The sequence below is a fragment of the Falco rusticolus genome, chromosome Z (assembly GCF_015220075.1).
Source record: "Falco rusticolus isolate bFalRus1 chromosome Z, bFalRus1.pri, whole genome shotgun sequence".
NCBI lineage: Eukaryota > Metazoa > Chordata > Aves > Falconiformes > Falconidae > Falco > Falco rusticolus.
In genome coordinates, this window is record NC_051210.1 from 42180705 (window position 1) to 42324883 (window position 144179).

The 144179-nt window shown below is 37.5% G+C and overlaps 1 protein-coding gene across 1 annotated transcript; it reads left to right on the top strand.

Moving 5' to 3' along the window:
* Nucleotides 1-36236: 36236 nt before the first annotated feature.
* RASEF (RAS and EF-hand domain containing) lies at nt 36237-71961 on the top strand. The gene is made up of 17 exons (XM_037374427.1): nt 36237-36668; nt 48213-48359; nt 49147-49237; nt 51954-52049; nt 53121-53198; nt 53667-53782; nt 54630-54698; nt 55584-55668; nt 57453-57544; nt 60262-60496; nt 61540-61677; nt 61772-61919; nt 62875-62956; nt 64301-64415; nt 65272-65391; nt 66406-66482; nt 68264-71961. The coding sequence occupies exons 1-17, from the start codon at nt 36307-36309 to the stop codon at nt 68370-68372; spliced, it is 2160 nt and encodes a 719-aa protein (XP_037230324.1). The 5' UTR covers nt 36237-36306; the 3' UTR covers nt 68373-71961.
* Nucleotides 71962-144179: the final 72218 nt, after the last annotated feature.

A 144179-nucleotide genomic window follows, 5' to 3' on the forward strand; every position in this document is an offset into this window, starting at 1 on the left:
ATGGTGTTAGTCTATAATAAAAGCAAGACCTGAAGGGATTTTCCCTGCAGTTTCTCCTTTATGACAGAGAATTTTCATGTCAGGTTAAAAGAAGGGGAATAGGAGTAAATGGAAAAGGAGAGACAAATTTTGTCTTGGTACAGGCCTGTACAGAAATTGCAGCAAAGGGCACTGATTCAGTAGTTTGCATATTTTCCCTTGATAACTGTAGATTATTTCATTATTTCCTCTCATTTGTTTGATGCACTGGCAGTGAGGACTGCCCTTTTTTTCAGCCATTTTCTGTCAGGTGGAGAAAGTGTCCCTCATTTCCATGTACCCCTTAGCCTTACCTTCCCTTGCTGCCTCTCCCGTGTAGGTTCCTCAGCGTATTCTGTCTCCCAGTTTTGTATTTGTAAATCAGGAGTCATGTGGCAAAATCCAAGATGGAATCAAGTGTACTTCCTAGAAAACAATATTGATTTGATTTCAAGTTTTATAGCTTTTATTAACTTTATAACGTGGTTCTTTTTCCCTTATCTTAACGAGCACTAGTATCCAGCTACCTGTTGTAGCATTTGTTGTCCACCGTATGCTCTTTCTTACAATATTTTCTCAACAATTCAAGGTTTTTAATAATTGGTTGCCTTCTACCACATGATCTATGTAGTCAACTCTTTTTGGATGGAAGTCTCAGGTTTGATGATTTTAAAAGGGTTATTGTCTAGTGAATGTTTTAAAATATAAATCTTAGTTCTTAATGACCTGGAAATCTTCTGTTGTACAAGGAAATCATCTGGATTCTTTTAAAATGCAGAACAGAAGTATGCATTGAACAATTTTGCCTTTCATGCAATATTAATAGTATATCATCTCTGTCTGTAAGTGGGATTATATCACTGGCATTATTTCTTTTGTGGCTAATTTACGTCAAATGTTAGTCTTGCTGGCCTAACATCTGATAATACAGATTTATTTCAGCAGTCTTTAGCTTTCCTTATCCTTTTCCTGCACTTTTTATATTCAGTTTTATTACCATCTATTTCCTCTGTTTAACATTAATTATATTTGTTGTTTCTAATTGTTGCTTCTAAATGTAGTTCTCCATTGTTTAGACAAAGATGACTGGAATTAAAGAGTTTTGCCAAGTGCAACACTTGTTTTAACTTCTGATTTTTTGTTATATTGTTTTCTATGAACATTTTTCTTCCCAGTAATTTTTCCTATGACTTTTTGCATTGGGAAATTTATCCCTTTTGAATAAAAAAATGTGTATAATTATTTGTTGGGACTGTGTTCTGTATTCCCATATTGAATATGTGTGTCACAATAACTTGTCTTTAAGCAACCACTAGTTTCCAATCTAGTAATTAATTAACTTTTATTCATTGGAGTGAGATAAAAAGTAGAAGTATTTACTGTTTTGTGCAACACCTTTGCCTTAGTCAATTAACTTCTATAATATTAACAAATGTAATGATTTGGTGCTCATTGCACAAAAAGTCCTGTGTGTCATAGAAGTTGAAGTCTACTCAAAGTCCTCTATTTTAGTTTTTACCCATTACAGACAAAGTTTTTTAGAATGAGTTATTTTGTTGTCCAGTTTGGTCTGGAGCTAACTAGTTTGTGGTTGGGTTTTTTTCCACATAATGCATATTGTTGCATTCTGTAAAAGGAGAATGTGGATAATTTTGCATATTTAATACTGAATTTAAATAGGAGTTGCATTGCTTGCCACTATTAATATCCTGTGTTGCTAGTTTTGTCACAGCAGAAAATTGTTGCTTTTAAGTGGAGTGAAATAAAGTTTGAGAACTTAGATTAAATTAAAGCAATTTACATATGTAGCCAGACAAGAAAATGAGCAGTTCTGCTAGAGTAATCAGCAGGCATACATCTTGCAATCGCAGGCCAACTTTTAGAGCAGAACTGTTGATCTTCACTAATAATTGGGTATTCCTTGACAGAAGCCCCCACAGTTCCTATACCCTGTGAGATGAACTCCTGAATGCCAAAAACAGTTGACCTGAGTTGACTGGGATTCTGTTGACTCACATGTTCTGATTTTCATTCTTAACAGTAGGTAAAACCTATTGGTATCCTCAGAAATCACTCTTCTTTTTCTATTCCACAGTAAATGGGTTATGACACTTCTAAGGCAAAGCAATGTTTATACTTTGGCTTGAATGGGTGTCTGAAATGTTTGGGTATGACAATGCCAGTATTATGTCTGGTCTAAAAAAATCCTTTGAGGTTTCATAGGGAAAAGTGAACATGAGAATGTAACAAATAAGCAGAAGCAAAAAATGTTCTTTCATCAATAATAGTTTATAAAGGTTATTTCCAAATAGTACTGTGTAACTATAGAGTAGTTTTTTGTGAAGTGATAATACCATACCAAATAGCAATAAAACTTTTAAAGGACTTTTTGCCGGCAGAAGACATAGAGGAAATGCATGTGATTGAATTTTCTTGTTTGTTTAGGGAGCACTGGCCTTTTCAAAGTTAATCTTCAGTTCAGACTGTATTCTAATGATGGATTTATTAGTAGAAAAACATACTGTACACATATATTCTGGATCTAATTCTTTAAATAAGGTCTTTAAATAAACTACTTTCAACCTATTATGTTATACAAACAATGGAATAGAAATATGTGCTTGTATTTCTTTGTGTAAAATGGCAACATGAATTTCTTTTTGCAGGAAGGGAGATTCAGATTGCAGATTAACATTACTTGAATTATGGACGGTGGATCAGTTTAGGACTCCACCATCATCAGTGTTTCACTCTTTACCTTTGCCACAATGAAACCGTCAGCTTACTGGTAAGGGCTTAGTTCTTTGATCATTGCAGAGTCTCTTAAGGTAATGCAAGTTTTTGTGAGACAAAAGTCTTTTTTTCAGAGACGTGGTACGGCTTATGTGCTGATATGTTTTTGATTTTTAAAAATGTGCCATTTTACTACTACAAGTACATTCCAGGAAAGATTTGTTCCACATAAAGGTTTGATTCTTTTTATTCACATTTTTAATATGTTTTAAAAATACATGTTTAGCATGTGGTGAGAATTATCTCTTTGTTTCCTTGTGCTCCTTCATTTGTTGTATTTACTTGTTGCCTCACATCTCGGTACTTACATTTATGCTGTTTGTGGCAGGCATGTTTTGTATTTTATACATGATCTGAAAAAGTGATGGTTAGATCTACAAATTAGTGACAGACATTGTAGTGCAATAAAATGCTTAATGATAGTTATAAATACTACTCAGATACAAAAAAGATGTATTTTATTTTAAGTATGTTATACAGTCATAATGAACAACTGTATAGAGGTTTACCTTTTCAAAGTAGTGTCCTAATGTCATCAATTACTGCTCCTCTTATTTTACAGAAAATGAAAAAATTGAAGTAATGCTCCTCTTATGTTACAGAAAATGAAAAAACTGAAGTAAAGACGCTCTAGCTTTGTCAGGCATATGTGAGTAAAAGTAAGGACTTACATTGCACATTTGTTCTATTAAATTCTTGTACTTCACATCTAAATATTTTACCAATATATAATACATTTTAACTTACATGGTCAAAATGGCATATTAAGATATACAAAAGTTCTAATAGTGTTTCGCTTTTGTCAGTGACTGCACTCCCCAATTTATGTAGGACTAAGGAGTGAATTTACTATAGTCTTTCATATAAACATATGAAGATCCACATAGGTTTTAAAACAAATCATGTTTTTAAAACATTGAAGATTTATGGCAAGAAGAGTTTTTACTAGTCAAGTATCTCAAACCAGCTTTTCGTAGCAATAAAAAGATGGCAAAAAAGACCTGTTGGTTTATTAAGGGTCTGTTTCACTGAACTGAAATAGTGACATTTTCTTGTGTTTGTATCATAAATTAGGCTTTCAGAGAAAAATGTGGACATTGATTAACTAACCTTGCAGCACTCTTATTAAGTTACATTATTCTTATCTGGGTTTTACAGCTAAGGCAAAGAACAATTGACTTGAAGCATGAGACTAACCACTGGGACAGCTTTCCCACTTACTTACACCATTTATATAGCAAAGAAACTGAGAGTGTTCCTGGTTCATACTATTATAAATGTGGGGAGATTCAGTTCCAAATAATTAATGATAACACAGCAATTTTAATGGTAATAAACCCTATCTCCTCATTTGAAGAACATTCAAAAGCTGTGCAAAAGTGTGTCTATCTACGTATTGCATTGCACTGTGGAAGGAATCCTTAAGTGTAAACTAGGTGGTGATCTCTGGAATGAATAAAGCATGCTGTTACAGGCAGCAAGATGCAGCAACAGCCTTCAGCTGGTCAAACTGGGTGGTACATGGGTGTGTCTACATTACCAACCTATGCATTGCAGCAAGGGAAGGACTGGGCGTTGATTTGATGTGAGCTGTTATGCCTCTAAGATTGCATGTCTGTATCACACATTTACCATCAATAAAGTTCCTATCATTTGTCAGTCCTAGGCAAGCACTTTATGTCGGTACTTAACAGGATGTTGCTGTTATTAACAGAGTATTGGATGTGGAAAAAGAACTACAGGAGACCTTGCTTCCACATGGTGAGTTAGGTGCCTTAACTGATATCCTTGCTCATGATTTCAGCCTTGGTTGCACCACTCTGAACACACCTCCATAGTTACAAGTATAGAGACAAGGAAAATTTGCACCTAAAAGGAAACTTTCCAGTGCCCTAGACTGCTAAAGTATGTTCACTCAGTAAGTCACTCAGTGGTGTGACACTGCAATAGCAGGCTGTAAATGCTTACCCTCTCTGTACCTCCATTCTCATACATAAAAGGGGAGTATTATCAACTGTTACCTGTCCTATAAGTTAAGGACAATTTCTCTTTGTGAAATGTTCTGTTGCTGTAATGATGGTCTCATCTTAGACCTGACTTGGAATGGTGGGCAGTAGGTGGTACATGGAACCAGGAGTTAAACAATAGTTAAGATAAAACTGCTCAGTGGCTGCCTTTGAATTAAGCACTGCCATGACAAGGAAAACAATTTCTGTTGAAGAAGATAGTATGGGATAGTGTAAGTTGGATTTCCACAAACACATTTCTGACATCTTATTAGAAACTCCCTTACCGTAACAGAGGTTAGAACTATGCCTATTCCTTTCCAAACCTGTCTTCAACTTTTATCTAGTGTACACAAATTATATTGGTATAAAATTATTACAAGGTATACAATTTATAAATGGATATGCTTGATTCTGGGTTGTTGCCCTTGATCATCATTAATGATTCAAGAACTCTTTGATCTTTTACAGATGAATGAGAAAAAGTTTTAAGCAGAACACACTTAATTTAAAAACATTCCCTTACTTGGATTTCTTTCTTAGGTGTAGCAAATTTAAGGGTTTTGTGTGAAAAATTAGAATATTGCACAAAAAATAACCACGAGAGGGAGCCCAAGTCACCAAGTGCTTTTTTGATATACTCAGCAGGCAATCCTGTGTTGCTTAAAGAGTTAAACATGAGAATTTTTCTTTAGTAGTTAAAGGTGTTCAGACTTCTGTTCAACAGAAACTAGTGAAAAGTTATCTGATGCAGTATATTTCTGAATGTTACCTCTACCCTGGGAAAGATTAAACAGGTAAGATTCTTATTTTGAATAAAAACAGAACCAAAGAATGTACTGAAACCCGTTGTCCCAGTTGGTCTCTACTGAATTCACAAGTTTTCCAATAAATTTTATTGGAAAGATCAGAGTTACATCCCCAGCCTCTTAAGGATAGCATATGCACAAGCCTACACAATCCTTAGTTTCTGTTGATTTATTTTTATTAATTTAAGAAATTTCAAGGATTAACATAGATTAACATGGTGGTAATATTTATCATGTAGCTTCAATCAGCCACTGATTACAAAACCTCCTTGAAGCCCATTGTACAGTGATGAAGTTGATACAGTGTTCATCAGTATGCTGAGATTTTTCAACAGAAAAATACAGAAAAATAAAAGCAATCCATTGCCAAGGCTTTTTATTACTAAGAAAATATATTTCAGTGACTGCTTTATTGAAATCAATTAATTAAACATGAGCATAATGCAAAACTGGGGGCTTAGATCTATAATGGCTTTCCAGAGAACTGTCTCAGAACTAGAAGATGACAGAGAGAATTTTGAAACATATAAGGACCTGTTTTGTGCAATTTGAGTATATTTATTAACAAGATAGCCACATATTTCCACAGGATATGTAGCTAGAGAGCTTAATCAATAGTTACAGGATGTCATTCTGCATAAGCAGTGATAAAAGGAAGATTAAGGAAAAATTGTATTAGGGTATATTAGCCCTTAAGTAGTGCTTGTCTTTGAGGAAGAAAAAGAAGGAAGCCAGGAATTTTAGTGTGCTAAGAATAACTACCATTCCTGGAGGATTTTTCAGATAAATAATAAAACTTAATTTTCAATGGTGGTAAAAAAAAAAAAAAAAGAAAAAATAAAAGAAAAAGGGAAGAGATACCTTTTTCCAGTCAATGGCCCTCTCTGCCGTATGCTAACAGGCCTTACAGAGAGGCTAAGGACAGTAGAGACCAAATAGGTGTTTGGCACTGTCCTTCATGTTATTCTCACAAGCAATCCAGAGAAATGGGCTAGGTGTAAATATCTGCAAACAAATGAAAAAATGGAATCTGTTTCAAGAGTAGATGCAAGTAATTTGTTTTCATTATAGAGAGAATGTTTTGAACTCTTCACAGGTTTTGTTCTACTGTTTTCAGTAGAGATTTCAGTGATGTTCAGTGAGAGTTTTCAGTGATCTTTACAATGCTGTAGGCAGCTTGCTCCTTACATTTGCAGTTGGTACCAAACTGAGGGCCTGTGCCAGGGCTTTGCCAGTCAGGATTAGGTAACAAATCTGAGTATGTATCAGCACTGTCATGCTGCTGCACAGAAGGTGAACAGCAAGGAAACCATATAGCTTGTGACATCTTGACCGTTGAAATCTCCGAGATGCTGTTTATCTTTGTGGTGAAAGTTGTATCTAAAACAAGGACAAAAGGTAGAGTTATTGACTGATACTTCATATGCAACTGTGTAAATACACAGTTGCACATACACAGGTATAGGCAAATGAGTTAACATGTTTCATATATGCATTACACCTGAAATAGCTAGTCTGTCCTCAGTATTAGCCAGGTTAAGTGAACAGATCCTTTAGCAGCAAACCCAAAGTGTCTGGTAAAAGAAAGTGTCTTGTAAATAGATCATCAGTTATATCAGTTAATTAGCTTTCTTCAGAACATTAGCTGTGGCTGAGTATTCCCTAATAAGACCCTTGGGTTGAATAGCAAAATTATTTTCAGACATAGAGGGTAACTAGGAATAATTCAATTAATTTCTGCAGCAGCTCATCTTTTGTACAATAACTGTTTCATTATATGTCCTTTTCCATAAGATTCAGACCAATGAATTTAAAAAATCTGTTATTCTAAAGCCGTTATGGAATATATTTACTAGTATTCAGTAGTCTCTTATTTAATAGCAATACTAATTTTTCAATCTGGTGCTGGAAAACTGGTGTTTTATGAAATTTGGGCTGCATACTCTTTCAGGTTCTTCTACTCATTGCCTGTTTAATGTAACTACATTTCAGACCAAACCTAGTTTCCATTACTGGCAACAGAAGGGATCCTGGTGGCTTCTGTGGGAGACAGGTTCTTTCTTTCCCCTTAGTTTGTAGACTTTGAAGTTTACTTTAAGCTTATATGAGGTCTTCTTCCCAGTGTCTTACAGCAAACCTCAAAAAATCTGACTGCTCGCACATCTGTGTAGCAATTTGTTCCTGCATGGGCAGCAGAAACTGTGACCTGGCTGTAAGGGTGCTTTTGAAATTACACCAGGCCTGGGCTATTTGAATCTCTTTCTGTCAACATTTTGACCTTGTATATTCAATGGCTTCTCATTCCCTTAAATGGCAGTAAAAATAAGGGAGAGCAAGAATATATATGGAAGAATAAGGAAAGTGTTGATAAGCGGTATTCAGTCCTTCGTGCACATCTTCAGTCTATTTTCAGTGGCCAAAGCTGCCAGTGGAGGAGAAGGACCTGCAGCCAAAACTAACCAGATCACAGGAAATGCTGTAAGCCGGGAATTTTCAGTCAAGGTACTGAAACTGTTATATGGGAACTGCTGAGTCTGTCACAGACTTCTTGTTCTGTCTTCATGAAACTTTTCAAGGAGAAGTGAAGACTCGAGAATTCATGTATTTATATCTTCAGTTCGGATTTTACTTACTTGCTGATAATGACACTTTTTGTCTCAAAGGTCACTGCGAAGATATGTTCCTTACCTGTCAAGTGTTCTGATAACGTGGTCATAGAAAATACAAAATTATCTTGGTAAATGGGTACAGGAAGAATGTGTGTTAAAGATTATATAACATTCCAGATCTTGTAAATGTATCTATCATGTGAAATGTGAAAGCAAGAGAAAGAAAGATGCCTAAAATATTTAATTGGAGTCCAATGAGCCATTTCAGTAGAAACACTTCAATTGTGGTACCTAGCGATTTGAAGATTGCATACGTGAACCATTAACTGATGATTGATTTAAAAATTATACAAAATCAATATAAACATGTTTCAGTGCTTTATTCCATAGAAGAATAACAATAAATCTTTTATTGATTAACATAATAGGAGTTTCCTGACAAAATGGAAGTTTTCTTCTTCTCTTTGGAAATTCATGTCCGTATCCTGTCTTACAGAGAAATTATTTGTGGCACCATGGTAAAGTTCTTGGCATTTACAATTGTTTTCATGCTATACAAGTGAATAGGCTTCAGAGAGGGGGTAAAGATAAATCAGTTGCCAGGGGGACAGAATGTCAAGCAGAGAAAAACCACAGGGGATATCTGAGTTGGGCAGCCCATAATATGTGGCTGCAGTTTCAGATGCTGGCATTCAGTGGGCTGTAACCAGGAGAGAAAAAATGGACTTACAAAGGACTTCAGATTGCTTTGTGAGGAGCGATTAGGGGCAGCCTTGTGATGTGATTATCAGCTGTAAACCTGCCTTTGGTTCAGAGCACACAGTAGACATCAGGTCTGAAAGGCTTCACTGCACCAAAGGTGGTTGGGATGGGGGCCTTAACAGCCAGAACAGGAGGCAGAAAAGGACACAAACTCGGGTGCTGGCTGTCTTCACACACACAGTAAGTACACACTGGTTGTCCGTAAAAGTGCGTGTGCTGATGGATGTCACAGTGAGAACTGACTAAAGACAAACTGCCAGCAGACTGAGAGGGTAATTGCTAGGCCACTGCACACACCTGATAACTTCTGAGTGTCAGGAGATAACAGTGTGGGAGCTACATGGTTCAATTTACAGTCTAAACTGATGTCTGTAGCTACTGTAATACCTACACCTCACCCCTGAGAACAGCAATTCTGCAGGCACAGGAGAGGCAAATAAAAGGAATATAGAATTAATTTAAATTAATTTATTTTACGTTGAATTAAAACTGCTTTAAATTTGTCTCCAGATTTTTGAACTCTTAAAATTGATAGAACCAAATATGAATCTACAAACTTCTTCCAGTTTATAATTTTGTTTTAATGGTAGAGCAAGGAAACAAATATGATCTTTACTGTCTGTTATTTTTCTTGTCAACATTAGTGATTTTAATTAATGAACAAGTTATTTTGTCCTTGAATGTAGAAAACAAGGGCATTGCTACAATGCTACACTGCTGTATAACAACTTCAATGCATACTGAAGTGGAACTCAACTGCAGTTAACCACATCAATAAGCAGCTAAAGTTTTGTTTAGGTGAACCCTATTTACACCTACAAGAATAATTTAGTTTTGCACCATATAAAAACACTTAAGGTAGTGCAAACAGATATTTTTTCACATCTAAATGTGTATTTTGTATGTGGAAAATATATAGTACACTAAGTGCATAGGCTTATATGTATATGCCTATATATGTTGTAAATGTGCTGCTTGAATCCCATTAAAAAGAACAATAAACAGTGTCATAAAATAATTTTTTAATTATGTGGATATAAAAATGAGGATGAAGAGTTGTACTTAAAGAATAGCATCAGGATAAAAATTGCAGTCTGAGAATTCTTCCAAGTCCATGTTTAGTGAAATAAAGTTCACCCAGGTCTTCCTCTAGAAGAATTCAGCACTGCTCAGCAACAAAGCTGCTTGTACTTTTTATATCTAGATATTGAATATAACAAGCTGTGGTGGTCCTGTGCTGAGAGGGGACATAATCCTGCTGCATGCAAGCAGCTTTTGTAAACAGTTTACCTCTGTGGGTAGGTGGCTGGGCAGGGTCTATTGATTTAGAGATCATTTCTTTAGCAGAAGCTTCTTTAAGGTCAAATATTATAGGAAAAAAAATGAAAATCAAGTCTTATCATACACTGTTGAAGTCCATACATACAACTTGTTTTGTTCACTGACCTAGTTTTCAAAAGCCTGCTTTATTCACTTGATTCTTGCTTCTCAGCTGTACCAGAACTCTGCTCATCATGCATGGAATGAGAGTTTTGTGGCAGGGAACAAATCTCTACTCTTAATTTTCCAGCTTTAAAATCCAGGTACACCCTTGGGAGTAGGAGCTTTCTGTTAGTATATCTCACTTCAGGGGTGCAGCTCCCTTCTGTGCATCCTTTTTGCATTGTGTCACTACAGGCTTCCTGCTTAGAGGACTGGAAGCAAGCAGCAGAAATATTTACTCCAGCTGAAAGTTTTTAAAGCCTTTTCTGTTTGATGGCATCCAGTTCCCTTGCCCTATATGCCTCCTAAGTAATGGGAAGGAGTTAGAGTAAATTAGTCCTGACCTCTGAAGCCAGTGAAATTGTCAGCTTTGGATTTTGTGGGGGTTTTTTCCATTTGTTTGTTGATTTGGGTTTTTTTTGTTTGTTGGTTTGGTTTGTTGGTTGGTTTTGTTTTGGTTTTTTCCTTCCAAGACTGGTGAAATAGACATTACTTTTTGCATTTCAGTTCTCAGGGTGTTTCTGCTAATGGATGCCAGATTACTGATGATGCTTTAAATACCCTGGTTAAAAGCATGGTAAAAGGTAACCACCATTCAAATGACCTTGGGCAGTGATATTACAAGTTCTTTGTGACAATGCAGTTATTTTGGCTTAATTGCAGCTGAGTTTTATCATCTGTGTTGACCTGTCTCAGTAAAGGTGCATATGACTGTGTTTACATTGGAAAGTAGTTACTAATATAACTTCCAAGGAAAAGTTTTTATAACTGTCCCTGAAATGAGGGTGTAGCTGCTGCAATACTGTGCTTGCTTAGCAGAATGATAAAGCAGTGTCCTATGCAGAAAAACACCTGGTGATAACATAGTGGTTTTGACAGCAGGGTTGTGTGTCTACCTGAGGGCATTAATCCTTGCCAGCTGGGTTGGAGGTGTGTTTTTCACACTCCAGAGACACATGACTATGCCCGAACTTTTAAGTGTAGGTGAAGACTAGAGACTATGAGTTAATTACTTGGCCTAGGGTTTGAGATAAGTGAAGAGGTAAGTGTCTCTGGTAGCCCATTTACTTCCCTTGCCCTGTCCTTACATCCACTTCTGAGAGACCAGATTTCATTCCAGCTGTGTTTATGAATTAAACATTCAAACTACACAAACATCAAATATAGTCATAACATGAATCAGTTCTGCTTGGGTATGACACCATCAAGCTGTTCAGATTTAAGACTGCACGTATTCTTCTCTAAGAGGGTCCTGTGCTGTAACAGAGCTAATAAAACCTGGAAGAGTAGAACTGAGTGTATCAATGGCTTATTTCCCGGCTTATGCAATTTCAGTTGGTTGATACGCTGTGTAACAATCTCAATATCAACCTAACTGAATTTTGTGTTTGTGATTATATAAGAAGCATTAGATTTGAATGATTAGCTAGGAAAAAATCAAACCCTGTGAAACATAAAGAGTCTGTTAACAGTAAGAGCTATGTTAGCATGGTATTTGGGGAAATAAAGCAACAAGGTGCATGAGAATGAGAGAAGATGAGTTAATTTTTGCAGTAATTTGGTGTTTTTATATTTTTTATAATACACAAGTATAGGAATTGGAAGGAGTATACTGTGAATCTGTGTCTTATACATATGTTGCTAACTAAAAAACAAAATTACTTTTTTGCATAAGGTATTTTGGCAGTAATGTATGAGAACACATGTGTTACCCTGCGATAAATGGAAATTTTGGCTGTGTGGCAGCTAAACAATACACAAGAAAATCAAGGGCATGAACTGTGACATTTTTTAACTACCCAGACAAAGGAGTACTCTGAAGTGGTCTTGCTGGCTTGTCATTGAACTTCCTTTGAATACATGGAATCAGAAAACATGTAAATCTACTGTTGGGGGTGGTGGTGGTTGTGTGTTGCTGACATTCCATTTGTTATTGCTAAACGTGAAGCAGAGGATGAAGAAACTCAGGTGGATGGGACCTATGGGACCTATTTTCACTTATTTTTCTTTTGTTTATTGTCAGTGCCCAGTTCTTTTCCTCAGATATTTGCTTAGGCTGGGGGGCGGGGGGGTGGAATAAAAAAATAATTGTGAATGAAGTTAAACGTTATGTATGTTGATGTAGGTTTCTTCTCAAATGTAGTGGAGCTGAGTTTTAGGCAGAAACCTTGTTTGGCTGGAAAGGAGGCAGATGGTCTAATAGCTCAGACAGTCAATCGTTTTTGTCCAGCAGCAAATCTCTTACTGTGGTTTGTTGGGAGGAACATCAGAAATGCTTGCTCTTCAACCTTCTTTCTAAGACAGAGTTTGTCTAACTACCTCAGAATATCTTCAGTATACAATGAGGACAGATGAATTAAAATTTGGTCACGAAATCCAGTCTTGACTCCAGCACCTGCCTGATGTCGGGGGACGGGAAGGTTCTCTGATGGTATTTGGGCAATGGTTGAAAATACTAGTGAGGGTCAGTCTGACAAGTTGGCTGAATACGGCCTTTGAACTGAGTACTGTCTAAAGTGATCATTTCTGCTTCTTTTGCATGCTTGGGATCTGTACAGTAGCATAGGCTATTCAGTCCTCCTTTAGACTGATTCTTCTAGCTGAAGGGGTAAGCCAGTCCATTTCTCTTCAAACTGACCATAGACAAATTCACACATTAGCCAAACAATTGTCCTCTCTGGATTCATATTTTGCACCATATGACTCAGTCATGTAAGTCTTTTTTGCTTATAGCTTTATGGCAAGATTTGTAAAATTTTGTTTGCTTTCCAGGATTGTGGGAAGTGCTTTATGTTTTGTTGCTTTTTTCGGGTGTCTCTGTGTGTACAGAAAATATAAAGTGATTCCATGCTTAGTCACTGCTCAAAAGATGAGTACACAATTGATTCTATTAATATACATATTTTTAAGCAAAGTTGTCTAAGGAAATTTCTTTCTTACTTTTTTAAGCAGGTCAACAGTTCCACTTTTGTTCAGCTTAGGTGTAAAATGAGATCTTTTTAATTCAATATATAAAAATATATATGTATATACTTACACATATGAATGAATACACATTCAAAGACCTGCATTATCTTAAGTGCAAAAGGTAGCACATCATTATTATTTTAAACTAATGCTAATAACTAGTACATTTTATTCACTCAGGTATGTTCATTAATAGAGTGAGACTGTAAGTTACCTGTACTTCTGTTGAGAAATACTAGATATGTGTGCATTGACAGTCCATAGTGGTCAGAACGTGGGTAGTAAGTGCAAAAAAGTTTGGGCCATCTGTGTTAGCTGTACTGATCGCGTACGACACATGCATAGGGTCCAGTGCATGCAAGATGTGCTAGCTCACTGCGTGTGCCATCTCCGTATTTGCAGAATTCTGAGATGTCCAGGTATCTGGTAGCCATACAGATCGGTAGCTTTGATCAGGCTGCCAGGAATGTGGCAATCCTGTACCAGTGGCCAAATTCTTGTTCTGTTTTTGCAATGGGGGAAGATGGCACATGTGGATTACGTGTGGTAGTCCACTACTATGCAGTGCATCATGTCCATATTAAGACCTGATGCATTGAAAGACATAGTTTGATGGTTTCTCACATGTCTTAGAAATTTGAGAAGTTCCTGAAGGTTGCCTTTTGTAAAAAATTATGGAAATTTTCATGGTAATGCCAGTTGTCCTCAGTTAAAGAAGTTGCCAGAAGTTGAGCACTAAAAATCAATTTTCACCTGTTTGAAGCATGTTAATTGTTAATACTCGAGAATTCAGCATACACGTAATTTATTGGTAAAGATGACATACTTCAGATATTGTAGTAATATCATTCAATGAAAACTATTACTTGTGCTGCTTTTTCCAGAGAAGAATATGATTTTTTTTTCATAGTTCAAGAATTTGGTTGTATGGTGAATTTATTCAAATAAATTACATTAGCAAGAAGAAATGAAAGTGATAGCAGTAAGCTGCATTGTCTTCAAGCAGTTCTTTAATATTCTGTGCAAAGAATATGCATTATGAATTAAAATGATGGAAACAGAACCTTATCCATCTGATTTTCTTCAGCAAATATATCATGTATGTTTCAAAGCTTTGAAGATGCTTAAGTGTTTTCTTTTAGTTTAGCATCTGTCTGAATATTTTACTTAGAATGACATAAAAATACCTTTATGTGATGAATTGCTGACCCTTTATCTATCCTTCCTATTTCATATCATGTGGTACCATGTACTACCATAAATTAATGTATATTAAACTTAGGGCAGGACCCTGTTCCTCACACTGAATTGGAATTTTATGTGATGAGCTAAATCCTTGGCTAATGTAAAGGGAACTCAGTAGGATACTAACTGATGTTACAGGAGCACCTGACTCTCCAGACTGCCTCTCAGGAGTTGATCTGGTTTGTTTGTGAGTACGATATTACATTTCTTCTGTAGCAGGTGGGGAGGAGGGATCTTCTTATCTGTTATAAAAGAAAGAAATGCAATTCGTGAGCCAAAACCAAACTTTTCAGCTTCAAAAGTAGGAAACACAGTTACTGTTGAAAAAACACTATTTTAATAGTAATAGCTGTCTAACATAATGACAACATTATCTTCGGTAGTAATTTTGATGCAATCTTTAGTCTGTGTCTTCCCTTTCAAGGTTAGACATCTAAAATTGGTTATTTACAGAACCACTTTAAGATTGGCCTCATTTTCACACCTGGTGAACATAATTTGTATGGTCACTGTGCATTTCACAGGGCAAACTGGGTTTCACAGCTTAAAAACCACAAAAGCACGTAATTGATTTGGGGGCTGTCTGCACTGATATTGGCAGATGTGTGTGCAAGTCCTACAGCTGTCTCAAAATGTGAGAGCAGGGGCCCTGCGGGCAGTGTTGCAGACCAGTGCTCTGCCAGGGAAGCTCTTGTGCTTTCCTGCTCTGGATAACTCCATAACAGTTATCCCAGGAACCTCTTCACCAAGATTGGTCGTATGTCCTTTAGGGATATCAGTACTGGCTTTAAACTAGCTTGGCTAAGCACTAGGATCACCGTAGAGAGAAAGGCGGTGCAGAGTAACTGCACAGATACGTGTTTAGCTGCTTTGCATGTTTGTAGTGGCCACAATTATGCTCCACGGTGCTGCAGTGATGCAGCTAAGCGTTCATTCAGTGCCAGCTGAGGCATGGCACACAAGCTGTGATCGCAGCAGCAGCTGCAGATTTATACAGAGTACTTGACTACTGAATTCTGCTTCCATTCCCTGTATGTCTACGTATGGCTGCATGACAGAGTGAGAACAGGTGGTTGCCAAATGCAAGAAAATGTGTAGTTATAAACAAGCCAGCCAGGATCTGTATCCCGCAATTAAAGTTTCAATGCTGTCCCTGACAGTTCTTCTCCGACTTCTATTTTACCACTTTCAAAAGAACACCTGTTCCTGCAGTTATGTGTAAGTCTTGTATTAAATATTAATCCCCTCACATTTTGTAAGACAGGAATAACCATAATGATCTGCAAAATGTGATGACAAATGGAATGGGTTATGCAGTACATGGAAACAGGAATTCCTCTCATTCTTAGAAATAGTAGAAATGGCATCAGAAGCAGAGAATACAAAATAACTTGTTTTGTCTCTTTTATTTCTGCGATGAAATGAAAAGATTTGGAAGAGACAAAGAAGATTAATCATGATCATATGGGACAAATGCTTTCTAAAAATAGATGTTAAAGTGTCAGAGAGAAGGAAAGATGTCAAAGGAAAATGTGAATGGGAACAAAGAATAAAATACTACAAGTATAAATGAGATATATTTCTGCTGAGGAGGAAAGTGCTTCTTTTTTGTGTCCTACTAGATTCAGGAAATAAGCACATCATAAAGTTTCCAGCGCACAGCAGGTTCCAACTTATGATCAGAAATTTAAACAGGGACTTTCTTATCTGGGTATATATTTGCCATGTGAAAGTGGCTATAAAACCTACCACCTTGTCCTGCAGGGCTCCTTTGGAATGAATGAACCATTTCAAGCTGCAGTCTGGTTTGTTGCAGAATACAGAAGGTGTCTGGTGAATAATTCCAGTTAGTCACTAACTATAGTCTGTATTTTCAAGGCAGTTTGATCTGTCTGAGGCTTGAGTTGCTAGTTCAGCTGCAAGTGAGGCCTTTGGTGACTGCTGTTGCTCAGCAATAGTTTTACTAGTTAAACATTAAAGAAGCAAGTGGAGTTGAGATTGAAGCAATGTGTTTTGTCTTCTGTTTCATTATAGATGCTCCAACCTTTGGCAAGTCACCTTTTCTTAAGTAAAAGTAAACTAATACAAAATACTATTGTTTACTTATCTCTCAGAGGAATTGTAAGAGAATTTAAGTCGCATTTCAAAGGATTCACATATTTTATTGATGTGATCCTCCAAAGCACCTAAGAGGAAAAAATCCCAACCAATCCTCAGTGCAATGCTATGCTATAACAGTAAAGTGCAGAATCAGAGAAGTAAGGTTTCCGCATTCTCTGACTTGGAGCTGTGTTGAACCTTGATTAATGTCTATATTATCATACCACTAAATGCACCTTATAAGCCATTGAGGAAAGATGATGTATTAAAATTGTTCATCTGCTGAAATCCAACATCTTAAATCCTCTTCTAGTTTTAGAAAACAAATAGATTTTATTAAGTATATTTATATTTGCATGATATTAGCATGGTAATGGACTATGAAGTAGTCCTTAAATGACCATATATGTCAACATCTGTTACTGCTTTCAAGGCCAAACATGTAACTTTCTCATTCAGTATCTTTTTCATTTCTCTTACTACTTTCCTATTTTCTAATGGATTGTGTGTTGTTGTAATGTAAGTTCTGAGAGAGGGGTTGAGTCCTTTCAGGTTGTGAGTTATGTTGTACTGGAAACTGTGGCTAAAAGGTCTGTTCAAGAGGGAGAGGGGAGAGTTGATATGTAAGAAATTAGGTGCCATCCTAAGAGCTTTGTATTCACATTTTCATCCACCAACATCTTCAGTTTATATGCCTAGGATTATGGTCTATCAAGATGAAAATTTAAAATAATTAGGTATCTGAAGAGGTTTCCATCACTCTAATACCCAGACAAGGAGATTCAGACACAGGGACTAATATTTGACTACCCATTTCTTTTTCTGTGGTATTTAGAAGTTTCTGTTTTACATGTTTCTTCCCACATTATCCAGAATTGGATAGTAGGAAGTCATCAGTGCCTCTGTGTCAATGTTTGCAATCTTCTTGATGTCTGGTCTATTTAGGAAAAAGAAAACTGAAACAATTTAAAACAAATTTTGTATTTTTGGGGGCTTTTGTATTAATGATCTTGAATTTGATGTTTCTGTAATTTCATCCTGTTGTTCCCAGACATAGAAAACTAAAACTATTTGGCTGTCATTCTCTAACTGCCAAATGTCTAAGCTCCATGGCTAGTGGCTATTCAGAACACTGGCAGAGTCCTGAGCATTACCCATGCCTGTTCATCACATAGTTTGGAATATCTGAGAAAACTGCACTCAGTGTAACTGGGCTCAATGTGGTAATGAAGTTTTGATTTCTTGCTCTTGCCTCAATTAATTTTAAAATTACTAGGTGCAGTTTGATTTGTATCTATATTATTTGCATCATATTTGTTGATATTTGTAATGCTATGTGTTGATATTTCCTATCTACTTGCAGCATTTTGTGTAATCCATAAGACTCATGGTAGTGCCTCCATGTCTTGTTTCTTTAAAGAGTGCGGGCATGGTATTATACAAATGGCATAATATAGAGATTGTGAATGTCTCCTACATATTTTACAAAACAGAGAACCCTAAAAATATTGTGACGGTGTCTGACATTCATGTGCTAAACCCCACATTTGTTGCAGAGTGTTTTCTGCAGACTGAATTTAATGTATAGAAAAGACAGTAAGTTACCAGGTCTCATTGAGTATCAGTAGGAGTCATTACATACAGCTTTAAAAAACACAATTGGGGTATAAAGTGGAAAGATATCCTCAGTGAAAGGATGTGAATGCTTCCTGTGATAATGAACAAAACACAGACAGTAATAAAATTCTGTTATTAAGAAAACAACCCGTTGCTATGAGGTCTTTTCTTGCAAATAACTATCTGCTCCTTTTATTTATTTTGGTAGCTTAAATCAATGTATAGTTCTGTATTTTGCCTAACTAGTAAGGAAATAGTGATGACCCTTGACTTAGCAACAGACAATGTGTTGTTAGAGGTCTTTGGTCAATGAAGATGTCATGGTTTGGGAAGATCTGCTCTGAGTTAGCATGATGCTCATAGCAGAGTGAGCCTGTGAGGGGAGGATCCAGCTATGTTATGTATGCGTGATAATGGAATCAATATGTGTTGCAAACTTCAGTCTTAACTGTTACTACTACACATTTTACTTTGTTATCATGTCATCTTTTTTTGGAAAAAAAGGCTAATTTTTCAAGGAGCGAGGACCATGTAACCCTAAGAGGCTTCACCACCAGGCATGTTTTGATGATAAAGTTGGGTATAATGATAACTGTATACTGCTTATCTACAGACAAGTTGTGCAAGCATGAATGGCCATTGGATTTTATTGTTTTCAGCTGCCACTCAATGTTCTGGCAGGGAAATTTTAGGCAGGTATGTTTAGGCACATATTTAAAGAGTTCGTATTTCATTTCCCCTCTATGTGCTGCATTTTAGATGAGAGATATTGCTGTCCATTTTATTATGACTCAGTGTCCTAAGCTGAGGTATTTAGTTTTCAGCTCCTCTTCACAAATGACAGATCAAAACTGGTGGACTTTAGTACCTGTTTATGAATGATCAGTACAAAGTTGAATGCTGAAAGGAAAATGTTTGTCCATATGAGAGTCTTGTCAATTTGAATATTTCAGCCATTTGAAAAATCATGTGAGTCTTGCTGGTATTCCAAAAGCAGAGACTGTGGTTTCTTTACTGGAGATGTCACTGTGGAGGTATGTGAGTCCTGAATCAGCAGTTAGTCTTCCTGGTTCTAGTGATTGAAAGCATAGGTCTTTTGAATGATGTCCTATTTGGCAGAAGCTGGCTACATCTGTATAAATATCCAATTTTTCAGCAATTCTGATTTAGAGAAAGATGGAAACATCAATTTTTCCTCAGAGTGTATCCAACAGGAGAAGATAGTGATTCTCTGTAGAAATACTTATCTTGCTGTGAACAATCAAAACATTATGTTATTGCTCTGTAAAGACATTTCTGTGATGAAATAATGATACTTTATGCAAGACTGCAACATTCTGAATTATTAAATTGCTGGAGAAGTAATTATTTTCTATATAAATACTGACAAGAAGTTCACTGTTTTCTTTTTTTTTTCCCTCACCTTTTTAATATATGTAAATAAAAAAAACCAGTTACAGTATTTATTTAAGGAGTGAGATACTGTGACAACACTTACTTCAATTAAGCTTTCCTTTTCAGCTACATAATTCTGAGTTCACTGAAGCTATAACTTCTCATAATTCCTTTTATCTTTCTGTGTGGTTCTATGCAGCTGGAATGACAGAAGATGATGAGGTAGCAGAGATTGCTTCTGTCCATCTGTCTTGGGTATTTTGATGGTGCCTGGTGGTAATAATTGAAGCACTCCTTCCTCATGCTCATTAACTATGTTGCTGAATGTTTTAGCTGAGCCTGCTAGTTACTTATGAAAATTGGTATCAAAGCAAGAACATAGCATTACTTTCCTAACAGCCCTCTAGCATGCTCGCACTCATGAAATTCTTAGGTAAACAAATGTTGCTTAGATTTATAGCCTCCAAGTGGGAACATGATAGTAGAATCCACCAGGAAGAAAATGTTCTTGCAGTCTATTTAGAATAAACGGATTTCATGTTGTTATTTGATATGATGGTTTAGCATAAATTTTATTCTAGCACATATCTATATCTATCTCTATCTATCTATCTATCTATTTATGCACAAAACATGCCTTAGTAACTATTCTGCCATTTTAATTCTTAATTGGTCATTTAATGCTCTAAAACCCCATACTGTCATGACATAGTTGTAAGCTTTCCAAGTTTATTATCTATCTTCGGTGACACAATTCATGATTGAACACTCACCACTGGGTTTTTGTCTTATGCTATGAGATTGACATTCATGAGCTGCTTAGGCATAAGAGTTGCAAGAAAATCTAGTGGATCTCACATTTAGAATTCAAGTTAAACGTGTTTATAGAACATTAACTTTAAGTCTTGGTTGCATATAATTCATTTTTATTCTGGGAATCATTACATTTTCCTTGTCAAAAGTGAGCATGTATATAAAAAAGCCTGAGCACAAGGTGGAGGAGGTGTCTTAGTATAAGCAACTTTCTTTTCTACGGAGACTATCCTGTTGATCTAGTGAAAATCCTTCTCATTAACAGTTTTTTACAAAATTCTTTTAAAGTGAAGCCATAATATAAGCAGGAGAAGTGAGAATCAATGTATTTTAGTATAGAGTGTATACATTTTAGAGTAATAAAACAACTTCTGTGATGGTCTTACTACTATACTTATTTAAAATATACAGTAAATGTATATAGATCTAAATATAGATGAAGACTTTCTTAATTTCATGATGTGCTCATAGCAAACATACTTTGGAAGTAATCGATTGTTTTGATATCTACAGGTATCTTGATAACTGTGGCTGTAAAAAGTGACTTTTATACAGGAATTCAGGCTTTGGCAGGCAGCTGTTGCCAGCTTCATCATCTTGCTCTGAGCTCTACAGCAACAAGTAAAAGAAGGGTTTTTTTTTAACAAAAACAAAAACCCCAAAAAAACCACCAAAACTTGTCTGAGGTTTAACATGCTGAAAGTAATTAGTATTCTTTTTCATTGTCTATCTTTTTTTGCTGTAAGAGTTATTTAGCAATTTTGCTTCTTTTGTAGAAATTTCCTTGCTAATTATGGGCATTCAGACATGGCTTATGTGGCATAACCTTCAGTGTTAGGTGTATTTTAATGACACAGCATGGTTGGCATCCTTCTTTAAGTAAGAATTATACCAGCAATCCTTGGCTAAGGCATATCACAGTGTTGCCAACTATTGTGATATTATATGTTGATATGTTGATATTATATCACAGTGTTGCAAACTAAAATCAGAATGGTGCTTGCTGTGCAGAAATTCACAGATAATCAAATGGTTCATTCTCCTCCTTTCTTTGGAACAAACCATTGGCATAGCAAAACTCTGCACATTAATGGGGTGCTGCCTTAGGAATTCGATTTCTTGTTCCTGAAATGTGCAGACTCGTTCTTTGAATGAAAAATTGTCAGCAAGTCAGATTTTCTCTGTGGCCTTCTTTCTTCTACCCTCCCCTTCCCACGCAATCCCAGCTGACGCACCGTTACACCGTCCTTGGATGTAACGTACAGGTCCCCATTGTGCTATACTGTGGATAACCATTAACTTCTTCCCTAGCCATGACATAGATGCTTCTCAATTTGAAAGCCCTGCATGCACATCCTGACAAAAATATTGCTTCTAGTAAATATTTACAGCTGAAGAAGAAACATTTTAAATGTTTTATGGTTTGAGGTTTATTGGAATTGCTATCCTTACAGTTTTTACTGCATTAATTTATATACTGTTTAATAATCAAAATTACAAGCTCCACCTGCCATATATTGTCTTAGTAAATTTTCATATATTCAAAATACTTCTTTGTTTATAATGTATGAATTGAATTGAATTATGTTATTATTCATCTGTATGTTTTATGTTTTTTCATAGGCAGATGAACTATTGTATGTAGAAATGTAACACAAATGTAATTTTAGAACATTTCTCTAGATTTGTAATCCCTCCTAGAAAAAAATATTTATGTGTGTGTTTTATAGAATAGAGAATAGGAAAAATATTAATAATAATTTCTAGTTATATTTTTACACATATATTGAGATATATAAAAGTTTTCGTATTTGTAAAGACTGTTAGCTAATGTGTGTTACTTTAATTTGTAACGGCCTGTGATAAGGTGCAGATATCTCAGAAATGAAAGCAGAGGCTAACAAACTTTTCCTGTAAAGGTGAGAAATACTTCTCAAAATTTAAACAAACTGCTTAACTCTTGGCTAGATCACTGACAGTAATTTCTTATTAATAATACAGATTATTACAGAGGAAAAGTTTTGTCCTTACCAATCATTTTCTTGCAGGAAACGATGAACCCTGGCTGGTCACTGGATTACCTGGAAGACTCAGACAGAGCACACAGCAGTCTCTGATCATTGATTCATTGGGTTTTTCTTTACATGTGAGCTAGTAACAAATGTTTTACAAATGCGTTGACCACCACATTTCTTTTCCAATGGTTGTAGGCAGTGATTCCAATATTCTTTTTGTTACTGCTCTCATCTATATGACTACTAGCAGGAAAATATATGTTTTGTCTATTTGAAGTATTTTCTTGGAATTCTTAAAAACATTTTGTCCTTTTTTATTTTCATAGTAAAACTATTATGTATTTAATTTTTAAAAAATGTTGACATTTTAAGTCAAATTTTTATTTCAGAGAAATATTCAAAGGTGTTGAAAAAGCAAACACCTTAAAGGTTTCTTCTTGAACAAAATGACAAATCTTAATTGACTAGTGAACATGAAACCAGAAGGCAATAGCCAGTGTATGATTCACATTACACGTGATCATTTTCCTTCCAAAATTGTCTTTCAGAACAGCAGTCTATGTGCGTGTTGGTTTGTGTTACTTAAGTGTAGATGACATTTCAAATAGCCAGATATGTAAGCATAATCTGCACTGTCATTCAGGCACAATGTTCACAGATTTCATTCAGAATTTATTATCTGCACATGCTTGTGATGACTGGAATACCATTAGTTCACATTTCAAAGAATATGAAGATAGTATTGTATGGAAAGTATATAGGCATGTGTTTTTTCATTCTGAGCCGCAATTTCTCTGATCTCGTCTGAGTCCGTTCTGTTTGTTTATGTATGTGCATATGCTGGTATACATATGTAAGTTTGTATGTATACATGAATGCCACAAACACACAAAATTTGTCATACAAATGAATGAAAATAGGTGGTTCCAATACAGATGGATTTCAGGGATTTTTTAGTGTGTTTAGTATGTGTTTAGTATGGTCTATTTGATGATTAGCTGCTTCAGTTTCTCTTTTAGATGGCAACTGCCTCAAAACTCTGAGAATTCTGGTAGAAAGAGGTAAATTCTATTTACTTGATTCCTGGACCAGAAATGTTTCTGGAGTTTTTTGTTAGAGATGATGTGTCAGAAAAAAATTGTTAATTGTTGGTGGTGTAGGTGGTGTACTTGATGTTTGACCAGAAGCACTTGTAATTAGAAATACCATCTTCAGTACGTGTTTGTGTCTCTGTACTTATATGAAGATTCAGGTGACTGCAAACTGTGTGAGGTACTCAATGACATTTTTGCCTTGGTCTTCATTCACAGGTGCTCCAGCCACGCCATCCATGTAGCAGAAGGCAAAGGCAGGGACTGGGAAAATGAAGAACCTCCCACTGTAGGAGAAGATCAGGTCTGAGACTGTCTAAGGAACCTGAAGGTGCACAAGTCCATGGGTCGTGATGAGATCCATCTGCAGGTACCGAGGGAACTGGTGGAATAAGCGGCTAAGCTACTATCCCTCATATCTGAGAATTTGTCGCAGTCCAGTGAAATTCCCAAGGACTGGGAAAGGGGAAACATAACTCCCATATTTAAAAAGGGAAATAAAGAAGACCCGAGGAACTACAGGCCAGTCAGTCTCACCTTAGTGCCTGGCAAGATCATGGAACAAATCCTCCTGGAAGCTATGCTAAGGCACATGGAAAATAAGGAGGTGACTGGTGACAGTGAACATGGCTTCAGTAAGGGCAAGTCAGGCCTGACAAATCTGTGGCCTTACAGTGTTGATGGATCAGGGAAGAGCGACCGATATCATCTACCTGGACTTGTGCAAAGCATTTGACACTGTCCCACATAACATCCTTGTCTCTAAACTGGAGAGGCATGGATTTGACAGGTGAACCACCCAGTGGATAACAAATTGGCTGGATGATCAATGATGAGTGGCATTCCTTGGGGCTCTGTACTGGATCCAGTGGTGTTCAATGTCTTTGTGGACAGTGGGATCAAACGCATCCTCAGCAAGTTTGCCAACCATATCAAGCTGTGTGATGTGGTCAACATGCTAGAGGGAAGGGATGCCATCCAGAGGGATCTGGACAGGCTGGACTGATGGGTCGAGGCCAACTGTATGAGGCTCAACAAGGCTCAGTGCCGGGTCCTGCCCTTGGTCACAGCAGCCCCACACAGCGCTACAGGCTGGGGCAGAGCGGCTGGAAAGGGCCTGGTGGGAAAGGGCCTGGGGGTGCTGGTCCACAGCCGGCTGGGCAGGAGCCAGCAGTGTGCCCAGGTGGCCAAGGCGGCCAGCAGCACCCTGGCTGGTACCAGACACAGTGTGGCCAGCAGGACCAGGGCAGCGATGGTCCCCCTGTCCTGGGCACTGGTGAGGCCGCACCTCGAACGCTGTGTTCAGGTTTGGGCCCCTCGCTGCAAGAGGGACGCTGAGGTGCTGCAGCGTGGCCAGAGCGGGCAGCGAGGCTGGTGCAGGGTCTGGAGCACAAGTCTGATGGGGAGCGGCTGAGGGAACTGGGGCGGTTTAGCCTGGAGAGGAGGAGACTCAGCGGGGAACTTGTTCTCCTCTACAGCTGCCTGGAAGGAGGCTGTGGGCAGGTGGGGGCAGGTCTCTTCTCCCATAGAAGTGACAGGACCAAAAGGAAACAGCCTCAAGTTGCACCAGGGGAGGTTTATATCGGATATTTCACTGAAAGGCCAGTGAAGCATTGAACAGGCTGCCCAGGGAGGCGGTAGAATCACCATTCCTGGAGGTGTTTAAAAAATGTGTGGATGTGGTACTTAGTGACAGGGTTAGGGTTTAGTGTTGGACTCAGCAGTCCTGGGTTAATGGTTGGACTCAATGATCTGAAAGGTTTTTTCCAACCTAAATGATTCTATGATTCTGTCCATTGAAAGAATTCATATGAATGTAGTCATTAGAATTGGTTTTAATTTATCAGTTATTATTTACAATTTTACATTTATGTTTTCTGTGGAATTCTTTAAATTATTACTTTCCAACTCTATTTCTATTGAAAAACAGATAAATTTTCTTTTGTCTTATTAACTGACATATTGTCACTTTCTAATGTTATTCCTTGAGTTGTGATAAGTGAACAAAATTGAGTACTTAGACATAATAATGTATTTTGATGATAAGTACCTATTATAAAAATCTGAATTGAAAACAAGCTCTTAGAACTTTCTGCATGACCCGTGGGCTTTGCTGTATAGTATACATTCATGTTAAAATAGCAATTAAAATTATACCACCATCCTACCCCGCCCCTGCATATGAGAATGGTATCCGTATCCCAAGCTGTGGGTTATGCTGGAGACGGACTGATAAATTCCTCATTGCCAGTTATGTTTCCTAAGTTCCTAGATGCTGTGTTTTGAATTACAGTCATTGCTTTCACTTTTTAAATTATTGTATAAAACCCAAATCTTTTGCAAAACCCAAAATCTTGTTAGAGTTCTGTTCCTGTTCTTGTATAAATATAACAGAATAAATTTAATTTTAAGATTTACAATATACAGTTGCTTCGTTTTCTGTTTAATTAGTTTGAAATAAAATCTGAAAGAATAGCTGGTCTGATGCATTGTCATATATGCTTCTTTATAGTAACTGGTTTTGGACTGTTTTGGTGGGGTTTTGTTTTGGTTTTTTTCTTGCTGCTTAAGCTGTCTGCATAGAATCCTGACCCTGCTGAAGTAGTGGCAAGGTTCTTAACAGACCTATGAATCATCTTGCATTTAAATGGAATGGTTCAAGTTCAGTTACTGAATGCATACAATTACCACAGATGAGTTGTTAGAAGTAGTTACCACTGCTTGCCATTATAGGAAATGGGAATTGCAAAGGAAGAGGGACTTCCTTTTCTTTATCTTAGTCATTGCTCTGTTTATATATTTTTAGATCACTTTCAAGAAATGTGCTACTTGACAATTTTTCTTCAAAATTTATTGGCACCCCACTGCCCTGAGAGAAAAGTAATAGCTCTTACATCTCTACTAGTAAATAAATGAGTGTGCCTGGGAGTGTTCCTGGGTACTGAAATCAATCCACCTGGCACAACACATCTGTTGTGCACATCAAATGCACATCCCATTTTGGGAACAGTCTCTGAATCATTCTAGCTGCCTGGGAATTGTTCAGAAAGTGCTAGTTAGAACAGGCCAAATCTGCGCCAAGAAATGGTCTAATAACAGTAGCAGAGCCAGCTGAATTACGGTATCTAGGAAGTAGCAGTGATACAACGAAGATGAGGAAAACTGTCCACAAGTCCAGCTTAGATAGCTGAAGTGTCTCTTCCTAACCTTGAAAGTTACACATTAAAATTCCCCTTTAGTTAATATTTTTTACAAAGCTTGCTACTATTCCCAGAGTTTTTCCCTTTCCCAGCTTATATATAATTTCCCTTTCTTTCCTTTGATTTTTCTAAAGCATGGAAAATTAAATACAAACTTCATCAACTTTACTAGGATTCTGCATTTAATAGTTGTTTCTGGTTTTCCAAAAGTAAAGCTGCCCTAGCCCTTACAATGATGTGATGTGCAGGTCTCTGCCTCTACAACCCATAAGCATATTTTTAAAGATACATGAAAGAATATAAGGTTAATTTTTATTTTATTTGTGGGTATCAGGGTGCACCTGCTGGTCAGCTTTTGCTAGGTCTGTCTGAAATGTGTGAAGCTCAGTTTCTGCACAAATGTCACTTTGGATGCAATTAAAAACCTCTGCAGTAGCTGCAAAAGTTAAGTGCTGTCTTTCCAGAAAAATATATCCTTCAGTCTTTGGCAGCTGCAGCATTTCCTGTCAGTTCATCATAACTTATTGCAAATATGAAAGCATTATTATTCTCATTAAATACAAAATATAGTTTAAAAGCCATTCACAACTAACTTCTAAAATGCAACCAGTCTGTCTTACCCTTACAGGTATTTATCTGCACTACAGATGTTGGAATCGTGCTATAGTAATTCATAACGTCTATTGTTAAATTATTTAGTTTTACAGGTTGTACACCACTTTTTCAAAATGGCAGCTCTCAAGGTCAGAATATTTTACAGCGTTATGATGTAGATACTTTAAGCAGTATCTCTAATACTATATAGTACAGAAGTCCATGAGCGAATTTGTTTTAAAAGACTATATTTTATTTAAATGCCATGATTTTAAAAAAGTTTATCATGAAAGTAAGAATTATTCTAAACATCTTTGATACTGTTGCAGTGAATCATATAACAAATAGTTGGTTAATTAAGAGCAAAACTTTTTCTGTTGTTCTGGATTGCTTGTGAACAGTTACTCTTCCCCCCTCTCTCCAAATCCATTTATTCAAAATTATCCACCAGATCATCTTAGTTTTACTTTGACAGTTATCATTTAATGATGACTATTTGAAACTAGATCTGTCTTAATTTCTGCTGAAGACAGTCATATGATATACTTTTCCTCCCTGATCAGATAAGCAAATGTGATGGCACATTTGTGTTAAAAAAACCCTCGCAGCAGTCAGCAGAGCACATTATGTTAATTGTCAAATAGCTATAAAGTGGTATGAAATATAATATGAATATATCTAAAAGGTTTTAGCCCCATGGTATAGTCAGCTAAAGCACTTAGACCTTATCACAGCTAAAGCCTAACAATGCAGCTGAGTGAGTAGCAGTTCTTTGGGTTTCAGAAGTCATGTGCCTTAGGAGGATCAACCTTTTTGTATTTACTTGAAGTTTACTAATACATGAACATCAGTACACTCACTTTGTTAAAGATTTGTGAGCGAAACTGATACATGACAATTTGTGGAAGAAGTTTCACTGTAGAACAATAACAACACACTGTAAAGAGTTATATTTGTAGTCTTCTCTAGTTATGTAAATGTTGAAGATCTGCAAGATAATGCACATATCTAGAGGGTATAGTAAGACCGTTAATGGATTTGGGCTTATAAGAACATAATTTTTTTCTTTATGTTTTGGAGACAGGTGGGAGGGAACCTAGTTTTAATGACCTTTTAGAGAAGAGAACATCCAATAGAATTAATCTTTTTTTTGTTTCCTTCTGATCTTATACTGTGTTGCTGAGATTAACTGTCTTTTCTGTAATTGTATGATGAGAAAAGAGGATCTCTTAAATTGGTAGAAACTCTGGCAGATGTTTTTTCAAGTCTTTTTTCTAAGACTCTGAGAAAATCTGTCTGCCTTTCAATATTAACAAGAACAGTATTTTATTTCACATTCTAGAAGAATTAGTGTGGCTTTTTAACTTCATGGGTTTTTTATTGTTTGTTTTACTTTTCAGCTCTGAGTCATGTAACCTTTAATCTCCTTTGGTTTAAAAAACCCAGGAATTTCCTTTAACACTTTCCTATTTAGAAGATTCTTGAGGGATGCTTCACTATACACTTCTTCTTGTCCAGCTCTCCATTTTTTTATTGCAATATTGTTTGGTCGTACATTTTAATAAATAATTATTTAATGTTTTTGAATGCACTTATTTTACTTCTCACATGACAGAGGCTTAAGTGGAGAAAGGTCAAATTAGTGGTGTTCCCATTTATTCAGCATTTAAATTTGAACTATTTTGAAAGTACTATAGACTCAGGAAGTAAATTCTAATAAGATTATAATCTTGAATGTTATTCTGACCTTTTATAAATAAAAAGGCCTACATGAGCCAGTTTTCTACCCTAGTAAAAACACCATAACTGTTCTCTGGCACTGAGGTCAGTGGGCATGGCAGTGTCCACTTCATTGTTATTAAATTGGATTTACCTTCCAAAACGGGGTGACCACATTAAAACTGACTTACCCTATCTCCTAAACAGTGTTCTTTAGGCCACAGAAATAATTTGGGAGATACTAGTATTCCTGCATCCAATGCTGGGGGATTGTTCTAAATAATGTAACAGTGTAGGTGGTTGAGTTTCAATGCCTTTGCCTGAGATCTGGCACTTTTGAAATTATTAGTTGTAGTCAAAGGGACTAAGAGACACCTTTCAAACCTGCTTCCAATGGGGCATTGACAAGTTCTGTTTTCCCCAGGAAAATTGCTCAAAAGCCTGAAGTTGTGAGCATGTCCAATAGCCCTGTGGGCACTGAGCAGCTCAACAGCCAACATCTTGGAATCCAGAAACGAGACATTCTTCCCTCATTCTTTAAAGACCTGCTCTGATGTCAGTATGCAGAGTTTGCCTAACATAAACAGGAGAAGGTTTCACATGATGAAACAGTCACAGCCACTTTTGCCCAAGATAAAACAGAAGGAAGTACTGATTACATTTGTCTTCGTTATAGAGCAACCTGAAAGTAAGAGCATTACACAAAATCTTGGGAGATGGATTCAGTCTTCCTCTCTGTCTGAACAGTTTCAGATATTTCTTGTTCAATACAAGAAACCCTGTCCTTTAAACTGTCATTACAGTTGTTCAAGTGACTGATTACATACCATTTAGCCAGAATCTGTGAACATAATATAAGATTTTTCAGACCAGACAGAGAGAAATGGAGGATGGATCAGTGATCAACTAGCGTAGGGAAATCTGGTGTCCAGCATCTGCTCCAAAGACCGTTTTGACTAGTTATAAGGCACTGTAAAACACAGGTACTTGGAGCAGTGGCTTTAAGTAGCTGGATGCTCATCAACTCCATCAACTGTCCCCACTAATTTTGTGGTTAGGATACTTGAATGAGGAAAAAGATAGGTAACATTAATTTACTTTAGGCAGGGCAGTGAATTAAACTTGATTCTCCTGCTTCTGGGGAAATGTTCCAACACACTGAGCGAGAAAGGGAGGTAGGAAGAGGGTGAAACAGTGATCTTCCTGTCTGCAGGGAAAACCTGGACCTCGCTGTATCATTGAAAAAGCTTTGACACCAGTCAAAGCTAATCCTAACTGGAAGGCGCTATGTCTGTTTGACCAAACATTGTTCGCCTCTATCTTGAAAAGAACACATCAATCCTCTGTCTTATGCATTGCTTATTGTTAACTAGATTTGCACATAGGAATTGCATTTTGAGATGGCCATTTCTTTAAGAACAGAGAAGGTTCATCAGTAGTTGTAATTTGCTTTTGACTATTAGAATTGGAAAAGGTATCAAACATAACGAAGGCTTATGTACCTACTAGCTTGTATATCTTTCAGTTAATAAAGATGCTACCTTAAACTAGAAAGCATATTTTCCTTATCTCTTTAGAATATTTTTTCCATTACGGCACTACCAGTGGCTCTTTTCATGGCTTCTGTGGGAAACTTAGGAGCCTGATCAATATGGATTTCACCATGTGTGACCATGCATGAAAGAGTATTTAGCTCATGATGAAATTAAAACTCTTAATAATGAGCAATGTGTAACAATTTAATGCAATAAATGACTTGTCCATCAACATACTACTTCTCTGTGCATAGAAGATAACTTTTTCTTTTCAGTTCTTTTCATGAATGGACTCAAGAGAATTTTGCTTTAGATAACTTTTTTACAGCTATGGAGAAAGAAATAATAAGAAATTAAGCAGTGATCTGGTGTTCCTTCCACAGAACAACACAGTTACTTCTTGTTGTAGCAATCCAGCCTTACCACAAGAAAATAATGCAAAATGGATCTAGCAGCTTGGATTTCTTTGAGCCTAATGGGACTGAAAAGACAAGGGAAGGAAAGCCTCTGTTTTCTAGGGTGGTTGTGGAACTTTGCATGTCAGCCTCATTTGCCCTTCTGGTTTTGAGTAAGTGTTACTTCGATACCTGAAGGTGGAATTTAGGCTTTGGTGACTTCTTTTGCATATCACTCAGCCAATTCTGCATTTGTATTCTTGTCATTAAAAATCACAGTATTTGTTAGGATTCCTAACAAACACCTTAAAAATAGGACTGAATAAAAAAATGATGAAAATATGATGAAAAACATTTCCTGTAAAAAATTAAATTTACAAGTATTTATTGGTAGCTGCTTACGTTATTCAAAACCATTACAGATTTTTAGAATTAGCAACATGACAGCATGTCTTTACAACAGTCTTTTCCTTATTTCTGGGGTTGGAATATGGTTGCTAGAGCAGCATGAGGATGACTGCTAATGCCTTCAAACTAGTTCCAGCAGGCATTATTGGTCATTTCAGCATCACGCTGGCTATTTTGTTGATCACACAGACAAGTTTTTAAAAAGGATGTCAAATGTCCATAACTCCTTTGCTGCCAATACTTAACAATTTCTGTAAAAGCACCTTGGTTACTTCACTATTCTTTTATTAATGTTCCATTTTCTCTGTTGCAGGCTGAAGATGCTTCATCTGAATGGTTTCCACTTCAGCCATGGTCTGGAGTCCATTAAAGAAATCAATGAAACCGTAAAAGTCTTTCATAACCTCACTGCTAACATTTCAGTTGAATGAAAAATTTGGTGTATCCTGAGAGACGTTTTTGGCTTTTAAATGTATCTCTGCTTTGACAAAGAGCTTTTATGTCACTTTGTGTCTCATTTTTTGGTAAAGTGAAAGCATAAAATTATGGGGTTTTTTGCAATATTATGCAAGTTTCTTTATTTCTTTGCTTTGGACTCAGTTTTAAAGATATAGGTTATGCCTTTTCCCCTTCAGAGGTTATAAAGATGTAATATATTGGAGAAGTACAGTCTACATAGATGCCTGTTAAAACACATTACCCTTAGTTTTTAACTGAAGAGAATAGTGAGTCACATTCAGAAGCACTACAAATTATACAGCAGGGAATGAAAGTATGTAGCAATGATCTAAATGCCAGACTTGGCATTTAAGTATGTGCACCTATCCTATATGCTTCACACAAGGTGCATGCCTGGACATAACTGAGTGAACAGCTGAAAATGCCATCAAAGTCATAAAAAGTGCAAATGAAGGCACAGTAGAGAAAGGCAGGGAAGGGAAATGGAGGGGGGAAGGACCACTACCATGGCCCATCTGCTGGAGACCTCCCAGAGCCACTCCACTCTGCATGCCACCCTCTCACCATGTCCTTCACCTGCCTGCTTCCCTTCCTGATGGTAGGGGGAGGGCGAGGTTCATGAACAGGTACAGGTACAAAAGGAAGAGATGGAGCTCCAGGCTGGGATTGTGATGTTTTGAGATATACGGTGGCTTGCAGAGGTGGTAAAGTTTGTGTCAGTGAATGGAGAAATTGAGGTAGGTTTAATTAATTAGTTTTCATGTTGCTGTGGCCAGTACTATACATGTGTGTAATATTGACTGTTTTCAATAAGATGTTTCTATATTACTGGTCAATTCTATCTTACTTTCCAAGTAAACTGCACAATTTGTGCTAAATTTGTTAAACTGTCCAAATGTAAAACAGACAAAGGTGAATAAGAGAGTTATTGCAACCATAGGGGAATCCATTCACATTCTTAATCATATGTAATATTGGGAAGATTAGTTAATATATGCAATATATTAACTATATTAACTATAGGAAATAGATACTCTGTCTTCAGAGTAAGGTCTGAATAGTGTGCATTAAATTGTAAATAATGCCTAAGGCCACATAAAATAATGAGAAACAAACTACTGAACAATTCTTCCAGTTTATGTTCTATTTCTTAACTTCAAAATACTTGGTATTCCAAGCAAAAGTCTTCCTTTAGCATGTATGTAAGAGTCCTAAAACAGTATATAGAGAGGTATAGGAAGAAGGCTGCTATTTCAGGCATGGGATCTGCCTGGAGCACACCATTCCAACTTCTCTGCGCTTTTGCACAGGTCTGCAAAACTACTCTCAGAGACCACGTGTATTCAAATAGTATTTAAAAGTTCTGTAGCTTATCCCACTAGCCAGCTCAGCTTCTCTGCTCCTGTGCGTCCTGGGGCAATGCACAGTCTTGATGTCATGTGGTGCCACACATAACCTGTCTCTTCTCATCGATCAGCTCCATTTAACCTCCGCCGCTGTAACAACATCAAAACCCACCTTTTCCCACTTAGTATAATAGGACACTTTAGTAGTGATACAATTTATCTCTTCTTGTTCCTGTGTTCTCCTAGGCCTCCTTGAAGTTCAGGAGCATGATTTTGCGCTCAGTTCTGCTTCTGCAGCCGAGCAGGTACTCTGGCCAGCTTGTCTGTTTCATGCCACAGGGAAGTAAAACAGAAAAACTGAAAATTGCACGTGGAGTCTATCAGTATCTGTAGTTTTGGTATCTTACTTAGGAATTTAGAACTTCTCCACGCTACTAGACCACAGAAACAGTGCTTTGGTTTTGCATATTAATTTAGAGCTGCATTTGAAGGGACAGGTCCTTCTAAGAATGGGCATAATTTCAGATAGAAATTTCAGAACAAACCACCGTTTTGCCATTGCCTGCTGGCAATCCTGCCCTGATGACTCACTCTTAGGCTTCATAAAATAAATGCCCTTTTATTTATCTCTCTGCTGTTTTGTTGGGACCATTTGACTGAACCATGTCCTGCCAAGCAAACACTGGTTGCATGGCATTGTGTAACACTGCAGGCATCATCTGTTTTGCAGGATGTACCTATGGCACGGCAGTGCTAAATGACACACTATACCTCAAGCCAGTGCCTGAGATGTGCATGACAAAACTCCTGTAACAGTGGAAATAAGGGAGATACCAAAGAGGATACACAAGGGACTACATGCATATAAAAGCAGAAATATGGCCTGTCTAGGCACTGCATTGGAAAATAATTGCAAGACTTTTACATGGCTGGATTCAAAACTGAATATTAATGTGAAGATTTCCATTTGTTTTCAATCTTCCTTATTATTTACTTGTATCACATATAAACTTTTCAAAGAAAATAAAGATTCAGACCTTTGCAGCAGGATGGTCAAACCCCAAGCCATATTAAAACAGGATTGAATAGAAAAGTTTGTGAAAAGTTGATGTTAGATCTCAGAGAAAAATAAAAGATGTGTGCTGTACGTTCAAAGCCTATGCCCTCTGCTTAGCAGTCAAAAGTAGCCACTGCCACAAGAGAGACACACAACAGAGTGAAAAAGAGAGTGGGCAGGATAAGGATTATTGACAAACATAAATTCATAAACCTGCAGCCACAAGAGGAAATAAGAAGGTGACCACATTGATTTGAGTGGGAACTCCCTGCTGGTCTTGTGAGACACATTCAGCCCTGGATGAGGGTCTTCCAAGTTCAGCTCAGGAGCTTGTCCATACTGAAAGCCAAATGTCCTCACTCATCTGAACAGAGAGCTGGTGTATGTAAGCAAGACAAGTTTGTTCCTTTTGATTGCTTCATCAGTGCCATAAGGGCTTCACGATACTCTTTGGGTACAAAAAATTGGTGGGCAAATGAGAAACCATGGAACAGAAAAAACACTTTTGTTAAATTAACTCTGCTTTACAAATACACTGGTTTCTGCTAGACTCAGAACATGATGATGATACCACTTTGCTACTCTTAGTAGTTCTACAATTGTGTAATAGAAATGTAGTGACAAGAATGTGTAAAATAATAAATGGAAGTCCTTCAGATATCTGATATTTTAAAGCTAGAATTTATATTCCAAATTTCTTAACAGCTATACGTCTCTAGAATATCATGGAATATTTCAGAAAAAAAAAAATTATTGACTAGATTGTTGGCAGGATTATAGACTGAGCCTGTCTAAGCCTGAAAAGACAGCAATCAAAAACTGTAAAATAATGATAATTTCCTTTGAGGGCATTCCACACCTTTTAGGCAGAGGAGTATTTTAGAGTTCCCACTTTCAGTATGTGATTTATTCTGAGGAGAGGTCAGCTGCACTACCTGTGCTTTGCTGGTCAGCTGCACTACCTGTGCTTTGCTGGATCACGTACTTAGCCCTGGGCTATGTTTCTGTCAATAAGAAAACACTGTTTTGATAGTTGGATTTGTATTCTGTTTAACTCTAGCACAGCTTTGGCATACATAATTTACATTTGCAGTTAGACATAAACAAGAATAAGTGCAGGGAAGTGGAAAAAAAAAAAAAAGTTAAACCTTAACTGCTTCCAGTGAAGTTTGGGTTAGGTGTCCAACTCCTGTCAATATATATATATATTATATAGAGAGCACTGAAAATCTGGCTCCTTTGGTTATTGATTTCAATGTAGCTTTCACATTTTCTGTTTAAACCGGTATTTTTACAATGTAATTTCTAAATTACTAGTGATGGGACAGCAGTGAGCGCGTACTCGTAGTCAGCAAGAATTAATCTAGTGAAACTTTGGGTCATCCTGGGATCTTTGTCGTCCGTGAACGTAACATGTATTTTTGTTGTGCCGGACAACAGAGATGAGGTTTAACGCCTTACGGTGGCCGCACAGCGCTGGGGCTCCCCCCGAGCGCTGCAGGGGGCGGTACGTGTCTGCAACCTGCGCTGGGCTGCGGGGCGCCGGGGGGACACCCTGCCCGGCGGCGGGGCGGCGGCGCAGCCCGGGGCAGGGGGCCGGCACCTGCCGGCGCCGGGTCGGGGCCCTCCTGCTGCCTCCCGGGGGCGCGGCGGGCCGGCCCCTGTGCCGCCCGGCACGGCCCGGCGCCTGCCACAGCCGAGAGCCGCCACCTGCGGCCCGCCCCTCGCCTCCCGGCCGCGCCCGGCCCCGCGGGGCGCCGGGGCGGAGTAGGGCCCATCCCACCCCGCCGAGCCGGCGGCGCAGCTGTGCCCGAGCCACGTTCCGTCCCGTCCCGGCAGCGGGCAGAGCACCCGCGCCCCGGCCCTGGCCGATGGATCGCGAGGCGGCGGGGGACGAGCTGTCCCGCTTGCGCGCCCTCTTCTTGGCCTGCGACGCCAGCGGCTCGGGCCGCATCGAGCGGGAGGACTTCGCGGCGCTCTGCGCCGAGCTGCGGGTGCGGCCGGCCGAGGCCGAGGCCATCTTCCAGCGCCTCGACAGCGACCGCGACGGGGCCATCACCTTCCCGGAGTTCGCCCGTGGCTTCCGCGGCGCCACCCGGCGGCGGCCCGGCGGCGGCGGCGAGTCGGGGGGCGAGGAGGAGGAGGCGGCGGCGGCATGGGCTGCCGCGGGGCTGGAGCAGCCGTGGAGGGACTTCGAGGTGCGGCTCGGGGACGAGGCGAGGTACATCCCCAGGTGAGGCTCGGGCCCGCCGGCGCCGCCGCTTGCACCCGCGCCGACCCCGGCGCGGCGGCGGTGGGAGCGGGGCCGCGGCCGCAGGGGACCGGGGCTGAGCCTGCCGGCGCCCAGCCGCCCCCGCTGCCCCGCGGAGGCGGAGCGGCGTCCTGGCTGCAGCTTGCTGCCGGCGCTCACGCAATGTCGGAGTTCAGCCGGACCCCTCGCTCGCTGAACTTAACTTGCGGGTGGATGGGGCCGTCCCCACAGCTCCTTCCCGGTTTTGGGGGTTTCCAGCTCTTCTTCCAGGGTGCAGCCGCTTGCTCGCTTCCTCAGCGCGGCCGTGCCGGGGACCCACCCACGTGGGAAAAGTCCGGCCGGTGGGACCCACGGGACGCCAAGTGTGGCCAGTTCCGTGAATGACACTTTTGCTGCCCGCCTGCAGCTCTCCTGCACCGTTGTCCTCCTTTTCCTGGCGGAGGCAGACCAAGCCACCCCTCTGCCCGCAGGTTAGCCGTGTGCCGAGGCTCGGCTCCCGGCGGAGGAGCTGGCCGAGCCCGTGGGGGTCTTTGCCCTCCCAGTCAGCTGGGTGAAGAGAACTGATGGCAGCTTGGTTTGGGATGGAACCGGATTACCACGGGTCTGTCAGTACCGAGCTGGTTCCAGTTCACAGAGGCACATTTTGGTCGTTTGGAATAATCTATTCAAAGATTACTGGTAGCACTAAAGGTACTCTAAATCGATATGAAAATGTTGGCCATAAAAAGTACAGAGTGATTCTGCTTCGTGTAGAAGTTGTAACTTAAGATGGAAAACAAACAATCCGAGTTTAAGGGCTTGGGAGCTAACTGAGAGGCTGTTGATAAAACCTCATACGTGAGTATATCCAGTGAGACTGTGTAAAGTTGCAGCCGATCCTGGCTATGAGGTATACAGAAGCTAATAAAGAGCACACTAGTTTTGGTGTGATTTTTCTAACAATTGAGTTGAACGTGCAATATGTTGTTTTACGAGAGCATGTATTAAATCTTTGGCAAATTGTTATCACACCAGTCTCCATATAGTGCACCTTCAATTCTTATTTACCCCAATAATCTGGTTCTAGCCACTTTGAAAAAATGAGTTCAGATTGTGAGATGAAAAGTTTCTTCAGAGAAATTTTCAGTTACTCAACCTGCTACTCATGCACAACTGGATTAAACTGTTCTTTTCTCTTTGGGCTGGAAGGATAAGAAACATTAGTTAGTCTTACTGGATTGCTCCATTTCAGGCATATCAAAAACTTCATGCAGGTCTCTCTTACCTAGTTCATGATGCCTTCCTTGCTACATACTTGCTTTCTAGAGGAAGAGAACAACAAAAGTGCTGTTTGAAAACTTGCAGAAGCAATTAGTAACTTAACCTAAATCTAACAGAAACTCAACAGGAGATGGAAAAAACCTGACTCATAAAGAGTAGTGGCTTGTGAAAGCATCCTTTTGGTAATAAGCCTATCTCAGTATCTTGGTTACTATGTTGTAGCAGCAGTTTGATATAGTCCAGTTGTTTGTCTAAGAGGGTGGTAGGAAGAAATGGAAATAGCTTTCATTGGCTTGACAGTGCAGACGTGTCCTTTAGTTTTGTTAAATTCATTATGACACAATGTCATTTGATTAATTTCTTATGTATAAAAATTGCAAACAGACCTAGATTTTGATAGCTAAATACATGTGTATCAGGTGGGCAGTAACTTGATGTAAATGCTTCCTATTCATGTTCAGCTTTATAAATAGCTTTGAACATCCTTGTAGTTGGCTGTATTTATTAGGTGTGTGCCAACGTCAGCTGAAGAACAGTGTGCCCTTTGTTTTCTTGTTCTTTTTCCTGTCCTGAAGTGCTAGTAGCAGATCTGTGTTAAAGCTCAACTTTTTTCCATTTGTGGCCCGCATGTCTTTTTGTTGAAATGTATGTGTAAGTTTTCTTTCATGTGAGTTGTCCCACTGAAATTATTAGGACCACTTGTGTAAGTAATGAATTTATTGTAATTGTTTGAGGAGTCTGGGCATAGGAGAGTTTTTAAGCAACAGAATGTAGCAAAGCCATGTAAAGTACAAGCTGGTACTTCAAAAAAGTTATGTGTCTTTTTATTTAAGTTGTTTTAATTTTTTTTAGTTGCTTATCAGTTAAGGTTTTTTTTTTTTTTTTCCCCAGGAAAGGCAGTACTTTTGAAAAACAGATTTAGTGTGGAACATACCTGCATCTTCAATACTCTAAAACAGTTGGTTTATTACTTTTTATATGTTTGCTGTAACATTGGCATCGAAAACCATGAGAAAAGTGATTACAAAGAAGAAACTCCTCAAACGTAGATAAATGGAGTTTGTTGTCCATATTTTTAATCTCGATCCTGTGTGCTTTTTATCTCAATCATTGTGGGGTCCAGTCCCTCAAAATGCTATACCTTCTGACCCCCGTCTAGCAAAACACTGGCACGTGTGCTTTGATGCTATTGTGATTTATATAGCGAGAAACAAGGCATTATCAGGTGGAAGTAGCGAGCTAAAACCAGGGCTGAAGTCAGGAGAAAACGACTCAGTAAACGCCTATGGTCTCTATCATTCCTGGGCATGATGGAGCACCCATGGAAGTCAAGGGGAAATTTTTCACTGATACCAATACACACGGTTCAGCCTCTGTGTTTCTGTGACTGAGTCTCAATAACGGGGTGTGAACACAGTAACAGATCAATGTCCTGACCCAGTCCTCAATGTAGTAGCAGACATGAGATGCCACATTGTTTACTGCCAGGTACTGCCTTGTTCCAGATACTAAAATAAGCATATGCTACAGTAAGCATATTTTGAATTTAATTAGTTTTAAAAAACATAGTGTTACTATGGGATGGATCCTGCCTCTCTGTAGTTTGGTGTATCAGCTGTACAGTTCTGTTAGCTTACACTTTAAATCATCCGAGTCTGTACTGGAGCTGTGGCTGTATTTGTTACAGGTAAACAGGAAGAGTAACATCAGAGAGTTTTTTTTCAGCCTTGCTCCTTCCCTCTCCATTTGAACAGATTTTTGGGACTGAATTCAGTTAGATCTCATGGTAAGGTGGTCACTGTGTCTTAGTCTTTACTTTGCTCAGTGGGCAATTGTGCCTGTAACACAAAACAAATGGGGACTCTTTCCAGGTTGATGACCTAATGTGTGAAGTCAGATTTTAGTGGAATTGTGTAGAAGGTTTGTTTTCTTTTGGGGGGCATGCATTTCATTTGAAAGGCAGATAACTTTCTGTGTTGTTATATTCAATCAGGTATAATGAGTAATTAAACACAAAAAGTTGAATACCTTTGGTTTATATCTATTGAATTGGCAACTGGAGTATACCAGTGTAAGCCATGGGAGATCTGCTTTACTGAGAACTCAGGCATGCTAGTTAGTTTGTTCTGCTAAGAAGTATTTGCAATGGTACAGGAGTAAACAAAAAAAGTTAAGAAACTCTAGGCATTGAGAGCTCCTGTACTGCCTGCATTGGAAGGGTTTAGCCCTTGGCTGTGTTACTGGGTGTTGCATTCTTTTTTAGTATGTGGCCAAACTCAGATCTCTTGGGATTTCAGTGGTAAGATTGGAAGGTTCCCGCCACATGCATGTGGGAAAGCCTCCTAATGGCAATGCTTTTCTGTTCCTTAGCTTGAACAGGCAATGATCCAACATCCACTGACAAGAGAAAACCTGTATTTATGAATGCTACAACAGTTATCTGTGTCTGTAAATTACAAGCAAAAAACTTCGCAGAAAACAGATTTTGAAATTTTAATGTCAAAGTCCTTCAAGCAGAAAAAACAAAGACTTGGGACTGTGTGTGCTGTATCCATTCTTGTGTAGTGTGGGATCACTCTGGGGTAAACTGAGTCTCTTTGAACCCTGCCAGGCAATTTTTTGTGTGATGTTTGGCAGATTGGATAATCTGATTGGAAAATGAAGTAAATTAGATTGAGAACAAATGGGAGGATGAAACTGGAGGAGAAAGTTTGTATCCCTATTTTGAGTTAAATTCTTCTGCTTCTGAGGGTCCTCCATACTTCATTGCTTTGCTTTTTAGTTTTGGAGTCTGACTTACTTGTGTGCCTTGTACTTGGGGCCAAGCTGACTGTTCATTGGACTCCTATTTCGGTGCTGCCAGACTATGAGATTTTATGCATCATGCAATTTCAAGGTCTTATAATGTGATTATGGTGACAGTTCAGGCTCAGTCATGTCATCTGGAGCTGTATAGAAAATGTGGCTCTGGGGGACATGATAGAATGAGAAGAGTGCTGTTTTTAACATGAGCTACTTAAAGTGTGAAGACAGGTGATGCTCCTGGGGTATACCGCTGTGCTACAGCAAAGGAGAAGGGTTTTGCTGCATAAAAAAAATGTCCAAACCTGTTGTATTCTTGCTGTCATAAGCTAGGATGGATTTTTACCAAAGTCAATACAGAGCACAGCATCACGCTGTGTTAGCGGTTTGCTTACTTCCAAGAGATGACAAACCATGATACCAGCACTGGAGAGATTTCCTTGGAAGCTGAAGCATGTTCCCTGGAGAGGGGATGAAGGCAAATGCTGAGGAAAAACAAATGCCAGGTCCCCCTTTGTCACAGTGTTGGAGAGGGGATCTCTGCTGTGAGAATTATGTCTTTTGATACATCACATGACAGGGGTTAGACAAATGTGCTCTGCTGGAGGTTATGATGGATGCCTTTCTGTGAGCTAGGAGACTTTCTGAGCTACCTTAGATTTTACTGCTCTTTCGGGTTTTTTTGCTTTAATGAGAACATCTGTGCTAGATAACTTAAGCACTGTAGCATTTATTTTCCTGGTATTTTCATGTCACATGATCATTTGTCATAAGGTATCATTTGGAGCATTCTCCTTTTCCACAGACTTCCTTTTTTCCTCCCTGTCCCACAGTCTTTTCCACCTCTGCTCCACTGGCTCCAAATCACACCTCTCTCTTTAGGAAGGGAACTGTACTTATTCGTTGGAAACATTAAAAATCCTTTCCCGGGGAATCAGCCCTTGCCTAGGCTCTCTCATCTGGGCATTGCAGATCTGTTCTTCTTTCAATGCAGCCTGTTTCTGAAGGGACAGATACAGAAAAAGAAAAGGTAGTATTAAAGAAACCCATTGTGCTTCAGGTTGAGGCACACCTTGAATTTTACACCGTATTAAGATTTAGTGTAATCTATTTTTCCTCAATGCATTTAATCTAGGAGAAAGTGTTAGACACTCAGCTGTGACCAAAGTACGTCCTTTCCACTTTGAAACAGATTTGGTCGATCTTCTCCGATGGCTGGTATGATAGAATATCCAATGTGCCTGCTTTTCAATAAAAGTTTTTTCTCTGTCTCTTGGTGGCATACATAGGCTATTGGTCTTACACTCTGTCCATGTAAGGACAGTGATCAGATGCATAATGCTTCTCTTGCTTTGACCACCCAGCTCAGACCTTCCCATCTTGGACCACCTTATACTTTGTCCCTTCATGCCTGTACCAGAACAGAGCAGCAAGAAGTCTTGAGAGTAAAGCTCACCTACACTGGGAAGATACTATTAGAACAGTGTTGTAAAACTCAGGAACTGGGAGTATATTATCAGCATGAAAACAAATTTTAAGCATAGTGATGGTTATCTTTGCTTTTACCTGCACCTACAAAATACGTATGGTATTTTTCCAGAGCTTGAAAGACTTCTGGGTCAAGAAAACAAAGAGAAAGTGTTTGGGGACCTTAAGTCTGTAGGTAAGAACATGGATAAGAAAGAAGTGAAGACAAAGGTCACTAATTGGTAAGGGATAGTGTTGAGAAAGATATGGATGTATGCAGAAGGACCTACAAAACCTTTCTGGCTGGTGAATGCTTTGGTCTGGTTTTCTTGCCTTTCAAGACAACCCTTGTCTAGCTAAGCCTGACATCCCATGTGCAGCTCCCGCCTAAGTGAGCTTTTACTTTGTTTTGCTGCTTTGTGCTCCCCAGAGTGCTCTGCACAGGAGGCCCTGAAATAGTGCTGGTCAACTGGTTAGTCTCCACCTTCCTAAAGCAGACCCAAGTAAACATACACAAAATAGCAATGGAAGAAACACTGAATCTTCACCATGTGAATGAGGACAAGCGGTATTATAACATCACTGACACCTTTGATTTCTTCCAGTTTTCCACTGGCTTATTGCACTTTGTACATCTTTGGTGGAAAACTCTACTGAAAATACTACCCTTGGGGTCAGACTAAGGGGCCCATGTAACATAGCATTCTCTCTCTGGCAGGTACGTAGGGAACATGTAAGATACTGAGCAACTGTAGAGTTATTCTTTGATAAATTCTATCAACTCCCTCTGAGCTGCATTCAGAGTGTGGATCATTAGGCAAATGGTCACTGTACATTCAGCAAACAAAAATAGTGCTGTGAATTGTTATGAAGCAGCATAGTTCTGTGGGTTAAATGAAATATGCCACTTGATATAATCTAAGTGTCTGTTATCTCTAATCCCAATGTTGGTTTTTTTCTTTTCTTTTTTAACACCCCCCCCCACCCCCCCTCCCCCCTCTTCTTGTATTCGACCATGGTACTTTAAATCTATCATACTACAAATTGTGTTATCATCAGGGCAGTTTTGTTTTTGTTCTGTAATTCTCTCAGGAACTCTCCAAAACTATGTGTATACAGTAACTTTGCTTAAGTTAACTTGTGAAGTGCAAATATTGACTAATTACACTTACTAATTGTACAGACAGCTTACATTATAAAACCTTGGAGATGAGGTAGGGTATAGCCAGAACAGTACTTGGCCAGGATACTATATTTGTTTGGATTCTAGTGTTTTGTCTGTACTTTGTAGAAGCAGCAGAAAGGCATGTATGGTAGATAGGGTAACCATAGTGCCAGATGGTCCCAAGGGACAGTTTCTTTCATATCCTATATAAAAAAATGCTCTTTCTATGCATTAGTTTTTGTCAATGCCTACAGTTGTGTTAGTGTGGAGCTTAAAGGGGTGCAGCTAAATCCATTTAAAAGCGATTTTAAGGAAGACCAGTTTTAAAAGGCAAACCTGAGCATTTCTGATTAATTTTGCTGAAACTGAAGCAGGAGCATTCTAGTTACCTTTTTGTCCAGAAAAAGGACAGACTATTCAGAGTTCAGGAGTAAGCTTGGTGAAATCCATTTGTGAAACCTTTCTTGATAAGTAATTTTGAGTAACTAATGAATTTGCAGAAAGAAATAGAATGGGAGACAAACAAACGAATTGGGCAATATTCACTGAAACTAATCTATCCTGCTGCAGTAGTGTCACTGATACTTACCAAAGCATGTGAAAACCGAGGAGTGATTAAAAATATGGAAAGAGACAATTCAGAACAATTCCCCTCATAATCATGAAATAGTTATGGCATGTTCATATAGAGTGTATATAGTTACATCCTTCTAAAATACTGTGTATCTATAAAATATTATCACTGTGCTTGCTGCTAATTCATCACGGATACTTGGAGTGATTAAATCAATGGCAGTCTTCCCAATTAATGAAAGTATATTGCAAAGGCATAAGTGATTAAGCCGAGTCCCATCAATTTTGTTGCATGCCTTTTATTTCTCCTCTGTTTTTTTTGTTGCTGCAGTAGTTGTTGAGTCATGTTTTTAATTAAGATTTCCCGTAAAGTTGCCATAGGAGCACTCAGGTGTCACTGAGAATTTCAGTGGCTGATTATAATCTAAAAAAACCTTCCAGGCCCTTTCCAGAATCCTGCACAACTGTGGTTGTGTGGGTATAGTTTTGCTTCTTAAGCCTAAGTACTGACTAATAAAACTGGGTCACTGAGATATTTTGAATCCATCTGGATGGTAGCTGGTCACTGGACTAAGGAGGAATAATAAGTATGAACAGGCTTTTTTGTATCACAGAGGGAGAATACACTCACAATAATTACATTGTGCTTCTGACTACTGCATCTTAAAGCAGACTTGGCTGTATGGCAGAGGTTCAGCAGAGATACTGATTTCTATTTTCAGTTCTGTTATGTATATTTGCATACGCTTAGAAAAGAAGCTGCAAGAGGGAGTGGCTGTAGCATTATTGTAAAGAGAATGAAAGTTGCAGAAATACATTACGATATTTCATTGCAAATGTCTTCTGCTCCTGGCAAAAAATACCGTAAGGAAAGGCCAGACTAATTGATTTTCTAATCCTATCAGCATAAGATACTGTATCTTCAGTTTTGCTACTTCTTTAATAATCCGTATGGTAGGAAGCCTCTGGTGTTAACATTACAAATGTGCTATTTTTGAACACAGGATTTGTAGTATAGTTTGAAGTTTGTAGTGTCATGGATATAGCTTGATTTGATTTAAAGGCGGCATCTGATTAATCCTGCACAAGATAGGGTGAGAAAGAGTGAGTACCAATATAACCCTATAACAGGGGTCCTCAAACTACAGCCCGCGGGCCAGATACGGCCCCCCAGGGTCCTCAATCCGGCCCCTGGTATTTACAGATCCCCCCCCCCCCCCCCCCCCCCCCCGGGGGTTGAGGGGGGAAACCAAGCAGCCGCAGATGGCTGCCTGCCACTGCATCCGCACGCGGGCCCTCTGGTTAAAAAGTTTGAGGACCCCTGCCCTATAATTTTATGAAAAAGTTATGTAGGTCCTTAAAGATCCAGTGTGACTTATGTTTTGGAAGAGAATCAGGAGAACATTTGCTCATATAACGAATATTTTATGTTAGTATCAAGTAACAAGTAATTTTCCTACTGTTTGCTTGCTTTCTAGGGAACAAGGTTATTACTAAGCATCTTGTTGGTGAAATTTAAAGGAAAAATAAAGAAAGTTTCAGAACACAGATTTCATGTTTGTATTTCATAGTTCTAAAAATCATATATGTTGAGCTAGTTTGTGCTGAATTTATCTGCCTTGGAAGATTGGTAAACTGTCCATCTCACTGTGTCTAGTGCCATTTCTATTTTACATGTGACTTATTTAAAGGACATTGTGTGCATTCACACTGTTTGAAGAGGTGACATTCTTCAGCAGCTAATTCTGGGTATGCACAGTATTTACGTCTATCTAAAATTTGAAATAATCTGGAATAGTTTATTGGCTGTTTTGGTGAGCAGTTTGCAGCTCTGAAGGACAACTGCTGAAGTGCTAGGAATTTATGAAATGCAGCATAGGTTACCAGCTATCGAAAATAAATAGAATTTCAAATGAAGAGACTACATTTTGTAATGTCTGAAGTACAGCCAGGCTCTAGCTTCAAGCCTACCCAACATTAATGGAAGTGTGGTAGGGATTCTGCAAATGGTAACACCTTGAGATACTGAATTTGTTGTTTGTCTGTCTGTGTGTCCTTGGAAGTCAGTGTTTAAGTTCTACAAATCTGCTGTATCCATCTGTTGAATCCAAACCTCAGACTTTGCGATACATGGTACTATCAAAACTGTTCCAAAAACCTGTTGTGCAGTAAACCCTTTCATGCAGAAATCTCACATTTGTGTGTTGTAATAGTACAGAGTGAAAGGAAGGCAGTTTTTAAGTGTACAATCTTATTTTTACTTTTTGTTTTTTCCTAGTTTTAAATTTCTGATGGTGCTGATAATGTCAGTGTTGTTCTAGTGCAAAATTACTGCTAAGGAAAATGTCCTTAACAGTTTTTAAAATGTGAATTATTAGTTGAGTAAACATACATTTGGGGAGTTCTTGAATGATATACTATTTATACACAGTTTGTAGCATCTGATGACCAGGTAAGGCTGTGCATTATTGTGACTATTCACAAACCTTGACATTACTCTTGACTTAAAACATGTTTTGAAAAAGAAATTGTGTGCATACACTGGAAAATATTCAGAGCACTACATTAACTTTAACTTAACTTCTGGAAACACTGAATATAGCTAAACCATTAGTCTTGTAAAGGAAGCCCTTTGCAAGACAGAAACACGTAGGTATCCAGAAATGCCCCTGGCATCGATAAATCTATATTTCTTTGTGCTGCTGTTACGTTTCTGTATATTGAAATGGATTTCAGCATTTCAGCTGGAAACAGACCTTACAGTGTCTTGAAATAGTTCAGTTGATTAAAATGGGAATCTGAGCTATAGTAACAATTATGATACTATTGTAAATAAAACAAGTTATACCTTCAGTCGGGAAATCACATAGAAGGAGCAGAGTGCTGAAGTATTGATAATCACAGTTGTGGAATTGCTTCAAGTGGGAAAAAATGCACAGAGTATATACTGATTGTTGATACCGTGCCCATGGTGAAGATAATAAGTAGCACTGCCTCCACAGAAGATAGGAAAACATCAGCTAACAAACAAGGAGGGTCATTAAATCAGAGTTTAAGCTTTCCTTTAACAACAAAAAGAGGTCATGTATTCGTGATATGTTAGATATGGTTTAGACTAGAACTTGCAAAACATTTTTTTTGTTTGTATTTCTGCCATTGATACGCTGTATTTCCCTCTTACTGGCCTGTTCCTCCACCTTTCTAGACCTTCTCTTCCCTTTTCCTTTTTTTTTCTGTTTAATTTTTAAGTTCTTGAATACCTCGTGTTCTGGTATATAGTCTATGTGGCAATCAGCTTCGGTTTTCCTTGGGACTGCTAAATTCTGTTGTGGAATTTTCTCTGGTATATTGTTATGGTAATCCAGGTATTGGAACCTAGCTGTCACATAATGCAAAGGGTTGCATGGCATTACTAGTGGTATGACCAGAAATCAGTGCTTTTTATGTAGTAACCTGTGTAATAATGCTTTTATGCATATGCTGTTCTTTGTTTTAGTGTCTTGTCAAGATTCTTTGCTTTGACAATTAAAACTGTATACAGCCTATGTAAATTTCCAGATCAAATGGAAACTGGAATATACTGTGCCTCTATTGGGGCGGCTTTTAAGAAGCAGTATACATTTCAGGATTTCAGGAGGGTTTTTAATAACTAAAGGATCTACAGAAACTTTTTTCTTTCTGCTGTACAAGATACAGCTGTTATCTTTCATGTGAGAATCATATACAGGATTTACTTCTTATAACAATGAACTTTTTGGGGTATAAAGCAGGGCTGGCATTATGAAGAGTACAGTTGTCTGGACCAGAATAATTTGTCTTAAACCGAAGAGCTGTACTCTCATTTCCCCTACAGCTGTGCCCCTGCCATGCACTGATACAAGAGAGGTAAATACTACTAGAAGTCCAACAGCTGAGGGAACATTAAACCTTTTTTTCATGAAGGAGGTATGATCACCTCCCTCTGCCCCCTTTAAACAACCTTTATAACATAGGATTTTGATATTCATATCCATTTTCATTTCTTATGAAGTTCTAAACTTTTTCACAGGTTACGATTAACATTAGAGCCACCAACAAACTTGATATGCATTATAAGTTGGTCCAGCGGCATGCTTTTCAATACACCATGAACAGAAGTACAAAAATTTACTTGAGTTAAAAAGTTTCTTCAGCAGCAGCTAAAGTAGAGAAGCAGGAGGGGTAAACATAATTTAGAATTGTTCCAAGTGAGTGCATTAAAATGGTATCTCTCTTTTCAGACAAGAGCAGGTCAGTGTTCTGTATCAGAACATACACATAGTGGAACCAAGATTGATCCAGCCATATGAACATGTCATTAAGAACTTCATTCGAGAGATCAAACTTCAAAGCACAGAGATGGAAACTTTGGCCAGTGCGGTAAAAAGGTATAGTGAGTCATGTTTCTGTTTCAATTATGCAGTTACTTTTTCTCTGTCACACTTTGTTGGGTTAAACTACTGGGAGTTAATGCCAAAATATGTCATGTGGAGTATTTCCATAAACTGAGTTCAGCATGCACATGTCAGCATGCACACACATGTGCATAAGCACATACAGCAGCTTTTAAATGATTCCCTGATCATATTTTGGGTAAGTCCTGGACCAAGTTTTTGCAGGCTGTATTGTTATGTTTAGTGTCTTAAAACATTTTGACTCCTCTTCCTTTGCTGTAGCTTTGAGTTTTAGCATTATACTTTCATTTTAGAAACCATATGTTTCCTTCTTCAGCTTCAAGGGATGTATTTACCTATTGTAACTACTTGTCATTTGCAATCTCACATCATCACTGTGAAAACCAAACAGATAAGCTCAGGACAGAGATCTTGTATGTGTGGGTAATTCTAGTTGCTGTAGTTATTCTTTTGAAGTCTCTTCATGGGATAACCAGAGGGGCCTTTTATCTCTGTAACTTAATTTTAAAAATGGAGACATGATGTATTTCATACTAATCATTGGCTGTCAGCTACTATTTAAAATGTAATTTCCCTGTATCTTCAAATTAGTTTGATTTTGGTTCCCAACCATACCAGTTGGGATCTGGTCTGGGCGATGTTAAACTGTGTCCTTGTCTGTCTGTCTAATTTGTTTCAGCTGAGGTAGGCAGATGTGTTTTAGATGTTTCTGTCAAGTCAGAGGGCAGCTCCTGAGAGAATATTTACTTTTAAATTGTAGAGCTCAGGATACAGCAGCAGTTCAGCTCAGTGAGCTGGAGGAAGAGATGGAACAACGGATACAGGCTGCAGAGCATAAAGTTAAAAAGGAAGTGAGTATTTTATATTTACAGAATTTCATAATTACCAAACTCTCAGCAGTCTTAAGCAGGATTGATGGCCAGGTGTGTTTTTGATCCTGATGGGCTGAATCAAAGCTGATGAAGGCAGGGCCTGGATGAAAACAACCTATCCATGAGACTTAAAATGTATTAATGCTTTCTCGAAGAGAAATGGCTGCTCAGATTTAATAAACTAAAAAAAAAAAAGAAAAAAGAAAAAAAAGGTTTGTTGTTTTTTTTTTTGGAGAGAATATGCTGGCCTAGATGGATTTATTTCTGAGACCAGTATTGGAAATGGATGTGGAGAAGATGACCTTTCACCATAAACAAATGGAATCTCGTTCGTTTAGTAGATGAATTTCTGTAGAAATTAATGCTTAGATAATTTCTTCCTAATTTGTATATCTGCCTGGATTGGTGATCTTTCTTTCTCCCATGCTGATCCTGCAACTATAATTTAAAGAGTTATAGACATAAGAGAGTGTAATTGTGATGACAGTGTGTGACGGCCTGGACCTCCCAAAGTTGATGGTAAATTCTGTTTCAATGTGCTCAAATTTTAGACATTCAGCTGGGTTGTAGTCTCGACAGGAAGGTATAAGAATTTCTTCCCTTTACCCAATCAAAGGTTTATTAGAACCACATGTGGCTATGTAATTCTCAGCAGAAAGCAGTACAGTAAAATCACCCTGTGTTTGCTTCGTGTTGAACTGTTACTAAATAAATGCACATAAGAAAAACCTAACTTTATAGTGTGCATAAGAATAACAGTTTGTGAAAGTGTTCTAATGTGGACATGAGGAATGCACCAATTAAAACATATACTATGGGAATAATTATTGCTTTGTAGGACACCCAGTATACTAAATGTCTGTATATTTGGTGTGGGTTCTTTCACCAAAGCATCTGCAGCTTCAGAAGCAACAAAGTGCAGTCTGTGAACTTGCTGATTTTAAGTAGTTCACAGTAATTGATCTGTGAAGGTAAACAGTTAGATTTTGTTCAAACAGCATCTTTTTCTAGACAAGAGAAACACTCCTACAAAACCAAAACCTCAATTTTTTTTCCTAGAAACAAAACATAATGACATAAAAATGTTAAAGATATCACCCCAGCAAAAAAAGCGTATTATAATATCTTTCAGTAATGATAATGGAACTCTCAGTAGAGATAAACTTCTGATTTCCAAAGAGGTTAAGTGTTTATGTTTAGAAAACAAATACATTTGTTCTGGAAAACTTCTGTTCTGAAAAAAGCCCTGAAGACTCTTTTTCACTACTCTAAAAAGATGACTCAGGTGTGTGTATTTGCCCAGTGGGAGAACATCCACAGGTAGGGGCTAGCATTATGTAAAACACATCTGCTATGTATGAGCCTCACCTAGTCTGTGTTTCTCATTCTATAAATTCCTCAATTGTCACCGAGGGTGGATTGCCATTTCACTGTTCACACCTAGCTTTAGATATGAAAAGTGGGCTGTAACTTGTTTCTTACAGTGCTCTTTTCATGTTCAGTCCTAAATGTTCCCTGTAGCTCATAGCTCCACATACTCCACCTCCTAAAACGCCCTGAGAGTAAATGTAAGATATTTACTTTGTGGGATTGTACTAAGCCATTAACCTTACTGCCTGTACTCAAAGGTATTGTTTGTCAGAGTGATCTCACTCATACCACCTTGACACCTGTCTCTGCATGATAGTATCTGCAGGTTGAGCCTATCCTGTATTTTGTTTCTTCAAGGGAAACAAATAGTTACCAAAGAATACTTAGGAGTCCTAGATAGGTGCCAACAGTAAGACTATCCAGCTTAAACTGATTACTTTATCTTTTTAACACACGGATGTCAGCATCACCTACAGGAAAGCACTGAATTCTGATCAAAGTCCACCTCTGTCTTTTGTGTGAAAACTCAACCTGTCTTATTGGCACCATGTATTATTGATGCATTCTGGTTTCTTGTGTTGTGAAACTGCACTGAAGTCTCTGGGGAGTGACTGGAGTGAGTTAAACACATACTTGTGAATTAAACACACCGTTCTCATTGTGCTTGATGTAACTTCCTTTCAAAATCTCTCTGTTTTGATTAAAATAAAACTCAGAACAGGGTACTTGGTTTGATATTCAGACAAGTAAGGTATGAAGCTAAAGATGCTGTCATCAGTTTTACTGAACATGGGCCTGTAACATTCCAACACTTGAAACTGGGGAAAAAAAAAAAAAAAAAAAAGCAAACCAGAAGTAAGTAACTGATGGGGGCACAGTAATGCTGTTATTAGAACAGTGTACGCTGAGTCATAGAAGGCTAGTTTGAAAAAAAGGGTATAATACTCTGATTTTTGTGTGGGTATGTATGTATACACACCTAAATTTAGACACAAATAAAACTTGGACACTTCTTTTTCAGTTCTTTTTTAGGACATTGAGAGTGTTGAGCACAGGAGACTATGATATGAGTAACAAACACTGAACTGAGCCATATCTTTGCTTCCACCTCACCATTTTTTTTCTATGAATATTTTATAAATGGACTACTATTACAGAATCAGAATCTATGGATCTTCAGAAAGGGGCAGTTTGATGTAATGGAAAGACAAAATTGCACATGTTAATCTAAGGGAAAAGTGTGTGGTTTCCAAACCAATGAATGCATTTTTCAATAAACATTTGAAATCTATCTTGACTTCTAATGAGATTAAAAATATTGCAGGAGAAGCGGAAAGCTGAAGAAGCACTAAATGAGCTGAAGCGCCAGTATGATATGGAAGTTGGGGATCTTCAGGTGACAATAAAAAAACTTAAAAAAGTGAGTTGAAGCCATGGCGAGAAGTTTTAAAGTGTTTTAAGAGATGCTGATGTTATGAAATGCTTTCCCCAAGATGGATAATCATAATTGTAGCTTTTAAAGTTAATGTAATTAGTAAATGACAATTGCAAATAATTTTTTGTTGTGTTATCATTCTGTGCTGTTGTATTCATTCTGTATAATTTACTGAAATATTTAGGAAGTGGACCAACTGCTAGCCAAATTCTGTTGCTGAATAATTTTGTAGGTCATCAAGCTGTTAACACTGCAGTTACCTAGTCTTGTATTTGATACATTAGAAATTTTCTAATATATTGTCTCTTAAGTATTTGTAATTTATAGATTTAGATGAAATTGGCAACCCAAACATAATAATTTACAGCAATATGGTGCCTTTTAGCAGCTAGTGCATTTCTCTCAAATGTTTATGGTAGATGTGGGATTAAGCTGTAATTTTAAACTGATATTACTAGTCTCAACCTAACTTCAGCCTCATCTTTTCATTTGATACCTAAGTATAAGGTAAACTGAAGTCTCAGATATGAATATTGGTTTGGGTTATTTTGTAATTCAGTTTTAATTTTGACATGATAAGTTTTACCAGAATTATAGTGAGCAATGAGGATATATTTTTCTTTGTTTATATTGAATTGCACTTAAAAGAGCATTGGTAGAAATGGAAATTTCTCACAAGAAATATGAGAGCTTGTACTACAAATACTACACAGATGAAGTAGTATATAATTATTTTTTTTTTTACATTTGTGGGGATGCACCTGTTTATGTCTTCTCAGTAGCTGGCTTCTGTGTCAGTAGTTATGCATGTTCAACACCTACAGGGTGCAAAATGCTCATTAAACATTTTTTAAGTATTGATTTAAAAAATAGTTTAGAAAGCCAGTGTTTTTTGGAGTAATGCTGCCTTCTCACATAGTTGGGAAAACTCTGGGGTTTAAAAACTTTAATAGCTGTAAATTAGGGGTTATTTAATGTGATTTCCATTACTTTTTATGTACTTCGAATCAGAAAAATCAATAACATATATTAATTTTGCATTTTTGATCTTTCTAGCTGGAGGAGCAATCCAAAAATGTAAATCACAGGGAAGATGTGGTTGAATTGAAAAAAAGAATACATGATATGTTGCTGGTAAGACATGTTTATCATTAACATACTAATTTAGCTTCAGTTTTAACTTCTGCAATACAGACTTTATATTTTTTTTTTAATTTTTTTTTTTACATTTAGTACTGGTTAACTACAGAATAAACTTTTAAAGTTGTTGATAAGTCTATGAGGATCTTAACTTGGAAAAAACCTTGTCCTATATAAATGCATACACATTTTAAGTGTAACATTGGGAAACAGCTTGAGATTACGTAGTCCCCTTTTTGTGTAACTGAAATGGAAAAATAAAAATAGAGTGGTTCTTGCATGCTGATTTACTGACTTCTCCATTGATTTAAGTTCTTAAATTTGCTTTCCCCCTATATGCTCAGATATTCTAGTGTTTCATTTTTATTTGATTTTTATGATTTTTATTTTACCGTTATAGTATGTCAACATTTTATGCAGGTGACTATGACAGCTAACATCTAATATCTTCCTTTTTTTTAGGAAAATCAGAAACTTAAGAAAGATCTTTTAGAAGCACAGACAAATATAGCTTTTCTACAGAGTGAATTAGATAGCTTGAAAAGCGAGTATGCAGATCAGACTTTGAACACTGAGAGGTAAGGTACTTCCACAGGATTACATTTTCACCAGGGGAAAAAGATCTTTTGTCTGATGTAGTTACTATGTAAGTTGGTAACTGTTATTTTCTAAATTTGCCATAAATGTACACATTTGACACCATGTGAAGTATGCTATGACTACTCTTTGCTTTTCTTACCAGGTTTCTGAAAGAGCAAGTTCAGGATGTGATGCAAACTCTCATAATCTTGCAAGGAAGCCCATTGATTTTACTGGGACTTTAGTTAGGAATAAAAGTTACAGCATCAGGCAATTTTTTGCTCAATGACTTGCACTCAGATGAATATCTGTATGAATATTAGGGAGAATGGCTTTGGAAGCCTCCCACAACAGTCTCAACCTTTTTTTCTAATATAAATGAAAACCGCTTCTAGATATTAAAGGAGTGTAAATGACATTTTGATTATGTGATTATCTTCCAGTAACACAAATGGTATTTCAAGGGGAAAGGAGGCAGTCCATATGGTTATTTTGAGGATCTTTTATTTTTCATTCACAATCTTTGTTGAGATACAGTGGCAGAGGTCAGTGAAGTTACCAAGTGATTTTACTTTGCATAAACTGCTTTTAACATCTTTTTTTTATGTTTTTAACATTCATTTTACATTTAACATTAACATTTTGACATTCAGCAGAAATGTAAACTTAGAAAAACTGAAATATTTCAGAAATATTCAGAAATATTTTGAAATGGTGTTTTCCCCACTGTATTTTTTCACCTCTTATAACTGTTGACTGTTGAGTTTTGTCCTCTGCCAAAAGCAAAATTATAAAAATTAAAAAAGGATATCCTGTAAAATATAACTACTTGGGATTGTTTTCCAGAGACCTAGAAATGATCCGAGAGTATACTGAAGACAGAGATAATTTGGAAAGACAAATTGAAATACTTCAGTAAGTTCTTAGTAATACGGGATTTTATTAACAAATTTTTCCCCAGCATATTTGGGGTAAATGTTTTTGTATGCAAAAGGCTGGGATGAGATTTGGGAAAAAATACCAAGTAAAAATACTGAAATGGCTTCAATTCTCACAGGAGGTACTGTGCTCAGCTCTCATAGAAGGTATTGTGCTGCTAACTCCACTGTGTTACTGAGCCACTAAATCTTCATTGTTTTTTCTTTCTTTTCTTAGCCTCACTGACTTTCATTTCTTTATGATAAGCTGGAAAAGATTTGAGTCTGTTCATTGTATTATAAACATTATTGCTTGGCTCCTTTTTCTATTGACTTCACTTCTCCAGTAGCGCCCTGTCTTACCATTACCTAGAAAGTATTGTGTGTAGTATTATACAAGGTGTACACAGATTTTTGCCTTCAAGCAGAGTCACAATGAAGAGGTTTTTTATATCTTTAGTTAATTTCTTTATCCTGAACATATTCTTTCTTTCAGGCTGCTCAATCACACCTGTCTTTAAGACTAACCTCAGCGATACTTAAAGGGTAGTCACTTTGTTTTTCGGAAATGGCTGTAGCTGTCTACTACCCTGTAGCTGTTTTACTGCAGCCATTCCTACCTCAGCTGACCACCAGCTGAGCTACAGACGTGAGACAGTGTTTCCTAGGCTGCCACTGGAGGCTAACCTTCACAGTGTTTTTTTCATGTACAGTCATTTGTTTGAGTGTACAAACAGCACATTTCTAGTTCCACATTACTCTTTAGTGTTTATTGGAAGAAACACAGAAGTTTTTATTTTATTTGTATTTTTCAGTTTTAATTTGTGGTAAGCTAAATAATGTTTTCTTTACTTCTGCAAACTAAACTGTGTTTCCTTGTTAGATCAGCTAACAGAAAGCTTCATGACAGCAATGATGGTTTAAGAACTGCACTTGAAAACAGTTTCAGCAAGTACAACAGATCATTGGTATGTATTTATATTTTTGTGATGTTGTACTAGAAGGTTTAAGAATTAACTCACCAAATACAAATTTGTTTTTACTTGTGTGGATACTCAGAAAATTGAGTTTTATTCAGTAGACTCACTTTGGGAATACACTTGTGTAGTTAAATTTTGCTAGATTTTACTTGTGTGATGTAAAATAATGGAGGTTTTTTAGAGCACAGCTACTTTCTGAGGTGCTTTTGAAAGTAGTGATTTTATTAATATGCTGTAGCCAAACGTATCTGATGAGGTGAATAAATCAGCAGTTTCTCTTGCACTAAAGGGAATACGTTTCTATTGTGTATGTGGAAGTGCCCTACTGCTGAAAACACACTTTTTCAGAAAACTGCTTTCTTTTAGTAGCGAGGTCTTAGCCTAATGTCACTGGGAAAATGAATAGCAGGGACTGCTGATAATAGGGAGCTCAGTCAGAACCTTTTGTGCCGCGATTGAGAGACGGGACACAGCTTGATCCAAGCAAATGTCACTTCAATTAGCCTAATAGCGTGATTATATACACACAAGCAATTGTTACATCTTACTCTGATAGGTTCAAAACTTGCTTATTCTATAACTATGTAGCAACTCGCGTGAAGATCTCACACTAGCTATTTAGCAATTCAGCAGTAGTTAACGATAACAATGTCTGCAGTTCTTACACCACGTCCTTGGGCAATCTGGCAAACTGACCACCTTGTTCCTTGTATAGTCTTAACTTGCTACTTGGTCCCTGTTTCTATACTCTTCAGTAACTTTTCATGTCCCTTATCACCAGGGCTTGTGGCCCACAAGCTCGAGCACGTTCCTTTCAACTGATTGTTACTTGTGGTCCTGCTTCCCAGGCCCTCCTGCACTTTTGGGCTATTGCAACTGTACAGGGATCTGTTGTAACATGTAACGCTCCATCCTCCAAACCAGAGAAAGGAAGGCTTGAAAGTTACAAAAAAATCTGCTCTATGCTGCCATTTTGCGATATTGGGAAACCTGTTAAACTCCAGAACTAATGATTGGGCAAGTCTTTACATTATCAGGCAAGCAACTAATTGTTTTAGAAGGATGGGGCCAGAATAATGGGCCCACAGAGACAACACTGGACAGGAAGGAGGAAAAATGGGGTCATTGCCTGTTTCCAGCATACCCTACCAATGAACACAAGTGCCTTTTGCTGATACAGGTTACCAGAGACTCACTGTAGATGCAAAAAGAGATACAATTTCCTTCTGCCATGCTCTGAAACATAAAGGAGGAAGATTACAGGGAAAACAGAGGAAATTGTTCACAGTGAATAAACATGTAGAGGGACAGCAGAACATATAAAATACTCTCATGTGCTATCAGTTGAGATTTCTCATCCTCTCCACTATCTCATTCAAGAACTAGCAGGTATCTCTACTGAAACTAGCTCAGCCAGTGACATTTCCCTTTTCAATTTAGTAGTCAACGTGCCATTTTCCTACATATTACTCTTCAAAGTTTATAATATCAAAGTGTTAAAGGTATAGTAAATGAAGTCATCCTCTTGGAATTTCTGTTGTCTTTGGTGGTTGTGTGTAGCTAGCAGGTTCAGTATTAAGGCAACAGTGGAGCCTAAATGCAATGGGCCTTTTAATATCCAGTCCTAGATAAAGCATGAGGTTAATTAAAAAGTAGTTGGATATATATGAAAATACACAGTAATAATTTTGATGCACACTTTTTTCATTACAAATCCAGATGCTTAAACTGTCTTCATCAAACTTTATGCATTTGTTATGCATCTGTTGCAGCGGTTAGCAAACACCTCACCTGGAAGTACCATTTCTAGAAGCAGTCCTAAATTTAATGGTGGACAGTCTCCTCTAAACCCACGGTATGACAGGTAAGACACATTTGCTTTTATTGAGTTTAAGAAGACTAGAGCATTCCACTTGTCTTAGAAGAGAAAATACTGTCAAATAACAGAGAATAGTTCTGTCTGATTCAGAAGGAATGTGTAACTATAGCATATGATACAAAGTATACTGAAGTCAATAGGAATCTTTTCAATGACTTCAGAAAGCCCAGGAAATTTCTTTTCAGTGCAAATCATGAACTTACAGAGAGTGTGGACAGCCTCTTTTTTGGTCTTGAACTCCTCTTTTTTTTTTTTTTTTTTTTTTTTCTTTCTCTTGACTGTAGCTTGATTCTCAGCCTCCCCTTCTTGTCTCCAAGAAACTATAAAAGTCTGCTGAGGACTTCTGTTAGCTAGCTTACTCAGTACTTATGAAATAAAACGTTTTTGGTCATAACATCAGCTTGTATGTCTGATTTTCCTGGGTAATGATTATTATAAAAGTATGTGGGCCTAATTCTTCCAACAAATAAAGTTCCTCATCTCACACTGACATGCAAGAGTAGTGAATGCACTTGAATATTAATGGGGTAAGAGCCACAGATTATTTATCTAAATGCAAATATCAAATAGTCAGAGCTACTTTGATTTTGTACTTACTGGATGTAGGTCTTTGATCAGAGGTTCCGCAGATCATTGCAGAGGCTCTCACTGAAGTCTGGCACTGGATCCATAAAAAAAAAAAAAACCCGAAAAAATGTGTGTCCTTACTCAGATGATAGCTTGTTTTGTCTTCTTTTTCTTTCAGTGGTATTTCAAACTATAGTGTGTTCTCTATTAGAGTTCTTAGTAGTCTGTATTTTACATTTTGTCAGAGATTAATATCTTTGGTAGGGATTAAGTTAGTTTCTGCTTCATACTAATAACATCCCCATTCATTCAATAGTGTTGCTTTTGTTCTGCTGTCTCCATGTGAGATGTGTTTGCTGGCTGTAAAGTTTTGCTTGTCACAAAGTGACTCCTTCTGCTTAATGCAGATAAAACCAGCTCCCCTCTGTTGGACGCTGCAAATTTTGAGAGGCATCTGCTACTAAGTTGCATATTATGTTGAATAATTTTCTGAAGGGATAACTAAAACCTCTCTGAAGGCTTAGTGATGTCCTTCTCTATGAATATTTTTTAGTACCTGCCACATGGTGCAATCTTCGTATTCCTACAAAAATGAGAAATGCAAGCTGCTTTAGAAGAAAGTTTATGTGGCAGGAATAAAACTGGCTCTTAAGAGGTGTGACTTTGTAGTATTGAAAGATGGAAGGAGATATGAATGTCCCCAGACCTGTTAATTTTCAGTACTTTGTCTGTCTGCTGGCATCAGATCAGCATTAAGAAACACTGTTTTGCATTCTAATATGTTTTAAGTGATTTACATTAGTAAGTATACTTTTTTCAGCTGTATCATACATCTTGGTCTAACTTGCTTTAAGCACATATGAAATTCCCAGCACTGAATACATGCTTCAGTGAGACTGAAAATTGAATACTAAAGACCTTTATTTCAGGGAGTGCCTGACAAGCTTAACTTTGTTATAGCATGCACCTTTCCTCTGTATTTCAGTGGTTTGGTATAGGCTAGTAGGTGCATGAGTACAAATAGCATGGATGCTGTGATATTCCACAGTAAAGATCACACTCATTCGTGTGATTATTCATTAGCCTGAAAGGATGTAAATTAGATGAATCTGAATGTTGTTGCATTGGACGGTGATGCCTCTGTCACCCCTGTTTGGCCACTTGCAGAGAGGAATCATATTGGACTCAGTAACAGCTTCATAATTTAGGGATTCTCCCCAGTGTACTCTTCTATGGTGTGCCATTGCACTGGGAACTCCCAACACCTCTGGCAGTAAACTATCTTTACAAGTATTGATGCTGACCTTGCCTGTTCTAGCAGTTTAGTGCTTCCCATTAGTTCCCAACAGGACAGAGCCAAACTGGTTCTCTCTGCTGCGTCTTGGAGATCTTTTCTACCTCACTTAAATTTGTGCCTGTCTGTCTTACTGCAGGAGTAAGTTAAGGATTGTAGCCACAGTAAACTTCTTTAATAGAGTGAATATTAAAATAATCTTTTTATCTTTCTTTTCTGTAGTTTCATTTACATAAATAAAAACTAAATTGTTTTTTTCTGTAAGCCATACTGTCATCGCTGCATCCATTTAAGTATTTTTATATCTTACAGCAACCAGAATGAAAAAAAAAATAATGAAAAGGCCTTTGAAGGAAGGGTGAGGGGAAAGAAAGGACTTTTGTGTAAAGGTTTAAGTTTGGTGTAGCCTACCAAACTGCAAGAAAACACATTTCAGTGACTTGTTCCACCATTACTGATCTCCTGAACTTGGTTACCTTATTTTCTATATTTACAACTGTTACTTACTGCCCTGTGTGCCTCTGTGAGCAAATGCATTCGTTTAAATTAGATACAGTAGGTCAAGGTCATTAAACAATGACTTTTCTGTGTATGAATAAATGCCTACCGAGGCTCGTGAAGTCATCATCAATAACATAGATTATATAATTTAATCTGAGCATTCTAAAAGAAATGATTGAAAAAGTAACTATTTAGAAAGGCAAAATAGACCCATATGTGTCTTAAACTTTGTAGTTGGCATTTCTAAGTATTGACTATTCCAGAATGGCTCAGATTTTGTTGAGAAAACCAATTGTGGAATAACTTTTCTTTTTTCCCTCCTGCAATATTTTCTTACTAGATCATCTCATTCTTCTTGTGTGGATGAAGATTATGATTCTTTAGCCCTGTGTGATCCTATGCAAAGGATAAACTGTGAAGTTGACAGCTTACCTGAGAGCTGTTTTGACAGTGGTTTGTCAACCCTGAGAGATTCAAATGAGTATGATTCAGAAGTGGAGTACAGGCATCAAAGGATTTTTCAAAGGTCACAGTGTATGCAAGAAAGCTTTGGTGGTGATGCTTCTGATGCAGATGTAAGTGCCAGAATTACTCCCTCTCTGAGAAAGACCTTTGGTTGGAGACAATGTTAGTTTCCTGTTTCTGAAATAAAATGAATCTTTGTCCATAAGTCAGTTAAAACTAAGTATTTGGGTTATATGCATTTAAATAAGATTAGTGACAACTTTTTTGAGAATAGATTGATAGTTACTCCTCTTTAAAATAAAATGGGTTTTCTTGATAGATTTTTGAGAGAATAATTTCATTTTTGAAGTACATGTGGTTTTCGAAGGTTAAACAGCATGCACACAGAAGCCCATATTCTAGTGATTAAAAAGCAGACACCGTCAAAATAAATAGTTTACTGTTTGCTTTCTGTTACTATGCTGTGGCAGGGAATGAAAAAATCACATATATGAGAAAAAGAATGCTGTTAGTGCATACATTGACATAGTAAGTCTCAGCGATTTTTACAAATTTAGGGAGGTATTATTGTGTTCATTTTATTGTTAATAAAATGGAGAGCTTTACTTATGACTACATAGCAAGACTAGTATCAAGCACAACAGAAATTTTTTTTTTGGAACAGGTCCTTTATTGTTCGTTTAGTAGAGACATTTAGTTTATTTGCAGTTGAAAATGCTATGAATAATGCTGATTACAGCTGTGCTGTATTTAGTTTAGCTTGAGTAGTAATAGCATAGACAGTAATGTCTTGTAATGAAATTCTTAATTTTGGTAAAATAAGCTCTAAAAGAAAGTATTTGTTCATTGTAATTATTTTATAAGCTGAAATTTTCCTTATGGAAATTAATTTTTTCATCTGGAAACTGTACTGAAAGCATGTATGCCAAACAGCAAACATGTTTAATGACCAAATATAGGGTATAGTAAACAGCAAATGTGAATAAGAAGAGAATAATCACAGTATTTTGATTAGAATTGCAGAGTTCTGTTTAGTCCTTTATCTCCATTTAATCCAAACTGTTAAAACAAATGTTTTAATTGGTCTTACCTGGGCCTTTCTGAAAAAGCATACTTTTCTCAGTGTAGGTAACACACTAACTTACACTTTCAGGTTCCAGAGATCAGGGATGAAGAAGCATACAGTCCTGACAACAGCAGTACAGTATTAGACTGGAAGCCCTCACGACCAGTAAGTCGAAGCAGCTCAATTGCTTCAACAAGGAAATACATATCTGCTCTCAGCCCTCAGGTAACCAGTTTCTTAAGGGGGGAAAAAAAAAAAGTGTTTGATATGGAGAATATTTTTATATGAATTGAAATAGAGGGGTTCTTTTTATTTTCAGTCAGATGCAACTGAATGTACTCCAAAATACCCCAGTTCAGAGAAGGCTTACAAGATTGTTCTTGCTGGAGATGCAGCAGTGGGAAAATCCAGTTTCCTTATGAGACTTTGCAAGAATGAATTTCGAGGCAATACCAGTGCAACCCTAGGTATAGTTTGTTGTTCCTAGTACTGAAGTGAGTTCTGTTGTTCTGCAGAAGTGGGTGAAAAGGTTACCCTCTGTGATTGCTTACCATGATTTCCTGAATATGCATATGCAATTTCTTAGGCTGTGAGATCTAACTGAATACTAAAGCTTGGAAGTACCTAACTGCTGTTTTGAGTGGATAACAGGGTATTGCTCTAATTTAGTTTCTCTTTGCAAATCATGAAGCCTGTTTCTGAACAACCCAAAGCACGAGAAAATGGAATTTCAGTCTAATGGACTTAGAATGTGTGTGTGATCCTTTGTCCATTTTTTCATTGCTTGCTTGTCTTCTCAGTGCTTTCCTGTTTCCTTTGTATTTCATACTATACTTTGATGTCTTTCATACTATTTTTTGTCTCCATTTCTTCAAAGTGTTATTGAAGCTTTGCTTTAAATGCACCTGGAGGGATTTCTGACTGACTTGTGTATGTTATTGTAGCTGTCAGCTAACAGACTTGTCTTACTGATTCCAAAGATTGAAATTTTGTCTTCCAATTAAACTGTATTAATATATTTGTTTTGTTACCTCTGAGTCAGGATTTTTGTTCTGATTTATCTTTTTCCTCATTAACATTAGAAATAAAGTCTGTTTTATAAAACATTTTCTCTTACTCCGTAAAACTATTTAGCAAAATAAAGCAGAGAGAGATCTTGTTTGCTGGTGATAATGCCAAATTTGTATCAATGCTTCTGGGAAGATGTGTGGGTAAAATGTTTCTTTAAATATTTTTCTGAAGACAAATTAATACATTAGGGAATTATTGCAGTTCAAGGCTATGTGAACGAATGAAATCTCATCATCTATTAAGAGATGAATTTTAAAGTAACTGTTGTATTTGGCATATAACTTCATTTTCCTTGGGTTTTTTAAGGTTATTGATGTTTTTTTGTTAGACTATACACATTATTCTTTTCAGGTGTGGATTTTCAAATGAAAAGACTAATTGTTGATGGAGAACCTACTGTGCTACAACTATGGGACACAGCTGGGCAGGAAAGGTTAGTGATTCTCTACACTTTCAATTTCAATATTTTGTTTGTTCAATATTCAATTCAAAATTGTTCAATAATTTGTGTAATTTCAATATTTTTGTTTCTAAAAAATATTTGCCTTTTTTCATCTAAGTGAAAAATATTCCACTGAATATTGTATGGCCTTATAGTAAGTCAGTATGGCTGTATATGAATGTCTATAAACAGATGTGATTTTGCTCTGCTGAGACCCCAAGACAGAGATGGAATGTTTATTTGTTAGCTTTGGTGGTGCCTAGGGTAATCCTTTCTGCAGAAAGAAATAATTGAGGTTCACCACAGCAATAATAACTTTAAATCCATATATCACTCTTGCAATACAAGAAGATGCTGTAGATCTACATTGTTTATTCCATTTTTAGTCTTCAGCTTTCTTTGTCCATACAGACCTTTTTTTTTTCTGAGCAGGCTTTATCTTAAATACCTCCTTCTCTTCACCCTTCTCTCCTCTTCTTTCCTTGAAAGTCCTGATCCTGATTTGCATTGTATTTAGTGTGTGAAAACTTCTTCCCAAAGCCTTTAAAAATGCTTATGGCAAAACTGTACAGATTGTTGAATGTATATGCAAGGGTTTTCAAATTTTAGTGTACAATTTCCTCAAAATCTTATGACATCCTTACTTGAGAGCCATTACTTTTTTTGCTGACAGCTTTTGGATCTTATTAAGAGGTTATTCTAACACCTTGGAAGTCAGTTTAATCTGTTCATTGACCAAGATTTGTATTGGGCTGTGTGTGTTTACTTTTGCCTGAATGAGTGATTATGTGAAGTAGGTAGTCAGAGGCCCAATCATTCTCCTCCTACACAATAAATTTGTGAATAATATTTCAGTGTATAATGTAAATACCTAGTTGCTGTACTTGGTTGTTAAGGAGGTTGTGTTATGTTAATGGAAAAGATGACTGAAACTGATTCATTCCTGGAATAAGTTTGTTGGCTTAATATTTTTTCAAATGTGACAGAGTAACCCACTCAATCTATAAAGTTATGTGTAAGTGAAGAAGCCTTTCCACCTAATCAGAAGTTCAGCGTGAAGCAGATTATTTTTTTGGTAAATGCACTTTAGATTGTTTTGATACCAAAAAACCTAGTTGCTGTTTAGGATAGAATCCTGTGGATCCTTACGGAGCATTTGTAGACCTGCATCAGCAGTTTTCAGGAACTACTTATGAAAAGCTACGAGAAAACTCATCTTGTAATGTGGAGATAATTGTACTCAGTAGTGCAATAAAGTAGTGCTGTGTTCTTAATGATGTTAAATGGAATTCTTTTTTAATAATATGGCCTTATGCAAATGTTATTTTCTGAAAGATTCCGAAGTATTGCTAAATCGTACTTCAGAAGAGCAGATGGTGTCTTATTGCTATATGACATAACGTGTGAGAAAAGCTTTCTTAATGTGCGAGAATGGGTGGATATGATTGAGGTAAGACCCTTAAGTTTATACAACATATACTTAGGTTTTGCTTGCATTTGTGACCTTATTATTTATAAAATTTGAAAATCTGTATGTTGGAATTAGCCAGACTGCAGACTTTCATAGCAGTGGAAGCTACATGGAAGTCCAAAATGTATCCTGACATACTCAGTGTTAAAATGGATACATCTTTTTGTATAAAAGGGTATCGTGTAATCACACTCTTCCCATTCACTTCATTTTGAAATGAACATGACAGCGCATTTCAGATACCCTTTTGTGGATGGCTTGACTGTTCCTTGGAGTCTTTGCATTTTAAACCAATATGTTAGATTCTGTAGATTAGCTGTAGTTCAAGTGAACTTTTCATTATTTCTTTCTACTATTACTTCTTGTTTGTTTATTTGAATACAAATTTTCATTTAATGAAAAGAGGGTTTATTTCATATCAGAGGTGTTTAATAGGAGGGAAATTGATAAGCACAATCTTTAATTCATCATCTGAAAGCCATTTCTTTTAATCATGGTATAGGACGTGGTCATTTTTTCCATATTAATTTTGTCATATAGCATTTGTATACCGTAACCATTTCCATTAGATTAAGCTAACACATGAAATTTCTTGCTGGGAAACAAGGAAGGTTATGGGAATGGAAGCACATCTTTGCAGGCAGATGTTCAAGCTGGCTGCTTAAATACGAACTAGCCCTTGAAAAGCTGTCAGCATGACTGATAGTTGCTCATTTTTTGTGATAGTGCACAAGATTTTTTTGTGGGAAGGAAATCAGTATGACATAATGATGCTATTTAATTTTTTTTATATCCTGAGTGTTCTAGCAATAAGGAAATAAAATTCTCTTTACAGGATGCAACTCATGAGAATATTCCAGTTATGATGGTGGGAAACAAAGCAGATCTCCGTCAAGCTGTTACAGAACATGGGCAAAAATGTGTGCCTATAAACTATGGAGAAAAGCTGGCTATGGTAAGGTCCAAGTCTACCACTTTAGTATACAATGGACTTAAGAACTTTAATCTGAAGACCATCTCAAAAATTAGTAAACAAAAGTAATTTTCTGGTCATTTGTTCAAATCTAGTAATTAGATTTCACAGATACTTTTCAAGAAGACTATCCTATCTTGATGGTGTTTGCTGGGCTAAAATCACATCTCAGTGGCCATTAAGCTGAAGTTCATTATTGGCTGGGATAGTCTTCACAGTCTTTAAATGGTGAAAAAGTGGATGAACTAGAAGACTACGATTTTTTTCTATTGCCAAAGAGAAATTGTCAGTGCAAATATGAAGCACACTACTGAGCATATGAGGCTTTTCACTTGGCTTGTGTCTGTCCAGATTTTGAGTGGAGTATTTTCATCTTCAAGAGACTATCTTGTATCTCCGCCATATCTGCAGAAAGGGAAAAGGAACTGTCTGCTAAATGTATGGACAAGTTGGTTTTTTTCAGGTATTTTTATGGGGGATAAAGGATGCACATTTCCCATATTTTGCAGAAAAAAATGTAGAAATTTTAGTCTTGTGTTGCTGAGTGCCTGCACAATGGATAGATTATACTGGGGCAGGTATCATGTTACTTATGGAACGGTATTTCTCGCTAACCTAGAATACCAGATGCTGAGGTTTATGAGTAACTACAAGCTGGATTCAGTAACTTGTCCTAGAAACTCTTCCTATTTTGCAGTCTTGTGGACAAGAAGATAGAGGTTGGACATTAAGACAATGATGTGTTTTTATTCAGTTTGTTAATTCAGAATATATGGAATATAAAAAAAAGGTGCAATTAAAAGGCAATTACTGCTTTTCTTTCACAGTACTAAAGTGAATATATTGAAGAATTAAGAGTACCAGAAGAAATCATGTTCATTTAAATGTGTGCCATCTTTCTTTGTATTATTGAGGAAACCATTTGTAATTGAATGTACATATTCACATGGGAACTGTTTTAGATTAGTGGGTGTAACATTTTATTTTTACTTACAGACTTATAATGCGCTATTCTGTGAAACAAGTGCTAAAGACGGATCTAATATTGTAGAAGCAGTTCTTCATCTTGCTCGGTAAGTAGCTATGTTTCTATTTTCGAATAAACACATCTGAGTATATTTAATAAAAAAAAAAATTATATGTGAGCATACATACGGACACACATGTACATTTAAAAGACACACATGTACCAATATAAAATTCAGCAAACAAAGCATAAAAAAGAATACCATGTTAAATCTTTGTAGATAAATGCAAGACAGGATTTATTCTCAGTTTAATCAAGTAACATTTTTGCTTGCAAATGTTACAAAGCTGTCTCAGTAAGTTATATTTAAATTAAAGCTCAGTTGGGGGCCTCACAATTTAAAAACCCGTTTGGTGAATGAATTATGTTTTTTAATGGTACATGGGTTTACTTTCTTAATTCTTTCTTAAATTAATTTAATATGTGTATAATTCTATGTATAATTAATTCTTAATTATTTAACATATGTTATTATATATTCAGTTTTACAACTGGCCATTCTAATCCCACATATTTTCTTTGGTATCCCTTTCTCTAAATTATTTAAAAGAGAAATTCTGATTATATTCATTTAGCAATCTGGTATTTCTGTGATAATATGTGAGCCAAACATTACTCTTCCACTACCTTTCCAAACTGTTGGTGGTTACCATATAATTTTGAAGTGCTACAGTATGTAATGAATCCTCAGCCTCTGATTTTTCAGTTTAATATTGGAGCTCAAGGCCAGAATTACAAACCGTATTCATGTGATTTTTGCAGAAGCCTAATGCAATAATCAAACTTTTTGACATTCGTTCAGTATTTGTTCATTCATTGTTAAAATGCTACTAATTGACATGGCTTGAATACAAAATACTGGCTTTCTAGAGAGGTTCATTGCTTCTTTGCGTGGGACTTTCAAGAGCACCTGTATTTTCAGGAAAATCACAGGCATTTATTTGTCTGTCAATGTCGATATTAAGTTAATTACTGATTTATTAAATGACTTATGTCCAAGAACCTGACCATTAATGCAGCAGTGGATTCTGAAATTAGAGAACATAGATATGACAATTATATAACAGTCACAGTTGGAAAATTATCTCTAATGTTTAAACATGATAACTTTGTTTAACTGTTTCAAGGATAGACTGTTTTGGCATTTGGAGCCTCTCATTTCAGAATCTGAAAAAAAAAAAAAAGGGAAATGTTTTTCTTCACAAGGTTTATTGGACCTCAGATGGTCTAGGCATTACCCAGAACCTTGGTATGGAATGGTTTTCTGCAATTCCTTTACTCAAGTCAGTAATCTGGGTACTTTGAAAGAACCTTTCAAAGCAAGAAATCTTAGAGCTGGTGTTTGACATTCTAGGGGGCCTATAATAAGAATACAGATCAATAATCACTGATACTTACACAACTTTTAAGTCTGCATTTATAATAAAACATCCAACAATGTGATTTTTTCTCTGATGGTAAATTTATACCTGAAATTGCAGTTACTTAGTTTTATACTTTCAGCTATGAATATATTCTATTTCTATGGTAATATACTGAAGCAAACAAATTAAATAAAAAGAAAAGGAAAGGGAAAACAGTACATTGTGGAGATATTACATACCAGAAATCATTACATTTCTATCACTATGATTTGTATAGAAATATTGATATGATTCTCAAATTGGAAACTTAAAAGACATACTGGTTCTGTGCACTAAAAAGCATAGCTTTAACCACGCAATAGATGATGGTGTTCTCTGTGAGATGTACTGGGAGAAACAGAACAGTGAACATGAATAGAGATGTATTAATTGGGTGCATTTTTTGTTTGTTTGGTTTTTACAGTGAAGTGCGAAAACGAAGTGATAATCAAGATGATGTGAGGTCAATAACTAGCCTGGCTGGGACACCTGTCAAAAAATTGACACTCAGGAAAAACTGTTGCAATGTTTAAGTGACAGATACTTTTTCCTGACCTAAATAACTTGTGTATTTTAAAAAGAAAATAATGAAGGATTTCAATATTGTTTCTTTTTATGTGGATTTATACATCTCTGTATTTAGAAATTGCACATCATGTTAAAAATCCAGACTCTACTTTCTGCTCATTGATATTTGTGCACTTGCCCATAGGCTCTGATTTCACCTTTCCTAAGTAAGTGAATGAAGTGAGCTCAGAATCAATGCTATAGTAGTCACTGCATAAAATATTATGATATATTTTACTGTCTTCACCTGCTTGTTTCTTTGTTTCTTATGTATAGAACATGGTAATATCATATATCACTCATAGGAAAAGAAAAAATAGCAGCTTCAATTAATTTAATATCTCTCTGCTTCTCTAGGTTTTTTTTTTTTTTTAAGGCCTTAAGTTATTTGTTGATGAAACTTTTCCCAAGAAAAACTCAAACTATTAAAAGGTTGCCTAGGTCCAGGTAAACCCTAAGTTCAAGGGCATGAAGCAGAATGGTCTCTTGACAGGAGAAGACAGTGTGGCTGGTACCTGGGGTTCTGGTATAATTTTGCAGAAGTTGGTGAGTTAGAATTTATTTAATTTTGGGAATTGGGGTTTGATTCATAACTGAGAAGTAGACTTTACATCTGATCCTACTGGCTCAAAAGTGAAACGAACATGTGCACGGACCATTACTGTTCAAAATTTGAGAGAGACTGTAATACCTGTAGGATTACTGAATCTGCCCATTTGTTTAGACTAGGTTGTTATTAGTGTTACAGAGAGATATGGGTTGTAATTTTTCCCTTTTTTTCTAAATGTCTTCCATTCAGACACTAACTGAGGGGTTGTAATGGTACAGGGGAGTCTGTTTCAATGGATATTCTTTATGCATTTTTTAGGTTTTAAATCTGCAGGTGAAAGAATTGCTGCACATGCACAAGCATCTGTACAAACTGTTCATTAAAAGAAGTCCCTGAAATGAACAGCAACCACAAATAAGAATTCCTTTGCCCGATTTTAGGAAAATTCTGAGAAACGTACCAGTGAGTGGTAGCTTTAGCTGTCAGCATCTCTAAAAACTGACTCAGTATTGCTTATAATAGTTCCCAACAGTCCTACAGTGTAGTAAAAATTGCAGGTATTTCTACAGTTAACAGTTGTGATCCAATTCTCAGCTTTCCCTGATTTTGATCAGAATGGGTTAAGGGACCCTTGAATGCCAGCAAACCTTTTCAGTCTTTTCTGTGTATATTAGCAAAACATCTCCAGGCTGAAACCTAGCTTAGTAAATCAACCTCGGATAAATTTTTATGTACTGATTGGCAACCCATATGACTAGCAGCTGTTACTGCATTTTATCAGCACTGTGTTTGAACCCTATAGCCTGTGCTGTGTTATCAGTATAAAGTGTGGAGTTCTCAGAAACAGGATGGTTCGTCATTTAAAAAAAACGTACAGTTTTAAAGTAGGAAGAGCAGTGTTTTTAGGCACCATTTCAAACCTCTAGATCAGAGCATTTAATCCTCAGGTAACTATCTGAAAGCTTGTTCTTAACAAGATAGAGAAATCTAATGCCAGAAGGAATAAGACATTTTATTTCACTGTATTGTACTTCAGTTCTAGAAGAGAAAACACATTTCGTGTCCTTTTTCAAGTACTAAGGGAATCTTCACACTCTATTCCATGCAGGATACTTTAGGGCTGTAGCATCTTCCCACCCAACAATACAAAATGCCTCACTGTAGTCCTGAGAATTAGCTGGAGCAGGTGGCAGAGAATGAAGGAGATGTAGGCGTATCAGGAATATGCCAGGTTACATATGTATTGTTTACTATTAACCCTGTATTTAAACAAGAAAATTACAGCTGTGATTAGCTTCTCTGAGGAGAAAACTGTGCTTAACTGAGTGCATTGATGAGGGCTGCTTCTGTGTCCTTTAGGTGTAAAAAGCTTCTCTCTCTCCAAAAGAGTGAAATGGAAGTAGAGATAACGTGGGTTGTACTTGAAGGTAGTTCTTCCTGCAGCAGTAGGGAGGAGAGGAGGAGATGATCCAGTGCTTGGTTTCTGAAGAGTAAGTTTACAACATGTAGGCATTTGCGTTTTCTCAGGATGAGAAGGTCATGGTTATAAGCTTTTCCTTACATTCCAAAATATTGCTCTTTCAGTGTTATTAACTTCTGTTAAATTGTAGGGCTTAGACTGAGGCTCAGTGTTCAATGTGTGTCTTCTGAACCACAAGTGTTTTACCAGCTCTGTGGTCTTGGCCTGCAGTAAATGAGGTGAAATATGTTTGCCTAAACCTTGTTGATACACCTGCATGAGGAAAACATTTTTGTCATATACAGAGAATCACAAAGTTGTTTGCAAGAAGGATTTCTGGAAGTGGTTTTGTCACACCTCCCAAACACCCAAGCAGAGATGGACTTTTTTCAGCCCTAGATCAGATTGGCTGTGGGTTTGGCTAGCCAGGCTGTGGAACTCCTCAAAGACAGAGATATGACCACCGTTCTAGGCAACTTGTTCTCATGCTTGCACTCCCCTTCTGGATAAAAATTTCTCTCAGTGTCCAACCTCAGTTTCCCAAATGACTACAAATTTGTAAGTGTTTCCCCTCATTATATCATCTCCTGATACCAAGAAGAGTTTGGCTGCTGTATTCGTAACTCCCCTTTCAGCATCTGTAGGCCAAGATTCCCCGTGGCTTGGTCTTCACTGGTATAATGACATTGTGAGATAAGACATGCAAATGTGGGTTCCACATCCCAGAGTTAGCAGTGTGTGTGCATGTGCAGTAATTACTTTCATAGATAAGATTATTAGCATACAGAGAGTGTCATGTGAATGTACATGCCTCTAAAGAGCTTGGTTGAAGGATGTGAGTTCAGGGACCTGCCTTTACACCTATTTTTCTCTGTCTTCAGGATTGGTGATTTATGCTTTGGGTGCTTTTTTTCATTTACTTAAATGACCAAAATCTCTCTTGATTTATTTGGCCCAATTATATAAACTGAATCCCTTTTTTTAAGCTCTGTAATTTTTGTGTCATGTAAGGCAACTTTAAATTGAAACAGTGTTGTTTTTTAAAAAAGTTTCAGGGTTGAAAACAATTATCAAAGTTTTACCTTGGACTAGTGTTATGGTCAATGTCTAAATGACTAAAAAAAGCACTACCAAATGGGGATGTAGCTATAGCTCAGTTGGAGCTAGTTTTAGAAATCCTGTGATGATCAGCTCCATCAAGTCTGAATATTCACATGATACCATGCAGAATTCATGTTAAAACAATAGAACTTTGAAAAAAAAAATTAAATTCAGGAATTAAAGCATGTATTTGTAAATGGAAATAATTAATATAGTGAAGTTTTCTGTTGTTTTGCTTTGAAAAGTTACCTTGCCTTCTACCTAAAATGTTAAACGGCAAACATCAGCTTTATGCTCTGACATAGTTGCACTATTTTACTTTGAATGTTTTTATGGTTTTGTTTAGTACATAAGAACTATTCATTTAATTGCACAGTTTTTTTTTTTTAGTTAGTGGATGTGTTCCCTTAATACATGTATTTATTTTAAAAGAAAAGGCCTTTTGTGTTTTTCCTCATGATCTGCAAATAAATTATTTTTATTCATTGACATGGAAATATTATTTAATACTGTATTTGTTTTTATCCTTTTTAAATTGTGGCATAGTACATGTTTCTGAGGCAATAAATTCTGTGAGACACTCTGAAAATGTTTTGATCACATAAGTTCTTGTAACCACTTTGTGCCTGTTTAGCATACATTAGTAGCTTCATAAGACAAGCTGCAGTACAGTTAGAAGTACTGTTATGGCCTAACATAGCTGAAGTATTTTTCTGCGTAATTATTTTTGTATTAACTACAAAATCCTCTATTATTTTAGGAAAAATAAATTACAGTTTTAAATGCTATAGCCTGTTAAAATATATTCCAAGGAAAATATCTAAGGGCCACTCCTGCAAGGAGCATCATGTAGATGTGCACCCATGCAAATCCCCAATTAAGCTAATAGGTTCTGTGCTAGTGCAGGCAATCGGCTCATATACGGATCCTCCTAAAGAGGTTTTCTTTTTTCCCCAATCCACTGCTGTACAACAGTGCTAGGTAACTTTTTAGGCAAAAAAGATTTCAGTGAAAGATCACTAATTCATAAACCAAAGAGATATCAATTCATATAGTCAAGGCACTTTCTTGTATTACAAAGAAACCTATTTCCAAGATGTTTCTGACTGTATTAGGCAATTAAAGAAATAGACCAATATCTCACGTGCAGTTCAAATGCCCTTTACCACTACCCCTGCTAGATTTGATATAGCATGTAATGCTATCACTCTGACCCTGTCCAGGCTACTTACGGATTGGGGAAGGTTTTTACAGCACCAGTTATTTTAGTATTTCTCTCCTGCTGTATTACTATCAGACATAATCCTTTCTTACTGGTATCTTTAGGACTGGTAACATCAATATTCATCGTAATGCATTTTTTTTTCACCTATCTTGTTTTGTGAGAAAATTTTTCTTACGGTAAAAAAAAATTGACTCAGATATGTGGAATGTAGATTCAAATGTATTACACAGTTTGTAAAAGAGTTCCTTTTTCTACCATCTCTGGTATTTGAGTTATGGCTATAGATACAGTTTCTAGGATATTAGTCATTAGGTGGGTGAGTAACAAATAAACCCAAGCTGTGAAGATTTCCCACTGAATATAAAGTGAAGTATTTGAAACAGAAGTGTATTTTCTTACTAGTATGAGGAAGAAATTCAGTGCCAATTGCATATGCCAGCTTTTATTAAAAGTCTGTATATTATATAAATAAGGCTTTAAATTGTGAAAACTTTTGAAACTTTAATTTATACTGTTTACAACTAAAACTGTGGTTTTCATGAAGCTTGTTCTTCCTCAAAACTACAGATCACAGCATTCGCTGTAATTTTGTACATACATATGTTTAAGAGGGACTGCGTTTTCTGTATTACACATTGCTGTGTAATAAAATATGCTTCAATAGCCATTTTTCTTCAGTGTATTTTCTTTTTGTCAGAGCTTATGAGCAGTAGTCCAGCATAGCATCTGTAAGCTTGAGGTAACCTGTCAGTTTACTGCTTTTAGGGCTCACCAGTTTCTGTGGCCAACAGCATACAGGAGTGAAGCAACCACTGTATCTCTGTCTGCCTTCAACTTCTTAGCCTCAAGGAACAGTTATCAACTATCTGAGCTGAGAGATGTGCCTCACTGTGTCCCAAATAAGTCTTAAAATTATGCTGCTGTATCTGTTTACAGAGATACTTTAACCACTCTGTCTCTCACCACTAATATGTGGTATTGGTAGGGTTAGAAAGAAAAGAAAAAAGCAGCCAAAGCTAATAAGCCTATTGCAAATATGCCCTGTGTAGCACTCTAGACCTCAAACAGAAAATACCTAGGGATACATATGTCAAAGAAAACACTGCCCCAAAACTCAGATTAAAAGCTGCTTCAGATAAAATTGTCAACCTGAGGTTGCCATAGAATCACAGAATGATTTAATTTTAAAAAGACACTTAAGATTATTGAGTCTAACCATTACTCTAACACTGCCAAGCCCACCACTAAACCATGTCCCTAAGCACTGCATCTACATGTCTTGTAAATACCTCCAGGAATGGTGACTCAACCACTTCCCTGGGCAGCCTGTTCCAATGCTTCACCACACTTTCTGTGAAGAAATTTTTCCTAATATCCAATCTAAACCTCCTCTGATGCAACTTGAGGCCATCTTGTAACTGTTACTTGGCAAAAGAGACCAATCCTCAGAGCAACCTCATTTCAGATAGTTGTAGAGACCAGTAAGGTCCTCCTGAGCTTCCATTTCTCCAGACTAAACAACCTCACTTCCCTCAGCTGCTCCCCATCAGACTTGTGCTCCAGACCCTGCACCAGCCTCGCTGCCCGCTCTGGCCACGCTGCAGCACCTCAGCGTCCCTCTTGCAGCGAGGGGCCCAAACCTGAACACAGCGTTCGAGGTGCGGCCTCACCAGTGCCCAGGACAGGGGGACCATCGCTGCCCTGGTCCTGCTGGCCACACTGTGTCTGGTACCAGCCAGGGTGCTGCTGGCCGCCTTGGCCACCTGGGCACACTGCTGGCTCACGCTCAGCCGGCTGTGGACCAGCACCCCCAGGCCCTTTCCCACCAGGCCCTTTCCAGCCGCTCTGCCCCAGCCTGTAGCGCTGTGTGGGGCTGCTGTGACCCAAGGGCAGGACCCGGCACTGAGCCGTGTTGAGCCTCATAGAAATGGCCTTGGGCCATTAATTCCTGCCCTCAAGCAGATCAACACTTCCCCCACCTTGGTGCCATCTGCAAACTTACTGAGGGTGCACTCGATCCCCTTATCCAGATAATTGATAAAGATATTAAACAGAACTGCCCCACCCCCCACCCCCCCCCCACCTCCAGTACTGAACCCTGGGCAGCACTGCTTGTCGCTGGCCTCCAACTGCATTTATCTCCATTCAGAACACCTCGTTGGGTCTGGCCATCCATATTGATCCAATAGGAACTTTCAAGCACTTTGTTGCCTGGCGTCTTCTCAGAGATACATTCTTAATAAGTACAATACTCAAAATACCAAGTGTACTCCATTTTAGTGAAAAGTATGGTAGCTGAGAACAACCTAAAAGAGACTTCATGGATCTTTAAGTTAGTCCTTAGATTTACTGTGAGAACTGCTATGATGTATGTTCCTAGGCTTCTGAACACTGCTGCTTTCCTGAGTACTGCTGACATCTGTCCTTGAAAAGTTTTGACACCTTGAGCTCCTTGATGAGATGAGTTTAGAGTAACGCTGGCTATCAGTACACTGTGTATCTCTTTTTGTTTCTAGGCTTGGAGCAAAACTTTGACCTCTCCTTGGCAGTTCCCAAGGAATCTTAGATTTGCTTGAGTTGTATTATGTAGCTACTCTGAAGCTCGCAAAGATGTTATGTTCTCATGTATATCAACCTCCGATTTAATTGGAGTTAGAGCAACAGAAAAAGAGTGCCTTGGGACAGCAGGCATAGTGTGACAGCAAGTCCTTCCTATTCTTCTTACACATGGCTTCACTAGTGATTGGGTCTGGAGCTACATTTGGCATGAACGTGTACTGCTTTCTGCCACAGAGTAGTAAGCCCTGGAAGGGTTGGGTGGGGTGTGTCTCTTCAAAGCCTGAATTCCCTTCTTTTAGAACAAAAAGCTAGTAAAAAAGATATAAAAATTAATTTTCATATTAATTTTTCTCTTTAGATAGTTTCCTCCCTTATTTCTATAACCTATTTTTCCTGTGGCCTTAAAAGTAGTATGAATTAAAATGTAGTTTTGCCTTCTTTATAATTTGTACAAATTAAAAATTATTATTGAAACTGAAATGTTTAGCCATATTTAATACCTGATTCTATCAGCATATAATCAGAAACAATTTATAGTCCTACGTTAAGGGCCTATATCTTCTTACTGACATTTTGGTCAGCTGGGAATTCTAGTTCATAAACTAGTGTTGTAATCCAAGGAAAGTGAGATATGCAGCAATGAAAGTTGATCTTCTCATGGCAACTAAAAAAAAAATACCTTATAGTTTTCTCTTTACACTTTTCTGTTACTTTTTGGAAATAATCGGTAACTTTGCTAAGAACTTGCTATTGGTTTCCTTTTGCTAAAGGTCTTTTTTTGAACTTATTTAAAAATTTAAAAAAAAAATTAAAAAATTTTAAAAAATAAAAATTAAAAATAAACAATAAAAATAAAAATCAAAGGCAGAATCAAGCATAGAATCCTTGAAAGAATGGAGAAAATCCTCCATATGAATTTCTTATTTTTTATGCTCCCCAGCTCCAACTGTGAATTTCCATGTGCAGAAGTGTTATTGTTTGCACCAGAATAAAAGAGCAATGGGAACATTTAAGGTACAGGAAAACAGAAAAAAGGCCGAAGCTACTATATTTAGAACAGAGTACTTACTGCCTCATGGCTTTTTTTTTTTTCCCCCCTGAAAGTAGCTTTCTGCTTTAGTGTGTATCCATTCCTGTAGACTGTTTCCTTTTGTAGTTCTTGGGGAATTGTTCTCTTCATGTCACAGACATATCTTTACAGAGGTAACTGTTTATTGCAGTTGTCAGAGAAGATCTTCAGGCATTTTACAGTACATTTATGAGAAAAGTTCCCTTTATCAACTGAATTAAGTCAAAGTGCCTGAGATTTGGATTGATTCCACTAAACAAACTCATGTAACCTCTATATACCAAAGATGCACATTCTAAGATAAAACAGTGGAGGAAATTAACTGTGTGAAAGATGTCAAACTGAAAACCAGGCCTGTGAGAGCAGACAGTGCTGTATTTAAATTAGATATATAAAGTGATGCAAATAAAAATAGAAGTACCAATTCAGTGAAATGTTTTAGCTAAATCTAATCTAAACTCCAAACTGTGAATTACAGTAACATAGTATAGTAATTGGTATTTTCTAATATATTTCTGCTAGTCTTTATTTTACTCAAAACTATAGACATTGTTCTGGTACTATCAGAGCTGTAACATTAAACTTACGTGTAACCAGAGCTGTGGACCACAAGCATCCTAAATGAACCCTTGCCAACTCTGTAACTATTCCCGTTCTTAACCATTGTCCTTGGTCAAACTGGTCGGAATCTGAAAAAAGCTATATAGATGACACAAATTCTACTCTGAGAGATTTCAGCAAATACACAAAAGTATACTTTTTCCCACATTTATTTGATGAAGTCAGATGAAGTGACCAAACACAAGTGATAGTGTAAGGCTGAGCCATGACTAGTAACCCCTTTTTGCACAGCAACATTCTGATTCTGGAAAATCAGCTTGGGGGGGGGTGTATATACATATATATGACTATTTATACATACACATTAGAGTATATATACTCATTTTTCTTTTATATACACACATGCATGTGTATATATATGTATTATATGTGCATATATACATGTGAAACAGTGACTACTCTCATTCCCTTAAAAAATTAAAGGGATTTTTCACATAGTGGTTTTCATAGAAGGTAACAGTGACGTCAGTGTTCTTGTCATCTTTTCCTCAGTGTAAGTCTGCTCTGAATCCAAGGCTGTATCTTGCTAAGCACATACTGGGAACTACTTTTGCTTTTGAAACCCATAGGGTATTTTTAGTGTTTTATTGCAAAGTGCTTTCAACTACCTTGTACATAGAATGATAGAATCATCTAGGTTGGAAAAGACTCTTAAGATCATGGAGTCCAACTGTAAACCTAACAATGCCATGTCCACCACTAAACCATGTTCCTAAGTGCCATGTCTTTTAAATTCCTCCAGGAATGGTAACTCAACCGCTTCCCTGGGCAAAGGTACTGTAATATTTTTTGCATTCTATTCTGTAGTTACTTGGAAAGGTGCATCAACATTTGAGCATAGAAGGGCCTCAGAATGATCCTCTTTCAAGATCTGCATGAGTGATTTAGGTTTCAAGGTGGTCCCAATGAATAAGTAGTGTCTTTCCTAAAGACTTCATGGACCATTTGAGCACTACAGTTCTTACAGAATAGCTGTGCTTTCTGAAAAGGAATGTGAGTAATTGGAGCAGTGAAGTGCTGCAATGGGCATAAAATCTGTCCGTCTTAAATGGGCAACGTACATGGATCATTTTGTGTGTGTAACAGGGAGACAGTTTTTCTTCTGCCTGCTAAAGAAAGACTTGTCTTTTTTTAAAGTGTATTTACAAGTAATGAAGTACTGGGGAGGATAGGAGTCATGCAGCCTGTGTGTAGTGGTTTTCCCAGAAAGCGTGATTACAAATCAAGCTATTAAGTGAGTTCAAAATAGAATATGACACTTTCAGTGAATGGAACAAATAGGTGATGTGGAGTGTGAAATATCTTTGGTGATTAGCTACTGATAGGATTTTGTGGAATAAAAGTGGTAAAATTATACTTCCAAAGAATACATTTGGAGCTAGATGGGGAGCTTTAAAACCCAACCAGTGAAGCACGTAAATACCTATGTAACTTTGAATGAAAGGTATAAGCAGATTTAACCTTGGTCTTTTTATTTAAAGACAAGTTCTGTAAACATTTTGTTAAGTCATAATATTTTATTATATCACATATTTTTCTTACCTGTATCTTAAATTTGAGATTTAAGATTTAGGCAACTGGGTACTTTATATATCAAGACATCTAAAATATTTTCTTCTTCAAAGAAAGTCATACATCCAAAAAATGTAATCAAATATCTGAAGGCCAAAAGTTGACCTGCACAGCGTACCCTGAAAAGCTTACTGTTCTGCTCCCAAGTCCTGGAGTCTTCTGGTTCTTATTTCAGTCTTTTTATATTTAACTTTGTTCTGTGTCTCTACTTGTCTATCCATCCCATACTATCACTATTCTCCCTCCATGCTTTCCCATGCCCCTGTCATTCACCTACTGCCAATTATTTGTGTCTTTTCTATTATTGTTTCAGGCATAGCTGTTCCTTTGCAAACTTCCATGCCTTCTGCTTCACTTCGATGTCAGTGCAAGGACTCCTGGGCCTGTCTCTGCTCTGCCTCAGGGAAAACGTTCTCAGATGATCACGTGGGAGTTTCCTTGTCAGCTTAAGGAGCCCAGGTGGTAGACACTTTCTCTGAGAGTGGTTGACATTGGTCTGATTTCAGATAGGAAAATGCAGGTTCTTATCACTGATTCTTGTCATGTAAGAATTTATGGGTGGAGTAGAAAAGTGCAGCACAGGAATCTAAAAAGAGTGCACATTTGTGTCCCAGGGGTTGATAATTAGATAGCTGTTTAATATTTAGTGACTTCTGTTCTGTCAGGTTAATTACAGAGATAAAAGGTTGCTAATTACAGAAGAAATATTTTTGCTGCATTCATCTGGAACATTGTAGTCTTGGGTTAAGTAAAAACTGGAATATGTTCTGCTAGTAAGAGCACAAGTGTGTGAGAAACCAAAAAACATTGGCACACTGAATGAACAAGTTGGGCTCTTTTTCCCCCAGTGTTAAGCTGATTCAGAAGATATTTTTACTGAAGCTAGCTGCAGAAGACAGGTTTGTACTATCAAAAAAACCATTATGGACTCAGGACTGACTTTGATCTGTTAGGCCTGGATACATGCTCCAGTCACGTTCCCCATTCACAACGTTTGTTTCCTTTCCTCCTCACTTTGCACATTCATCGTGATTTTTAGCAGGAAGGAAATGGGAGTGAGGTCCAGAAGAAGCTGGAGCATACAAGGAGCATCTGTGGTGCATGCTTTTTAGAAATAGCCTAAGAACTTGGAAAAGGAAATAGTCTGGCTTACATAAATGCATCATCTACTTAGTGTATAATCTCATTTGATCAGAAACTGAATTTTAATGTCCTGATAGTGCCAAGTATAGGCCTAGGTAATGCCTTAATACAGACAATGACACTGTAAATATTAGTAGTTGAACAAATTATTATTTGTCCTAATTTGTAACTGTACTTGAGTGGCAACAGCTTGCTTTATTGAGAGGAAATGCCAGTCTAAGGAAGTTAAATTTGAGAAATCAGCAGTGATTTCATAAAGCAACCATCTCATACTCCACAACTTACTTTTGAAAAACAATGAAGTTTCTTAGGAATGGATACACCAGGAAACATTAAGGATGCATTAACCCTTTACAAACCCCTTTCCCACCAACAAACCTACACTGGTTATATGATTATGTTGCTAACTGTGGTAATTTGCTTTGTTAGAAATGACTGTGGACTGCAACTGGAGGTTTACATCTGTAGGATTCAGGCGTTCTCCACCTGCTGGCTGCATATAAAGATGAAAACCAGGGTTCTCACTGAAGTGATTTACTATGACAATTAATTCTGTTGTAATTTAGGCAAGGTAACTGGTATTTATGCTGGTGAAATAAACAGATTTAAGATTTTGCATCAGGAAACTGTATCAAAGGCTATGACTTTCAGAATTGTTTGTAATAAAGGCAAGGTCCCATTAGAGTTAACATCTATAAGGTAAACAAAAAACCACAGACACAAAGTATTGGCAATTTGGATCTTCACTATTACAGACTATCAAACAACTTATCTACTATAAAATACAGATTTTGTAAAAAAATAACTTTGAATTTTTAACAAGCCTTATAGTACTCATTTACTCCTGCTGAAATGACAGACAATTCTACACATGAACAATTTATGCAGTGAAGGCAATGATTCACATTTATGATTTATGCTGGGTTATGTTGAAATGTTTGACGCTGTTTATTGTGAAAATCACCAGTAGTGTAAAAACTGTACATACATAAAATGTTTCCTAGGAAAATTAGACCAATTTGTTCATTGAACTAGTTGCCATGTAATATAGATTTCTTGTTTGCAGCTGTAACTTTTATGAATTACTTGCCATGCAGTATTTTAATGCAACACAAAAATATCGCTGTTTGTGGTCAGTGATCATTTATTGCACTACGTATTGCCTTTGCAGAAATGTTTATTTATTTATTTATTTACATTAAAGTGATTTGTTTATTCAAGTGATATTTTAAGGCTAAGATTAACTAAGATTTAACTCTCATAAAATTCTATCACTTTTCAATGATACCCAACTGATCACTTACATCTCGAGAGCAAAGAAACCTTTTGCAGCAAATTCGCTCTTCCAAGTTCTTGTTCTGTGTAGTCAGTAGAGGGCAGCAATGTCTAATACAACACTTCAAATATTCGTCTCTCAGGTTAGGCTCCTGTTGCAAAAGCAAACACAAATCCCCTCCATTAGTCAAAAAGTAGGTTAGTATAGCAGAACATATGCACTATGTTAGTTAAATTCAGTGCTATTTTCTGTAAAAAAACCTTTCTGAGAGGTTTATTACGTGCCTGTGAAAATTACCCCAAGGCTAAACTTCACATTCAAAAATGTTACCTCCCACCCTCCTATTTGCACATTTGTTTTGCTGTACCTTGGTTTGGCTGTTCTCGTGCTGCAGTTAGCAATGCAGCAGATATGTCTGTGGCTATAGGTGCCAGCTGCTGTCTTGCAAAAATGCTTGGACTTGTTTCATTCTTTGATTGCTTTCATTTGTCTTTTAAGTTATTATTATGAAAACAAATTGCTTATGGTAGTTTTCTGTAATAAAAAGCCTTTCATTATGGCCTTTGAATGGAGGAAAACGACCCATTCTAGCTCCTTTGACTGACAACATGGCACAGAATGAGGAATGTGTGCAATGTTTTGTGTCCTGGAGTATCTCCTGGGCTGAAGAGATTACTTCTTTTACAAGTCCTTTACACATGCATCTTGGCTGTCTAAATTTGTTAATTTTCAGTAAGTAAATAATTAAAATATAAAAAATAGAAGGCCTTCGCTTTGGGGTTATTCTGATTAGAATTTTTGGTTGTGTAGTGGCAAGCATTAATTGGCCATTAACTCAAGTTATCTAAAACAACTGTAAATGTTAAGACTGGCTAGTCCCAAGGTATTTATTCATTGCCCCATTACATCAATAACACAAATGTTTTTTCTTTACCCTGCTGATCAGCCTAGGGTAACGAACAAATGTTTGCAGTTGGAAACAAATGAGCTCCATGCTAGCCTTACTGTGTGCCAAGGAAAACACTTGCAAACGTGGAAAAAAACTACTCATTAAGTGGTGAGCCTTTGACCCTGGATCAAAGACATTAGTGTGGTGCTGCAGTAGCCTTTGCCTTCACTGTGGAGGCTGTGGGCTGAGGTGAGAGCTGGTCTGCCATTGCCCTCACAGCCCAGTGCCCCTGTCGCTGAAGCCTGGGCTAGCTGCCTGGCAGCTGTGGAGAGTTTGCTGCTCCCTGGCATCAATGGGGAGCTTGAATTAAAAAGTTCCAGGTGCCACACAAACACAAGAGAAAAGAGATCTGCCCCAACCAGCTGCTGCCAGCCTCCTGTGAGGTGGCAACCCTGCAAGGTGCCGGTTGGTGCTGGTGGAGAGTGACGAAGGAGGTTGGAGTGTCCCAGGAGCTGCTGAGTGAGGGTGAAGTGAGACCCTGGCCTCGGGGTTGACCCGAAGGTTTCTCATCACAGCAGTGGGGCTGCTGAGCGAGGTGGGAGGGTGGGAGCGTTGAGCTGCAGGGCCATCCCCTCCAGCAGAAGTCATGGTGTGAAATGGCGTCCCCTGGGGTGAGTGGTGTGATGAAGTTGTGCATGCTGATGTCTACTGGTGAGGATGTGCCCCAGGGTGGATTTTTTGAGCCGAACCCCTCCCGTATTGTTCGTGGAGGCCCTGTGCAAACACGGGAGGAGAGAGAGGGAGGAGAGAGAGCAAACATTGCCCTGTTGCAGGCTGGTAAAGCTGTGGTGGGCATGGTTAGGCAACTCACGTTTATGAAGGTGAATAGGCTCAGTGGGGTGGGGAGAGATGGGGACAGAGAGCATGAAGTTGTTAAACAGAGGCCTTGAGAAGGTGCCTTTTACATGGGTAGCCTCTAACAGCACCTATTTTTGAGAAGGTGTCAAGGCTGCAGGATGCTAAGCATGTTCTTCTGCATCACCAGGTGAACTGCATAAAGAAGAGTAAAATTTTGTTCTCAGGCACCCTCTCCATAGCATCTGACCTTGCCCCGCTCTGGGTGTTGGTGCTGCCTCGCGGTCCCACACACTATGCAAAGAGCAGTGCACAGACCTCCATGGGACTCAGCTGTACTGCTTTATATAAACTAACATTGTTTTACATAAGCTTTTCTTCTTCCTTTTTTTTTTTTTTTTTTTTTTTTTTTTTTAACAGAGGATTTCAGGATCAGTTGGTCACATCCACTCTCTGGAAGAGCCCCAGTCCTGGCATCACCCACCTCCCCAATGGACTTAATGGTGGCTGCAGGTGCCAACGGGTTGGGAACCAGTGCATCCAGGCCTAAGAACCCCGTAGCCTTGTCCAGTCACTCTGGGGAGCAAATGCCCCAATGCCCTACATACAACACAGGCATAAGTTTGTCTGCCTAAAAGGTAGGCCAGCAGCTAGGGTCTAATCCCAGATGGTAACTGAGTATGAGTTACGTTAAAGCCTGAGCAGAGCCACTTCGGAGCCCCAGAGGAGTTCGTAAGATGGTGGGTGCTGAAGCTACTGTGAGGTGATGGTGTTTCCAAAGACAAAACAGGTTGGGAACTGTTTTTTCTCCTTTGTCTGAACATATGAAAAAGACAGTAAACCATAAGGAAATAAGGATTTTTAAAAATATTTTAATCTCTCATAGATAGCTAGTTTTGATTTCTGGCTTTTTTTCTGTTATTTTTGGGAGGAGGTGAATGGTAAATTAATGGCTTTTTTTAATCTGTTCTGGAGTTTTGCTGTCAATTGGTTTATATTTGTGTGTGTGTTCATATATATAATATATATATATACACGCGCACAAATTTTTTCCCAAAATGAGTTGCTTATGAGGTTTCAAAAGACATGTTTCTGTGATTGTTTTTGTGTTGCTTCAATAACTCTGGAGCATTTATCCATGTAATAGCATGGTCTTCTGCTTCACTAGTTATATAGACCTCATGCTTCAATAACTTTGTTTGATAGGATTCAGATGAAATGCTGCTTAGTATATTTTGTGTTTAAAAGCTTACTTCTGGCAAATAAGAAAAGCAGACATTTAAAAAGACATAATCAGGTTGACTTAAGAAGCTAATTAGGTTTCAACATATATGACTGAACAACTTGTTTATAATTGATGTACATGTTGCTGTGTATTGTGGTAGAAATGTGCATTATTGGCAAATACAGTTTTTTGTAAATGAGAAGAACTTAATTCCTTGCGTAACTAAAAAAATCCTAATTTGCAATGTATTTTAAGGATTGATTATGAAAGCTGTTTCAGGTAGGCAGATACCTATGTGACCTTAACAGAATCTTCACAACACTATAGTGGAACAATCATTACAGGGTACACATGATGCTGATCTAGATTAGCCTGCAAGAGCAGGCTTAATTGCTATATTACCCGTACTCCAAAATAATTACTCTCACTGAGTTGAATCGGCTGTCCTATCAGATGAGTTAAATTTGAGCAGTGTCCTGATTTTGGCCGAAATAGAGTTAATTTTCTTCTTGGTGGCTAGTGCAGTGCTGTGTTTTGGATTTGGTGGGAGAACAGTGTAGTCACAGACCTTTCAGTTTCTTAGGCCTTGCCAGCCAGAGGGCTGGAGGGGCCCCGGAAATTGTGAGTGGACACAGCCAGGACAGCTGACCTGAACCAGCCAAAGAGGTATTCCATACCATGGGGCGGCATGCTGGGTGTACAGGGGGTGGTTGGTCGGGGCTGCTGGTCATTGCTCAGGGACTGGCTGGGCATCAGTCAGCAGGTGGTGAGCAGTTGTACTGTGCATCACTAGTTTTCTATTCTCCCTTCCCTTTGGATTTCATTCCTCTCCTCCTCTCCCTCCTTTTCATTATTACTGTTATTGTTATTATTTTTATTGTTATTTTGTTTTTATTTTATCTCAATTGTTAAACTGTTCTTATCTCAATCCTTGAGTTTTACATTCCAATTCTCCTCCCGATAACCCTGGGTGAGGGGGCAGTGAGCCAACAGCTGTGTGGCACTCAACTGTCGACTGGGGTTAAACCATGAAAATGAGACAAAAGATAATCCAGGAGTGTAGATATAGAAAGTTAGTCCCCTTCTCAACTAACTCAGTAGTCAGGTGCATCTGCAGCCACTTTCTTGCAGCTCCAGTTCAGCGGTTACTTTCAAGGTGCCCCAGAGACAGATAAAAGTTGTTCTGGAACAAATATGAAAATCAATTTTTGAAACTGAACATCTTACCAGCTGTGCCTTCTCATAGGCCACTGAAGTTCCAGCTCAGACTCTAGTATCAATACGTCTAAAAGTGTGGCAAAGAAGGTTGCCTTTCAAATGAGTTCCATACATATGAAGCCTAATAGCTTAAACCCCAAGCCTGGAATTCAATCCCAACTTGAAAACAACTGATTGCACCTAGGGAAGGAGGGACGTGACAGGTATTTGGACAACTGATTTCTCATGGATCTATTAGAGGAGGCTTGTTATATTCGTTCAGTTACCCCCTCACAATTTAATAAATAAGAGACTCGTAGTGTCTAGGAGGGTTTTTCCCTAGCAAGAAAATGACTATCAGTTAGAGAGTCTATCAGGAGAAACATGACAAATAGATGTTATTATACTGTCTCCAGAATATTTCTCCAGAGTCCAGCACGTAAGATGTATCTCTCTGTGAAAAAATGGCTGGAAAATAAGACTGAAGATTTTCTTTGTCCTTCTTTAAGTAGCTGGAAATGTTGAAATCAGATGGTTGCTATTCCTTTTTTAGTGGTTACCTTGGGACCACAGTTTCAAGGACTCTTCTGTTCATGATTCAGGAACTTCACAAGAAGTGCATGCAGGATCTACCTGAACTAATGGATAGGAATCTGTTGCCTGTTTACATGAGAAGATAAATGACCTTTGACCTCTGAGCAAGAACCTTCTTGTTCTGTCACCCAGCTCTGGAGACAAATGATTTTTCCTCATGCAGTCTTGCGGATTTTTTTTCTAAGTGTATGCAACCAAGTAAAGCTATTCTAGCCCTTCAAAAGTTGCCACAAGACAGCTTTAACTGGAATGTTGAAAGTCTAAATTCCATTATTTTCATATGATTATTTTTTTCCGTTTTTCCTTACCTTCCTTTACAGATTCATTATAAAACTACACTGTTGAGTGCAGGACAGAACATGATCACTGTCTGTATTGGAAAACCCATGTTTATTTTGAGAAAACCCTAGGCTGTGCACTTGAGATAATCTTTGTCCAAGCTGTTTTTCCTGCTGTATGAGTAAGTCAGGTGCTGGTAAGTCCGCAGCAACCAAGGTCATTAAACAGCTTCTTAAGCTGAGGGTTTCCTAATTACAGCATGATTACCTTCAGTGACAGACAGCTGAATCCCTAGCCTTGAGGAGGAAGAAGCATGTGTGTTGTAGAGCTGGTATCTACTCTGTACCAGAAATATGTAAAACGGACAAGCATGACATCTTAAATAAATTGCCTAAAATAAAATATTCAGAATAGTAACTCTTCCTCAATAGTGAGCACCATCTCTCTGGAAGAAAGTAATTGGTTAAATCTTGTCAGAGTGCGAGTGTATGTTGTGAGCCATTTAGACTAGTAGAGCAGTGGCTTGGGTTTTCTAGTTTGAATGATTTGGGTAATCATTCCTCTTCCCTTCTTTCAGCGGATCAAGGGAACCCAAAAGGGACAAAGCCCATGTAATACTCATTGTTCATAATTCAGTCTTGGATTTGTTTTACACAAGAAGATATTCTTACATTTTATTGCTTATGTTCTTAACTAGAGATGCAGTGTTACTTGAATCACTAGTGTGTGTAAGCTGCACACCAGGGACATGCTGATACCTGAAGTTCCTGTGATTGACCCTTGACTTTGACATAAGAGTAGAATATTTTTGGGAAAAATCTCATAGAATATAAAAGTCAAGCATAACTTTGTCTGCTCTTCCTAGATGGTATAGCTCTGTGCGGTAGAAGACTTAGTTCTGTTTTGATTATAATAGGAGATATTGAAAAATGGATAGTACTATCCCTGGTAAATAAAAGTATGTTTTTCATAAGACTCTATGCCAGTAAGTAACAGACCGCCAAGGTGCCAGATTGAGGTGTTTTGGGAATGTCAAGGAAAGATAGACCTTTCAAAGAATTTAAATAAAAATCTCACTTGAAACTTGGACAAAAGAATATTTCTCTGTTTTCCAACTGCTTTTTCAAATCTGTTTATGTTTATCAAGATAGCAAATGTAACTTTTTGATTATTTGCACATACTCAGCAGAAATCACATCGTGAAGTGGCTAGTAGTGTTAAAAAAACCATCTGACTTAAATAGGTAGTTCCACCAATTTTCCTTTTTTCCACTGACCTCTTTCTGGGAAATGGTTGAGCTGTTTCTGCTGATACATTTAAATAAATTTAATATAGCCTTAAGCAGAGAAAAGCATGAAAATTTCACTTTTAACTAGCAAAATTTGCTGAAGTTATAAGCAAAGGATAGAATTACAACAAACGTAATGCAACCTTCATTTTTCTTGTAACAGAAATGAAAGTAAATGTCAGTAGAACTAAAGTGCAAGTTGTTGAGGGAAAGAAGAATATCTATCAAAATAATTGTTTCTATAAATGGTGAAAAATATGTAAAATCATAGTTCTGTGTGATCTGTTACCGCATCAATATCCAACGTGTAATACAGAAAATGGCTTTTATAGAACTATTTAATAGTTTCCTGTAACTTTTCCATTCAGATTGCTGTAGACACAGATCTTACAATGTGATGGGGGGGGGATTGATCTGTGTATTGATTTTTTGATGGGTACCTAAAGTCATGTAGGCACTGATGATATAAGTGTGTGCTTTCATGCTGAGTATGCAAGAGGCAGAGTACACAGGATTTGCTAAACTGGTAGGATATGTGAGGACAGATAAAACAGTGAGAAATATAGTAGAACAAATCAACACAGGAAAGATGAGCTTCCCAGAATATGATAAGAGATCAAGGGGAAAGAAATAACTAGTTATGTGAGTATTTAGTGGGGAGATGCAAGCATGTGGCCAGAAAAGACCTAAGAGCTATGGTTCTGATTGCTGGGTACTTGGGGAAATCTGGATGCTTGGCCAGTTGTGTGGGGTTTATTTATTTATTTATTTGGTCCTCCTTGAACTCTTTTGTGCAGAGTATGAGGATTCCAACCACTCCTCCAAGATTTCCAAAGGTCTGATGAGGTCTGATAACCTGGGGTGTGATGACCTGCTTTGATGACCTGACCTAGTAGCATGCACGCAAACAGTCTGTGCAGTGCAAATAAATTGATTTTTTTTTTCCTGGCCGTGCATTATGTGGGCAGAACCATTCCAGTAGAGATGAAACATGTTTTTCACTTGTCAACTGAAGCTACAGTAACACTGTCATACGGAATGCCAGTACTCTACATATATTCAAAAGAGATTAGTAGGTTTTTATTTGGTGATTTTTCTCTATTTTAGGTTAAAAAAATAGTAACAGTGCTTAATTCCACTACCTCGGGAAGTCCCTAAGCTGCAGACTACTGAAAGTTAAGAAAGTTCACCAGAAAAGTATTACTATCCTTAATTTATCAGTCTTTTCTTCCCTACTATACTCTGTCTGCTTAAGATTGAGTTATTTTTCTTAATAGCAGGCTGTATGGTGTTGTGTTTGGAATTTGTAGCTGAAACAGTGTTGACAACACACCAGTGTTTTGGCTAATGCTGAGTAGTGCTTGCCCAGCATAAAGGCTTTCTCTTTTTCTCACTCTCCTGCCCCCCCCCCTTTCCCCCCTCAGTGACTAGGCTGGAGATGGGCAAGAAGCTGAGGGGGAGACAGCCAGGAGAGCTGACACAGATTGACCAAAGGGATATTATATGCCATATAACGTCATGGTCAGCAATAATAGCTGAAGGAAAGGAGAAGGGGGTAGGGACATTTGTGGTTATGGTTTATGCCTTCTCAAGTAACCATTATGCATGCTAAAGCCCTGCCTTCCTGGAATTGGCTAGACATCTGCTGGCCCACGGAAAATAATGAACACGTTCCTCCTTTGTTTTGCTTGCACATGAAGCTTTTGCTTCACCTGTTAGAGTGTCTTCACCCACAAGATGCTTCTTTCCTCCCTTCTGTTTTCTCCGTGTCCCAAGGGATAGGGGACCTTGTGTCTATGTAGATATTTGACTATTGGCCTGGGTCAACATACCACAGGCTTCTTTGTTGCACACAGGTGCACTTAAGGTGTGTGACATAATGTCAGATTTGATTGTAATGCGCTAAACTGAATTTGTAGCTGTTGTAACTGCTTAGCTGTTAATTGGCAGGCTCCTGTGCTTGGCATGGGGCTCATTTGTTGTATATTAGAACCTATGGCTTGTTGGTAGCTGTAGTGTTTGATGTACTGCTTATCATCTTACTTTGCTGTGCCTGTTAACATTTTGATAACGGTATGTGCCCATATGCCTGGGATGGCATATGACCTTGGCATTGCTGCCATTCCTGTACTGCCATACCAGACATGTGAAGTCAAATATGAACTGGATCAGGAACACCCTTGAAGGGACTGTGGCCTGTGAATAAGCCCATACTGGAGCAGGTACCTCATCAGAGGAACTGAAGCCCATGGAGGAGCCGAACTTGTACGTACAGGTGATGCGTTGATGTTGTTGCAGTAGTAACTCTATAGCCTGGTCCAAAGGGGCAAGGGGGGGAGATTGTAATGGGTATATGTCTAACCTGTTGTAACCCATAGTTTAAGCTGTATGTTATAGGAAATGCTATAACTGTATCAGTATGCACTGTAACAGCTGTACTAAACAAACTCAATAAACTTTTATGGTCTTCTCACCTTTCTGCTATTTTCTCCCCATCCTGTGGCAGAGGTGAGTGAGTGAGCAACTTTCAGGTGTTTGGCTGTTTGCTGGGTTCAACCACACCTACTCATCTGTTACAAGATGTTTTAAAAAAATCTTCCCCCTGGATATGGGTGTCATCTCTCCCTTTCAAAGCCTTAGAATTCTCCCTGATCAGCAGGGGCTAAAGAAAAAGAAGCTGGAAAGAAGCTGATTACTAGATGTTGTTTGATACAGGAACTTAGCCTAGAGGGACCTTTCATGTGATTTAGTAGAGTTTTTTCTGTTATTGATATTGAGATGCTCCTTCTTGGTCTCCCTTATGTTTTGATTCAGTCATGCTACTTGATTTTGTTATCTTCTTAGTAGAAAGACAAGTTGAGTTAAAACTTAAATTAACATTTGAAATTTATAGTACATAAGAAATCACTCAAACTTATAAATGGATAGTGTGTGCATATGTGAAGACTGCAGTTTTGGCTTCAGATGCATGAATTTGCTATTAATCAAAGGGTAAAAACACCATCAAAGAGAAATTGCTTATGTTTGCAAATGGGCTTTATTATGATTGTGGAATGAGAACTTGAAAATAATTGTTGAGAATACATGAGTCAGAGTTGTACCATTTTATGGAATATCTGATTAAAACTAGGCCTCGCTTTCTATCCTGTAGTTTAAAAAAGACCAAAACTAATCGAAATAACTAAGACATTTAAAATTAACCTGGATATAATACTAAGGAAGATACACGAAGGGATGAGGAGTCAATGAAAGCTGAATCACCTTACCTTTCTTTTCCACTTGTTTCAGTTCTGAGTAAATAATTCTTCAACTTACTGTACATATGGTAAGGACCTCAGCCACCCTTGAAATATGCTTGTAACTGATACAGAATGTTGTTCAGACTGGAGAAGGATATGATGCATATAATGGCAAATATTTTTTTTCCTGGGAAGTATACAGCAATGTAATTTAATCCCAGTGTCAGATTTTACTATCATTTTATTTTTCCCCAAAAAGAGATATACAAGAGCCTAGCCAAACAGTTATATAACTGCTGACTTACCAACAGGTTGTTTGTTTTTTGTTTTTCCTTTTTTTTGCCCATTTTCATGAGAAAAAAAAGATTATCTTGTGGCATAGGTTCAAATGTGTCTGGCATTCAAGGGCTTTGAAAGATAAAGCTCTCATTGATTTGTGCAATTCTTTTCTGCTACTGTATGAAAGTTGTGGGTCTGAGTTGATTCTTTCAGCTTTTTTGGTGTTTCTTTTTGAAAAGCAGGTTGCTAACTAATAGGGTTTTTAAGTAGTTGTGTTTTACTACAGCAGCTAAAAGAATAACCTTTATGTACTTTTGCCAAGATAATCCTTCTTTGTGGCTTTTTTACTCAAATCTGTTCGTTGAAGAGAGGGGATTTAGCCTTTTGGATCAAGTGTAAGCATGTCTCTTGAGCTGGGTTTACAAATATCTGATAACTAAGGCCTAGAGTATTATACCTTAAACTTACACAAACAATGGTGTCAGTATTTAGCAGTTCAGATTTGTCTTAAAAGACAAAACCCAATAAATAAATAAATGAACAAAAGAGGAAAGGTCCTGTAATACCTGCTGGGCATGAGGTAAATCTTCTGATTCACATTTTAGCAAATAGTGCAGTGATGCTATCAGTGGCAACAGAACACACGTTGGAGCAGTCACTGAAGCAGAAATTCCATGTTGATGGATTACCTCCTGCAAATGTGAAAGAAGGAATTAAGTGGTATTTGAAAATAGTAATTTTTGCTTGTTGAAAAACTGATTGCATGTCAAAGCATTGATTTGCTTACAACTATGAACTGTATCTTTGGTGTGCTAGATAATGTTAGACTGTAGTCTCCAGTGCATAGGTGCACATTTAATTGAGACCAGCTCATTACTGCCTCTCTCATTACTGTCATTTCTCTCATTACAGAGAAGACTAATCATTCAGAGACTTTGTAACGGGGTGATAGCTGATGACAACTACAGGGAAATAACCGAATATATAAGCAGTCAGGTCTTACTAGATCAGCAAATGTTCTGTGTTCGTAGTTTGGAAAACACAGATTGTTTGCTAAACCATCTTCCTTGTCAGATTGAAAATGCACATACAAATACTTCCATGATCAAAATCTTACTGCTGCCCCTACATAGCCTCCATGTCTTTTCATATTTAACACAGCATCAGAGACCAGTAATTACCTTTCTTCTGTTTGATTCAAGACTTAGACTTGCACTGGTACAATTGGAGACTCCTTTGTATAGGGTTTTTTGTGCACGTATGCACAAGTGTGCACAAAATCTATTAATCTCTCACTAGACTGCCTTCTTTTTCACAATTGCTTTGCTGTGGCTTTCTTGTTTGCACATAAGAGCTATTACAGAGCTTATGCATTTGAACTTAATGTCCCTAATAGTCAACAAGCTGATAAGACCTTCAGCTCAAAGAAATGCTGAAGATACTATATCCTTCCACGACATGTATGGGAACCTTTCAGTATAACAGGCTGTTTGAAAAAAGAAAATAAATATAAATTGATTAATGATGATACTTAATGATTATAAAGTAGTTTTCCTCTTCAAGTTGCTTCAATCATTAATTAATTTTTCAACACCTTGCTATCCTCCCCATCTGTTCCACTGTTCACCTCTCCACCCGTTACTGTTATTTTCTACCATCCTCTGATTTTCCACTTTAGGTGATACAGCCTCACTCACTGTCTTTTTCATACTTTCATTTGGTGGTAGTCTATAAGCATCATGTGATTCTTCAGTATATACTTTAATGCACACTCATCACTGAGCGTAAACCATAAACCTATAGAACATTTAATTTACTGCATTTGACTGTGCGTCAGATTCTAGCAACTGACCATAAATTTACCTGAAACATTTTCAGTGGGTACTAGATTCAGCACTGCTGATTCATTGAGAGGCTGTCATATGTAAAAATTACTGCTAAATAAACAAATAGATGATGATAGCTTCAGCTATCATATATACTATTCAATGTATATAAATACATACAATTAATTCCCCCTTCAACTTTACAACTTCAGACTGTAGAAATATTAATAAAAGTATTATGAAGCTTACAGTTTGCATAGTAAATATTACTTTTAATTACCTAGAATATTAGACAGAAAGAAAAGTAATTTGTTTTAAAATTCAGGAAGCCATACATCTATTGCAGGCTGAAATGATGGGATGTAGGAAGATCATGTTTTCCCTTGGGATTTTGTGGGTGGCTCCAGAGAATGACATTGCTTGCAGCATCCCTCCCACAACAAGGATGGAGCTGAAATGCAGATATACATGCCCTCCATCTGGATTTCTTGGAGACCCACAAAATGCAGCAATGGGCTTTTCCCCCTTTTCTGTAGGGACTCTTTATTGTCCTTTAGGGCAAGAATTCTTTTCACATGATAGACAGCTGGTCACATCTTGTAAGCTTTTATTAGTGTTTTAAATCTTCATGAGAATCACTACTTCTGGTCAGTTACAATATTATGAATACTGTTAAAAATTAATGTTGTGGTTTAACCCCGGCTGGCAATTAAATGCCATGCAGCCACTCACTCACAGGGATGGGGAGGAAAATTGGAAATGAATGTAAGAATCAAGGCTGGAGATAAGAACAATTTAATAAGTGAAATAAAATAAAACTGAAAGAACAATAACAACAACAACAATAAAATTTGTAATGAAAAGGAGAGAGGGGAAAGAGGAATGAAATCCAAAGGGAAGGGAGGAAACACTAGTGATGCACAATAGAGTTGCTCAGCACCTGTTGACAAACGTCCAGCCAGTCCCTGAGCAATGACCAGCAGCCCCAACCAACCAACCCCTGTTTATATACCCAGCATGCCGCCCCATGGTATAGAATACCTCTTTGACTGGTTCAGGTCACCTGTCCTGGCTGCGTCCCCTCACAATGTCCCATGCTCCTCCAGCCCTCTGGCTGACAGGGCCTGAGAAACTGCAAAGTCCCTGACTTAGTATAAATATTATGCAGCAACAACTAAAAACATCAGTGTCCTATCAACATTGTTCTCACACCAAATCCAAATGCAGCACTGCACCAGCTACTGAGAAGAAAATTAACTCCTTCCCAGCTGAACCCAGGACACTGCACAGGTGTTTTTTGTTCTCCAATGACTTCAGTTCTTACAGAAACTGTGCTATTTCCAAGACTAAAAGAAGTCTGCTTGCTGTTTGTCTTAACTCCAATTGATGCCAGAAAGATGAATCTGTGCATGGTTGGAATACTTGGTATTCTCCTGATTCCCAACATGTGCACAACTGCAGCAGTGCTGTCTAAAACAAGAGTTTGTACTTATGGGAATAGACAAGGTTTGGGTAAATGACATTTGACTAACCCATTACATTAATATAGGGAAAACTAATGGTTGTACTGGACGTTTGCATAAACATCTCTGACATTGTCTTGCAGGTGCTTTTGTTATATACTGCATGTAGAGAACTTGGTTGCTTTAAGTTTTCTGAGGCTGTTCCACATGGGTATATTGGCACTGAATTCTCAAAGGCTGTGCAAGTTGATTGCTTAACTTTGGTCTTGAGTTCAAAGAGTTTTGCAATTCCTATCTGGCTGTATTTACCTAATCTAGATTAAGTTAGATCCATTATCTTTCACCTGCTTTGCAAGGTGTTGGTCTATAAAATATTGTTTACATTGATGATGAGAAATGATAATTGACTGGTCTTTCTGTCTCTGGGGTTTTTTCTTTCTTCCTCAGCAGTGTGGGAAAAGATGATTTCTTCCTCCTGCTTTATTTTCTTTCACACGTTTCATTACTTTGTAGCTGTTAGTTTGCTTTAATGAAGCTGTAGACTTGAAGAAGATAAGGGACCAGCGCTTTTGCATTTTTTTAAAAACATAGGGACTTTTGTTTATTGGTTACATACAACTGAGAGCTTTTTAAAGTGAAAATGAGTGTTTTGTAGCTCTACCACATCATCAGAACTGAAACAGTTGTTAATCCTTATAGAGATTTCTGTAACATAAGCTTTTAATTATGCTATGAACATAATTCCTGTGAGGTGTTCCCTTAGGTTGCAATGGCAAGCTAACCCAAACCTTCTGAAGTAAAAGGTTATCTTCTGTTTCAGCTATAAGACTGGCAGTTGTTGAAGTTCTTTTACAGTATCAATAGTGATGATTCTTCTGGATGTTTTGCCTACTGAGCTGAATGCTTTCTTTTACCTGAGGCCTTTATATTAAGGACCAGTTGTTCTGTTGTTCTGGGTCACTAACTAGATGTTGTTTTAAATGCTTGATACTACCTTGTTGTGTGCTTCACATTGTCTTTTCTATGCAAATAAATATTTCTATTCCAAATTCTGGTGTTACTTATCCCCATGTTGAGCTTTATGTTAATATTAAAAACATTTAAATGTTTCTGAATTTATGTACTCAGAACCTACCAAAAAGCTTACTATAGAGGTGGCAGGCATGTTGTTGAAGAATTCTTTGCATGGTTTCAAGAGGATGATTTTTTAACAGCAAAATATGAGGAATATCTATTCCTCATATATTCCTAGTGTGAATAATCAAGGCTGTTCTTTGTTGCACTTCCAATAAAAAAGGAAAGGTAGTGCTGTAACATCTTATTTCCTGGGCCCTGGAATGCTGTCCAATGTGCATCATAATTATTTTTTACTTGTTCTACCTGAAGAAAATTATGATTAAGCTGTAAATAAGAATCTCTTAATTATAATGCTTTCTGGGAAAATGATGTGAGAAGGTAATAGACTGAATAATGCTGATCTAAAGTTAAGTGATGAATTAGATGGGATATGACATACACGGAAATCAGAAAACATGATTATAGCAGAATCATTGTCCCAGAATTGATGGGGCAAAATACAGATAAGACAGTTTTCTGCCTGAACCCTGTTTAACTGGGCAGAATGGACTGAAAGGAACTGAGGGGTGTAATTTTAGTAAACAGATAAGGCAATTACCCACAGGGCTGTGCTGTTCTGATAGATGCACTGATAAGCAATATTCTTATTAAATTAAGTGTAAGGAAGGACTGTTTTGGGCTTTATATTTATGAAGAAATTACTGATTAACATGAAACATTTTGCTTTTACTGTAGAACTTTAGGACTGAATAACTTGGGGGCTAATTAGCCTATTTATATTCTGTAGTGATTTTAAGAAAGATGCACCATGCCTGAGTTCTGGCTTATGCTGTGTAATTAAGTTAAGTTGCTGGTTGGGACAGTGACTGTAAACTCTTTAAGTGTCATAACTTCACTGGTTTGTAGCTCTATCAAGCTCATGGGTAGTGCCTGAACAGGCAGGTTTCACTGAGCTTCTTTGTAGGAGAGTGGCTTAAGTGGGAGGAGAAAATGAGTTCCAGCAAAACAGACAATAGCTTGACTGGTTGGGTAGTGGGGTAGAGATCCTGAAAATCTTAATTAGAACAATTTGTGAAGGAGGGAGGTACGAAGCATGTTTTTTGGCAAGGAAGAAGCACTTGTTTAGCTGTGGGTCCATTTGCATTTCAGAGGTAACTGGCCTAAAGCAAAAGATGAGTGGGAGAGAGAAACTCTCTCCTTTCAAAAGAAATCCAAGAAGCTCTCGACTGTTTTTAATCTTATCAACCTTCCAGGAGGGAACAGTTACAGGTATTAGCTGAGGGCAATAAATACTGTCACAGTTAGTGTCATTGGGTAAAAAAATTGCTTAACTCATGTTGCTTAAATCAGATGATAATTCTTTATTGATTTATTAACAACATGACATTGTCTGATAATCTGTCCACCCCACATTCAAGGTCAGTATCAGCAATTCAACAAACGCCACATTAGACACTTATAAAATGTTCATAAACACCTGCACATTTCTAAACATGATTCTTTAATCCTCAAAAATAATAATTCTCCAAAGTCCTAATCTCACCATCACAGGCCCCATGGATCACAAACTCATCCCTACTCCTGGCCAGGCAGGTTCCCTTATTTCCCCACCCCTTCTGAGAGATGTGCAGGTGCTCCAGCTCTGCATCGATGTAACCCTGCACAACTTGCTGACCACATGCTGATGAAAGCCTCTCCTACAAGGTCGCACAAGCCTACTTGAGGTGGAGGACCTGCTTGCTGCACCCTGCACCATCACCCCAGTAAGTGGTGCAGTCTGTGTCTCTGACAGGAAGGATGCTTCATCAGGTCTAGGCAGAAGTCACACCACCAGTAAGGCAAATTCTGTCTGTGTCAAACCCACTTTGACTGCTGCTCTGTTACCAAGACCTTCTCCCTCAATCTCAATTTTTTTAAAAAAGTCTCTTCAAGCTGACTCCTCTTTCTCAAGGAAACTTTCTCTTTTGGTAATCTCTTGGTTAATGTTTGATCAGGCTGATGGTAGTCTCAAAAAAGATTTATCTTTGTTAATCGCCGCATACTGTTACCAGATTTTTGGCAAATACTGTGTGACAGTTTTGGGTAGGCCAGTTGTATATGTTCTTCACACTTGCATGTTGTGTCAGCTGTTACTACCCAGGCCATGTCACCAAAATGGTCCTTGTGAATTCCCCATGCTTAGTTTTCAAAGTCTTGCATGAGACAAGAAGATGACCTAATGCGTACAACTTTTCCTATTTTTTTGACAGGAGACTAGGTAGAAGTAACACATCAGACTAAATTATGTATCTGGGAAAATCAGACATTGTTTTGGTCACAGTGTTCTTCCTATTTTTTTTCTGATTTTTATTTTTTTTTAATGTGGACCTGCATCCTATAAAAACTGTTGTTCTGTGTGTTGCATGCAAGACCTACAAAGAGCACAAAACAGTTTAGTTTAAATCCAGGATACAGATAAATGAGATATGTAGGGATGAGTTTTTTCAAGTTCAGGGCAGGTGTGAGATTGATCAGAATTGATGCTTATTGTGTCTGGCTGAAAGGTTTTAAATTCACAAAGGTATAATGAACTGCCTGCTTTGCCTCAGAGGCCAAAGGAAGAGCAGTATTGTTGCCTACTGAAACTGAAGTAGAGTTGGAAGTAGACAGACTAACAAACCTGAGATTTTCCAGAAGGCTAGGTAGCTTCATTGAGACTAAAGCATTTCTTTTTATACATGTAAAGACAGTGGAAATTAAGAAATCTAATTTATGTCTTTCCATGTGCTATAACATTCTTATAATTTAATCTTCCTGTCACTAATGTGTACATATTCTATAACAAAATACCTCTAACACCTTAAGCGGAAGAACCAACAACTGTATTCTTGAATATTTCTCTAGTGCAGTTGCTTTTCTTCCTGAAGATCACTATGACTATTCAAAGAAATTCACTTCTGAATAAGCATAGACATGTGGATGCTACAGATTTTTTTGTTTTCCATTGTCCTTGAAAATGTTACTGGTGGTTTCTTAGACCATAAACATTAAATGTTCCAGTCTTTCTAAGTAAATGTTAGGTGATATGATTAAATATTACCATGATAAGGGCAATAATAATAATAAAGTCAGCTGGTTTCTGATTCAACATCCATTACTGATGCACAGTCTGTAGAGGAGCAAATGCAGGATGCATTTTGTTAAGGTTCAGGTGATGCTATTTGTTCACTCTTTTCCACTATCATGAGCAAAGATGTTTATTTATAATGACTCAGATTGCACCTATCTGAATAATGGGTGTGTTCTCAGCAGCAGTATATTGCCATAGTCTGAAAAATGTGAATTGCAGCTGCTACAGAATCTATGCAAAATTTAAATGCAAGGATTTCTCTAATCAAATAGCACTGGTCTAAACCAGGGAATGTTTTCATCATTGTGATGTTCAGTCATAACTTTTTGATAGTTCTTTTCAAAATCTGAAGCTGTGCTTTGAAAATACAGTGTATGAAATCCTTGGGTATGGTTCACTGCATGCTTGTACTGTTTGCCTTCCCAGGTAGTGTGGTATAACTCCTGATCCTGACTGCATGACTTTGGGGTTTCTGAGGTAGATGAGAAATTAGTACAAGAAGGAGAGTTGTTTTGTTTCATTAACTCCTTGTCTTAGGATCAGATTCTAATTCAGTTACAGAAAAGTGAAAGATAAATATAACTGATTCAAATGAATAACTTGTATTCACAGAAAGATGCCATTGCTGTATTGTAGACAGATTAAAGTACTCTTGAAAGTTGTTTTCTGAAGTTAGTTTCAGTAGTACAAAGTAATTTAAATTTCTAATTATATCAGAACTAATGTTGAATTTATGTATGATTTATCAGTGAAATGACATCCATGAAGGTTTTTAATGTATTTTGGCAACTAAGTTATTAATTCTGTTTTCTTGAGTTAATGGCATTAGATTATATAGGGGACTTCTTGTGAAATGTCTATCAACATTCAGAAAACATGAAGCTCTTTAGACAATATCCTACAATTAATACTTATTCCTGAAAAGATTCAAGTAACTTCCTTAGTTAGAAGCATTGTGTAAATCTGTTTGTTGTCCTTGAAAATAGTAAGATGTACTTTCATGTGCACTAGCTGTGCCATCTTTTCCTATGCAGTACTTGATGTCATCCACAAATGCTGCTCGTAGAGACACTAGATTTAAAGCATAGGACACTAACACTATAAAGTGTGACTTACCTTTTGTTTGCAATAGATTTGTTTACTATCTGTGTGTATTTTGGAGATTTGAAATCGGAGAGGTAATGAAAATATATTAAAAACTCTGAAATGATGTGGATAGTGCATTTTCAAAAGAAAAATCATCATCACCTTGCAATGGTTAAAAAGTTCAATGGCCTCACTTGTTGGGATAAAACGGTAAAATAGGTTATCTAATCTGTGACATAATCCTGTTGGGCTCCTGTGCCCACACCCCAGAAGTCCTGTTACCTTGGCACATTTTGGCAGTGTAACCTGGATTGGGTATGAGAGAGAAGCAGCGGAGTATGGAATACTATAACAGCATGGGTCTTGCTTAGAGGTCCATAGGAAGAGTAACCCTATTTGCTGCACATGATTACTCTGAGATCTCCATCTGCTGTCGTCCCTTGCAGTCACTGCTAGCTGTACTACTTTCTGTTTCCATCCCTATCTTTCCCTGTCTTTACCAGCAAAATTACTCAGAGGAAATGAAGTCTTGCAACTCACTACATCTTATTATATCAGATAAATACAAGGCAAACTCTGAGGTATCTGGTCACCACTAGTTACATGTAGGTTTTCTCTCTGTTGCTGGTGATTGTTTACATTGTGACATTAAGACTGAACTTGCTGCCCATGCAGAAAATAAGCCTGCAAATATGGTCTGGAGTATAGCTAGAGTGCATCCTATAAAGTGCATGAAGCTGTTTGCCTGTTTGGTGGTGCAGTGTGCAGGGAGACACCTCAGGGCTGGCTGCCACATGGACAGGAGGCACGCTGTGATCACAGCTGCTCTGAGGACTGCTCACTAAAGAAATGCAGGCATCACCAGTAAGAGCTGGCATCGCTCTGCTCTGCAGAAGAAGTTTTTTTCTCCCTGTGGGTTAGGTGGGTGAGGATTTGCTTCTGTGTCTGCTTCCATTATCTATAGCTATGAAGAACTTTAGGAATCTGAAAACATTTAAAAAGTTGATCTTAAGATATCAAAGGAGCGGTTTCAACACGACCTACAGGCTTAGCTGGCACTGAATATTTAGAAACCTGAATACCACTAAAAATCTGTCCCTTGGGCACTTTTAATACAAAGTTGGCTACTTTTTTATATCTATATCTATATCTATATCTATATCTATATCTATATCTATATCTATATCTATATCTATATCTATATCTATATCTATATCTATATCTATATCTATATCTATATCTATATCTATATCTATATCTATCTATAATTATTTTTCTTTTCCTTGATAATCCTTAATGCTCACTGACAAAAGGTAGTTTCCTGAATTAATGTAGCATACCTGGGCATTGTTCTAATGAAAATGTCTAGATGCTACTCTTGCTAAAGGTATGGAGAATGAATAGCTTCAGACAGGCAGTACCAACTAGGTAGAGCTTCTCCTCAGCCTGAGGAGATGCTTCGTGCATGCTTTGATGGGGAAGGATGGAGTAAAAGCAGCAACTGCTCCCAGATTGCAGAAAGAGAATGCTAAACAAAGAGAAAAGATAGCTGTTAACTGACAAATTCTAGGTTTAATTCCATACATGTATGACAGTGTTGTCCAAATTTTAAACTTTGCATTAGACTTCATTTCAATCAAAGTGGCACTTTGATTGATGTCTATAAAGACAAACAAATGAATTAATACAGCAGCAACTGTGATCAAGTTACTTTTTACCAAAGCTGGATTTAATTTGCAATTTCTTAAGATACTTGAATACATATCTTTTTAAAATTGCTTTTTTAATGCACCTCCATAAACTGAAGGTTCTACCTCTGCAAGACCTTTCTCATTATTGGGTGGCCAGGCCTTGTGCTGCTCTTGAGATGCTTTCTCTGGGCAAAAGGAGCTAGAAAGAATCCATAGCAGTAAAACAGATAAAGAAAAACAATGTGTCAGTGTTCAGCTTTTCAAGAATTTTGTTTCCATGCACATTACAGAATGGAGTAGCTTTAAACTACGTGTGTGTTGGGAGCGTTCAGTCCTGGGTTGCACACTAAAATGAAGTAGCAACCCCTTCTCTTGCATGCTGTGTAGGTGTATAGAGGAAGGCACCTCAACACTTGTTCTTTAAATATACAGATACAATTCCAAATGCATTTAATTACTTGTTAATGTAGACATAAATAAGTACTTTCTCCTCCATTTGGTATGCCAAGTAGCACCCTGCTATCTGAACATATAACATTTCATGTATTTATTCTCATGTACACAGATGTGCAGAAGTTAAATAGGAAGCCAGTAACAACTTAGTGTGAAAACATATATATTTGTGTGTATATATGTATTGCATTACATATACACACACACGTACATATCTGGAGTGATATTAAAGGCTGTAATCTACACTAGTAGGCCAAATTAGGTTAGAACCTTTCTGATACTGCAGCCACCTGAGGCAGAGAAGCCTATGTCCAAATTATTTTAAAATGCTGACATCTGAAGAGCAAAATTTGCTTATAAACTGGCTATTAGCATGGGCAAGAGGCCTTTCCCAACTCCTGAGCTGCACATGGAAGTTGTTTAGGACAGCAACAGGGGCCATTATGAAGACTTGGTACTAGAAATGACTGGACTTCAGTGTCTAGGAACATTCCTTGGCACTTTAATTTACTGCTGTGCATGTTGCCAAAGAAACGATTGAGTTGCTCAACTTGAATGCACTCATAGCCATGTGGGATGTGTGTGACCATGTATTTGACTATGCTGTATGGCATCTCCAAATAACTCCAAATAACTCCAGATAACATCCTTTCCACTCACAAGCAACTGAAATTTCTGATGCTAGAACACACCTTTCTTCTGTGTGTATATAAATACACATTTAAAAAAGGAGGGAAAGTCATTAAGAAATCATTGCTGGCTGTGGTGCATGCCTTATTTTAGCTTGTTCAGCAGCAAATGGGATAAAAATTCTTCACTCCTGCATAAGCCTTGCCATTAGCAAATTAAGAGGAAGAAATGAGTAGGTAATGAAAAATGCTTGGTTGGAAATGTTCAGAAATGAAGTTCAGTAACACATGTTAAAGCATTAGATGGTCATGGGTTTATGTGACATATTGATTAGCTAATGGCAATCAAAAGAAGTGATCAGGATGTTGCAGACAGTCTGTGATATCTGAGCCAGAGACACTGTGATCCATCACTGATTTGTGAGATCCTGAGGAGGACATGGTACACTAATAAATCCACAGGGAAGAAAAAGCTCTCACGTGCTGACACGGATTTTTACCACTCTCTATGGAAATATATGCTGGAGAAAACAAAATGGTTTGCAGAAGACTGGCTGTGTGAACAAAAGGATGAGTCTCAGCAATGTTTCTGAATTTTAAATATTAGAAATTCTGAAATAATGTTTCCACTTGTCTAAATTTTAGAAACAAGAAACAGCAACTATTTGTGGATACCCTGGGCAGAGTGAAACTTTTCATGGTAATCCACTTTATACTGTACAAGACGGGTGTAGATTCATGGCAGTCGAAGTTCCTGATTTCCTGGGCTAGTTTGTTAATTTTGATTACAAGGCTCATTATCCCCATTTGTTTCATTTCTATGGGATTTATTTGACACAATACGCAGAACGTATATGGGACTTATTCTGTATCATCGTGAATGCATTCAGGGAATTGTCTTCATAGGTTAACAGGCAATCAACTGAAACAGGAGTGACTGACCTTCCTGCCCTTTCAGGCTGCTCATCAGAACCTTCCTATGCTTGAGAGCTCAGAGATTCCTATCATGCGTTGGACTGATAAAGGAAAATGGGACTCTCGGGGTAGTTCAAAGGAGGGAGGCGCTAGCGGTTCCTTGGGGTGTCACAGCTCTGAGGATGAACCAGGAATGGCCTTGCAGGACTTGTTTATTGTCTGTTCCCAGCACGGCCTCGCTGCTAGCTGTGCCTGTAGCCACCATACAGGAGTGCCACTGCTTGAGAATAAAGTGAGAGCCGAAGGAGAGACTGTAGTATACAAGACGTTCTTGATTTCATACCTGAAACACTAGGTGAAATTCCAGTATTTTGCTGTGTTTTTCCTGTTCAGAACTTTACACAGCAATGTGTATTACACTGTGGAAAATTCAGTTACCAGCTACTCCTAAGTCTGACTTTTAAGGCTAACCTTACAGCGCATAACTTCATCTATTGGCCATGTGAAATAAAAAATAAAATGTGAGCTCAGAGTCTGATTCCTATAGTGGATATGAATGTAGGGAAAAGCTTGATTTGTATTCTTCTTTGACCTATAGAAAGGTAGTGACATTAATCGTGATGTGAAAAGGTTACTAACCTACTTCTGCTGCCAAAGTGCTCTTGCAGTCACAGCCTAAAGAAGATGAGCAGACTTATTTAAGTAACCTGTATATAGAAGCCACATAACTTGCTGTGGCCATTTCACAACTTTTCTGCAAATAATTCTTAAAGATACAGAAAAGTGATTTTAAATATGGTTTGTGTAAAGAATCTTTATTGCCTCTTATATTTAACATCTCTATTGGGAAACTAGACATTTGTGTTTCTATCCTCTAGAAAACCAATCCTGTCTTCATTATCCAAGCCATCAGTCCACAGACAAAGGGAGAAACGAGAAACAAATGACTACATTGACACCCAGATCTTTCCTATTTTATCTTGACATGGTTTCATTTATACAATGGTGTATTTTTCCCTTGCAGCTATTCCCTCCTGTTACTCTTTATGGTAATTGAAGCTGGGCCCAAAAGACCTTAGAGGCTTGTATCTTCTCCTCACATGAGTGACACTTCAGTGATAAACTTGAACTTAAAGTTACTGAGGCGTAACTGAGGGTTCATTTGATAGCTAGTGGTTTTCAGCAGCACTGCAGGGCTTCAGGGGCTCAGCGTGAGTGAGATTGTTAATGTCCTGTGAGGGAAAACAATAACACATTTCATTAATGCGTTCATGTGTGAAGCATCCATTAGTGCACTGGAGGTATTAATGACGTTATGCTTTAAACTGACATGTGGGGCATGACAGGAATTGCAAGGTCTGATGAGAACAGATGACAAGATAAGCAAATATTTGAATGGCTTCATTTGCCTGCAGGTCAAACCATGGTGCAGGGGAACTGAGAAAGCTAAAACCTGGGAGAGGTTAGTGTTTTCCTAGCACGGACTGAACTGCAGGCAAGCTGAAGACAGATTGTTTGCTAAGTAAATAGAGCGGTCAGTAAGGGCAGTAAATATGTAAAAGGTACAAGCTTAATTATTACTGCTCCTCAGTCAGTAATTCTAATTTAATTTGAGTTAAACTGTAAAAGCCAAAGCACAATTCAAGGTACAGATACGCTAACAAACATTTTGCTCGTATGAATATTCTTTTTAATTTTCAGTTAGTTTCCCTCTTTCTGCCTGCTCTGAGGGTTAAATATATGTAGCCAAATAAGCTGCTGATTAAATAAACTAGATTATTGCACTTTGTGCCAGAACTGAATTTTACTATCGGATTTTAGTGAACTAGTTTGCCTGCAGGTCAGCAGAAGGTGTTAGAGTTGGTAAGATAATTTTTCTTCTGATGGTCCTGTGCATCGTTTATTTTTTCAGGTTTGAACTAGCCATAAATTATCTGATAAAGGCCTATTCCCCTGTTTTGGACCACTGTTGGATTGCTACAGGAGGATCACAGGGCAAAGAATTTGACAGCTGCAACTCAGCCGTTAGATGACAGTAGTGCACATCTCAATGCCATCCAGCATAATTTAACATGAATGATCTGACATGCTTGGCAGCTCCTTGAAGAAGGGGGAGGAAAAGGCCACTCTTTCACTAGCTCTGATTTAGAATGATTTCGTACAAGCAGATTTTTCCTTTTCAGAAGCAGTGACACTCACTAGCAGGCTAATGCAATGAGATTGCACAATACAAATATTGGCTGCTGTGCAAAACTGGAGTAAACAACTTTTGCATTGTCAGTCCTTTAGGATTCATGAATAAAAACCTGCACTTCTCACTTAAATATCTTCAATGCACCTTCGTCAAATACATGAACACTTCTCCACACCTCGCTATCCTCTGGTTTTGATCTTTCAGTCCAATGTGGCAATCTCCTGTCCAGGCCTTTGCCCTTGTACATTAATTAGTCTTGTAATGATTAAAAAATTAAGGAACTATCTCTAACACTTTTTCACACTTAAATTCTGGGGATGTTGTTCAGGAGTTTCCATTACAACTATTGTCATAGATATTCCTTATCTGAGCTGAAATTTTCCATCCATAGATTTCCCCTGAAGATACTTTTTTTGGGGAGGAGTTGAAATCCAATCCGTTCAATCAGCTGGAGTCATCAGGAGGTGAGAAAACATACTCTTTGACTACATAGTTGCCAACATGTAATGATATTCCCAAGGACAGCATGTGTTTTCATTTTTAATAAGCTTCAGATTTATGTGTACATTTTGCTTGGTTTTATGTTTGTTTTCATAGCAGACTGTCTATGAGAGAGCATGCTGGAGGACCGCATGTTAACTTTCTCCCACTGGCCAGTAAAATTTGCACCCCTTTTTATTTCTTGGCCATCCATACTTCAAATTAGCTTTTGTTATGTCTCCTGTTCAAAATGCATACTTTAGACCAGGAGGAATGGGAAAAAGCTGACTGGTATAGTGGGTTGCAAAGGGAGTCAGGGTTGAGCTGCAGGGAGCTGGTATTAGTCTTCTTACTCAGGTACTCCTGTAATAGGACAGGGAAGAGGGAGCTGTGTGACAATAACCCTACAGACTGATCTCTGCTAAACTGGTTTTCAGTGTTTGCCTAAGTGATGTGTCAGTTTGGGCTTTGAGTTCTGCCTGCCTTTACTTTTTCTGTTCTCAATTTCACCTCTAAACATCAATATTTTTCTTTTTAAGACAGGCAGTACTATTCAGAAATTGTTAATTAAAAAAAAAAAAAAAAAAAGCCTTCTAGGCCTAGTGAGGCTACTTAATGTATCTTCTCTTCAGCATCCTCTGCATGTCATGTCCTAAGCTTACCACACAGTTTATTTTTATATGACTTCCAGTCTATTGCAGAAATGGAAATCATTTTGATAAAGAGTTGAAGTTTTGAATGGTTATTTGAACAGAACCTCCAAGCCTTCCCTCTTGCTAATGTTGAACTAGTGTCTCTGATGTTGATGATGATGAGGGGTAGTGTGTGATGTTGATGCTGAAAGTTAAGTAGTGATGACAAGAGCCAAAGATAAAAGGAGGCCTTTGAGCATGAATTATCCCTTGGCAACAAAGTGATGCTGTAGTATTTTTTATAGAAACATTGACCTTTTTGGTGAGGAAATTGCTAAAGGTAAATGACAAAATGCCAGGTCTGCCCTTTGCCTTTCATGTCACAAATGACTGACCAATACTTCCTCACATAGCATGCCTTATGTCACAGAAGATAAAGAAGAGAAAGCTGAAGTATCTGAGAAACCATAAGCCTATATGGAAAGTAAGTCTAACAAGCTGGAGTTTTACAGGCGTGCAGGTTGTGCTCTGCACTTGATGCATAGAGGGCCTGACTTATGGGATACAAACCCAAAAATTTTGCACAACTGCAATAAGACTGATGCACAGAAATTTTTGGTGGGTGTCTAATGTCAGATCAGTGAGTCTAACCTTAGGGATATTTTTAAAGCTTGTTGAATTGAAAAGACTGATACCAGCTCCCTGCAGCTCAACCCTGACTCCCTTTGCAACCCACTATACCAGTCAGCTTTTTCCCATTCCTCCTGGTCTAAAGTATGCATTTTGAACAGGAGACATAACAAAAGCTAATTTGAAGTATGGATGGCCAAGAAATAAAAAGGGGTGCAAATTTTACTGGCCAGTGGGAGAAAGTTAACATGCGGTCCTCCAGCATGCTCTCTCATAGACAGTCTGCTATGAAAACAAACATAAAGCTTGTGAAGCTTGTGTTTCAAGACAATGATGATGTAAAAATTATCCTTTTTATGGGGTGGTGTCTGTGTTGCATTCCACAGTTTTGATCTCTTACTGTGCTAGTATTCCTCTGCTTAAAATACTCCCTCAGAGGTGAAAACTGATTTTGGAAAAAGCTCTACAGGGGCAAAAGTGGTTATGGTAGGGTGAGAAGTTTGAGTCTTGGCACTCTACTTCTGAGAAACAGGTTAATAGTGTGAATTTTCTGCTCAATTATTTCCAGTATTTTTTCTCCAGTGTCATCATAAACATTCAGGAAAGCACTTTTTTTAAAATGTAAGAATATGTGACATATGCTTTCTTGCCTTTGCGTTTAGAACTTACTGAGTCAAATTTAAATCTTTCCAGGATGGCTCTCAATTTCTTTTATTGTGAAAAGCTGTGGTTTCTCGGAGTCAGAGACTTGCATGACACTGGATTCTTGGAACTGAAGGTGCTAAACATGAGCAACCATTTAGCTGGGTCCCCCAGGTCACTTGCTTTTCTTGGTAGGGTCCTTTAAGCTAACTGTTAAGAAGCACAATGATATATTCTGCCCACCCCCCCCACCTCAAGTTTATTACAAGCTAAGAACTTCCAACTCACACCAGAGGCCTGGCAAATGTTTTCTTTGGCTTTGCTATTTATTTTAAAATAAAAGCTTTCATCTGAAAAAGCAAGCCAGATTGACAACTAAGTGTTTCTCTTTGCAAAGGCAGCCCTCAAAACCTCTGTCAGCAGGCTTGTAGAGTAATTCTGTCACATTACTTCAACAGCTTTCACCACTTGCTTGCTTCCAAGACTTCCTCACAGTCTCACTTAATGTTCCTACTCCATGACAAGCAGCTTTCTCCCCCTGTAGCTCAAGGGCTGAGGTCCATGAAAGAGGAATTCAGGACAGGGGAGGCTTCTCAAGAGATAGTATTGAGAGGTGGATGCCAGACAACTATGAATGCCCCACATGGCTGATAGTTAGTGATGGTGAGAATGTCCTTCTTTTTCCTACAGTGATTTTACTGTATGACAAGTTAATTCTCCAGTCCCACAAGGGGATTTCTTGGTAAAGCCCCTGTAAAGAAGCATAAGATACACTACGAACCTAAGTAGTTTCCGTTGTGGGTTTTCATTGTGGTGTTTTTTTTGTTTGTTGTTGTGGTTTTTTGGTTGTTGTGGTTTTTTTTTTTGGTTTTTTTTTTTTTTTTTTAATGGAAGGCAGGATTTAGGGATATTTGATTTTCTTCTTGGTGGACTATGGTGACTTTCAAACATATTGTGAAACTGTGACTATTTGGTGTAAAAATTCATTTGGCAAACTGGTCACGGGGAGACTCTGCAAATAAACTAGCTCAAAATGTGTGGCTCTTCCATAAAATGTGTGGCTCTTCCACATAGCAGTTTTCATATATTGTTCGCTGTTCATATTTTGAGTGTCACTTTTATTAGAACAGGCAAATTTGTGTTGTCTTCTGTGTCTGCTAGAGTTCATAAACTGCCACAGGCATCTTCTCAGAGATCTTTTGGAAACTGCTAAATGGATACTGGAAGGAATCTAACTGAGTAGCAGACAATTGGCAGTGTAAATTTCTTCCACAGAACTGAGCACTAGGAATCATGCTGCTTTAATATCTGATACAAACATTTATATAAACAACTGCTGATTTGCAATTAGTAACTAGAGAGAGTTTTTCACAATTTGGCTACTCTGTATTTCACTGATTGTCATCCACAATTGATAGTCTTTCTTTGCTGACAAAAAGGTTCAAGCAACTTCATCTTTCCTACACCTGTAATGCCATTCTAATCAATGGCCATACTTTGAAAGTCTTATAATAAATGAAAACTAAACTAACATTAAACTTCGGGAACTTTTTTGCTGCTGATAGTCCACACATAATAATAGGCCTTTAGGATATTTTGTACATTTATACAACAGTACGTAAGAAAATAATAAAATGCTTGCCATTACATAAGACTGAAGTGAGCTATCTATATCCTAAACCAAGTAGGATAAGAGATTAATTCAGAGAAGAAAGGATTTATTGAAAGTCATGTTGAAGTAACCCATGACATGCTTTTTTTTAAAAAAAAATCAGAGCAGCTGGATTCTTCCTGGTGCAGTGAAGTGTTCAAGAAGTTTAGATGGTAGAGATGGTATCTATATGAGCTGGGATTACAAAGGCTTTTTACACACTGCAGGCAGTGTATCTCCGTGAGATCAGTATTTCAATGACTTCATTAGAAAATGCATGTGTGATGTATGAGGCTAAAACCTGGCTTTAGGGCCTCGCTTTGCCACAGACTTTGGAAAATAAGAACAAGAGAAAGGAGAAGAATGGGGTAGTTAAGCAGCCTGGCTGGTTTTTTTTTGGGCCAGTGTAGTGAGAGAAAACATCTGAAGTTTAGTCCAAGAAGAGTATGAAGGTAGTGTTTAAAGCTGGTGAAAGGATAAACATCTGAGGAAAAAGGTAAGTGGATCAGATGGAGAAGCAAGCAACCGGTTCTTTAACAACATTTAAGAGTTTGCAATTTTAAAAATTTGTTGTTTTATCCTGGTTTGTCTTGTACTGTGTCGTTTACACAACATCTCTGGCAATAAAATGGCAGTGTTACTGAATATTGTTCTCACACACATTCTAGGAAAAACTAGCAGTTTTGTAGTCCCTGAAATGATATAATTTTTGTGCTTACCCTGCTGGGCCATAGTATATTTTTACTGACAAACATAATATTTAGAAACTAATTACAGTTCTAGCTTACTATTGATATTAATGATCCAGCAACTTAAGGGATGAACAATGCTGAAATCATTGCCCATAAGCTTGTTACTGTTTTAATAGAGTTGAATGAGAATTAGAAGATGTATGCACATTGGGGACTGAAAGGAATGGGAGTCATTCAGCCCTGCTGAATCAGTTCATTTTATCAGGAATGAACATAACATTAATTTGGACAGGTGTTTTGAGTAGTTGCTGAACAATACCCTGGACCTGGGCACTAGGTGTCAGTCTCAGAGCTGACAGAGAGGAGAGAGCTTTGAAAAGTTCCTGTGTGGTTGAACTTTGTTCTATTTCTATTGGGTATCAACAAACTCCACTGATTCTTAATGTAGGCACAAATGTGAGATAAGAAATGAATATTGTGTCTGAAGAGGATCAGTGTTTCTTTCCCAAAGAGTTCCTATGATGCTTAGCACTGCATTGGGGGAAAAAAAAAAAAAAAAGGCTCTTTACGTATTGGTAATGATCCCATGAAGGAAAAAGTAGAACCACGACATTGATTCAGGAATGTTGCAAAATTACTGTGGTGACCCTCTGCACTTTCAGTCTCCAGGATCTGGCTCAAAGGGAAGAGTGGGGCACAAATTCTGAACAGCTTGTATCTCTGTACATAGTGTTGATATGTCTGAATAGCCTTGATCTTTTTTTTTTTTAATTTTATGTACTACTTCTGTCAAATGTTTAAGAAAATATAATTTCTGATAGTGCAAAAGAAACCTGAAGGGCAAAATCAAAAGGGCAACATCTAGCATAACCCTTTGGAAAGAATGTGGCTTTATTTACTTTTAGTTGAGATGTCACCTGACAACCTTGGTCAAATGTAAGTGTATTCATGGGTAGCTAGGAAAAGTATAATTTTAGGAGATTCATGAACAGTAATTGTTAATTGACCAAGCAAAATAATTTGTTTGCAGGTCAGTTGCTAATTGGTAAACGTGAACAAAACAGCATTCATCAATCACAGAAAAAAGAAGTCTATGTACTTATAAAGTATGAAATTTAATAGCTAACATGATTTAATTCCAGCAATCATGAAGTTTTCCAATAGGTGTAAGTTCATATATCAAAATATGTATCAAGATTCCAATTTGAAATTGCTCCATATTTAAAAGTGATTACTCAAAAAAGCTCAGCTAAAGTAATCTCTTATTTCCAAAAAGGAAATGTCCTTTTTGCTAGGTTTGGCAATGATTATCCTGTCATCTGACTGGTGTGTATTTATGAACATTCTTCACTTAGCTGAGATACATAAGTGTAATTCAGACACACTTCATACATGACTAAACTCTATATGGTAGGCGAAAATATACATGGAAGGCTATTAGTCTACTAAAAATTGTAGGCTGTTATAAATTCATAGAGAATTCTATTACATATCAATAGAGAATTTATTTCTTCATTGTTAAATATATATAATTTTTTTATTGCTCAAGTCAAATGCTAACCTTTCTGTTTGACAGAAAAGCATGCAGAAGTTTGAGTACATGCTGATATCCACTAGAAACTTGAAGTCCACTCATTGCAAACCTCAGCATTTGAACTGTAAACACTACAGATGTAGCTTAATACCTTGTAGCTTAAGAACCTGAAAGCTATTATTAAATGAGAACTGTTTCTAGACAGTGTTTAACAATTTATGTCTAAACAGTCAAGTTGATAAAGAAATTTTTTATAGCACCTTGGTGTCTAGCTGTGCAACTAATGTGTTATTTACATAGCGGTACTAATGTTCTGACCTGATTCCAAACAGAAAGAGTTGATTCATCACCATGACTGATGCATAATTCTTGGCCGAAACTTTTTGAGGAGTAGAAAAGGAGCTGTATAATGAAGCCTGTGAAAACTTTTACAAAGTTTTAAAACATATATCACTAAAGGAAGGCTTTTTAACTACTGCTTAGGAACCCAGGGCAATTTTCTCCAAATTTCTTGGTAACTTAAAGTACACCATGTCCTCCGTAAGTTCTCTTGACTTTAAAGGGGAAATACAGCAAAGGATTACCCGTTCTGGAACTCTCCCCCTTAGACGAAAATGTTGCTCTTTTACCTCACGCTAGAGTGAAACTCCCTATCAATACTGTTTAAATATATTTTAAAAAATGCTTTCCTCTCTTATGTACTGTATGCATATAGTGTTTTTAAAATTACCCTTGATATTTGCATAAGTAGAGCTTAGTTTACAGGCATAATTTCCTCTTCTTGTGAAGACCTGACTAACAGTTGTAGTTATACTGCTCCTGAAACAGTTGCAAATAAATATACTGTACAGCTTTACATAGTGATGAAAATCTCCAAGTTTAACAATGCAGTTGGAAAAAACGGAAGATCAGTCAGATGTTTTAAAACCTCATCTTTCCTCTGGATCTCCTGTATCTCAGAGCTTAAATTTCATGTTATATAGACAGAATAACAATGAACCTGTCATTAGTGAACCTGTCATTTCTCAGCCTGATAACTTCCTTAAGACCTCTGCTTCTTTGTTCCAGCACTTGGATTCTGTTAGATGGATTAGTTTCTTCAAAGTAGTAATAAAGTCAGCTGAGAGAATAGTAACTGTCTTAAATACACTTTAAGTACACATACTTTTTAACAACATGGGTCACTGTTGCATGCATGTTTTTCTGCTGAAGTTGCAGTGTCTTGAGAAGTCTTTAAAGCCAAATTCAATTTAAAATTCATTGAAATCTCAGCAAACTTTCTATTATTAGTATATGTAACCTGTTGTAAACTATGGTTGTTTCTACTGTGCACTGCACATTGTTTACTCAACTTCAGCATTAATTTGAGGGGGAAAAGCACAAAATCTTAGCATTTTATACTATAATTTTTCTTGTGAAATTTAAGCCATAAACTTTATTTTATGAGTAAGATTTTGTAGGTTTAAATCAGCTTAAACTGGTAAAAGTATCAATTTTTCTTACATGAGACCTTTTTTTTTTAAAGCATCATTGTTGTAGCCTGGTAAGCACACTATGAAATTTGATAAACATCTTGAATATCTCAGGTTTGGTAACGTCCTGGAAAGAAGTGGAATATGTGATTTCATTCCGATAGTGAGAGTGGATCCTCCTGAAACTGGCTGATACTAGAAACTCTTCAGAAGTCTTCTGAATAGATTAAAAAAGGAGATCTTAGAGTTATTTTTTCATGTTGTCATCTTCGTTCAAATTGTGTTCATGCTGAAGTGCATATAGCACTAAACTTTGACTCTGGAAACCTGGGGATTTTTGCAATGCAGGAAACACATCTCCTTTAATGTGTCTGATATTAAAGGTTGACTCATCTCTCCTGATGATCATGCACAGAGTCCCAGTAAAATCAAAGGTGAGAAACAACTGCATTGGAAAGGAGATTTGAAACTAAGGGTATTTATTTAAGGTCATTAGTAACCTTTGGATTCAGTTTTGTACTCTACTGTTGACTCTGTCATTTTTATGTAAGCTCCTTTTAACCATTTTTTCAGTAATATTTATACTTGTAATTCCTTTGAAAATACAGGTCTTCTGCCTTTTTCCCCCTTCACTGCCCTATCTAAGAAGTGTATCTACAGTGTCAACATACATGAGAATGTTGGTGTGAGGATGAAAACACAGTTGTCTTGAAGATCATTGGCTGATTCTCTAATGGGTATCACATAATTTACTCCTCAGATGAGGAACAGGATGAATCAGCAGCTGATGTGCTGAATTTTGAGGATTCAGTGAAATATGTTATTTCTAGTACTGCTGGAATGTGCTATTTGTGAAAACCTTTTTGCCTACCTCTAAAAAAGTGGTCTTAAACCTCTTTAGGAAGAACAACTGATGCTGGATTCATCTTTGCATGTATTAAGCAAGTGAGGTTTATTGCTTGAACTTATCACTCTTTCCCTACAGGACTGGAAAGGACTGCTGCTTCGGCAGCTGCTTAGTCCAGTACCCTTCCATTATTGTCTACTTAATGCTCATTCCAAACCAAAACCTGTACTTGGTGATTTTGGAAAAGTTTTGGTAGTATCTGGGATGGTTCATTGGCTGTTAAGCACCTTACAAAAAATACACAGGATTATCACCCTTCAGAGATTCCGTAGGTATCAGTTTGTAAATATGGCACATATGTTAAGGTGTTTATGTGAACCTGGAAAGATTTAAGCTGACTTTCTGAGAAACAGAAATCTCCTGATAAGTTAAGGTGGTTTTGCCCCCATTTCAAGAAATGAACTTGATTATTGCCTTCTGCTATTTAGATATGCCACAACTTATTTTTTTGGGAAAATATGCCTACACAAAAAGTTTGTAAGAAATTAATAAACATTGAAACGGGTAAGATTCTGAAGAGGTTTTGTTTGGGTTTTTTTTGTTTTTTTTTTTTAACCAGTAGCTTTTATAAACAGTTTTGTCTAGTGAGACTTTTGAAATCTCAATGAAAACAACAGTATAATTCTGTTGCTTAAAATTAAACTGATGAATCCTCTGTATAAATGGTGAGAAGCTGATAAAAGTTGCTAAACCGTGGTAAAGTTTAATTTCTTATTTAGTTTAATCTGGGAAGACCTTCTGTGATGTTGAACTCTTCTCCCAAGTAACAAGTGACAGGACAAGAGGAAATGGCCTCAAGTTGTGCCAGGGAAGGTCTAGCTAGAATATTAGAAAAAAATTTTTCACTGAAAGGGTTGTCAAGAATTGGAACAGGCTGCACAGGGAAGTGGTGGAGTCACCATCCCTGGAAGTATTTAAAAGACATGTAGATGTAATGCTCAGGGACACGGTTTAGTGGTGGACTTGGAAGTGCTCATTTAATGGCTGGACCTGATGATCTCAGAGGTCTTTTCCAACTCAAACAATTCCACCATTCTATTGATTGGATGATGAGGAACCATTTAAGGTGAAAATACTGTGATATGGCTATGAGAACTGGATGAACGCAGCCTTTTCAACTTCAGTGAACAGCCACTAAGATGCGGGCAGATGTGGCTACTTTTTTTTCTGTAGCATGAACTCCGGTACAAATGAAATAATTACTTAGTGAGGGAAGCAATTAAACTCCTTTAAGAGAAGGACTTGGACCTATTCTCATCTGCCTCTGTTTTGCAAGGTCCCAAGAGGTCTCTGGCCACCTGGAAGCCTATAAATGAATTGAGCATGGGTTTTGCTTTGGACCTAAGTGTGGGCTGAAAGCTCTAAGATCATAAAAGCTAAAATAGGAGTGATAGAGGCAGGCAGAGCCTGATGCAGCCATGCCACTGACAATGTCCTTCCTCTGCCAGATAAAAGACATTAACTTGTAGGACTAATACATGCAGAGAGTAATATTGACCCCTTTCTGTCCTGCCTTGTCCATATGAGCTCTGTAGGCTGTCTGTAGAAACAGTGCAGAACAGTGTTTGGGATATAAAGACAACAGAGAGTAATTTACAGGAATTCTTTATTCCAGATGGCTGCCTTTCAATGATAATTATTTATCTGTTAATTGTTGACAGAACACATACATATTTGACTGTTTATGATATGGCTATGGTTCTTGGTTTTAAACTATATGGTCCTAAAATTAGTTCTAAGGGTTTCTTACATTTTACAGAAACTAATAGATCAGGAGAATAGATGAATGTTGCTGCAAAGACTTAATAGATCTTCTGTAAGAGGGTCCATTTCACATTCAGTGGGAAACTGCTATAGAACATTGAACTTTTGAATCCAGATGGCATTCATGGTGCTTCGTTTTGTGTTTATGGACTCTTCCTGGTGGAGGTTTATTCTATTTTATAACTATAATGAGCAGTGTCATAACAAGGTATGGAGTGACCGAATATCAGAAACAGAGTTTGGGACAACTCTGGCAAAATGTTAGCAGTTTCCAAATCTAGAAAAAAAATATTTATGAATATGGGAGAACAGAGGAGGAAAAAGATGGAGCTTTAAGACTTTCATTTATCTTGTTTTTCTGTTTAAGTTAGAGTTCTTGAAGAGTTCAGGTGTAATCACAGCCTTCTGTTGCAACAGGAAGCACCATCTGCTAAGGCATTCTGTAAGCAATATAACGTCCCTCCAGAGACAGTTTAGCATTCAATTCACAGAGAAGGATGGCAGGGACTTGTAAACAAAAGAAGACAACTGAAGCAGTGAAGAATGGGCTGTGCTCTAAAGATTCAATATGTTTCTTTATAGCTGAAAAATCCTGTAATGCTATAAAAGCCTGGCAGAGCTCTCTGATGTATTAATTGTGGCTTCTTTCACTCAACCTTGCTATTTGAAAGCCAAAAAGTAATGCCAAAATATTGCTTGAGTGTTTTTTTCCCCCACTGAAATTTTTAAGTTTGTATGAGTCTGGCCCAAATTATGTAGCAAATAACAAGTGTTTGGGGAAAGGGAGAAGAACTTTTAATTGCAGTTCAATTGTAATTAAATAGGCAGGGTATGCTTATGAAAGAATAGGTATTTGCATAGGTCAGTAAGTCAATGCATATCCAGTTATGAAGTCACTAGGAATGAATGATAGCTTTGATAGATGACAAATGTCTAGTATAAACACTTTTTATCTTTATATGTTCTCATAAAATATTTTAAAGCAGACCAGGAGTATGATTGTGGCAGCAGGAAGATGAGGCTGAATGGAGACCATTTCCTGTTTTGAACTATAAAAGACAGATCAGATCTTTATAGAGTATCTTTAAGTATAAGTCCTCATTGGTCTTGTATTTAAATGAAACAAATGCCAAAGATAAGCTACTGCAAGTTTAGGGCATCACATTAGTTTATAGGTTCTCCTAGACAAAGGAGAAGGGCTAGGTCTTCAGTGGATCTAGGATCTATCATATCAAACATTTTAAAATGACAGAACCTTGCTTAATCACTGTCATGTAAATCAGATATTCAGCATTCAGGAAATTTGAGCATATTTCATTACATAGCAACTCTCGTAATCTTATTTGTCAAGAAAATACAGTTGAGACTATTGTCTGTCTGTGGTGATAAAGCATATGTGGACTGTATGTTTTTCATGTGATTTTCTACCTTAAACTTTCAGAATATGTTAGATTTGTATGATGAGAGCTGGAGGGAGGGACAGCAAAGAGGAATAAAAGGAATGTCTGTGCTAGTTGATTTCAATTTCATGATAGGTATGTTGTATTAGATGCGGCAATCTTAATAGTTCTGCAAAATAATGGACATTAAGGAGTCTAATATTTGCTTTCTTGAGTTTGAAGGAGTGTTGTGATTGATTTGTCACTGGGATAAGTGAGAGTCTAATCAGGGCAAGTTATATGTGATATAGGTGGCTTTCAACTGAATTGAACACTTTAATTATGACATAAAATACATGGTCGTTGGCATGAACTGCTTAAAAATCTCAGCCTTACTTGCAAATGGTGCAATTTACCATGAGTGCCTGAAGGGTTGAAGAGGGTTATATGTTGGCCCTCTACTCATGGATGAAATTCTCCCATTAGGTGTTTATATTTTGTCAAACCTAAAAGATAAAAGGTACCTTGGTTTTGGCCACTGTGCTAACTATGATTCATAACACATTATCATTTGTATTACATGAGCTATGGAGTCTCCTGGGCTGCAAAAAGTCTCACCCCGTACAAAGGGGATAACGTGTCCTCACTTACAAAATGAAAACAGTAGTGACTTTTACTGAAAGGTGTTTGGGATGGAAACAAGGAGGGGGAAATTATAAGTTCTAATTATTCACAGAAATCACAATCCTCTATTGGGGGCACAGAAAAAGTATAGATTTAAAAGCATGATATGATGGACACAATTGTCTGTTTCAAATAAATCTTGTAAAAAATGAGAAGGCAGAAAAGCATTCAAATCTATCTCCCCTTCCCTCAGATCTACTGTGTTCATTCAGTGATTAGTAGGTTTCCATTCATGATTGAGGTCAGTATTGATAGATCATCTCCTGAGAAAAAGATGCTTTGCTGTGTAAAAACCAATAAATTATCCTATGAAAACTGAAGAACTACAGGTGGAGAGTAGAGCTTTATGAGTCCACATCATAGAAGAATGGGACCAATGAAATCAAAGTATTCGAGGAATTAAGACATGGTGGCCCTCCTCTGATTTAATAATCCTTTCCAGGAGAACCTCAGAAATTTTATTCTGCCTTGGTGCGTGGGAATAGATCTCTGTTTAATTCCATTGGTTTCTTTTCCCTGTTATATCAGTGCTTTTTGTAAGTGCTGGGAGCTATAACTGGAAAAACTATAAAACAATATAATGTTTTCATATTCAGAAATGAGCAATAACTGCAGAACTTCCCCTTGAAACTAACAAATTCTGGAGAGCTCTTTGGTGTTACCCTTAATGCCCACTCTCAGGCTTCTTTGTTTCCTCTAAGAATGGGCAACTGTTCTGTGAAAGAGGCAGTAATCTCTTGTCCACATCTATTCTGAAGTGTATTTTTCCCCTTTGAGAAGCATTTTGTGATGGATAATAGGAAATAAAGATAATGAGATGTGTGCCTAGCTTTCCTAGACTTGCTGTAGGGTGACTTGCAAAAAAGGGAAGAAAAAAAAATCTTTAAATAATTGTAGAAAGGCTTATTTTGTAAGTCTGAGCCTCAGACTTCTAAAACCCTGCAGGAATTGTTTAGCATTGCTTGGGATCAGTTCCCCTGTCATAAGTTAACCCTGTTAACTACTTACAGAATCCCGGAGTCCTACTGTGATGTGCAATAAACTGGTTAAGACTAAAATGCCTTTAGGGACTTGCATATTGCATCTTCTTAATCCCCTTCTTACCTGGTTTAGAGATCATACATGTGGAGACCTGCTTGTCTTCTATCAAGAAATTGTCCTGTTGATGGGTTTAGGAATTATACTGATTTAGGCTTTTTAGGCTTGAGATTCATAATGTTCATTCTACCCTGCTGTCATTAATTCTGAAATGTGTTTGGCCTGCCATCTGGAATGACATCCTGGCACATCTTAACTAACAGTAATTTGCCCTTTGCTGGATTTTCCACTCTAGGTCTGTATAATCAAGAAGCCTCCCAATTGCTGGTGTAATGTCCTTTCCCTCTAGTAGCACGGCTCTTGTTTTCATAGCTTTGGATCTTTTTCCTGTTGAGGAATGACTTTGATATGAAAACAACACTTTGAATAAAGAGTCTAACTCAATGTTATCTGAAAGTGTCACACACTATTGTTTCAAATAACACCTTGGATTGCTATTGCATAAGGAGATTTGGGACCAATACTGGTTTTTTTTTCCTCAGCTTGTCTATTACTTATATGTTGTTTTAGTAGGAATCTCTGCAGCCTGAGACATATTTTCTGTCATGAAGTTATTTAAGTGAAGGGGATTTACAGTTGATAATTCCATTCCCGTCCTTTGTCTAGAAGTGACAGAATTAGTTTCTGTATTTTAAATTAAAAGTTCTAAAATAAGCAATAAACTGATAAAGGGCAAAACAAACCAACATAAAAGCCACAATAGAAGCAGTGTTCTTTTGACAGAGGTTTGCTGCTGATCTCTGCCAAAGCAGTCCCCACCTGCCTACTACCCCATCATCTCTGTGATGGGTTTCTTGCTCATACTTCTGGCACTAAAATTAATAAAATGAGTGCATTTCAGATGTTTTATTAACTAGTTCCTTTGGAACAAAGAGGAGCTGAAAGCAGGTCTTTAGTGTTTCATATAAATATCAAGATTCAACTATGTCAATAGGGGCTACTCCTATGGTTGCCCGTCTGTGCTGTCCTAAGAGAGACTTTTCAGGAAGTCACCAAACCTCTCCAAGAAGTCTCAGTCTAAGAATCTCAGATATCAAGAGGGGATAGAAAAACATCAAGTCCTGAAATGAAAGGGGTGAGACTACTCACAACAGGCTTTGCTGGTATGCTTATGCAGTTGTATATGTCTGTAAAATCTCGTCACTGGAGAAAGGAAGTATGAAATACTGAAGATTCTGCTGGGAGCAAATGTGACTTTAGATGCTCTCGGTATTTTTTTCTTGACTTTGGCATGTGAAAAATCTCACATACTGGAGAATTGGCTTGCCTGTAATACTGCATAATGACACACAGCCGTACCATTAATGGCAGAAGTACAGCACGTAAAGCAGAATAAGAATTTCTGTAGCTGAATCCATAAAAGCATCAGAACATGAGGTGGTGGTAGCACTTACAAATTTTCTTATCTGAGGGAATGGAAGAAAAAAACCCTTTGAATCATGGAGGTGTTGCACACTTAAAGTGAATCACCACTTCTAAAAGACCCTTATATGTCTCTTCTGCTTCATTTATATTTTTAGCTTGCCTGTGTAGATGGATTCTCTCAGACCTATGCCCTTTTTATCATGCTTATTTCATCAGTGTTACTACTGAAAAATTGCAAAGCTTACTGTGAATTTTATGTTTTCTAACAGTTTTGCAACCAGAAGACCAGAAATATGACTGCAGATAGTGAACAGAAATCCCTAGAGTACCAACAATTGGAAGTACATGTTAGTTTCTCTATCACTTGATCAATGCTGTCACTAATGCAAATCTATTCCCACAATGCACAGAGTGTCATTAATTTTATGTTGTTTACGTACTCTTGCCATAAGGTTAAGCAATTCCTACTATTAAGCTAGATGAAATTGCATTACCTTAATGAAATGCACTTTACTGATAAAGAAGAATGTCACTTTCACAAGTGGAAGCGCTGTTAGCAAATTTTTACAAGAGAATTCCCAAAATCATATCTTAATTGCTTGGACAGCTGTGTAGTTTACATAACGAGCAAACAATGCCAAGGTTTTTTATTTTCTTTGTCAGCTGTATTGGATGTTAGTATGCATGGCGGACCTTTTTTAGGCCTTTTATTACTTGATTGCAAATCATTCTTCATTGCTGCCCAAATTTATGGAAGGACATTGCTCCCTGAGGTGCCATATCCTTTCAGGTCTGTAACTGAACATGACTGATGGCTCCAGTGTAACAGTTGCTTATTACAGCGCTCACTGAGCTATGATTGCTCCAATACTTTATGTTGGCAGATGTGTTTCCCTTGGAACAGCATCTCTGAGACAGAGGTCATTGATCAAACCCCCCTCTGGCTGTTCCATTATGTGCAAATTATTGCTAAAAGCAGAGAGACTGAGAAATGGGTATGTGTGTGTGTGTGTGCGCACGTGTGTGTGTGTGCACATGGTCTGCTCACTGCAGAATTGAGGGAAAGGAAAAAGCTAGTGTGATGAAGCAAAATAAAAATCTGTCTAAACTGGAAAAATATTTTTATAATGTGATCACATGGAGGAGAAAGAATGAAATTAAGATTATTTAAGTGGGGAAACCATTGCATAATATGGTAGCATTTTCTTTCTAACCGAACAATGCACAGCATTTTTGTCTGTGCTGTGTTGCTTGTGTGTGTTTTTAGTGCTGACAATGGAGAAAGGGTCATTAAAAACCTAACACACTTCTTGTTAACACTTGTAAAATAAATGAGAGAACTTTATTTATTGTACACGGCTTTGTTATATAGAAGTGGACAGTGACTGAGCTGTGCAGAGGTTCCAAAAAATGTTGAATTAAGCAAGTGACTGTCTTGAGTAGGTCCCAAAAACTGTCTGAGTAAGGCTATGGACACTCAATACTACAGCAACTCTTTAACACTGTGTAATGGTGCCTGGATATGACATGAGTGGTGTTGCACAGAAAAAGAATGATCCCAGGATTCTATGAACAATTTATACCACATGTATGAGATGTGAAAACTTTGGGAAATTTTAATGTAACTGACTATGAAGGTTGGTTGTCATGAATAGGGATGTTTCGTTTGTTTTGTTTTTATGTTTTATCAGTTGTAACAGACTATATCTCAAAGAAATAAAATTATTAGACTCTCTTGGAGGAGAGGGAACTTAATGAAAACAGCAGTTCAGAAGGGACATTAAAAAAAAACAACCCTCTGAAAATTAGTTTATTTTTTTTCTTCCTGGAATGAAAAAAGAAATAAAACAAATCAATCCATCCAGGGTCTGATGACTTGAAGAAAATTATAAAATAAAAAGGATTTTTCTGGACAAGTTGCTGAAAAGAAAATAGAATGTTGAGTTACACGTTCTGTTTGTTTTTTTCTTTTCTTTCTTTTTTTTTTTTTTTTTGTGGTTTGTTTGTTGAACTTACAGTTTCCCTGGCTTTGTTTTAAAAATTGTTTAAAACTTTCCAACAGATATATATCTCTCTCTCCAAAAATGCAAGTCCTCAGTGTGATCCCATACAAAATTACTTAGTTTTTGGTAAAAGGGAACAACTGAATTATTTTACAGCACTTTCTGGCTTTGCATCTATTAGCACTGTGGCTAACAAGAAGGGAAAGTTGCTAATTAAGAAAAAAATCAGTTAACTGCATAACTTGCAACCTTTAGTTTAGTTGTCAGGATATGTGCCATGAATCTCCATCTATGGACACAATCAAAATTTAACTGAACAAGGTCCCAAGGTTATCCCTACTTTAAATGAGGGTGCAACCCAAGTTGGACAAACGATATCCAGAGGTCCTTTCCATGTAAATTATTCCATAGTTCAATACATTTTTCTGGGTCACCTTCTCGTGAGTAAGTAATTGTGTTACTGACTTTTGCACTTTGTTAAAGCATAGTATGATTTTACAGCCTTTACTGGTGTAATGAGGATTACCGATAGTTTCCCTATCATGCAGTAAAACCAGTTCCTATTAGCTTTTGAATTTGGACTTCTCATCACAAACATAACCAATTATTGCCTCCTAGTTGTTTCTATGTACCTTTCTAAAGCACACTTCCCCCCTCCTTCCTAGCAACAATATGGTCAGACATTGGAAACAAATTTTCTATAAATATTCTGCTGAATTCAAAAGCAAACTTTGTTTTAATATTCTCTTTCTTCAAGATTTAACATGATATTTAGCCTATTCCTCCTCCAAGCATTGCCTCTCTAATTGCATGAAAACTCACCAGTTGAATGAAAAAGCTTGCTATAGCTAGCCTGGTTTGACTTGCAACATACCTCTTCAAAGAGAAAATGTCTGGGTCAAATCTATAGTTCTTGTAAATTGAGTTAGGTAACTTATACAATGATTTTGCCCAGTATAAGCAGACAATTGTAATGATCTTAGACTATTTCAAAGTAGCAAGACCATGAACTTCTCCTGATAATGAGCTACTTTATTGTATTCCTTGGTAAAAAGTAAAGCTCCTGTAAAAATGTTCAGGGATAGCATTATCTTTAGGGGATCCTACTTTTCTTTACAAATAGTTTGGCAGTGATCACACTGCATACCAAGAAATTACCATGTATAGACTGCCAATTATTTTCACCATACATACATTTGTACTATATCTGCTTTAGCTTTCTCTTTTTGCTATTATAAAAGCATCTCTCCTTTGACTAAAGAAGTTAATCAAAACCAGGTGTTTTGGAGAAAATAAAAATGCATGTGATTAATAGATAATTTCTATTCTCTGTTCTTTCTCTTGTTTTTGTTTCTGATAAGGGATTCATTTTTTAAATTTAAAGAAAATTAAAATGATTTTAGCAGTCATTCAAGTTTTTAAATTTACAATCTCAAAGAAAATATTTCCTTGCCATAGTGAATGTATTCCCTTGGTCTATCGCTTTTGCACATTCTCACTTGTGTGATGTGGTGGAATTCAGGAACCTTCAAATCTCACTGGTGGTCTCATCTTTTAAGGGGGAAAAAATGGAATTGTGATGATTTTTATTTTATTTTTTTACATTTTGACCTATGCCAAAAGAAAAAATCTTCACTTTTGTTTTGTTCTTGATGAAATGCTAAGACAAATATCTGGATGGGATGGTATATTTTTGAAAGATTTGGCCTATAACAAATTTTTATTTCTGTATCAGGCCCTTTAACAGAAGAAAAAACAATGAATTAGATAATATTTGGAAAAACAAGAGAGGAGAGAGAATTGCAAGCACCCTTCATTCACAGCACAATTGCTTTGGTTATGACACTTGCTCAGAGTGTGGAGACCTGGCTTATCTTCCACCCTGTAGGAGAAATTGCTGAACCATCACACCAGGCCAGGTCAATTTTTTTTCTGGAAGGTATGGTCATCTGATTGTTCAGGAATCTTTACCTTTTTTCCTTTGGAGCTATCCTGCTGACACCTTTCCTTTATCACAGAATATGATATAAAGTAGGCTTAGTCCCTATAACAGCTGCTTGCTGGGGGGAATAATGAAACTGATGTATGTTCATTTCTCCGAGTAAAAATGACAGCCAATCTGTCAGTTCTGAGATAATAAGTCTGAGGAGAAACTGTTGTATTTTACAAGTCTGTTATTTACTTAAAGACCAAATTGTCTCCCTTCTCTTTGCTTTCACCTCAAATAAGAAAAAAATACTGCTTCAGAAACTACATTGGATATTTGTGGTCTGGTTACATGGTGCTCCTGCACTGTTCTTATTGATACCTCATACATTTCCTTGTGTTGGTGACAGTGTTTTCTACCCATCAAGTCAAACATATAGGATATGAACCTGAAGTTGTACCATGAAGCAACCCTCCCTGCCTGAAGACAATTAATGCCATTTATGCATTAACGCAGCTAATTCCCTTTATATAGTTTAAATATGTAGGAACTGATTGTGAGGAATTGATTTTTGTAGTCCTTTCTGACATGATATGGGCACTCAAGTGAAAAACGGAACTGCAAGGGTGCATGTGGGACTTGGATGTTATCTACATCCAAGTAGATGTAGATACATTCTGCATTAGTTACTTTTGACTCAGTTTATTGACTTGTGGAATTAGATTCTTTCATAGTTTTGGGGGACAGAGTATCTAGAATGACTGATAGACTTGAGTTCAAGGATGACAAATATATTTTTGTCTATAGGCCACAATCTTGCATAATTTCCCCTGAAATCCTCAAAGCCTATTGTATTTACTATTCTGACTTTATGAAAGTCACAGTGCCATTATTTAAACCTCTTACCCTATAAGAATGAATTACATCTGTTCTTGAACATAAGTTGGTTTTGAACAGGGAGCACCTTGGATAGCAAGGCAGACTGTCCTGGTTTTGGCTGGGGTAGACTTAATTTTCTTCTCAGTAGCTGGTGCAGTGCTATGTTTTTGGATTTGGTGTGAGAACAATGTTGATAGGACACAGCGAGGATAGGTGACCTGAACTAGCTAAAGGGACATTCCATACCATATGATGTCATGCTGAGTATATGAACTGGGGGAAAAAGAGGGAGGAGAGGACATTAGGTGTTACAGTGTTTGTCTTCCCAAGTAACCCTTACAGGTGATGGAGTCCGATGGCTTCCCTGGAGATGGCTGAGTATGTGCCTGACAATGGGAAGCAGTGAATGAATTCTTTGTTCTGCTTTGTTTGTGTGTGTGGCTTTTGCTTTACCTATTAAATTGTTCTTATCTCGACGCTTGAGTTTTACATGCCTTTCCGTTTCTCCGTCCCATCCCTCTGGGTGAGAGGGAGTGAGCAAGCGGCTGGGTGGGGCTTGGCTGCTGGCTGGCTTTAAAACACAACACAGACATAGCTTGCAAAGACAGATGTTCTAAAATAAAAATCATATATTGGTCTTTTTCTGTAAAACCAAAACATATAGGGCACAAGCCCAGGTTTCTTAATAGCAGGACTGTCATTGTCCCTTGTTTCTTTTCTGCTGAGGTACTGTCACTGAGTTAATGTACACACCTACTTAATACACCTCTAACAACAGCAGTTTAAGAAAAAACCCAAGCAAGTTGGAAACTTAAAACCTGCTTGGTGACTGATGCTTAGTTAATGGCCCTGGCATGTTCATCTGGTAAATGATGTCTCAGGTAGCAAGCTATAAGAACTCAAGTTGTCTTTTCATCCAGGAAAAATAACTTTAGTATCCCTTCCTCTCTAAACAGTGTACTGGGAGATGGGAAACAAAAGCAAGGATGAGCAATGTAAAATATTACAAAATGTTTTTAGGTTCTTTACATCAGGTCTTTTGCTTACAGCATTAAAAACTGATCCCAAACTCTTGCTACAACTGATTGTATTCAGACATACCATTTTAAACCAAGAAACCTTTCTGGATAATGGCTTTGTCATATATTCCCAATAAAATTTTGTTTTGTTGAACTTGTCATATCTGGTTAAGAATAAGCCGTTCCTTGAAAAGTCCTACCATTAGGAAGTAGTCTCAGATAACAGGTTTTGTTTTAGTAACAGAGACTGGACAAAACCATGTTAAAGCACTAGAAATATTCTGTGCCAAATAATTCACCCAACAGAAGCTGTGCATGCAATGTAGTAGTCTCTTAATTAATGTGGGGCCCCTTGAAGTGCTTTTACAGATGAAGGCAATATAGGTAACAGTTATTGTTCAGCAAAATGGAGTATCTGCTAGTAAGAGCAAAGGTGCTAGAAGTCTTTTACAATCATTCCATAGCAAGCAAGACTGAAATAGCAGTCTTCCCAGGTCAGTGAGTATCTTGTCTAAACCCCACTGACTATAGGTTGGAGGTGGGGGTAATATCTGTATCTGTACCTGTCTGTCTGTCTGTCTGTCTGTCTGTCTATCAATCTATCTTTCCAGGTCAATAAAAGTATTTCAAGTCTCTGTTTCAAATCTCTGTCTTCCCTCAAGATGTTGGAGAGTCAGTTAGGGACAGTTTAAATCAAATACAGTCATGATCTAGTCATTGTAGCTAAACTATTTCATGCTGTGTAAGATCTTTTCAAGTTCTTAAAGGCACATAACATGGGGGGGGGAAAAAAAAAGAACAGACACCCCCCCCCCCCCCCAGCCGAAACTTTCAAACTAAAAAACTTTAACAATTATGAAGTGATATAGTTAGAATAAAGTTGCTGATTTTATTTATTTGTTCATATTTATAATCAGTTTGGCATATTTCTTATATTGTACCTAGAAACAAGTGTGTTACTGGTGTTTTTCATAGTGCTCAAAGCTGGTGTTGCTTTTAAAAGATCTCTAAGCTGTGAAAAAGAGAGAGGACAGTTTTAGCAGCATTCATTAACTCAGCAATCAAACGTAGGACTGTCATGTGCATGCTCATTTCAAAAGTCTTTCCCTCACAGTGTAACATCAGTAATTAAAGATTCATTATTATTAAAATTGCAATTTGCACAGCCTGATTCATTTAAGTAACTGGACTTTAATTCAAATATATGAAGTGACATTTCACTTTATTAGAGTTCACTCAAACATGATTTTATTTGGTTCAGTGCAATGGGTATAATTTGCAAGGATACAAACAAAACACTTTATAGTAGATTTCCATGTGCAAGTGTATAGAATCAATAATTTTCATGGAATTTCAGTGCATATTTATCACCTTCTGTTCATCCAAGTCTAGGTTTCTTTGGGACTCATAGTATACCACTGTGCTTATGGGTATATTTCATCAAGAAACTGTTGGCATAGAGTAGTGGCATTGAGAAATATGGTCTTATTATATTTTTCAATAACTTGAACACAGAAGACAAACATTGCTACATATCTCATTTTCCTATGATGTCGTTAGCCTACCGTAGGCTATGGAGCACAGCAAAGGGGAAAAAAGTATGACATCAATCTGGAAGCCAGGGCAGAGGAGCAGTTTATCAGACAGCACAATGAAACTTGGGAGGCACAGGACCAACTGGAGACTTTCACCCTGTTCTTTAACAGTTACCTTGATTTAAGCATTGTCTCATTTCCCTCTTTGAAAATGAGAATAACTTCCTATTCCATTATGGCCACGTGAGGCAAAGATCCGTTAAAACAATTTTGGGACATGTTGCTACTACTGAAACATCTTATGGCTCTGTCCAGACAAGTACATAGCATGTTTAGATAGATAAACATTCAAATAGTATGTTGAAAGATAATTGGAAAAAAACCAGCAAGACTTTGCTCTTGGCATGGAACTCTATAGTATCATGAACTTTAATATGCTGAAAATGGAGGCCTACGTTATCTCAGCTAAGCATATATCATCAGCCCTTGTGAACACAGCATGTGAACCCACAATTAATTTGACTGTTCAAATGAGAGTAGAGTTTAATTGGCAGGGTATCATGATACTGGGGTTGGCAGATGTGGGAACAAAGAAGGTATGTGTCCATCCAAACATAAAATCACTAAAAGTCTGGAAAAAAATATATTGTACTTTGTCTGTCTTAGAATAAGATCTATACCTGCATTGGCAAGGCTGTTTATTATCTTAGCTGTAGGCTGGTTCATTGTTTCTCCCCTCTTTGCTAAATCTATATTGCTGTATTTAGTACCATAATCTGAAGTTGTTTGTATGTCTACCAAGATCCTCAGGATAGTTAATATAAGATCTTGCGATAAAAGGTGACCATAATGTGGATGTAAAGATAGGTAGTATCAAAGAATCTCTATTTTAATGCTTGCATTTGATTTGACAAGTGTGTGTGTATGTGTGTGCTCGTGTGTGTACGTGTTTGTGTGTGTGTTTGTAGATCTACTCTGTGGGAAAAGTAATAGAAATATTACCTATGTAGATCTACTATGGTATAGGCAGAGCTTAGCCTTGTTTTGAGAGCCACCAGGGGAAGCCTAGAGTGGGTGCAAACCTTGGCAAGCACCAGAGCTTCCAGGCAGACCCAGAAACCTTGATGCATTTTTTCGAACTTGGATAGCACTGTAGGAATGGCAGCATTTTGGACATGTAATGCAAAGCACTCCTGAACCATAAACTCATTCTTCTGGATCAAATCTGTGGGGAAAAAAAAAAAAAAAGATTTAACAGTCTAAGCCTCGAACCTTGTACTATGCATACTTTCTCTTTCCCGCACTTGCCATGAAGCTGCTGTGAAGCAATAAACTTAGTGTGAACTCGAAGTAATTTGACAGAAAGCAAGCAGTGGCTTTTCATCCATTCCATACTTCACTCATGCAAAATCCATTGTTTTATGTAGTGTTATCCTCTGAAGTTTGATAGCATCTTGTGTTATTTTTGTAGATTAAAGCAGAATTAAGAGTACTGTCTTTAACTTCTCTCAGGGAAAAATTTGAACTGGAATGAGTTGATTTATAAAATTAAATATGTCAGATTTTTCATTTTCCTCTGTAGTGCAATATAGTGCAGGACTTGTATATGCGGTCACATGCGGTGTTTAAAAACTATTAGCATCCCAAGTAAGCGTAAGAACAACATGTGCATATAGCTGTTAAATAAGTGTAGCTATTGTCTATAATATCAAAGATGGAAAAAATCTGAAAGATTCACTGAGCAGGATCACAGAGTTAAGGGAAGCTTACAGTTATGATAAAGTAGCTGTCTGCAGTGATCTTGTCTAGCCTATCTCAAAACTACTGTGTGGAAAAACCTCAAAGATAACTTGCTCTTGAGGTGAATTTGCGAGGCCATATTATTGTACTCCCAGGAAATAAATAACCTGTTGTATCTACAGTGCTATCAAGCAAAACTGCCAGAACACACCAAGCAGAAGGAAACACACAGAAGATAATGTCCAAAAAGCACATCTATCAGCCTAGGAAAAAATGTGTCCTGTACTGTAATGTATATGTACCTGACATTGTGCACACAACTGAAAATCTTGGTATTGCTTCATAATCAATGCAACAGGAAATTAGTTTATCTGCATGAATTTGTTATGAGGTCACATGAATTTTTATTCAATGAAATTGTCACAAGTGTGCCTAAATTAATCTTTCTAAAGCAAATTTTACTGCTATGACTGAGAATTCTGGGCAGTGAAGAGAAAAGTGATTCCTTTATATGGAAGAATGTTCTCATTGATGTATGTAACTTTACTGGCACCCCTAGGAAGTGCCCAACATCATCTTTGAAACCTGAAAACTCTATCTGCAAGTTAAGCTTTGGCTAGTGTATGTCTGAAATGTTTATTGTTGTTGCAGCATCTTTCCTGACTTATGGTATAAATTGTGTGGCTGGAGAAGGGAACAATAACTTCAGTATCTCAAACTCTTGCTCTTAGACATGTCCTACAGGGCTATGAAAATGCAGCATAAATTTAGAGCTACCTTCTAGAGGTCAGCCTCTGCTGGGCAGTGCCAGAGCTGAGGTAGATGATATCCAAGTGCTGGCAAAGCAGCTTTCAGAACATATTCCTTATGGCACAGCTTTTTTAACCACAGCTGATCATCAAAAAATCATCCTTGATAGTGTTTTAGCAGGGTTTTTGAAGTTTTTTATGGTGTCAACAATGTTAGGCTCAGAGTTTGGACAACCCCATTACAACTCCAGCTATGTTTTCTTTACATTCCTTTTTAAAATTATTATAAATTAAAAAATGTTCTCTCTCTCTCTCTCTTTTTTTTTTTTTTAAATGCAAATTGCATGAGGCAATACAATCTTCAGCATGTGTGGATCAACCTGCTTTATAGAGGAATCAAAGGAATGGAGTTGTAGCTGTTTTGATGGTATGTCTATTGAACACTGTCCACAGCCTGGAGAAGATAAACTACTTTTGGGAAAATTCTGTCTAAACATTTTGGTGTTAAAATCCTTGTTATTGCACAAAGTAATTTCTTTAAGAAAATACAATTAAGGACTTTTAAGTTTTCTTTTCTGTGTGTGAATTATTTCATAAGGACATTCTGTACAGATTTTACACTGATAGTTAAAAACATACATCTAAAAATCTAGCAGCGAACAAGAAATGATGACTTGCTTCACGTTTCAAAATAAAAACCAGATCTGCTACATAAATATGAATGTAAAGGACAGCAGCCTTATTATTTCTGTTATACATTTGAGAAAAAGCTGGAAAATGTATTTACATGATGTGAAGATCGTGAACAAATGCTTTCAGAAAGATGTTAGTATATGAAAACTGTTTTTTAAAGCTGGGCATTTTAGCTTCTGAATTTTATAACCTATCTGAGCTGCTCAACTTTCTGTTTCCTCTGTGTGCTGTGGAATGCTGGGACAGTTCTAGGGGACCAAAAGAAAGTTAATGCTGTGACAATATTTAGAGAGGAAATAGGGTGACTCAAGTAATTATAAACTTGTCTGTCTTGTGTAGATTGTGAACAATTGGAATGGCAGATAATAGATGTGACTTCTTTTAAGAGTTAAGAAAAGTTAATTAATGCCAATAGGCATAGTTTTATTGAAAATTGATCTTGTTAAGCTAACAGGAAAAAAACCTGTCACTGTACGCTTGGTTGCTTTAAGTGTTGATGTAATGCAATTAGAGATCTGTAAGGTTTTTTAACTTAGTATTGCAAAGTGTTTTGACTATGGAGCAAAACCAATACCAAATCGATATGTATCAGTCAAGTGAAAACATTAAGTAAATTACCTTCTCTAAGAAACTATTGCTGGGGAAACATTGCTGAGTGGATGTTGACCCAGCGTTGTTTAACATTCTTACCTATGGTATAAAATCATTACTGATCAATTCACTAATGATGTGAAAGCTGGAGGATCAATAAAAAAGAAGTCAGAGCACTGATACCAAATACTCCAGAGCCCTCTGTAAACTGTGTGTAACCAGTGGTACATACATCATACAGAGAGAAACAAATACTTCAGACTACTTTTGCATGCCCAGTGTTCTGGCATCAGAATCTGCCAGAGCTAATATGGTCCTGTCACCCAGTGTGTGTCAGAGCTTCCTGTGACAGAAAGCAGTAGCTCTCAGAAAGACTCACAACTCACTTTGGATCATAAGTTGAACGTGAGGGTAGTGCTGTGGCCAAAGAAATACTGTTGGGCATAGTTCGCCATTATTTCTGTGTTTGATTGACACCTGTGTGGTTATTGCTGTACATTCTGGATTCTCTAGGCTGAACAGTCCCAGCTTTCTCAGCCTTTCCTCATACGTGAGATGCTCCAGTCCCTTAACCATCTTTGTGGCCTGCAAAATATGATGCCAAATATATGGTAAAGTTTTTATGTGAGATGACACATGAACCTGTAAAGCAGATTATGGGAATATAAGTATATAAAAATGAAGCTTTTGCTCTTGAAAGGCAACAGAAATTTACATATATATGCATGCATATGTGTGCAAGCACTTAACACAAGTATAATGAAAAAAAATGCCTCTTAGCTTAATTGCAAGATTTTATGAATCTGTAAATTAATAGATGATTAAACATATGATTTAGACTCAAACTTATATATTAGAATAAAAACACTTGCTGATCTGTAATCAGACTACTAAACTGCTTACATATACAGCCTTAAATTTTGATTAATTTTGTGTGAAAGAAGAACTAATGAGCTGAGAACTAGTTAGTTTGCCTTGTACTGCAACTAAACATAGCTAATTATAATTTGTAGTCTAGCATTTTGGTATAGCAGAACACCGCAAGTTTTTTCATCTGTAGTACCACTAATTTTTATGAAACTTCTATAAATCCCATATTCAGTATTTTTGTTAATGATTGCATTAGTAACATATTAACATGATGTAAATTTTAATGATGAAATGATATAGTATTCTTTTAAAACTAAGAGCCTTTGACTCCATCATTTTATTATCTGCCTTGATTTACTAACACGTAATTCTTGGACAGGAAGTAGGGCCATCAGTTCCCTTAGTATTAATTTTGGTGGTATAAAATGAAGATTATCTAGTTTAATGTAAATGAAATGTGGAAAGGTTACAGAAGTAAAATTAAGTTCCCAGTTTAGGGATTTCGTAAGTGCTGGTATCTCCTGGACACTCTTTCATATATTTTGAGCATTGGATTCTAGCATCATACAATTAATTTAATATGAAGCAAACTAGTTTTAATGTAGACTTGGAGTTTGGTTTAAGTAATGTGATTGTCATTGTGTGAACCTTCCACAACATTATGAGTTTTGTCCTTTGACTGAAGTTATGCAGTGACTGGATTTTAGCTGTCTTGCGATGTGTGGTTGTTTAGCTGAGATTTTATTTATTTCGGTTTGTGTATATTTGCTTGGGTGTTAATGAATAAGCTACCTTTATAATTTGAATAATCTACTTTCTCTGTTGCTTACTTTTACAAAAAATAAGTATCTTATTTGGGTTTTGGGTTGTTTCTTGCTCTTACTGTGCAAGGAAACTGTAAGTAACCAAATAAAAAAATCCAAAACCTTTTACAATCAAATCAGGCCTAAGTGCAGCTCCTTGGTTTTATACATTTAAAATATCCTTGATGGCAAATAAGAACAAAGTAAGCTTGAAACATACTTTAGAGACTAGAGAGTAAGATAATTCCAGACAGCACTGATAACCTTAAAAGCTAAGGAAAACAAGATTATATACAAGAATATCAGTTTATAATGGTGAGCAAAAACAAGGTGCTGGGGTTATTTAAAGTACCTGTTAATATTCCCCATATGATTAAGAGAAAATACAGTATGTAGCCAAATAACAGTATATACACATTTAATGAATATGGACTGCTTTGGGGAAGATGCAGGTGTTCATCTCTGTTGAAAATAAGGCCATTAAATGATAAAATATATGCTAGATGGAGGTGGCAATGCTAGAGAACATATGGCTATGGGAAATTAAATCCTCTGTGTACACATTCTGAGCCAGAGGCAACAATATTAAAAGTAGAGACTAGGCAATGCTGCTGATCTTAGCATCAAGTGGTTTGGTGTAAGGGTGGTAAAAAATCCTAACAAATAGTGTTGATGGGAATAGTTCACAAAAGGAGATTTAACTGAAGTTTTCAAAACCCTCAAACCTGTAGGTAAAATCACTATGCTTGGTTTCTACCTGGTAGGAACTGGGAAGATACAGAAGAAAAATCAGCTTGTTCCAAGAAGATACATATTTTACTTGGGGAATGGGTACTGCTTGAGGAAGTCATATAAGATCAAAATTGCTGGTGCAAAGACTCAAGGGTCATTTTGAAAGGAACCAAAGCTGGTTCTCAGGAAAGAAATGGAAGTGATTAAATAGATGCTCATCACAAGTGTTTACAACATCACCATGGGTATTGAAATACAACTCACGTGAGTGCGATATAATAGCTATGTTTCATCTCGGCAGGCCACTGAAACACCACCATATGACCAAGAAATAATGTGGTTAAGAACTAGAATTTGTGCAGGTCAGGGGCTCCTGGAGCTAAAGCATGATACATTTCTTGTTGGTGTGATTCAAACAGATCAATGAGCATAGCAGTAAGGGCAATACAGGCTTTCATGCTCCACCAGGTTTCTGTGATCACTGGTGCAAAATGCCAATCACTGTCTCAGTAGGGATCAGTTTGATGAGTCAGTATTTCAAGAAAAAGATGAACAATCTCTTCTTAAATAACCTGTATTTCTGAGTTGTGGTTGGTAACTGCCATACAATAAATGTGGAAAAAGAATACAATTGCCATTCAGTATGGAGCTGTTGCTGAGGTTTAATGCAATTCTGTAGACAAACTTTGAAGGAAAATCTCATAGTCGATTTTAGCAGTTACTCAGCAACAGGTTATCTGCTACAAGGGCAGCTGCTTGGAATTACTGTGGGTAAAAGCAGTGGAGGCTAAGTAAGATGAACTCCCAATATCATTTGATGGAGTACAATAAAAGAAAATAGACATACATTAGGTGGGTAGAGTAATCCAAAAAAGACAAGTTCCTCTGCACAGTACTCTTCTACTCCAGAAAAAAATCTTGTTATTTTCAAACATCACCTGTTGAAAACTGACAAAAAAGAAATTTGGCTTCTGGGATGAGATCTGATAACTTATATTTATTTTCTTTTCATTTTTAGAATACTACTGATTATCTAAGTATTCCTTCTCTTCATTTAGGCAGCTTTAATGAATTTCTTGTTCCTGAATTTTTAATGCCATTGAATTCAACCAATGCAACAGAAAAAAGCCTAGTCATCTTGGTTGTTTCAGAATTACTTTAAATAATTTCTAAAAAGAAATCAAAACCATGATAGTTTCAAAAGGAAGGGAGACATTTAATGGCTTGTAAAAGCTAAGGCTAAAATTTGACCAGTTTTGGCCCAGTTATTTGAAAGGAAATCCAGCTTTCTGAAGAAAAACTGGATTCTGATGGAAAAACTTTCAGGAAAACTTCAGGTAGTGATGTCTTGCATGTTAAAGGGGTAATTCTAGAGAAGAGTGAAAGGAAGGAGGCAAAGATATCAAAAGAACAAATCTAAAAAATTGCATGGGACATATCACAGTGACACTGTGACTTGGTGTTCTTTGCCTTTCTTTTGAAGCCTATCTTAAGACATTTTCTACAATAGCTAATACTTTTCCATTTAAAAAACACTATACTTTAAAAAAGAAGGAAATATTTTGTTGGTTTTAATAACAGACCTGTGAGTTCTTCAAAACGACTTTTAAAATTACTTTACAACCTAATATAATGGAAGGAAGGAGTGTGTGTGTTGGGAAGATGATTCTCTCCGTATATGCTTAACTGTTTGCTGTCAGGAAATCTGTCTTTTTCATTCTTTTTGCTTATAGTCCTCCATATATTGCAGCACTTAATTGGAAAGAGCTGTATGTATTAAGAAAAAAATTATTTTAACTGTGTTAAAGAGTGGATACAAGTAAACATTCACATCATAGGTAGCATAGCCTAAATGTTTGCTTAGTAAAGTATTCAAAAAATGTACAATTGTTCTAAGTTACAACAGTTCAAATTTCAGTGATAAGTACTTGTAGGCAATCAGCTGCATGCTTTGCTATAGTATTTAAAGACAAAGAACACAACTTTCATTAATATTTGTTAAACATATTTATTTTTCCTGGTACCTGTATATCATTGAACATGAATATATAAGGGTTTTTTCTCTACAAAAAACCCCAACAAAACAACAAAACCCCTGACCTTCCCTAGTATTTTCCAGAACCAGTAAAGTGTTATTGGCATATTTGGTACTGAAGAGGAACAAAACCCAGTTATATCAGACTTTTACTGATACGCAAAAAGATGTTGAATGTTTCTAAAATGGAAAGTTATTCAGAATCATCAGGTATTTAACATTGTTTCTGGTTTTGATATGTCTGGAGAACTTGTGGAGAGTTGGAATTTCCTGAAATTCTCTGCTAAACTGGTAAGCGAACCCTTTGGGGCTTCCAGGTGGTAGAAACACTATTACAGTGAGAAGTTTATTTCCTGTAAAAGCAACCCATCTTTGAAAAATGGTTTCTTCTTACAATTTTGTTGTTTTCAAATGAATTGTGAAGACATAATTGGCTGCAAAATGAAACACAAGTTTGACCCCTTTGACATCAGCTATAAAGCAGACACTGAATACCGCAGCCAGCTGCAATCAGCTCTGCAGACAGAACTGTGTGAATACTAGTTTGTAGGTCTAAAATAGAAGAGTATTTTGATGTGAATCTTCACACTGGAGAAGGTAAGAATATTTTATCTTTAATCTATAGCACTTGTTATAAAGTATGGTTTAAAGTACTGTAAAGAAAAATGACATATTTGACCATTTTGAACATACATGAAATATTTTATTGGTTTTCCAGTCTAAAATTGTATAACATCCATACTGAGTTTTTACATTTATACATTACTAATTTTCATTTACATAGAAGAGAAACAAATCTTAGTCCCTGGTAGACCAAATACACAACAGAAACCTAGAGGTCAGTTGACTAAAAATTATCTGAATTTCCAGATCTCTGCATGGGAACCTGAAGTTCTGCTGCAGAAGGTTAATAAACAGTCTTAAAAACACAACAATGCTGACTGTGTGAGGGAAACAAAGGAATTCACTGAGTGAGTGAACTTACAGTAAAGGGTGACATGTGAAAACCTTACCCCATCTTCCTACTAAGGTGATGTGTTGTGATGTGGCTCTTTTGAATTCCTCCTTTTCTTTGCCTAATTAAACAAGAACAATGGCAAAAAATAAAACCCCAAAAAACCCAAAACGCAAACCCTTGGAAGCTTCCAAATTGCTGGGAGGCATTGTATGTTTTTTGAGATGCTGTGACCATAACACATGTGGTCACAGCATAGCAAATGTGCATTTGTTGGCATCATCTAGAATTACAGAACAATGATGGGACCAGGAATGGCAAATATTTTCCAGTAAGCCTTTTAGAGTTGTCCCTTTTCTGCTTTTGTCTTATGGACATTAGAACAGGGAGAATTTTAATTTTTTCTTGAAATTACTAAACCTATTTTAAAAAGTAGAACACAGAGTTCATTTTTTTGAAAATTTTCTAATATAGATTTAGAAAAAATGACTTTTTTCTGTTATGACACATTAGAGCTGAGGTCCTTTTCTGCTCAAAATATTTTCTTTTCAGAATAATCTCTTTAGTACATCATGTTAGGTTTGATGTCATTTGGGAGACTCTGAGCCAACTTGTTACCTCTTCAAGTATTTAAATTTATAGATAAAACTCATCCATCGCTGGTACTAGCTGTGGAAAGAAATCCTTTCAAGATTCCCCTGGAATGGTTTGCTTTCTCTATTACCAAGTATGTAACACAACACTGCACAAAGTCAGTGTAAGATTTCTAATTCAGCAGTGAATAATTTCACCAATAAGTTCCCTTTTATAAAGATACTGCTCAGCTATATTTCTTGGTGATGTCTTTTCTATATGGGATGTCAAGGATGCACCACCTTAGGAGCAAGATCATTAGAAAAAAAATTCTTTTTTCTTGCCCAGAGATTTCTCACATGTTTTTAGAGATGCCAGCTTTCTGCCCAGTGCTCACATTCTGCATACAAGTGCAGACAGATAATGCATGCATTCTAAATCATGAATCTTTTAGATGTCTGACAGTACATATTATATCTTCATGTATTTTTAAAACCATCTTAACTATGGTTAGTATATGTACTGGTCTAAAGACAACCAGACAGAATTTAATATAGCTCACATCCACACTGCTTTGGAATTTTGAATGTCTAAATGGAAATTAATTAAGTAGAATTTAATCTTTCTGCACTAGAAGTTAAAACTTTCCATGATTTTCCTTAAACTTACTGGTTATTGGGTAGAATTTAAGAATTTCAGGGAGTACCAAGAAGATCCTATAATTTTTCAAAGAGCAGAGCAATTAGCTGAGGAATATGTTTAATTCAGACAAAAATAATGTGAGCTTTCAGTAAAAGATTCAGTAAAAGATTACGTGTAGAAATAGACAGACTTTAAAAAGAACTAGTTATTGCCTAAACTGGGAATTCAAAGTGAAAAGACTTTGCCACACCTCGAATGCTGTGTTCAGTTTGGTCTTCTCACAAGAGGGACGCTGAGGTGCTGCAGCGTGGCCAGAGCGGGCAGCGAGGCTGGTGCAGGGTCTGGAGCACAAGTCTGATGGGGAGCGGCTGAGGGAACTGGGGTGGTTTAGCCTGGAGAGGAGGAGACTCAGCGGGGAACTTGTTCTCCTCTACAGCTGTCTGGAAGGAGGCTGTGGGCAGGTGGGGACAGGTCTCTTCTCCCAGATAACAAGCGACAGGGCAAGAGGGAACAACCCCAGGTTGTGCCAGTGGAGGTTTAGATTGGATATTAGGAAAAATTTCTTCACTGAAAGGCTGGTGAAGCATTGGGACAAGCTGCCCAGGGAGGTGGTGGAATCACTGTCCTCAGAGGTGTTTAAAAAATGTGTGGATGTGGTTCTTAGGGACAGGGTTTAGTGATGGACTTGTCAGTCCTGGGTTAACAGTCGGATTCAATGATCTGAAAGGTCTTTTCCAACCTAAATGATTCTATGATTCTAAAAAGAATCTAAAAGGAATCTAAATAGGAATCTTCCAGCGCTGCTGAAATAAAGATTGATTTTAATTTGTTAATAAATATTTTATTTCTTTTATTTTAAAGGAGATAATGTGAACAATATACCTTGCTCTGTGATTATACTAATTCCTTTGTAGTGCTTGACCAGAAGTTTTTAATGCAACTTAGAGATCAATTTTCTGCTTGATACAGAGGTGTACAAACACAAGCACATGCTGTGTACATCCAGCCAGTTAATTGCTAAAGCATTTGGCAGTGTTTCTTAACTGATGTTGTATATGATATTGAAGAATACAAGTAATTTTGCTGTGACTGTGCTGATAAGGTATTAGCTGAAAGCATCCCTTCTGTAGAATATTCCCATATAAGAGCCATTCTAGATGGCTAGCAAATCACAGTTAGCTCTCATCTGTACCTGACAGGGAGTGCAATGCTTTAATTAAGAGTGGAGGAAGACTTGTATTGTTTAAAGCAAGACTAGTTTTATTACGGTAGAATTCTGAAAAGATTTTTGGAGGTCTAAAAGGCAAAAACCTGCCAAGGCAAAGCTTAACAAGGAAAGGAAAAAATCTTGTCTCTTACTTCTTCAGTGTGGCAAAACCTGGGAACTATGCAGAGTTGTCTGAGTACTGGTATTGGTTTAATAGTCAACAAGATTTTAGTTGTACTCCATATGTAAACACATACTAAAAATTGCTAAATCTCTGCAATTGTTCTTGTAGGAAATTACAACACAAAAGTCTGTACTGTATTTTACCTTAGAAATAGCTGGCGTGAGATAATCTGTATAAATAGCGTCACCAGCAACGCTGTTACATATTTAAGGAATACTGTTTCCTCTGGATGTAGGACATTAGCTTCTAGTAATGAGTCATGAGAAAGGGTGTCAGCATTCACTTGTGAAAGCTGTGGTGGGAGAACCGAAACAGACCAGAATGGAAATCAAGTGCAATGCCAGCATCAGTATAGCATTTTATTATGTCAGAACACAGTGCAATTTATCAAGCCGGAACAGAATTTCTGTTGCTTATAATAGAAGAAAAAAGGAAAACCCTACTATAATCATGGACTTTAAAATTTGTTTTATTCACTCAATTCTTATTTTGAGGTGAAGGAAATATTTTGAACACTACAACTTGGACAACTGTACTCACGCCCTTTCAACTTTTATTTTTCATTTTATCTGCTTTATGGTATCTCCCTTTCTACAAATTCCAGAAGTTCCAGTCTGTAGTTCAGAGGTAGCCATTTGTTTTCTCCTGGACACCTGATGCAGGGCTTTATCAGTACTTCTAAGGAGGTTTAATATGAGTCGTCTATATTGTGTTGATGGGATTAGAACCCCTTTTCCCCCCTTTCTGTTATTCCCTTGCCTCATATGAGACTTCATCAGCTTTTGCAGAGTATTGTTGAGTTACTGCCAACAAAATACATTGGCATAAACTAACATGAACTGTGGTCATCAGTACATTTCAATGTTTTTACCAAAAAAGTTCTACCATACATTCCTTTTTAATTAGACCTACTGTTGTAGGATGTTTAAAATTAAAATGCACAGCTCTACTATGGGTAGCGATATAAGTGTAAAAGCTTACATTGAGCACATGAGTGTAAATACCACAAACATTGAAAAACCTAATAAAATGTGATATTATAAAATTTTACAATAATTATGATAAAAAGGTAAAATAGTGTAAAAGGAAAAAAAGGTAACCAGTAATAGCAGCATTGCTGGAAGCTCTTCTGCCTTCTTAGGGGAAAATATTCACCTGTTTGATTTTTAGTTTTGACCTTGGTTATTCAGGGAGCATGGGGTTCGAATAGAATTACAATCAAGTGACGAAAAAAGAATCACCAACTGATTGAGAAAGCACTAATTTTATTGAAAAGTTTATGTAGGCTCTTTTTTGGAAGGAATTTTACTTAGATTGGAACATGGAAGTGCTCTATTGTTGGTACCATAAAATAAAACTGTATACCTTTTAAAAAAAGAAGTGCTGCAATTGCAATCAATAGGTTAACTTTAAACTGGAAATACCTGGTGCTCATTCTGCCCAATGTCTGCATTCTTTTCATGGCATTTAACTCATAAGTTTTTACCAAAGTATTTTATTTCCTTGTTTCAACCAACTGTTCAGCAACAGCTCAGTACCACCATAAGTTGTCTTTTGGAAAGAATCCTGAAGCATAAGCTGTTTGTCAGGTGTGATCTGCTCAATACAAACTTAGCATACTGACTGAGCTGAACAATAATTGGATTTTAGTCAGACACTTCAAAGGAATAACTGTATTTGATAAGACTGTGTAACTCCAAGGATGAATAACTTACAAACCAGCTAATAAAATAGACATTGGCCTAAAAGAAGCCTTCTGTATCTTTATATTCTGCTGTAAACTACTACCTGAAGTTTTCAAAACACTCAAATACTTTCTCTGGAAAATATGAGCACAGAAATATTAGTTACTATTTAGTTGCTAGTGCTAACGGAAAGTATTAACTATGGTTCATGACTGAAATGAACTTTTTCAGGTTGTGTGATAAAAGCTCCTCTGCATGCCCACAAAGGGGCATAGAGAGACAATGTCAGTATTATTTGAGACACCAGATAATACCCTGCCCCAGTTAACCCCAGGGCAATCCCAGGAGCCATCAGCCCATCAAAGGCCTATCTGTACAAGCTCAGAGAAGCACAGGGGCACACAATTGCAGATGGGAACTCAAATTGCAGACTTCTGAGTAGCAAACACCTTGCCCAGGTCCTTCCAGAGCTGACTCAGAAGACCTTCAGCCCCTGCATCCCGGCATGAAACCCATCAAAATGAGTCATCAGGAGCAGACCTCTCAATCACCTTTTGGACTGAGTGGTTGCTGTCCAGGGGTTTGAGGCACGTAATGGCATGAAGAGGGAGAGCATTTCAGGATTGCACCAGACTTATTTTGGGATATTTAGGGGAGGCATAAAGGTAGAAAAGGAGAGGGACTTAGGTGATTTGGGGAGGAGGAAGTGTGGGAAAAAAAAGAGGGGTAAGGGGATAAAAAGAGTTGGTCATGTGTGGTCAGTATGCTCATCTGGCCCTCCCCTGTGCCCGATCAGCACAGTCTGTCCTATCTTCTTGTTAAACTCCTTTTAGACTCTTTCCTAGGTAAGGGACTCCATTTTGCGTGTGTGCGTGTGTGCATGCTTGTGAATGCCAGCAAATGGAGCCAGACCATGGGTGGGAGGGCCATGTGTCCAGGGTGCTGGTGACTGGAGCGAGGAGGGTATGTGGGTGCATGTGTGATGGCCAACAAAGCTCAAGCAGGACCAGCTAGTGAATGTGCAGGTGAAGGCACCTGGGAGCAAAGGGCCAGTGGGTGTCTTAAAAGCCAGCTCTGGGTGTGAGAATGTCTATGTGTCCCTAAAGGTTAGACCACATAGAAGTCTGCTACGGACCAGGGGAGTCCTGGCCAACCCTGTGCTTGCGTGTGTCTCTGTCCCCATGTCTGTCTGTCTTTATGTACAGATGGCAACTAGGGAGACTGGGATCCAGGGATAGCTGCTGGGCAGACTGAGTGTCTGATCAATATTGTAGATGAAGCCTGTCTAGCAAGTCACTTGTACACAGCACAAATGTACTCTTAATTGGCATTCTTCCCATTTTTAACAACCGGTTTTAAATAAAATGCTAAGTCTGCATTCTTTTCACAGGATTTAATTCATAAGTTTTACCCAAGTATTTTATTTCCTTGTTTCAAGCTTTGGGCTTATTTGGCTTTGAACTTGTAAATACAAGTTCATTGATTAAAATTAAAATTAGCTTTAGTTCTATAAACTTCAGCAGGATTGCTGATCTGGAATAATATTCCAAACAAGCAGTTTTAGGCTCAGAGGTTGCTTGGTAACCAGCAGTTCAGTGTCCAGCTGTACTGCATGCCCTTAAGGGAATTACTCCAAAACTGCTAATCCTTGTAAGAGTTGTTGGTTTGGATTTCTAGGTTTAGCTTTACAGATGCACCACTATAGGAAAGAATGAGTATTTTTCCCCCCCGATCTATCTGTTACTGGTTTTATGCTCTGTATCTCTGAAAAGCCCATCCAGACTTACCCTTTTCTCCTCAGCATGTAGACTTTCCCAAATAGTTCCTTTCACAGTGCTGGCTTCTGGCTGCAATATTCCTTAGTCTGTCCTCACCATTTTGAGACTTCTCTGCTCTGCTCCTCCCACTGCCAACTGAAACCTCTCTCACCTCCTTAATTCTCATTTTTAGCATGCTGTTCATGCCTGTCTACTCCACTTTTGATGTCAAACAACCTTTTTTGGTCTCCTGTGTGTTCAAATCAGGCAATTTCCATTTCAGGGGTGATGAACTGCCAGAAGGCAGCATGTTTGGAAGGCATTGTGCTTAGAAGAGGTTCTTCAGTTAGTTCCCATGTTCATCTCAGATTTGACTTAGAGTAGCAAGAAAAACCCTTGATTTCTTTTTGGCCTGGAAGACATTAAACACTTTGGGGAGACATCGTCTGTAGTTTATATTAGCATCTGAGAAGAATGTGTTCAGTCATACTAAACTACATGTTTAACTAAGTCTGAGCTAAATTCTACCAAATCTTTACTAAGTATCAGTATTTTTTTCCTAATTCTGCCAAGTTTAGTGAGATTTTGAGTGACAATGAAAGGGGAGTTCTTGACAAGCAACCTTTAGCCACCTTTAAGCAATTTTAAGAACATCCTCCAAAGTTGTTGGACCATTAAAGGAAAACATTGGAGGTTTGTCCCTCACAGGATAACTTTTGCATTGTTTTGGAGAGTTGGGCTATTTTGCTGTTTTGTTTCAGGTGCTTTTTGGTGTTTTTTTCTGGTGATTTTAAATGAACTTCTGAGGAAGTGTAGTGAGACTCCTCAGTGAAACACTGAAGGGGGCATGTGAACAAGCAGGCGATGTTTGACACAAGAAACACAAGCAATATTTGGTTTTACTTCCTTTTCCAAGTGAACCATGATCCAAAACTCCTTGTAGATGCAGAAGTTCAGAACAAAGACTTAGAGAGCTCAGGAAGCTTTTTGTTTGTTTCTGAAAGGCATTAGCTTCTTCACGCTATACATTTCTATCTGAAGGCTGGTACTTCAAAGCAAAATCGTTGGACAGCAGTTCAAGAGATCTTTGAGCCAAGACTTAATCATATTTCTGTTCTGTTGAAAGCAGAGTTCTTTGTGAGCTTTGAAATACTTTTTCAGGACAGTACACATGGAGTTAGACAGGTAGTTACTAGTTCTCATTCATAATAAAAGACCATATGTTAATTCTTGATGCACTACAGTAAATTAATCATTTTGTAAACATCTTTTGGAAACCAAACTCACCAGTGCTCTTTGTTAAATTGCCTTTAATCTCATTTGCATAAGTGTTTGTCACTATGTAACTTAAAATAGGTTAGCTTTATTTGAAAAAAAAATGTATTAAAGAACTAGAATGTC

Bases quoted from the DNA above. Each gene is read 5' to 3' on its own strand.
- RASEF (XM_037374427.1), top strand. From the start codon at position 36,307: ATGGATCGCGAGGCGGCGGGGGACGAGCTGTCCCGCTTGCGCGCCCTC. The intron at 55,669-57,452 runs GTATGTATTTAT...CATCTGTTGCAG, and splicing joins GCAAGTACAACAGATCATTG to CGGTTAGCAAACACCTCACC. The intron at 62,957-64,300 runs GTTAGTGATTCT...ATTTTCTGAAAG, and splicing joins GACACAGCTGGGCAGGAAAG to ATTCCGAAGTATTGCTAAAT.